At 44.0% G+C, this 144,179-nt stretch overlaps 1 protein-coding gene and 1 long non-coding RNA gene across 3 annotated transcripts; one reads left to right on the forward strand and one right to left on the reverse strand.

Moving 5' to 3' along the window:
* Window positions 1-14,654: 14,654 nt before the first annotated feature.
* On the reverse strand, window positions 14,655-78,682 carry LOC138917989 (uncharacterized). 2 transcript variants are annotated; one of them, XR_011426706.1, is made up of 13 exons: window positions 78,542-78,675; window positions 77,283-77,454; window positions 76,931-77,135; window positions 76,322-76,377; window positions 58,406-58,878; window positions 56,610-56,689; window positions 55,168-55,262; window positions 54,819-55,001; window positions 51,192-53,212; window positions 45,663-45,932; window positions 20,263-20,418; window positions 18,890-19,015; window positions 14,655-16,149 (listed from the first exon to the last, which is right to left on the reverse strand). It is a non-coding gene; the product is annotated as an uncharacterized lncRNA (long non-coding RNA). The 2 variants fall into 2 exon arrangements; XR_011426707.1 differs by lacking the exons at window positions 54,819-55,001; window positions 56,610-56,689; window positions 58,406-58,878; window positions 77,283-77,454 and having other exon boundaries at window positions 14,671-16,149; window positions 78,416-78,682.
* Window positions 21,465-27,952, forward strand: LOC138917979 (spermatogenesis-associated protein 31D4-like). The gene is made up of 4 exons (XM_070237037.1): window positions 21,465-21,887; window positions 22,631-22,676; window positions 23,266-23,326; window positions 23,605-27,952. The coding sequence occupies exons 1-4, from the start codon at window positions 21,690-21,692 to the stop codon at window positions 27,809-27,811; spliced, it is 4,512 nt and encodes a 1,503-aa protein (XP_070093138.1). The 5' UTR covers window positions 21,465-21,689; the 3' UTR covers window positions 27,812-27,952.
* Window positions 78,683-144,179: the final 65,497 nt, after the last annotated feature.

Raw genomic sequence — 144,179 nt, forward strand, 5'->3', positions numbered from 1 at the left:
ATATAGAAAGGCATGCTGATTGACTCAAAGTTTTGTTTCCAGTAAATTATGGTTGATTATACAAATGGTTTTCCTTAGTTGAGACAATTCAGAGTTCATCAAAATCATCATATGAAGTCCATCATCAATGGTATTACCATTCCATCCCGTGTCCCTTCGGGAAATAGCTACAGTTAGAGATCAGGATATATGGTTATGAACTGCCTCAGTACTGGCCCCTGAAATATCTATAAATAGTATATCTCAGATGTGAATCCAAGTAATGGTAGATTTTGCCCTGAGAATTCCATTCGAGGTAATCGTATAACACCTATCAATCAACCAACAAACAAAAATACAGTGAATGCTATTTTACCTACAAATAGAAAATCTGTTGTAGGACTTTTTCATGGTGAACATATCCTGTTTTTTTTGCATTCTTTCTATCACAGATTGAGGCACCCAACCGCAGTGGCCAAGCTGAGGTGAGAGCTGCTGCTCTGCACAGAGAACAGTGACACTCGCCTCTCACCAGCCCCGAGGCCCACGCCCCCAGGTACCTCTCCCAGATGGAATCATCTTCGCAGGCGCCCCGGTCGTCCGTGTCCGGCGAGCAGGAAGAGCGGGAGCTGAAGGACGGCCTCCTCAGGCTAGCGGCCGTGGCTGTGCACGGCCCGGGCTGCTGTGCCCAGCGGGGACACGGAGCGGCGTCCACGGACGCCGGGGGAACGGACGAGCCCGGCCCGGGAGAGAGCAGCACAGCGCGGCCGGACTCCGCCGGGCTCGGCTCGGGGCAGGCAGGCGCGGCTGGCCGACGCCTCCCACGCCTCCCAGGACGGCGGCCCAGCAGCCGCGCGCTCCTCTCCTTGCGCGCGCGCGCCCGCGCCGCCGCCCAGACGCTGCCCGGCCGTTGCCCCGCCCCCCCTCCGGCGGTGGACTGCGGACAGCGACAGGGACAGGGACACCCTCCTGGGAGAACTCCTGGGGCCCCGCCCACACGCTGCTTAGGACCTCCGCGGAGCGGCAAGGTGCGCTGACAGGGACGCAGGGTCCCCGCTACGCTCTCTCTCGGGGAACTGCAGCCTCCTCGGGTTTGACTTGAATGTCACACCCGAAACCATGCAACGCCTACAAGAAAACATAGGCAGTATGCTCTTTGACATCAGTCTTAGCAGCCTATTTTCAAGTACCACGTCTGACTGGGCAATGCAAACAAAACACAAAAGGAACAAATGGGACGGCATCAAAGTAAAAGAAATCTTCTGCACGGCAAAGGAAACCATCCACAAAACCAAAACACAACCTAACAACCGGGAGAACATACTTGCAAACCATAAATCGGATAAGGGGTTTATATCCAAAATACAGACAGAACTCACACAGCTCAACAACAACAAAAATCAACAACCCACATAAGAAGATGGGCTAAAGATCTGAGCAGTGATCTCTCCAAAGAAGACATACGGATGGCCAACCGGCCTATGGAAAGGGGCTCCACGTCTTTAGCCATCAGAGAAAGGCAAATCAAAACTACAAGGAGAGGTCACCTTACTCTGCTCAGAATGGCTCTAATTAACGAGACAAGACACAAGTGTGGGAGAGGATGTGGAGAGAAGGGAACTCTCCTACACTGCTGGTGGGAGTGCAGACTGGTGCAGCCACTATGGAAAGCAGTATGGAGTAGCCTCGGAAAACTAAGAATACATCTACCATATATATGATCCAACGAGCCCACTGCTGGGTATTCATCCAAAGAACTTGAAAACACCAATGCAGAAAGACACATGCACCCCTAGGTTCTCTGCAGCATTATTCACAACAGCCAAAACTTGGAAGCAACCTAGGTGCCCATCAAGGGAAGAACGGATAAAGAAGACGTGGTATGTATACACAATGGAATGCTACTCGGCCCTAAGAACTGATGAGATCCGGCCATTTGTGACAACGTGGATGGACCTTGAGGGGCAGCCACCCCTTGGACCCTGTTTGTTAGTACCATTGGAAATTTCTCCTGAGTCCCTGCTCAAAAAGGAAGTGGGTGGGGGGTAGAATAAGAAGGCCATATATTTGAAGGAAATAGGAGAAAATATTTCATTGTGAAAGTAATAAATGTTCCTTTTCAGAAGTCATGTGTATGTTGACAGTCTATGTCTTAAGGTACCATAATGAAACAACGTACACCTCATCTTCTCCCTCTTTTATCTGAGCATTAGGTTAAAATCCATGAAATTCCTAAGCTTAAAAAAACACACAAAAATCAGAAGGAAAGTTTTGGAGGTCATGGATGTGTTCAGCACTTGGTTGTGGGGATGATATGATGGGTGTATGCATATGTCCAAACTAATCAATACACATATAGAAAACGTGTGCATTTTTTGTCTATTACTCATACCTCAACAGAGCTAAAAATTCAAATAAATTCCTAAGTTTACTTTTTGAGGGTATATAAAAGTCAAAATTTCTAATAAAATTCAGATTCTTAATTTCTGAACATAAATAGCATTCCTGCTTTGATTGGTGACCCCACGACTCTCAAAAAAATTAAGAGCAATTGCTACTGTCAATCTCAGTGGAAGTTATTTTCAACACCTCACCCCCTCCTTTACACCTCATTATTTAAAAACCAAGGAAATAGTCTTCAGCTTTTAAAATGAAGGAGTAAATGAGTCAGCTTGACATTATACTTTATTCAAGATTTAATGTTAAGTAAAGGAAATAGCTGAGCATGAGCAGAATCCCTTCCATAACTCATCTTTTCTCCTATGCTGATAATAAAAATGACACTGTACTTAAACATAGTTTGCATGATATATTCTCAAGTAAATATACTTAACTGCTGGACATTTTATTTTGAGATTCTTATTCAATTTCTTCATATTTATCTATAAAACTTATTTGGCATCTTTCATCTTTTTACCATTTTCATCTTTTTAACTTTGGAAGGTTTAACTTTCCAAGAGACTATTTTTTAATGACGAGCTAACTGATGAATTTGTGCACCAACTGTTTTTTTGAGACTGAATATACAAATGGACAAAGGCCAGATCATATATGACAGTATAACTCTGACCCCCAACGTGGGAAGCAAACATCCCAAGAAGCCAAATCACAGCCCCTGCAGCATTCAGCACAGAACAGTCAGCACTTGGTCAGTAACTGCCAGTTTCCAAAACTCTCGTTCTGCTTTCAACACAGGACCGCCAGAGAAAGTCACATATGCTCCCTAAACCATCACATAGGATGCCTGCCTTCTACTTAGTGAGCTCCAGCTTAACCGTGTCAACAACTTCCAATCAGGCCACCCCTCCCCCACTCCCCTGACCTCTGCCACCCTCTCCCCTCCCTTTCCCTTCTCTCCTCTTCTTGTACATGCAACAATCCTCTCCTGTTGCATTACAGTCTCTGCAATATTTTTAACGTGTGATAGAGCAGCTCCTCCCTCAGAGTTCTTCCTGGTCCATATTTTCCTAGCTTAGCTTATGCGTTTATTTTTTCCATGTAGGATCATTTATCTAACTCAACAGAAAAGCTCGTTAAAATTTTTATTGGCATTGTATTCAATTTATAAAGTAATGGGACTGACCATTTAATGAAACTTCCTAACTTAAAACATAGACTGACTTTCCATTTGCCAACTATTTTTAATTGAAATTTATAGTGTGATCGTTGTAGATTCTACACTGCTGTAAGGAATAACTCCAAAAGTTCCGGTGTACACTTTACCCAGTTCCTTACAATGATAACATTCTGCAAAACTATAGGACGATACCACAGCCAGCTTGTTGGCATTGATGCAATCCACTATCTTATTCAGATTTCTCCAGTTTTACTTGTACTAATTTGTTCCTGTGTATTTAGTTCTGTACAATTTTATCAGATGTGCAAGTTTCTGTATCCATCACAGCTAAAATAATGATCAGTTTTATCACTACAAGGTATTCTTGTATTGCCTATTAAAAAATCAATGGATGTTATTTTTTAGAGCAGTTTTACGTTTACAGCAAAATTTAATGAAATACACAGTGTTCTCATATAGTCCTTGCCGCCACATGTGCATAACCTTTCTGTTGTCAATATCCCTCATCATAGTAGTATACTTTTCACAATTGATGAACATACATAGGCACATCATTATCACTCAAAGTCCATAATTTACATTAAGGTTCACTCTTGGTGTCAGAGATCACTAGGGTATAACTCTGTGGTCCATTTCTGGATTCTCTACTCTGTTCCATTGATTTATGTAGCTGTCCTACAATGAAAATGATGATGCTGTGATTACAGTATGTACAAGGCAATACTAAATATTGTTAAAGTGTTTACTGCCGCATTATTCTTCCTGTCATGATTGTTTTAGCTACTCTCAGCTATGTGCCTTTCTATATAAATTTTAGAAAAAGGTGTCTCTGTCTACAAACTGTGGTGGAATTTTTATTAGAATAATATTAGACCTATAGATCAATTTGGGGATAATTGAGACCTGTACTCATTATTCTATCCAGTACCATGGTGAGGACTGCAGAATTCTCAGCACATAACAACTCCTTCCAAACCCCCACACCAGGAGGAGACTCAACCAGACTCTGGCGTGGCTTCTAGCTGCATGAGTCTGTGTAACCGGAATGACTCCAGCCCACCATTAAAATGCCTTCCTGAGAGCTCAAAGCTGACAGAAAAATTTGCTATTTATTTTAGTCAACACCCAATTATAGGCCTCTGATACCCCTTCTTAGAGTATTTACTAAAGAGGGCTTACAACTGTAGATATGTATCTCTCACAATTCTCTAAAGGACCTAAGAGCCACTCCTTTGAAATACGATCATTAAGACAGATAGAGCCTCTTTTTCTCAACTTCTGAGTGAGGATAGAATCCTAACTTTGATAACTGCAAAGTAACGAACACAGTGGGTCTGATCACAGTTACGGTGACCAACCTTTGTACTTTTTCACTTCTTTGACTCTACTGAGCCCCTGAACCCTGCTCCTTCATTCCCTCTTTAAAATTCTAGATTCACCTCCGTACAAATCTGAGCGCAGCTCAGCTTCTGTCAGCTGTTACTGAATAAAATCTGCTTTCACCACTTTAACTAATTTCTGCTGCATTTGTCTTTGACAATAGTAAGGCTCTCAATTTATTTGCATCTTCTTTAATCACTGTAATCGGTATTTTATAATTTTCAGCATCAGATCCTGTACACATGTTCTTGAATTTATGCCTGAATATTTCATGTTCTTCAGAGTGCTTTTAAATAATACAGCATTTTCAAATTTATCATCTGCAGGTTCATCATTAGTTGTAGAAATAAAATTGTCTTTTGTGTGTTGATCTTGTACTTTGTACTTGGTGAACTTTTTGTACTCACGTATTAGTTCTGATTTTTTTTTTTTTTTTTTTTTTGGAGATTCCCAGAGTTTTTTTACACAGACAACAATGAAACTAGGAATGGTTACATTTTTTCCTTTCTAAACTCTATGGCTTTTATTTCCTTTACTTCTGTTATTGCCAGAAGCTTCAGTATTTTGTTGAATAAGAGTAGTGAAAGTGGTATTCCTTTTCCTGTTCCTTATTGTGGGGAGAATCATTTAGTCTTTCCCTGTTAAGCATGAAGTCAACTGTGCATTTTCTGTAGATGACCTTCAACAAGTGAAAGTAGTTTCCATCTATTTCAAACTTGCTAGAAAATTTTATGACAAACAGGAGTTGGATTGTATCAAATGTTTTCTCTACATCTCTTGCTTATTAACAAGTCTTGCCCTTAAACAAATAGACAGCCAGTTATTTCTCTGGCAAAAATTGGTTTATCTGGGATTAGCAAAGAATAGCCATTTGGAGTGTGCAACCATGGCAAGCCATGCAGGAGCACCCAGCAAGGAAGAGAGGAGAAGCTCTTTTATCTCAGAGTGGGGAAAACTGTGGGGGCTATTGGACACAGTCTTGAGGGCAGTGGCTTTTCATCGGCAGAGTTGTGACAGTCTCTCCTTGGGTTAGTGTCTGACTGGTCAGGAAGAGAACGTCTTTATTCTTCCTGTTGCACTGCGCCTTTGACATAGGGCATGAGAACTCCCTCTATTAGCCTTCCAACACTATTTCAACTACGTTTCCGTTTATTAACTTTCACATGTCCCCATTTTGATTGCGATCTTTCTCTGAAAGCACTGTTGATCTGCAGTCAGATTTTTCCACTTTCAGTAGCCTCTCGTCCCTCGATGCCAGGAAGGAGCTTCTCTGGGAGTCATGTCCCATGTTGGAGGAAAAACACACAGATTGGAAACCTATTGTGGCCACATTTGAGGAACACGGAGTGAGAGGAGGGAGAACTCTCTGGCACTTTTTACCTGAAGTTTGCATGTTATCAAGATCAGAGGCATTGGAGACGATCTGAAGTGTCATGTCATCCTCAAAGGTTTGGCAGACAAACTTCCAACAGACCTGGTCCAGACACCTTGGAAACCTTCGCATCAGATACTGTCTGCTTCCATTTGGAGAAATCTTTATTTTTAAGTCACCAAATGATGTGCAGTCCCCCCCAGAGTTTGTGCTTTCTTCAGGTGTGTCGCATGAATCCAAGTCTTGAGTTTTGTGGCAAAAAGCTTGGCTAGCAGCGCCCGATTGAGGAAAATACTATCATCTTGGTTGAGTTTTGTTAGTTTGAAATTTTTGGTAAGTTGTTCCTTGTTTTCAAGTTGTTAAATTTATGAGAATGGAACTGTTCATATTATTTTCAATGGCTGAAGAACCTGCAGTGATCTATCCCTCTAGTGTGTCTCAGGCCTTTCAGGGTGAAGAGGCTTCCCCAAAGCTTCTTGAGGCAGAACGCTGTTTGCTGTTGGCCCCTAACAGCTTGAGTGCATCTGGGTTGGGGAGGAGACAGAGACTTCCAAGAACAAGTTGTTTCTTCTTGAAGGAATGCTGAAGATGCCCAAAGTATGGTACTTTGACATACAAATTATTTCGAGCCAAAAGCAATCGAGAGCCAGCAGATGCAGGAAAAACTCTTGATCTCCACCTTGACTGCTTTAAATGAAGGATAGACTTCCTCTTTGGAAAGGAAATTTATGTTTCTAAAGGAAATTTCCATTAGTAAAAGCATCTGCACCAGAAAGAGAATGACTCTTAGAGAATTTTTTTTTGAGGAAGATTAGCCCTGAGCTAACATTCCCCACCAACCCTCCTCTTTTTGCTTAAAAAGATAGGCCCTGAGCTAACATCCATGCTCATCCTCCTCTACTTTATACGTGGGATGCCTGCCACAGCATGGCTTGATAAGTGGTGTGTAGGTCCGCACCTGGGATCTGAACTGGTGAACCCCAGGCCATCAAAGCAGAATGTGTGAATTTAACCCGTGTACCAGCAGGCCAGCCCCTACAGAATTTTTTTTTTTTTTGAGGAAGATTAGCCCTGAGCTAACTGCTGCCAATCCTCCTCTTTTTGCTGAGGAAGACTGGCCCTGAGCTAGCATCCACGCCCATCTTCCTCTGCTTTATGTGTGGGACACCTGCCACAGCCTGGCGTGCCAAGTAGTGCCATGTCTGCACCTGGGATCAGAACCGGCAAACCCCAGGCCACCAAAGTGGAACGTGCGCACTTAACCAGTGAACCATCAGGCCAACCCCTAGAAAATTTTTTTAACTGAGAGATTTATCTGCATAACAAGGCAAGCTTTATTTATTATACATTTTCTCCCCTCATCTTCCCACAATTTTCCTTCAGCCACTTCCTGCTGCTGCTCACCCAGATGGCTTCCTGTTTCCAAGCTCCCCCATGTGCACCCAGTGTGGACTGGAGTTACAACTGGCAGCTGGTGTGGAGCTGCCTGCTCGAGGGCTGCAGAGCACCATCCTAAGTCTCATCCCCAGCATGACCTACCTGGCCAGAAATACTCAGGATCTGCCATCACTGCACAGGATTGGGGCAGCTGCACTGATGGTTCAGATTGTGGGCAGTACCCAGCCCAATTCCCACTCACTTTTGTTGACCACATGCCTGTGCTGTTTGCAGATGGTACAGATTTAAAAGAGAAGTCATATCCTGCTATTAAAGTGGAACTGTTGGACTGACTTGAGGGATTTTTCAACACCTGTAAAACTAAAGAGAAGCTGGGAGAATTATCAGAAGAGTTCTACAAAAATGAACTACTATCGATTGAAATGTTGAATATACATGTCCCTGCAGTTGCTAAATTGAGACGTCTTTTAGACAGTTCTCCTAGGGAAGATTTACTAGACATTCTGACATCACTTATCCAAACAAGCAACAGAAATGCTCCAAATTTTAGATACTGTGACTCTGGAGGAACTGTCCAAGATGATGATACCACTGCTGGTGAAACAAATGCAAGAATTGAAATTGCTTTAAAAAAACAGAAAACTTGGGGCTGGCCTGGTGGCACAGTGGTTAGGTTTACATGTTCTCCCTCAGTGGCCTGGAGTTTGCCGGTTCAGATCCTGGGTGCAGACCTATGCACCACTCATGAAGACATTTTGTGGCAGGAGTCCCACATATAATGTAGAGGAAGGTGGGCATGGATGTTAGCACAGGGCCAGTCTTCCTCAGCAAAAAGAGGAGGATTGGTGGTAGATGTTAGTCAGGGCTAATCTTCCTCAAAAAAAAAAAAAATTATAACAATAAAACAGAAAAAGCGAGAAAGATGATAATAAATGCATTATATGAATATGCCTCAATAGGATTTCACACATCCTAGGTACTTTATTTTCTGGCACATTGTTATGGGATATCATGCAGGTGATTTCGACATATCCTGTGTGTTTTCCATGCGTGTCCGACACCTGATTCTGGCGTGTCCGGCAGGTAGTTTCAGTGAATCAGGCACCTGTTCCGGCGTATCCAACAGGTGGTCCCGGCATGTCTGGTAGGCGATTCCAGCACATGTGACATGTGGTTCCGGCGTATGCGGCAGGGGATTTCGACGTGTCCGGCAGGTGGTTCCAGCATGTCCAGCACCTGGTTCTGGCATGTTTTGCAGGTGGTTCTGTCATGTCGGCACCTGGTTTTGGCATGTGCAACACCTGTGTCTGGTGTATCTGGCAGGTGGTACTCACAAGACTGGCAGGTGGTTCAGATGTGTCTGGCACCTGGTTTTGGCATGTGTGACACCTGCGTCTGGTGTATCCGGCAAGTGGTTCTCACAAGACTGACAGGTGGTTCAGCTGTGTCAAGCAGGTGGTTCTGGCATTTCAGGCACCTGGTTCTGGCCTCTGCTGTACCTGTTTCTGGTGTATCCATCACATGGTTCCAGCGTGGCTGGCACATGGTTCTGGCATATTCGGCAGGTTGCTTCAGCGTACTGGGTGCCAGGTTCCGGCGTATCTGACAGTGGGTTCCATGGTTTCTGGCAGGTGGTTCCTGCGTGTCTGGCATGTGGTTCCGGTACGCTCTGAATGTGGTTCCAGCATGTCCGTCAGGTGGCTACCATGTGTCCAGGACCTGATTCCATCGTGCGCGGTTGGTACTTTCAGAGTGTCCAGGTGTTGGTTCCAGCATGTCTGGCCGTTGGTTCCCACATGTCCAGGGGTGATTCCGGTGTGTCCGGCAGGTTGTTCCGGCCTTTTCCAGAAATTGCTTCTGGTGTACCCAGGACCTGGTTCTGCTGTATCCGGCAGGTGATTTTGGCGTGTCCAGCAGGTTGTTCCAATGTGTTACGCTGGTGGTTCCGGCCTCCGTGGCAGGTGTTTGTGGCATGTCTGGCACCTGATTCTGGCGTATACGGCAGGTGGTTTCAGGTTATCTGGTACCTGGGTGCGGCACATCCAACAGATGGTTCCGAAGTGTCTGGCAGGTGGTTCCGAAGTGTCTAGCATGTGGTTCTAGTACGTTCGGAAGATGGTTCAGGCGTGACCGTTGGGTGCTTCAGGCATGTGCGGGAGTTGGTTCTGGCGTGTCAGAGTCATGGTCCCAGCATGTCCGTCATTTGGTTCCAGGTGGTTCTGGCTTGTCTGGTGGGTGCTTCCAGTGTGTCTGGCGGGTCGTTCTGGCATGTCTGTGTGGTGGTTCCAGAGTGTGTGGCGGGTGGTTATGGCATGTCTACCAGGTTTTTCCAGCATCCAAGGTGCCTGGTTCCAGCGTATCAGGCAGGTGATTTTGGCGTGTCCAGCAGGTGGTTCAGGTCTGTCCGGGAGATGGTTCCGGCGTGTCGAACATGTGGTTCTGGCATATCTGAGAGGTGGCTCCGGTGTGTCCGGCAAGTGGTCCCGTTCTGTCTGGCACATGGTTACGGGGTATCATGCAGGTGATTTCAACGTGCCCAGTCGGTTGTCGAGGCCTGTCTGACACCTGGTTCTTGTGTGCCTGGCAGGTAGTTTCAGTGAATCAGGCACCTGGTTCTGGCATATCCAACAGGTGGTCCCGGCATGTCTGGTACGTGATTCCCGCCTGTGCAGCACATGGTTCCGGCGTATCCGGCAGGTGATTTCGACGTGAGCAGCAGGTGGTTCCAGCATGTCAGGCACCTGGTTCTGGCATGTCTTGCAGGTGACTCACTCGTGTCTGGGACTTGGTTCTGGCATTTCTTTAAGGTGGTTCATTCATGTCCAACACCTGGTTTTGGCGTGTGCAACACCTGTTTCTGGAGTTCTTGGCAGGTGGTTCTCACAAGACTAGCAGGTGCTTCAGGCGTGCCCAGCAGGTGGTTCTGGCATGTCGGGCACCTGATTCTGGTGTGCCCAGCATGTGGTTCCAGACTGTCTGTCAAGTGGTTCAAGCTGGTCTAGCAGGTGTTTCAGGTGTGTCCAGCAGCTGTTTCAGGCGTGTCCGGCACCTGGTTCTGGCCTGTGCTGGACCTGTTTCTGGTGTATCCGTCACATGGTTCCAGCGTGTCTGGCACATGGTTCTGGCATATTCGGTAGGTGGCTTCAGCATACTGAGAGCCTGGTTCCGGTGTATCTGACAGTTGGTTCCATGGTGTCTGGCAGGTGGTTCCTGTGTGTCTGGCATATGGTTCTGGTACATTCGAAAGGTGGTTCCGGCATGTCCAGCAGGTTGCAACAGTGTGTCTGGGACCTGATTCCATCCTGTCCGGTTGATGCTTTCAGAGTGTCCTGGCTTTGGTTCCGGCCTGTCTTGCAATTAGTTCCCACATGTCCAGTGGGTGATTCTGGCGTGTCTGGCAGATTTTCCAGCCTTTTCCAGAAATTGGTACTGGCGTATCGAGGACCTGGTTCCGGTGTATCTGGCAGGTGATTTTGGCGTATCCAGCTGGTTGTTCTGGCGTGTTAGGATGGTGGTTCCACCTTGTGTGGCAGGTGTTTGTGGCGTGTCTGGCACCTGGTTCTGGCATATTTGGGAGGTGGTTTCAGTGTATCTGGTACTTGGTTCTGGGATATCCAACAGGTGGTTCCGAAGTGTGTGGCATGTGGTTCTGGTAGGTTCAGAAGACGGTTCCAGCCTGTCCGTTAGGTGCTTCCAGCATGTCTGGAAGTTGGTTCTGGTGTGTCAGACTCATGTTTCCAGTGTGTCCAGTGGGTAGTTCCAGGTGGATCTGGTGTGTCCGGTGGGTGCTTCCGGTGAGTCTGCTGGGTCATTATGGGATGTCTGTGTGGTGGTTCCAGAGTGTTCGGCGGGTGCTTTCGGCATGCCTGTGGGGTTTTTCCAGCATCTAAGGTGCCTGGTTCAAGCATATCCAGCAGGTGAGTTCTTTCTCAGCTTCCTAAAGAGCTGGAAGCAAGACAGTTTGTGGCTTGTCTCCGCTTGAGGGACGGAGGCAGTGCTTTGTGCCATCCACCTCTCGAGCAATATAGGGCATGGTTGAGAGCAAATGGGCCTTTCTGACATAGGAGTTTTCTGACACTCTCTCCACGAATGCACAAGGACAGTTGGTTAAAAGCCTCTTGTCTCTATCCTCCTAAGCTTGTGGAATCAGAATCATTTGGGCCTTGGCCCCCATTGCTTAAGGGGAAGATGTAGCCATTACCCCTGAGCCGGCTTGGCAAGAGGGAAATGTGGCAGAAGCAGAAGTTCTAAAGCAGCGAGTTAAGGGCTGGGAGGAAATGGCGTTCAGCTGCCTGTGTATGAGAGGTTCCCAATATGCTGTAAGAGCACTATGGAAAGCGACTTCTTTCTCAGCTTCCTAAAGAGCTGGAAGCAAGATGGTTTGTGTCTTGTCTCCCCTGGAGGGATGGAGGCAGTGCTTTGTGCCTTCCACCTCTAGAGCAATGTAGGGCACGGCTGAGAGCAAAGGGGCCTTTCTTCCATAGGTGCTTTCTGACACTCTCTCCTCCAGTGCACAAAAGCGGTTGGTTAAAAGCCTATTGTCTCTCTCCTCCTAAGCATGTGGATGCACAATCATTCGGGCCTCAGCCTCCTTGCTTAAGGAGAAGATGTAGGCATTTTGTCTGAGCCGGGCTGGCAAGATGGAAATGCCCCAAAAGCAGAAGTTCTAAAGCAATGAGTTAAGGGCTCCAAATAAACAGCATTTCAGGTGCCTTTGTATGAGATGTTCAAGGTACACTATAAGAACAGTGTGGCAAGTGAGTTCTTTCTCAGCTTCCCAAAGAGCTGGAAGCAAGATGGATTATTGCTCATCTCCCCTTGAGGGTTGGAGGCAGTGTTTTGTGCCTTGCACTTTTAGGGCAATGTAGGACTCTGCTGAGCAAACTTGGCCTTTCTTCCATAGCTGCTTTGTGAACACTCTCTCCACCCATGCACAAGGGCGGCATGAGAGGTTGCCAGTATGCTGTAAGAGCACTGTGGGAAGCAAGTTTTTCTTAACTTCCAAAGAGTGGTTGGTTAAAATCCTATTGTCTCTCTCCTCCTAAGCATGTGGAAGGACAATCATTCGTGCCTCGGCCGAATGATTCAGGCAGGACTTGTGTGACCCACCTGCCTTAAATGCTGGAACCAACTGTTGGACACTTCAGAAGCATCATCTGGAAACGGTGGAACCACCCACCGCAGATGTGAGAATCAGGTCCAAAACGTGCCAGAAGCACCTGCAGGACACACCAGAACCATCTGACTCTAACGCCAAAATCACCTGCCGGATACACAAGAACCACTTGATGGACGCTCCAGAATCACATGACGGGCATGAAAGAACCATCTCTCAGAGTGCCAGAACCATGTGCTGGAAATGCCGGAACCACATCACTGACAGACATGAACCACCTGCTGGACACGCCTGAACCACCTGCTTCACTCGCCGGAACCACCTTCTGGACAAGCCAAAATCACCTGCCGGATACACTGGAACCAGGCCCCTTAGAAGCCGGAAAAAGCCAACAGACATGCCAGAAGCACCTGCTGCACACTCTGGAACCACCATACAGACATGCCTGAATGACCCGCCATACACACCAGAAGCACCCACCAGACACGCCAGAACCACCTGGAACCACCCGCCGGACACACTGGAACCATGACACTGACACGCCAGAACCACCTTGCAGACATGCCAGAAGCACCCAAAGGACATGCTGGAACCATCTTCCGAACGTACCAGAACCACATGCCAGACACACAGGAACCACCTGTCACACACTTCGCAACCACCTGTTGGATATGCCGAGACCATGTGCCAGATACACTGAAACCACCTCCCGAATACGCCAGAACCAGGTGCTGGCCATGCCACAAACGCCTGCCAGACAAGCCGGAACCACCAGCCTAACACGCCAGCACAACCTGCCGGACATGCCAAAATCACCTGCTGGATAAACCGGAACCAGGTCCTGGATATGCCAGAACCAATTTCCAGAAAAGGCCAGAGCAACCTGCCAGACAGCCTGGAATCCCCCGCCAGGCATGCGGGAACCAACTGTCAAACACGCTGGAACCAACACCTGGACACACTGAATGCACCAACCACACACGAAGGAATCAGGTTCCGGACACATGGTAGCCACCAGTCGGACACGCCGGAACCACCTTCAGAACATACTGGAACCATATGCGAGACACACGGGAACTACCTGCCAGACACCACGGAACCAGGCGCCCAGTACGCTGAAGCCACCTGCTGAACACGCCCAAACACTGTGCTGGACATGCCAGATCCATATGATGGATACACCAGAAACAGGTCCAGCACAGGCCAGAACCAGGTTCCAGAAACAGCTGAAACAGCGGCTGGATACACCTGAACCACCTGTTAGACCAGCCTGAACCACTAGATGGAGAATCCTGAACCACATGCCAGGCACACTGTAACCAGGTGCCCGACACACCAGACCCACCTTCTGGACACGTCTGAACCACCTACAAGTCTTGTGAGAACCACCTGCCGGATACACCAGATACAGGTGTCGCACACACCGAAACCAGGTGATGGACATGACTGACCACCTGCAAGACATGCCAGAACCAGACATGCCAGATGGGGAAGAGGTGATTTTGGGGGAGAGGAGCTTTGTAGATTTCTCACTTGGGCACTTACCTGTTTTGTTCTCCATCCAGGTTTTTTCTGGGAGCAAGTTCTTGAGAAACCTATAATGAAAAGTATGAGCTATCTACATAGGGAGAACTCAGACTTCGTTCAGCAATTCCCTGGGCGTCTGGAGACTCGATAGAATACTTTTTTCTTTTTCCATTGCCAACACCCATGCCCATTCAGGCCTATGTGAGTTTTTACAATGCTCCTCCAACTGGTCTCCAAGCCTCCAGCGTGCCTCATTTCTCTTCATCGTAGAGGACAATATCAGATCAATGTTTCTGAGGCATGGCTCCACCAGTGCCCTCTCGGATGCGGAAAGCTTCCTCTCACTGCCTACCTGATAGACTCCAACTCTCTGCCTTAGCACTCAAGGGCCCCTCCGCCTTTCATGTATCCCACAGTCCTGCCAAACCGAACAGTACCCACTATCCAAAAACACACATTGCATTCTTCTCTTTCACCTCTGCCTGATCAGATGATGGACTTGAAACAAAGCCATCATTTGCTAGTTAAGTGACTTTTGCACAGGTCATTTCACCTCCCTGACCCTCAGTTTCTGCATATATAAGTGATGAATAGTAAGATTCACCTCATATTGTTCTTATAAAGAATTAAAATTGACTTAGAGAGCATATGCAAAAACAGCTGGCTCCCTGCCTGACATGCTGCAGTCACCAATAATTATTCGGATCTAAATATTGGCTCATGCCATGCCCTGCTTCTTTTCCTATTAAAACCTTATCCTTCAAAAATCGGTGTGTACCCTTTCTTGAAAACCAGCCCAAGGTGTAAACTGAAGTTCATTTTCCTAAGCTGCTCAGTAACATTTATAACGCAAAGTCTAATGCGTTAGACCTTTTTTTTTTTTTAAGCAAAAGAAGCTAACTCTGGCTAACTTCAGTTTTCTTATTAAAGAAATTGACTAGAAGGATTTACGGTAACTCACATAACTGAAGGGAATTTTTGAAAAAATCAACAAACAAAAAGCAAAAATAAGCTTTGGAAGACACAATAGAGCACAGTGTATAGTTATTATTACTGCCGTTCACCAAATATTGTCGGCTCTTCTCTGGCACACAGAAGGGATGTATCTTCTTGGCCCCTTAAAGTCAAATGTGACTTTGTGAGCCTTTGGCAAATGAAACTTGAGCAAAAATGAGGCTGTCTCTTCCAGACAAACCTTTGGCAAACAGTAGGAGTGTGTTTTTCCTGCCTGGCAGTTGTGCAAGAAGTTGGATCGAGCATCTTTTAGCTGCCATCTACTCAATCCTCCAGACTGAGCAAGGATAATACAGAGCCAGCCCCTGATGACATGGAGCATGTTCGAGAAATAAACCTTGGTTATTTTTAGCTGAGACTTAGGAGTTTGTTGTGAATACAGCACAACATGGACTATCTGACTGATGAAAACATATGTAGGGGAGGAAGACATTTCCTCTTCCCAAGTGTGGGTTCGTCTGGCTGGAGAACGAATTAAATTCACATGAGACAGAAAAGCAAGAGAAAATTAAACAAAGCTTTATGAGGAACCGTGGCCCGGTGCCTTTCTTCCTGAAGGAAGAAAGGGCACCAAAGAAGTGGGGTGCACATAGTGGTTATATACCGCCAAATGGGGTGTTTCACATGTGATTGAAATGTCCCTCCCACAATAGTCACAAGATTGCCCTGTCGGCACTTGATGGACACAGCAGGTAGTGGGTCTGCTATCTCAGTGGGCATGGCAGGACTCAAGTCGATTGTCTGGAGCTGGGCGGTCACAGGTGAGCTCAGCAATCAGTTCCTAGCCTAAGGAAAGATGCTTAATCCTTAAGAAATGCCAACGTTGGGAGGGGGAGGAAAGTCAGTTACAGGAGGTTACCAGACTAGCACAATAAAATGCAGATTTAAGTCCTTGCGCCTTTGGTATTAAGAGTTTTTAGAGAGAAGGTCATCTCCTTTCTTCTTCCTGGTACAGAGAGGGAGGCAACTTTTACAGATAGAGATTTACCTTACAAATGTAAATGTGCCCTAACAAAGGGCAAGTTCCATTCCTCCTTCCCTGTCCCAGTTTATCAAAAGCAATCAGCCTCAAATAATCCTGATGCCAAAGAGACATATCTTGGGGAGGCCATTTCCAGGTCCCCACACATACATATTACCAATTTCCTGTGCTGTTGACCAAAATGACTTCAGTGAGCCAATATTAGAATTCCTTTTCACAAAGGTGGATAAGTGACAGATTAGAAGTCTACACTGTCCCAGGAGTGTAGACAGATACCATGCTTATATATAGCAAAAATATTTCCTCATTTTGTCCTTTACCTGTCAATAAAAAAGTATATCTATAGAAATCTGGAGGTAAAGCTCCAGACAAAACCAACATGGTGACAAGGAGGAACATTACATACTTGTAAAAGGAGCGACAGATGAGAAAATAATAATAATGGCTGGGAACTTATAGAACCTTGCATTGAAAGGGATCTCATATGGAACTCAGGAAATATTTATAGCTGAAAGCACTACATGACAAAATCTGGTGGATGGAATTAAACAATACTTAGAAGAAAGATACCTTCAACATACGTATCTAAAAAGAAAAATTAGAAACCAATGAGCTGCTTGTTCAAGAAGCTAGACAAAGAGCAAGACAGTAAAGTCAGGAAGAAAGGAAATGAGAAAGAGAAATGCCAAACCTTTGTTTCTATTTATTTGCTCTTTATTTATTGCTATGGACTGAATTCTCTCTCCCCACCATTCATATATGGAAGCCCTGACCCCCCCTTGTGACCATGTCCAGACACAAGGTCTTTAGGAAGTAATTATGGTGAAAATGAAGTCATAACGGTGGAACCTAAATCAGATAGGACTGTGGCCTCATCAGAAGTGGAAGAGATCTCTCTTTCTGTTTCTTCACACGCATACACACACCCCACCATCTGAGGACTCAGTGAGAAGGGGACCTTATGCAAGCTGAGGAGAGAGCCCTCGCCAGAACCTGACCATGCTGGCATCCTGCTCTCAGGCTTCCAGCCCCCAGAATGGTGAGAAAATAAATTTCTGTTGTTTAAGTCACCCACGCTATGGCATTTTGTTATGGGAACCCAAGCTAAGACGCTTATCTTTCACAGTTTGTTCCTAGGTTCTGGTACCAATTCCAATGTGTGTGGGGTTGGGGGTCAGGGGAGTCCCCCACAGCAACAAGCAATTCTTGGGACACCAGCTGGGTGTCCTACAATTCAACTCGATTCTGACACTATGTACCCAGAGACAGCATCACATCCCACAGGTTAAGGGTTCAGCCCCACAAGACTGCCCCCACTGCGGGTGCCAAGAGCAAGTCTAGGCTGTCACCTATGCTTCTGAGCAACTGGCTGTCAGTAAGAGGTTCTCAAGACTCTCTACTCCGGTTCGACGAATTTGCTAGGGCGGCTCACAGAACTCAGAGAAACCTCTTACTTACTAGATTACCTGCTTATTAGAAAAGGATATGACTCGGGAATAGCTCGATGGAACAGACGCACAGGGCAAGGCATGGGGAAAGGGCACTGAGCTTCCACGCCCTCTCCAGGTAACCACTCTCCCAAAACCTGCACATGGTCACCAACCTGGATGCTCTTGGAAATCTGTCCTTTTGGGTTTTTATGCATAAGCCGTTTATTTATTCTCTTACCCTCGGCTGCTGTTTTTCCTTCCCCATTTATAGCCCAAAGCCAATCAAAGAAGGACATGTGCAGTGTGATGCTGTTCCTGTACATTTTTTAAGTGCATAACAATGTAAGAATTTGTTAACGGAGACATACACATTTATGTCTTGACTATGCATAAAAATGTAATCTTTTGTTAATGGAGCCATGCACATGGATATTCTTGGAATCATAAAGAATGTAATTAATTTTAGGATATTGATACCTATGATGAGGGAGGGAGGAGAACGGGATGGAAATGTGAATTTTAGGTGTGACAGCAACATTTTGCTTCTTAAAAACAGAGATATCGTTGTGGGCTGAATCATGTCCCTGAAAATTCATATGCTGAAGTCCTAACTCCAGGACCTCAAAATAGGGCTGTATTTGGAGAGAGGGCCTCTAAAGAGGTAATTAAGGTAAAGTGAGGTCACATGGGTAGGCTCCAATCCAATGTGACTGATACTCACGTAAGAAGAGAAGATTAGAACTCAGACACACACAGAGGGAAGACCGTGTGAGGACACAGGGAGAAGCGGACGGGGAGAGAGGCCTCAGAAGAGACTATACTGGCCAATGCCTTGATCTTGAACTTCAGCCTCCAGAACCGTGAGAAAATAAATTTCTATTGTTTAAGCCACCCTACGTGTGGTATTTTGTCATGGCAGCCCCAGCAAATGAATGCAACATCGGAAGCAAATAGGGCAGAATTGAACGTCTGTTCTTTCTGGGTATTAGGGCCGGAGATAGAGGTCATACTATGTACTCTTCTGCATATTTGAAATATTTCCATAATAGTTAAGAAAATAACAAGCAGATCCCGAAAAAGAATAACCAGAGAGTAGAAATTTATGTGTGATTACCTTACAGGCCAAGGTGGGTTTCGTGTTGGGCAGGTGGTTCTCTTCCACAGGGTGTGTCAGTCACCCATGAATTCCCGTCTCTTGGCTCTGCCATTCCTGATGCCTGTATCATTGTCTGCAACCAATCTGCACAAGGAGAAAGAAGGAACACGGAGAAGACACACCTGCTTTCAAAAGTTCCAACCTGGAAATGGCACACACCACTTCCACTCCCATTGCATTGGCTGAAACATAGTCACACGCCACACCTCACTGCAAGTTGCTGGGTGACTGCCTTCCTGGGCACCCAGGACAAGGATGTGGACAAACAGCCAGTAGTCCCAGCCACAATGTCATCAGGTTGACCCTGGTATTCATGCTGCTGCTCAGTCTACAGCGTGTCTGCCAGGTCTATGGTTAGGGTTTAGATATTTTACAAAGGCGCGGGGTTGGGGGTCATGGTTTGGGACTTCAAAGAGGAGGAAGCCAATTCACAAGGAGACAGAAAACCAAATGTTTGCTGGGCCATCTCTAAACAAATGAGAGAGAACTTGTGTAAAATGGGCCCGGCTAGGTACCTTCTTCTCTACCACATCTAGAGTTCCCTACGTTGACAGCTCCTTCCTGGAACAGGCCTTCTGTCTTAAATTCTTTTAGGCAGTTAGGGGCGAGGCCAAAGTTTCTTTTATATATAAATTTTATGTGTATATATGTAATTTATAGAACTAAATAAATGAATTTAAATATAGATACAATGGATTATATATTCTATTATATATCACTATTAATATATATTATATATATATAGATAATCTCCTTGGTTCTCCAGAGAACCCTGACAAATACAGGAGGAGTTAATATTCTTTTATCGATGGCATTTACATTTAATCACTTGAAATTCTTAGTTATGACATTGTTATGGCTTGCAAGGAAGTGTCCTTTTCAGTGTTTCATTTAGAGGCCTCAAGATACCAATTTTAAAAAGTTTCCCATTTTATTTGTTTGGTTTGATAGGCTTTTTCCAATTGAGTGCACAGATAAACCAATTTAGGAATTTCAAAGGAGCCCCATTTAGGCCAGTGAAGCTTTAAGTCACCCTGAGTAATCTGAGCCCAGTGGGACAAAAATCTACATGTAGAAGGTCTGTATTCTTTAAAGACAAAACCAGCAGGAGTCCCAGAGTGGGGCTGTTCTTTGGTGGTCCTCTTAGAAAATGGATTTCTCATTTGTATGAACTTACCAAAGGATCAAAGGCCCAAAAAAGGAGTGAAAGAAACAGAAGTTTCTAACAAAGCTGACCATGGAAGGATGGCCAGAACCTCTATCAAAGGACGCCTACATAAAGAGTCTGGACCTCTACCAAAAATGGGAGGTCCAGGCCCAGGAGGACTTACCACCAGGAACCAGAGCCACCAGGAGGAGACGACAGAGCACAAAAGATTCTTTGCAGGCACCTTGCTTGTGTCTGTGAAGTGGCACCAGAATTGAAGGTCAGTAGCTAGGGATCCCACTTCTGTCACCATGTAAAGTCAGCAAATAAGAGGCATAAACTGCAAAAGAACCAAAAAGTTTATTTGGGGTCTCAAGAATTGCAATTCAGGAGATGTAGATTCGAGTAGAAGCTCAAATGTGCTCCTAGGAAGACAAAGGAGGCAGGGGTAGATAAAAGGAAAGGACACAGGCTTACAAAGGTCTACAGTGAACAGTTAATGACTGGTTCTGGCATGGGGTGAGCTGACTTGCTAGAACATAGTTGGTCCCAGGCAGACTGCCCCTTCTTGGAATGAGGAAACACTTCAAGATGTGACCTCTGCTGTCAGGTAAAGCTCAAAAGTTCAGTTAACATCTGGTGGTGGATGTGGTGTACAAGCATAAGCCCCACTTCCTTAATGGCCTCCCAGCTCCATTTTAGAAGCCTTGAAAATGGTACTCCATTTTGTCATTGTCATCCACCACAGTCACGCACCACGTAACAATATTAACGATGTTTCGGTCACTAATGGACCACATATATGACAGTGGTCCCATACGGGTAGCACCACATAGCCTGGGTGTGTAGTAGGCTCTACCACTTAGGTTTGTGTAAGTACACTGTGTGATGTTCACACAACAGTGAAAGTGCCTAATGATGCATTTCTCAAAACATGTCCCTTTCATTAAGTGAGGTATGCCCGTACTGATTTTAGTCTTGTGAATGTTCAATAATGAATTATTCATTTCAATTATTTGAGTCAGCCCCACTGGCTGAAGACGGTAAAGGCTGACTGAAGCAAAAAACTAAAATTTGTTATTCAACATTCACAAAACCAAATGAGTAAAGAACTTTAAGTTCTATATCAGGGTTCATGTAAGGCAAAAACATTCTAAAGGAAAGATGGATTTGAGGACATATATGATTCTGAGTGTAAATGTCTGGCTACAAGCAAAAATTCCAGGGAGCATTTCAGACTTTCGAGGCAGTGGAATTGGTGAAACCAAAGTCAAGCTCTCCAAACAGTAAAGGGGGCCCAGGTAATATCTGGAGTACAGGCGGAACAGGCAGAAAATTCCATTAATGTAATTGTATGATATGATGAACGGACAGAGTTGGAAAATAGGATGGCAGGGTAGGGCAGAGGGACCTGGAGGGCCCAGGATGGATGGAGAGATCAGCTGGGCTGGTGGGGGGAAGGGGCCATGGGCACACCCTCTTCATGTCCCCTCCCCCACCCTCTGAAACCCTTTGTGACTCTTCAGTGCTCTGTGATGCAGGCCTGGGATTATAGGCAAGTGTGGACACTCTCAGAGCTCAGTTGCCTCAGGCAGCCTTGCGATTCAGAAAATGGAGTTCAGTCAATGGAATGTTCTCTCATTTCTGAATAGCCATATTGAGTTGTTTTTGAGCATCTGCTCAACATTCTTAGATAGTGACCACAACCTCACCATCGTGTGTGGGTTGTGGTTGCTTCTTCTGTTCCTGTGCTTCCTGGTGGGGATTCCATCTTTACCAACCTTCTGGAAAACCAAAATCTACCAAAAGGTAAGGATCCCTGGGCAAGCCACCAACAGGGATTTTTTATTGTTGTTTCCATTTCTAGTCCCACATTTTTAAATGAGTTGGTCCAGAGAGACTCCTAAGATGGCAAGTCTGAATAGAGGATAGAACATCATCCTTCTAAGGGACTAGGCCAGGCAGGACTAGGGGTTCAGCTGGGACTGTTTCCCATTTAAAACTCACAGACCATCTGGGTGTGGTGGAGGATTCCTGGATAAAATCCCATCACTGATTTCACGGCCCTGCATTAGGTTATTTAGAGAGTTTGGGATCTGTGTAGGAGAACACTGTTCCCAACACTGGATCATGAGTCACATTCCCATGTCGGGCGTCATTCGACCAAACCGTCCTTGGTATTGGGCAGATCAGGAGAGCAGGGCTGAGCCTCTGAGCAGACACTGGAGTGTGAGCTCTGTCCCAGGATACAGGGTCCCATCTGAGGAAGCACAGATGTGACTGTGGGCCTCAGAGTCTATGCCCTCCTTGAGCAGAGGACTTCTGACTGAGAACATCAAGTGTGGACTCTAGCCAAAAATCCTCCGAGTTTTTCAAAGAAGGAAAAATTGAAAGTATCTTATCACCTTTAGAAATTCAGAAAGGGAAAGAACACAAAGTGCTAGTAATAAAAATGGAGAGTGACATTAATCTTGGATGAATATCTGAGTTTCCTAGAGAGAGGAGCAAGCCAACTAAGTCCTCGCTCCTCATTCTTTTCTTTTTGTTCTCAGCGTCAGGGCAGAGCCAAGAGGAGAAGAAGAGGTGGAACATCAAGTGGTAAGGTTCCACCTATCCCACCTGAGCTCTCCAAGGGTGACCCTTCCTGTCCTCTCCATGAGGTCCCAGGTCCATGGTCTCTGAGGATGTCAGTCGTTAGATAGAGTCCCTCTCAGAAGATAGAGGCCTCAGAGGAAAGGCTCATGGGAAGGTAGTCAGAACCCGAGACATTTCTCAGATTCCTGCTCTGCCCAGCTCTGGGCATGAAGCAGTGATGGGCCTGGACAATGGGTGTTGCCCAGTGGGTGGCCGTGGGAGACGTCAAGAGTCAGAACTTCTGTCTCCTGACCTTGTGAAACTATGTTGACTTCCTGGATGATCAGACTCCATGAGGTAACCATTGACCTATGTTCCTCACATGGTGGTTTTGAACATCCCATGGGATAATGTATGTGACAGTACTTTATAAATGAAGCAACAAACACATGTGAACCTTATTATCATTGACCGTTTGACCACATCTACTGATTCTTGGGGCTTTCAGAGTTAACAGCCCGTTAATATCCCAAGGGTCTCCCATAAAGGGACTCCTGTGTAACACCTACACTTCTACCTTTATTACATGTAATTCACTCTTCTGGTTTCCCAGGTTGGAGAAATTACCAGAGGGAAACAGAGGAGAAAAGGAGGCTAATTTCTATTCTGAAAAGGTGACTAGTCTTTTCTTTCCTGATCGCTCTTTAACATGTTCTCTGCAATTCCAGGGATTCGGTACAGCCTGCAGTAGTCATGGGAGGGGTTTGCCATAGGAACGGGTATGTGAATGAAGGCCTTGGGGTGAGGGCTGCTGAGTGTATGGTGAAGTCATAGACGTGGGGCATTGTGAAGGGGCAGCAGGCTTCAGGTGGCCCCTCCCCTGACAGGCCAGCAGGTCCTCCTTTCCTTGTTCTGGTCCTGGCTACAGTTTTCTACTTCCTGTCTCCCGCAGGCCCCTAGGCCGGCCTCTCGATACCACCCGCTTTCGTCAACTATTATGCCCAGACCCCTCCTGTGAGGTGTGTAATAGCACAACTGCTGAGATCAATCGGCTCCTGGAGGACCTGGAAGATGATACCGCCTCTGTGTCCTCTATGGCTTCCACAGCTTCTGGGACTGAGTCATCATTCACTCTGTCCTCTGCCTTATCAGAAGTCCCTCCAGGAGACCTAACACCAGCCCCTCCACCTGACCCTTCCCCACCGCCCCCCTCCGTCCTCTCACCTTACCCAATGACACCCTTAGCTGACTTTCTTTCACCCTCACCACCGGGTCACTCTATGCCACCAGAGCCTTTTCCTCCCTTGGAGTCCAAATTCCCAGCAGACCGTTCCCCACCCCAACCCCTTGCCCTTCCCCCTCTCCCACCACATGACACCAAGGCAACGGGTCCTATTCTCCAACCAGAGGCCACTCTGTCTCTGAATACGATCTTCTCTCTTGACCGCACCCTTTCCCAAGATGTTAACCCCTTACCAAATTTGTCCCAGATAATCAATCCCACTGATTCACTGGCTTGTCATCACACACCACCAAGCCTGTCTGTCTCACCACCGACAGACCACCCTTTAACTGTGACTCAATCTAAATCGGTTTCCATCTTATTGAAGTCTGTTCCAGAGAACTCATCTCCAGATAGCCCTGGTGGGTTGTCCACTTATGTCCCAACAATCAGAGGAACTGACCATTCAAGCCTGTCAATTTCAGAATTATCCTGGTGGCAAGCTTGTGCCAAAGACTTGTTCTTAGCACCTTCCACCTTGGCACCATGTGATTTTAATCGACTGTTTCTTGCCCTCCATTCTTCAGAGTCCTCTCTGGAGAGACACCCTACAGCTAACCTTATAGAGCCTGGTAACCTCTCATTTCTCAGCCCTCGTGTCCTGGCACTCTTGGAGAGACAAGTCCAAAAGAGGAGGGATTTCCTGATGTGGAAGGAAAAGGAGAAGGAGAAGGGTTCTTTTCCAAAAAAACTTAGGCCAGGCCACCAACTAAATCCTTCGGGGAAAATGTTAGAGTCAAATGCTGATGAGTGTGACTTAGCATTCTCCCCTCCTTTTTGGAGCAGTGCAGGCAAACCAAAGGAGCTGCACATGCATGAGCAGCCGCCATATCCTAAAATCTTGGAGAACCATTTACAGGAAAAATGTATGCAGATCTTCTGGGGTCTCCCATCTCTGCATAGCGAGTCCTTGCCCTCTGCTATCCATGACTCAAGTGACTGCACCACAATCTTCCTTTTTAATACCATCCCAAATGCCTCCATGGGCCAAGAATCCCCAGTACCTCTCCATCGCCCACCTCCATCCTTGCCTGAGATCCAGCCCCAATGCTTGCCTCAAACCCTGCCCCAATCCCAGCCCCTACCTCTCACTCAGGTCAAATCCCAGGCCCACCTTAAATCCCCACTCCCAATCCTACCATCTGGTCCTCTACCCCAGATAAGGATCTGTGGAGTGTGTCACCATAGACCCCAGGATGAATCAGAGTCTCTCACCTCATCTGAAATTCAACAGCTGGAATGGAAAGTGTTGCAGAAGCAACAGGAAAGTTTGTGGGGTTCCCCCTCTGTAGTCCAAAGATCTCAGGAAGAATTTTGTTCTTCAGCTCCCAACTTTCCTTACCATCAGGCCTCCCAGGCCCATGCCTCCATCTCCATCCTTCCCGTAGAGTTTCCTCTCAGTGATGAGCTGAGGAAGAAACTGGAACATCACCTTCGAAAGAGGCTCATCCAACACCGGTGGGGCCTACCCCGCAGGATCTGTGAGTGTCTGTCACTGATGATGCCTCCAAGAGATTTCTCAGAGATAGCTAAGGCAGAGAGCAATCGTGGACTCTCATGGATCTCGGTGAGCAAAGATCTAAATGTTGGATTGAGCCAATCCAAAAGCTTCCATGAGAGGGGTTCAGAACTGCTTGAGGTAGAGAAGGAGATGGGGAAGGATCAGGGGCATAGCCCAGAGAACGGCCCAAAAGCTCATCTGTTGAGTGACCCAGAGAGCTCTTCAGATAAGGATCCGGCATATGACTCTGAGAAAGACCTAAATAGTCACGTGGCAAGTCTGTCAGGGAAAAATTCAAGGGCCTTGGAGGAAAGTCTAGATCAGAAACAACTTGAAAATGTCCTGAAAGCACATTTGAGCAAGAAGTTTGAGGAAATCAGTGAGGCTCGGCTCCCTGGGACGGTGCGCAGTTCATGGCATGCCAGCAAGCAGACATTGCTGCTTTCTGACAAATCCCGCACCCAAATAACACAGAGGAGTTTGCCACCTTCAGTGGGTGGGGACTCCTCCCTGAATACCTTCCAGGAGCTTTGCTTCATTGATTCCAGTGCACAACAGATGATGGAAACCCATATTAAAAGCTTTCGTATGAGAATGGAGTGGGGCCTTCCCTGCAGGGTCCTTGAATCCATACAGGCGTTTAAATCGGAAGATGCTGCATCCCAGTCCTTGACCTATTTCTACTGTCCCCCCTCAAATAACCCAACTTTGGAAGTGGACTCCAAATCCGAGGGCTTCGAGCCCCATAGAGGAAGCTCTAAATCTGTTCTTCAAGAAAAAGCGGAAACAACAAATTCAGCCCTGGTCCTGGATCGTCTTTGCCCTGCTACTTCACCTATGGGCAGGCAAGGACAAGGGGTGCCGAGACAATCACCCTCTGGTATCAACCAAGAGATTGCAGAGGTTGTTCAGAGGAGTAAGGGTGCCAGGCAGACTCATCTGCCTGTCACATGTGGCATCACAGGCAAAGCGAGTCAGAAATTTACTCAGCTAGGCAACAGATGCCCCCCAGAGCTGCCTGCAAGGCAAGCTGGTGCCAAACATGAGACAAAGGATGAGAGAGTGAGTCCCAGTGATAGAAGAGAAGGGCGACAGGACAAAAAGATGAAGTCGGAACCCTTTTCCGTGCACAGCACGGCCAGGGACATATTCAGGGCCAAGGAGCTCAACGCTCTGCAGTCAAAAACTGCTAATGTGTTGACAACCAGCAAGCCAGGAAGCTCCCAAAGGATACGTGAGAATCACAGTAAAATAGAAATTACTGGGACCATTGAAAGCCCTGCACCAAAAAGACAAGTTCCCCAAGACCCGAAGTCATCGGATCTTAAGGAACATCTGTTTAGGGAATTAAAGGCGAAACTAGAGATGAGGAATCAGAGCCAGGTCCAAGGCCAACACACTGACAGGTCCCCTGCCTCAGAGAGTTTGACTTACAAGGCCTCACTGACTCATGCCCACGGTGTCTCCAGTGGGGACATGGGAGCTTCCCAGGTGCTGCATGTCCATCTGGAGGACACTGGGATCAGCAGGAAGCAGCGGCAGGAGCCTTGGGTCCCCAAGAAAGACCGAAAGAGGTACGAGGATAAGAAATTCCCACCAGCTACAATGAGAGTGAGCCCTCCGGGCACTAACAAAGAAGAGCTTGGTGGAGGGGATGCAGGGTTGGGGACATCCCAACCTACAAGAAAGAGTTTCCCTACTCAGATCACAGCATCAGAGGAGACGCGTGGGAGCAAGTCTTCCCAGACCTCATCACAGAAGGCACAGCCTCCTCCTGAAAGTCTGTTCAGAAAAAAGATGAACCACATTTTTCAATGGCTTCGTCCTGGGACAAAAGGCAAAAACCAAGAACATCACCAGGAAAAGGGCAGCCCCATATCATCTGCACAGAGCAGAGGCCTGGTTAAAGGGAGAGCTGCCGTTACTGGGACCACCACGGCTCAGAAGACCAGGACGGTCCCTGGGAAGTTCCCAGTGGAGAAACTGGGGCAGCGGTGTGCAGCAGAGGTCACCCGCCCTCAAGAGCCCCTTCCTTCCCTGAGGAAGTTTGTGAAAACTGACCAGAAGGCAGAAGAGCAGGCCCAGGCAGAGCCCGTCCAGGGGCATCCTTCCAACTACAGGGCTCCCTCCTGTAAAGTGCCAAGCACCAAGTCCTGCCACCAAGAAGTTGTCTTTGCTGGCCAGAATTATCCTACATGTTCTAGACGGATCAGAGACCAGAACAGACACCCTCAGAAAGTCATGGCGTTTAAAGATCAGCTATTGGATCAGAAGCGTCCCTTATCTGTGCCCCGCAGGGAGCATGTGCCCCATCCAAGCTCCACCTGCAGGCGTCAAGCCGGCCCAGGGGCCTCCAGCTGTTCTCACCACTGCTAAAGGCACTATGTTTAGGGATCCGTCTCTATGTCAACAGAAAACGCTTTTCCAGCGTTTCGAGAGCGGAAAATTTCCCACCGCAAAATAATTCCTTCTTGTGGAGAATATTAATTCTCCCCAATAAATGAATCTCTAATAATAGTGATGTCTTTTCTGTGTCCTGTGTTGGGGGCATGGGTTTCAGGTAACTCAGGGCTTGTGCTTAGGGAAAAGGAGGAGTGAGTTCAGCTCTTACTGATTGCTTCCTCTGGCTTCTAAAAGGTCACCAGTGCTCTGGAGCTCTTGTTGACAAAGAGATATCACGTGCCCCCAAAAGCCCATTTCCTCCCTGATGAAGTTTGAGGAGGTGGGCTCTGCCTCCTGCCTCTTCGCTTAGCCTTAACGAAAGTGTAGAGCAGCCCACACCTTCCGCTCACTGAATGTTTTACATCCTTCAGAGAGTAGGGAAGACAGGTGTTCTCTATCCGAAGAGGGTCAAGAATAGGTATGCAATTCATAAAACAACAATGAAGAAAAAACAGTGGCTTCATCATGATTTAGAGGTCAGTGACCAGAGGACCCCACAGGTGGGTGAACCCTGAATGGGATTTGGGGGGTGGGGGAGGGTATTGCTGCAGTGGATCCTGGGCTGGTGGGGGAGGGGCTAGGAACAGCACAGACGCGCCTTAAGAATCTGTCATGCGAGTCATATTAATGTGTTAGGGAAGAATACTTTAAACTTTACATTGAGGTTTCCCTACTGGAAAGTCACCTGGGGGAAGTGGTTCCCCTCTGTAGGTATTTCTTCAGACTGCCAAATGATATTTTGTTGCAGAGCAAAAGCATCACTCAGCTGCCAGTAGTAACAATGTTGACCAGGTAGCCACCTACCTCCCAGGATAAAATAAAGCTGAGAGTGAGGAAAAGATGACTTGGAGTAAGCGAGGAGGGAAGAAAAAATGAAGAGGGGAAAGAAGGACCTTGCTGGTAGAACAAAGCTTTATGCCTCATCATCCATATGGTGACCCTGTCCTGTCCCCCCCGCCCCCTCCTCAATCTGATCCAGGCATCACCACCTTGAGGCTGATCCAGGCACTGCACAGCACACTGATGCCTTATTCCAAAAAGGCACTGGGCTGTTCTTTGAATACTAAACAATATCTGCAGGGAGGTCATCAGGCATGGCATCCCCCTCTTTGGGGAAGGTGATCTTGCTGCCTTCCTTCCATCTATGCTTAATAGGAATATACAAGATCTTGCCCTTAGTGTGTACAGTTCACCTATCGGGATGGAAGTGCCGCCTCTGATATTCACGGCCTTGGTGGAGCCATGGCTGGTCTCCCCCAGAACACCTGCAGCTCATGAACCAGAGGTGAGTCCCAGACTATGCACCAGGTTACAGATATATGGGGGTCTCACCATGGACTGCACACATACCCACCCTTACAATAGGGGTTTGGAGGAAAGGCAACTGCACTTAGACAGACTGGGACTCAAAAATTGGCTGAGTGTCAACTGGGGCAAAATTCAAAAAGCATTATGATGGTGAGTGTTAAATACATTAAGTTGTAGACGTCTAAGTAAAATAAAGATGGCTACAAGGGTGGAAAAATAAAATACCAATTTTGTTTTCTAAAAACAACATGATTTTAAAAATGGAAGGGAGGAGAAAAAGGGAAAAATAGAATAAAATGATCTATAAGTAATAAGAGGGGGTCAAGATATAGGTGACAAACGAAATAAGACTCTGAGTAAGGGAAAGGAATCTGAGGACATTAGAAAAGATACAAGTATAATGGTAACTATTGTAACAAAACCGAACACGCACACGCGCGCGCACACACACACACACACACTACACAAATGGGGTGAGTATCCCAGAGGGCACTGGAGGTAGTTTTCCCAGAAAGGCTTGTGAATGCTAGGTGTTAAAACAAAAACCAAAAACAAAACCGGTGTCCACTACAGCCTCTCTCACTCCACACTTGTATCTTCTTGTCCAGAGTTATGCCATTGAACCCACAATGTCTGAAACTTGAGGTCAAAGAAAGAATGCAGATTCTGTGGAGGTCCTGGGAGGGGGATGGGGCCCAGGGCAGGAGACTTGAAGAGGTGAGGAGGCCATGGAGGGCTCTACCATCGATGTGGATAGACCAGCCAAAGACCAGCCTCTCAGTTTCTACATCATCTCATCTTAGGGTCCTTTCCTTCCATTCCAGTGTAGTTACTGCCACACTCCAGAGCTTATCACCAGGAACACTTCAGCCATCCAGATTATTACAGTCGGACATTCCACCCCTTGGCCTCGTCTCTCATTCTTCTGATTCATATGCCCCTTGTTAACTTTTCAACTCCAGGCCCTTCATTTTTCCACTTACTCCTTGTCTGTCGGTCAAGCTCTTGTTTACATTTCCTCCCTCTCCGGGGTAGACTCGATGGTCTGTCAGCTAACCAACATTTAAAAAGCTCTGCTACTAATGGGCCCCATCCAATCCCTTTTAATCCTGCCTGTCTGGCAAAATCCCATCTCTCTGCCTTTCCCAGAAATGCCTTCCTATAACTAATTGATCACTATTGGATTAAATCTCACAATGGAGTCTACCGATGCCACAGTAAATTCAGCCCCAGCACTAGCTGGAAATCACTCACTCATTCCACAAAGAATTATCCCATGCTTACTAACATGAGAACAAGACAAATGGAGCTTAGGTCGCTGTTTCCTTATTCCATTCTCTCTCCAGGGACACTCAAATGTATTTCAAATCTCCTCAACTTTCCTCAAATTTAGGCTGTCTCCATTTGCTCAGTAGATGTGCTGGACCACTGATCACAGAGGAACTAGAAGTCATGAGACAGGAACTTTCCGTCAATAAACCTTCACAAAAACCTTTTCCCGTTCCTCCTTTCCTTCTTTCCTGTTATATGAAAAGAGGTTTCCTTCCTAACGTCAATGATTACACTTCCTGAAATGTCCCTATTGAGAGAGCTAAACCCTCGTCTTGACGGACTGAGCCCCCTTGCCAGGTATCCTCTCGTCCCCTCCCTCTCTTTAGGAGGCACCCAGCTTCTTTCATTATTTTAAGCTTCTATTACAGAAATGTTTAAACAAGCACGAGAGCAGTGGAACTTCCCATGTACCCCTACCCCACTTTCACAGTCATCATCTGGCACGTGTGATACGGCCCGTCTCCTACACTACGGTTAAGGGGAAAAGCCCATGGGAACATCCTGCCATCCGTCTGTCAGGTGTATGCTTTGTGCCCATGTCACAGCTCTCACGTTTCTTTGACATTTACTACCTGTGGAGCTCACTGATGCAAAACAGATGGACAGAGCCATGGGGAGGAAACGCACTGAGCTTCAGATGCTCTGGCCATCAGTTCTGCTCAGCCCTGTAGTCAAGCCTGAGAAGTCACTGAGTTAACTCCTCCCTCCACCCCACGCAGAAAGGAATCTTCCTAAGCAAATGCAGTGCACGGTGTTGCAGTCCCTCAGTCACACAGTGACTGCAGCACGTAGAGAGCACAGAAGGAGAAAACTGTACATGTGATAAGGACTTCACATCACCATGCAAGTGTTTTCAAAGATTTAGAAGAAAGTTTCTTTCCTGTAATACATTTAAAACGAGCTACTGTATGATGAGTTAAACACAGGAGATCAAACACTTTTTTATCTCCTCTCCTTCCCCAAAAGCAAAATATTACATGAAAAGATGCTCCACATCATTAGTCACCAGGGAAATGCAAATCAAAACCACTGTGAGATAGCACTTCACACACAGGATGGCTAGAATCAAAAAGATAATAGCAAGTGTTAGAAGGCCGAGAAACTGAAACCCTTCTATGCTGCTGGTGGGTATGAAAAATGGTGCAGCTGTTTTGGAAAACCGTCTGGCAGTTCCTCAAAAGTTAAACACAGAATTACCATATTACCTAGAAACTCCACTTCTAGCTATACACTCAAGAGAAATGAAAACATATGTCCACACAAGAACTTGTACACAAATGTCCACAGCAGTATTATTCATAACGGTCAAAAGACGGAAACAACCTAAACGTCCATCAACTGACGAATGGGTAAATAAATTACGGTATATCCACACAATGTAATATTTTTTAGCAATAAAAAGTACTGATACATGCTACAATATGCACAAACCCTGACAACATTATGCAGAAGTGAAAGAGGCCAGTCACAAATAACCTCATATGATTCCATGCATACGAAATGTCCAGAACAGGGAAATCTAGAGAGAGAGGAAGTAGACTAGTGGTTGCTTAGGGCTGGGGGGATGAGAGGACAGGGGCATGACAGCTAAAGGCTATGAAGTTTCTTTTTGAAGTCATGAAAATGCTTTAAAATTGACTGTGGTGATGGTTACCCATCTGTGAATATACTAAAAATCATGGAATTATACACTTTAAATGGGTAAGTTGTATAGTATGTGAACTATATTTCAATAAAGCTGCTAAAACAAGTAAAGGATTTAAAAAGAATAAGGCCCTTGAGGATGACAAGAAGGGGAGAAGATATGACAAAAGATGTCAACACAATTTTTGAAGACGGAAATCCGGTGCAGGAGTGGTAACTGACTAGCAGAGCAGAGGAAGTGCCGGCAAACCAACTCACACCACAAAACCCCAGCATACGGATGACCCAGTGGCACCAGATAAGGAAGAAATTAAGGGTTTCATGCTGTACACACGTTGAATATTTTGTTGTTTCCTTTGGTTCTTGTTTTATATTATGTATAATTTTTTTAAAAAAAATTTGGGGGGGGGGATGCTCTTTTCCAGTATTTTGTGAAAACCTGTTGAAATGTTAGCACACTTTAAATGTGGAAAGAGGATCCAGGGTTTCTTGCCTGGGACAGAACCTGCGACAACTGTTTTAAAGTCACCATTGCACACTTCTGGGGTCTGGGTAGGCTAGCGATGGCAGGTGCGGGAATCAAAGCCAGAAATTTCAAAGGTTAGGCAAAATTTGGGACAACAGCCAACGGTCCATTTTTAAAATGTATTTATTTAAAGATAAACTTGTGGAAAAGTTGCATGGATGGTAAACAACCATATACCCTTTATCCAGGTGTACCCATTAGTATTTTGACCCATTTTCGATATCTCTCCACTTTGTCTCTGTCTCCGCTCCCTCCCTCCCCTTTCTCTCTATATCAGCACACACACACACACACACACACACACACACATGGATGTCCATGAATGTGCCATGTCCGCGCCCGGGATCCAAACCGGCGAAACGCTGGGCCACCAAAGCGGAGTGTGCAAAATTAACCACTCGACCATGGGGCCGGCCCCACCTGAAACTATTGCTGGTGGAGCTGATCTTGCTCAGACTTTAAAGGATGATTTGACAATCATGAGTCCTGGGGACCTTAGGGGCAGTCAGGACCAGACTTGCTATAAAAAAAACAATGCCAGAGAAGCAAAGATACATAGAGGGATTTGTCTGAACAGAGACCTCCTGCAGTCGAGGGAGGGTACATGAGAGGGGTGGGCCTGAAGTGTACCTTCCTTTTGGGTAGAGACGATGGTGAAGCTGTGGATGAGGGAGAAGACAGGGAAAGAAAGGAGCTGTCATTACTGGTAAACCCTCTCACATGGGAGGGAAAGGATTGGGTGTCTGCGGCCAAGATAGATTCATCAGACTCAGCGAGGGAATGCGGGCAGGCAAAGGGAGGACATGACACAGGGCTTCATTCCAGCAGTTTAGCACTAAACAATGAAGCTGTAAAAGTTATACCTATTAAATGACTAGCTAGCGTGGGGGAAGATGAAATAAACATATATCCACCATCAACAAAAATGACATTATTGTTTAAAAAGGTACAGAGACGTCAATGGGAATTTTGGGGAAAAGATAGAAAGTAGATGGGGAAAAAAATCATAAAACCTTTCATGGAAGAAGTAACCACAGGTGTGATTCAAAAAAAATCTAAAGGTACTGTCAAATATGATTACAACTGTGCTCACTAGAAGTTATGCTAAAGAGAAGCCTAGTCCAGCACAATTGCTCTGTAAAATAATGGAAAAGTTTAAAATTTTGCTGGGAGGAGGGGATTTGGCAGAGAAAAAGAGGGAGCAGCAGGGGGAGACACCGTATGGGTGGAGGGGGCCAGATTTGAGAACCTTTAGAGGCTGACTAGCCTAAGAGGGATTCGGGGAAAAGAAGAACTACCAAACATATTCAAGTTGTTTGCCCTGGGTCCACGGATGTGCCACGCCCTTGTGGCCCTCTTTCTCATGCTTTCTGTTGGTTGATACAGGCTACTCTGTTCTCTCATGCTTTTTGGTGATAGTGGATTCTTTTGAGGAGATAACGGGAGGTGGGGCTGCCGCTGAGTGTATTTCTGGTTTCATACAGGTAAAAACACATTGTGTATGAGGCGAAGTTTTAGTTGAAGGCCGAGTAGATCTTGGGGATGTAAATCCCTGGGCACAGGACCGACTTTCAAAGATGACGTGGGGGTCCAAAAGGAGATCACCAAGCAATAAAAGGCTCTTAGGTAATAGCTGGGTAACAGAATAAATAGAAAATTTCACCAAGGTGAAATATATGCTATGGTGAATATGTGGAGTTGGAAGGTAAGTTGGAAGGATCTAAAGGGCCTCAGGGGTGGACTGATTTGCTGGCCTGGATGGTGGGGGAAGGGTTGTGGGTTCATCACTTCTGTGTTTTCCCCTCCCCGACCATCAAGAACCTTTGGTGTCTATGCTAAAGCTCTGTGACGTGGGCCTGGAACTCTAGTCTAGAATGTGCACTCTTAACGCCCAGCTGCCTGAGGTGGCAATGCACTTCTGGTGATGCAGATCACCCTCTTTGTCTGAGGAATGTTAATGCACCATGGCTGAGCTCCAGCTTGAGTTCCTAGGTATTCCCATCCCTGCCTTCCTGTGTGGGGTGGGGCTCCTTCTTCTGTCACACTGCTACCTAAAGAGGAGTCCATGTTTCCCAATATTTCAGAAAGAGAGAGACATCAATCAGGTAAGTAAATCAGGTCCCTCAGAAATATCAAATCTTTCTTTTCAAATAGATGCATTCAATGCTATCAATTTCCCCCTAAGTACTGCTTTTGCTATACCTTATAAATTTTAATAAGTTCTATTTTAATTTTCATTTAGTTTAAAATACTTTGAGACTTCTTCCTTGACCAAAGTGTTTAGTAGCGTGTTGTTTAATCTCCAAACATTTTAGGATTTCCAGCTATCCTTCTGTAATTGATTCCTAGTTTAATTCCATTATGGTCTGAAAACATACTTTGTACAATCTCTATTTATTTTTGTTAAAGTGTGTTTTGTGGCCAAGAACGTGGTCTATCTTGGTGAATGTTCCATGAGAGTTTGAGAAGAATGTGTATTATCGGATGAAGTACTCTACAAAATGTCAATTAGATCACGTTGACTGATGGTGCTGTTCAGGTCAACTGCATCTATACTGATTTTCTGCCTGCTGAATCTGTCCATTTCTGAGAGAGAGGGTGAAATCTCCAAACATAACAATGGATTCAACTATTTCTCTTTGCAGTTCTACCAGTTTTTGCCTCATATTTTGACACTATGCTGTTCGATGTATACATGTTGAGGACTGTGTGTCTTGTTGGAGCATGGACCCTTTATGGTTATGTGATACCCCTCTTTATCCCTGATAGTTTTCCTTGTTCTGAAGTCTGCTTTGTCTGAAATTAATATAGTTACTCCTGTTTTCTTTTGGTTAGTGTTAGCAGGGTACATTTTTCTCTGTCTTTATTTGTAATCTATCTGTATCTTTATTTTTAAACTGGGCATTTTGTATACAACATTTAATTGGGTCTTGTTTTTTAATCCACTGACAGTCTCTGTTTTTTAATTGGTGAATTTACACGATTTATATTTACCGATTTTTTTAAAATACGGTAGGACTCATATCTACAATGTCTATAACTGTTTACTATTCATTATATCTATTCTTTTTTCTTCTCTTTTTCTGCGTTTTCTGGTTTTAGACAAGCATTTTCTATGATTCCATTTTCTCTCATCTCTTACTATATCAATTGTTCTTTAAAAAAAATTTCAGCGGTTGCTGTAGAGTTTGTAATATACGTTTATAAGTAATGTAAGTCCTCTGTAACATTGTTTTCATTCCTTTCACTTATCCATATACTATAATCACCCAATACATCGTCACTATTATTATTAGCTCAATTGAGAATAAGAAAAATAAAAGTTTCATTTTACCTTAATTTATTCCTTCTCTTCCTCTTTTTAATGAAGATCCAAGTTATCATTTTCCTTCTCCCTGAGGAACTTTTAAAAAATATTTATTGCAGAGCAGGTCTGCTGCTGATGAATTCCCTCAGTTTTTGTTTGTCTGAGAAAGGTTTTATTTCTCCTTCAGTTTTGAATGATAATCTCACTAGATATAAAATTCTAGGTGGGCAGTGTTTTTTCTTGTTTCAACACTTTAAATATTTCACTCCACTCTCTTCTTGCTTGCATGGTTTATGATGAGAATCCCACAACTCTCATCCTTGTTCCTCTAGATGTAGGGTGTTTATTTTCCTCTGGATTCTTTCAAGATTTATCTTTTGGTTTCCTACAGTTTGAAGACGATATGTCCAAGTATAGACTTTTTTAGTATTTATCTTGTTGGGGTCTTTTCTGAGCTTCTACAATCTATGGTTAACCTGTCATTAATTTTGGAACATCCTTGGCCATTATTACTTCAAATATTTTTCTACTCTGTTCTTTCTCTTTTCTCCTTCTGGTATGCCAATTACACATGCTACATATTTTGAAACTGTCTCACAGTTCTTGGATAGTCTGGGCTTTAAAATTTTTTTTCTTTTTCTCTGTGCATTTCAGTTTGCAAAGTTTCTATTGACATATATTCAAACTCACATATTCCTTCCTTGGCCGTATGCAATCTACAGATGAGCCAATCACAGGCCTTCTCCATTTCTTGTAGTGTTTTTGGTTTCTAACATTCCTTTTTGATTCTTTCTTAGAATTTCCCTCTGTCTGTTGACATTCCTCATCTGTTCTTGTGTGCCATCTATTTTTTCCATCAGAGCCCTTAACATACTAATCATGGTTATTTTGGATTCTATGTGTGATACTTCCAAAACCTGTGTCAATGTGAATGTGCATCTGATACTTGCTTTGTCTGTTTAGACTGTTTTTTCTTGCCTTTTAGCATGCCTTGTAATTTTTGGTTGAAAGCCAGACATGCTGTATTAGGAAATAGGAACTGAAATAAATAAACCTTTAGTGTGAAGTTTTATGCTCATCTGGCTAGGTGTTGGGCTGTGTTTAATATTTACCGTAGCTGTGCATGTCAGAGGCTTCAATTTCCTTGTTCTTCAGTGTCCTTGTTTTTGTGTTTCTTGTGTCTTTAGGTTCCCCTAAATCTCCTCCTTAAACAGAGCCTATGCCTTGCAACTCTTTCAGCTATGATCCCATCACTATACTGCAGCCCTGGGGACGCGGTGGGAAGGTGTTAAGGGAGGGGATATAATTAAATCTTTTAGTGGGCCTGTGTCCCTGGGTTGTGACCTTCACAAGTGTTTCCAAGCTTTTTTTTCTTTTCTTTGAACTCTTTAGATGAGACAGGAAGGCTACAGAGGGCTGCAGTTGGGTAATTGCCCTTCACCCACGTGGGATAAGGCTTGGTACTCTTTTCCCCTGCTGAGGAGGCTTCTATTACGGAGCACACTCAGGGGATATTTCAAAGTCCTTTCAAAATGGTAACCTTTCTCCCCCACCCTCCCATGCCAGAAACATCAGAGTTTCTTCAGGGTTCTTCACTGTGAAAACTTAGTAGGGTTCCTGGAAGTAAAACTCACGAGTAGGTGGGGCCTCCCCTTAAATGGTCCTCCAGGAGTTTCTCACTTTCATGCTAGCCCACATGCATCCTCAGCAGTTTGTCAGTGTCTTTTACGTGTTTCTAACAGTTTATGGCTCTAGTGGCTTCTGCTCCAGGTAAGCTGATCTTAACTGTGATTCTCTGCATTCACCCTCTCTGAAGATTTGGGGTAGTAGTTTGCCCTGCAACCTCAATTCTCTGGTGACTTCAAGAAAAGCCATTGATTTTTAGTTTGCTCAGCTTTTGCTTCTCCTAAGGACCGTAGTAAAGACTCCCAAGATCTTTAAGTGTTGGAGCTGGAACCAAAAGTCGCTCCTCAAAGGATAATTCTTTATTTTCCTGTTCCCTTTCTCACATTTTTAAATGAGTTTGGCTGGGCCAGAGAGACACCTAAAATGGGAAGTCTGAGGAGAGGACAGACCATTGCTCTTTTAGGGGAAGAGAACAGGCAGAACTAGGGCTTCAGGGAGGACTAAGGATTCCATTTAAAGCTCACAGACCATCTGGGTGTGCTGGTAGGTTCCCAAATAAAATCCCAAACAGTGATTCTGTAGTCCTTGATTCAGTTATTTAGCGTTTCAGATCTGTGTAGGAGAACACCGTTCCCAGCACTTGATCATGAGTCATCTTGCCATGTCAGGCGCCACTTGCCAAGCCTTCCTTCGTGTTGGGCAGATCAGGAGAACAGAGCTGAGTCTCTGAGCAGACACTGGAGTGTGAGCTCTGTCCCAGGATACAGGGGCCTATCTGAGGAAGCACAGATGTGACTTTGGGCCTCAGAGTCTATGCCCTCCTTGAGCAGAGGACTTGTGACTGAGAACATCAAGTGTGGACTCTAGCCAAAAATCCTCCTTCAAGGTTTTCAAAGCAGGAAAAACTGAAAGTATTTTATCACCTTTAAAAATTAATAAAAGGAAGGAATGCAAAATTATAGGAATTAAAATAGAGAGTCATATTATTCTTGGATAACAAATATCTGACTTTCCTAAACAGAGAAGTGAGACCAATGAGTCCCAGCCCTTCCTTCTTTTCTTTTCGTTCTCAGTGTCAGGGCAGAGCCAAGAGGAGAAGAAAAGGTGGAACACCAAGTGGTAAGGTTCTACCTATCCCACCTGAGCTCTCCAAGGGTGACCCTTCCTGTCCTCTCCATAAGGTCCCAGGTCCATGGTCTCTGAGGATGTCAGTCACTAGATACAGTCCCTCTCAGAAAACAGAGCCCTCAGAGGAGAGGATCATGGGAAAGCAGTCAGAATCTGAAACACTTCTCAGATTCCTGCTCTGCCCACATCTGGGCATGAAGCAGTGATGGACCTGGGCAATGGGCGTTTCCCAATAAGTGGCCGTATGAGATGTCAAGAGTCAGAACTTCTGTCTCCTGACCTTGTGAAACTACTTTGACTTCCTGGATGATCAGATTCTTCCTTGAAGTAACCAGTGACCTATGTTCCTCACATGGTGTTTTTGAGCCTCACATAGGATGACATACATATATGAATGAAAGCCCTTTGTGAATGATAAAGCAACATACATACGTGAGCTTTATTATTATCATTAACCGTGTGATCTTGAATCCCAATTCTTGGAGCTCTCCAAGTCCAATCTACCAAGGGTACCATACAGGACATTCTACTCTGCCTCCTAAAATATCTCTTTGCTTCTGTCTTCATCACTTTCCTGGTTTCCCAGGTTGGAGAGCTTGCCAGAGTGAAGCAGAGGAGGCAAGGAAGGTGCTTTCTCTGCTGCAAAGGTGACTAAATACAATCCTTCTTTCCTGTATCCCGCTTCTTAGCAGGGTCTAAGAATTTCTAGGGCCTCAGTGAAACGTGAGATTGATAAGGGAGGGAAAATCCTCAGATTTTGAAATCCAGATTGTGAAAGTCTTAGGGAGAAGGAAATAACATAGATTGTGAGCTCAAGGAAGTGGGGGGATGTGAAAGGACAGTATGCAATGGGTGCCCCTAACTCTGTCAGACCTGCCAGGGCCCCATATATTTGTTCTGGTCCTGGCTGCAGCTATGTATATCCTGTCTCCTTCAGTCCCCGGGGCCAGTATCACGATACCACCTGCTTTCGTCAACTGCTATGTCCAGACCCCTCCTGTGAGGTGTGTAATAACACAACCATGGAGGTCAATCGGCTGCTGTTCCTGGAGGACCTGGAAGATGATACTGCCTCTGTGTCCTCTCCGGCTTCCACAGCTTCTGGGACTGAGTCATCATTCACTCTGTCCTCCGCCTTCTCAGAAGTCCCTCCAGGAGACCTAACACCATCCCCTCCACCTGACCCTTCCCCACCGCACCCCTCCGTCCTCTCACCTAACCCAACGACACCCTTAGCTGACTTTCTTTCACCCTCACCACCGGGTCACTCTATGCCACCAGAGCCTTTTCCTCCCTTGGAGTCCAACTTCCCAGCAGACCGTTCCCCACCCCAACCCCTTGCCCTTCCCCCTCTCCCACCACATGACACCCAGGCAACAGGGCCTATTCTCCAACCAGAGGCCACTCTGTCTCTGAATACGATCTTCTCTCTTGACCGCACCCTTTCCCAAGATATTAACGCCTTACCAAATTTGTCCCAGATAATCAATCCCAATGATTCACTGGTTTGTCATCACGCAGCACCAAGCCTGTCTGTCTCACCACCGACAGACCACCCTTTAACTGTGACTCAATCTAAATCGGTTTCCATCTTATTGAAGTCTGTTCCAGAGAACTCATCTCCAGATAGCCCTGGTGGGTTGTCCACTTATGTCCCAACAGTCAGAGGCACTGACCATTCAAGTCTGTCAATTTCAGAATTCTCTTGTTGTCAAGCTCCTGCCAAGAACATGTTCCTCCCCACATTATCACACTCTGATTTTCAAGGAGAGCAAGTTTCCCTCCGTCTACCAGAGACCTGTCTCTGGGGAGACTCTGCTACCAATCACATGGAGGCCAGCAGCCATTCTTTCCTTGGCCTTAACGGCCAGGCATTCTTGGCAAGACAAATAAAAAAGAGAATGGATTTCCAGATATTAGAGAAGAAAGAAAAGGAGGAAGGACTATTTTCAAAACAAATGTGCTCAGAAAACCAACGGATGTCTTCAGGGAATTCATTGCAGCCACTTGACGTACAAGACACCACAGCCCCCTAAACTGGCTGGGACATCACAGGCAAACCAGAGCAGCTGAGCATTTGTCAACAGCTACTGTATGTCAAGACTTTGGGAGAAAACTTGCAGCAGAAATATACCCAGCTCTTTTGGGGTCTTCCCTCTCTGCACAGTGAGTCCCTGCTGGCCACTCTCCTGGTTTCTAGTAGTAGTGCCCCACTAGGGTCTCATTTTGTCTTATTCAATGGAATCTGTAATGCTTCTGCAGTCAAGATGTGGGATCAAGAATCTCCACCACTTCCCCATTCTCACCCTCCTCCCCTCCCCGATGTACATCTGCAACCCTTCTCTCAGACCAACCCCCAATCCCAGCCCCCACCTTTCACTCAGGTCCAGCCCCATGCCCACCTTCAATCCCCACTCTCAATCCTACCATCTTCTTCTCCATCCCAGATTAGGGACCATGGAGTGTCTTTCCATAGATCCCAGATTGAGTCAGACTCTCATATCTCAACTGAAAATCAACACCTGAAATGGCACATGTTGCAGAAGCAACAAGAAAGTCTGTGGGGTTTAGTCCCTGCATTCCAAAAATCTCAAGAAGCCACTTGTCCTCAAGCTCTCACCCCTCCTTTGGTCAGCCAGTCCTCCCATGCCTATGTACCAGTCTCTGTCCTTCCTGGCCATTTTCATATCACCAGTGAACCCCAGGATAAAATGGAGCTCCACATTCCAAGGAGGCTATTCTCACACTGCTGCCTCTATGCCAGTAGGAATCTAGAGTCTCTGTGTAAATGCACAGAAACATCTCAGCAAAAAGGCAGACATGCTCACTCACAGCTCCGTCAGCTTCAGGGCCAGAGTAGCAAGGATCGAGCAGAGACTGAATTGAGTTTCCCAGGAAGCTTCCATGAGACGATCTCAACAAAGTTTCAACTAAGGCAGGACATGAAGAGGAATCTTGGATATATCCTAGAGAAGAGCCCAGAAGATAGTCCTCCAAGGGTCTCAGAATGCTACCTACTAAAGAGTCTGAGGGCTGCCTCAGAGACAGAAAGTAGCTGTGTGTGTCACTCAAGAAATTACTCAGGGAATGAACTCTTAAATGTCTCAAGGAAGGACACAGACCAGAATGAAATGAAAACCATTCTTAGATTACATCTAAGCCAGAAGTTTTGGCAGATCACTGCGGGGAGGAGCCCCCTTGGGGTGTGTCATTCATGGCTGGCTGAGGACAACCCATTCCCTCCTTCTGGGAGTTCCCAGAACAATATGGAAAACAGAAATTTGAAAAACATAACAGTAGGTGGGGTCCACCCCCAGATGACCACGCCAGAGCTTTCTTTTCTGGATCCCAACACCCGACAGGTGCTAGAAGCCCATATTATAAGGTTTCGTGTGAGTCAGAGGTGGGGCCTACCCCTCAAAGTTCTTGAATCCATAAAATCCTATAAGTTGAGAGAAGCCAAAACATGGCCTCTTCCCCAACTTGACTTTCTCTCCTCAGCCACCTATATTTCTGAGGTGGATTCCAAAGCTGAGGTTTCCAAGCCCCCTGAGGGAAGCTCTAAAAGTTTTCAGGGAAATAAGGTGAAAACAACGAATTCAGTCCCCATCCTGGATCTTCCACTCCCTGCTACCTCATCTGTGGGCAACGAAGGACAGGGGTCCCTAAAACCATCCCACTCTGATATCCACCGGGAGCTTGCCAAGGACATCCAGGCAATCGAGCATGGCAGACAGACTTCAGAGATCCTCACACACAGCTTTGTAGACAAAGTGAGTCACAGTAAGACTGCACTAGACAATAACAGATGCAGCTGAGAGGTGCCCACAAGGCAAGCTGGGGCTGGACATGTGCCAAGGGATGAGAATGTGAGTTCCAGTGATAGAGAGGACATGATTCAGGGCCAAAAGATAGTGGAGAAGAATTGAAAACATTTTTCCACGTCCACCATGAACTTCAGGGAGATATTCAAGGCTGAGGAGCTGTGCGTTCTTACATCACAATCTTGTGACATCTTGACAACCAACAAGTTGGGAAGCTCCCAAATGGTAAATATCAATGTGAGCAAAGTAGAAACTACCCTGACCAGTGAATGTCCCTCACCAAAAATACCAGTTCCCCAAGATTCCAAACCATCACACATTAAAAAACAGCTCCCTACCGAGTTGAAGTTTCAATTGAAGAGCAAGGAACATAGCCAGCCTAAAGGCTCTCCCGCTGACATATCCCTTACTTCAGATAGCTTGCCTTCGACTCCTCACTGACTCAGTCCCAGAGCGTCTCCAGTGGGGACATGGGAGCTTCCCAGGTGCTGCAAGTCCACTTGGAGGACATTGGAGATTAGCGGGAACCCTGGGCCTCTAAGCATGTCTCATGGAAATGCCAGGATAGGAATTTCCCACCAGCTGCAAAGAGAGTGAGACCTCTGGACTCCAGAGCAGGAGAATGTGGAAGCGAGGATTCAGGAGTTGGGACGTCTAAAGCCAGAAAGAAGAGCCACTCTATTGAGGACAGAGAATTACAGGGCACTTCCCCGTATCTGTCACAGAATGAACAGTTTCCTCCTGAAAGTTACTTCAGAAAAATAATGAGGCAGTTTTTTCAGTGGATTAATTCCAAGGAAAAAATCACAGGGCAGGAAAGTCCCCAGCAAAAAGCCAAGTTCACGTCAACCTTTGCACCACTCTGAGACCCAGCTCAAAGTGAAGCTCTCGTGAGCTGTGGGCCTCCTGAAGCTCATGAGCTCATGGCAGCCAACGGGAAGATCCTAGAGGAGAAACTGGCATGTAGATACGAACCTGAGGCTGCAGAGTTAAGTCAGCAGAAGGGGGAACTGCAGGCCCAGGTAGAGCCTGACGAGGGGCATCCCTCCAACTACGGGGCTCTCTGACCCACAGCCAGGGGAATGGGCAAGGACCACATCCTGCAGCCAAGATGCTGTCCCTCCTGACAAGAGTTTTCGTACAAGGGTTAGACAGAAAAGAGACAGGATCAGACAGCCCTGGAAAGTTGTGGCCTTCAAGGACCAGCATTTATGCCAGAGTCAACCCCCTTCCCCACCCTACAGGGAGTCTGTGCCCCATCCAAGACCCACCTGCATGCATGATGTATGCCACGTCCCTCCGGCCACCCTCACCTCTAATGAAAGCACTGTGTTCAGAGATCTGACTCTTCTATTCAAACAGGAAATGCTTCTCCAACACTTCCAGGGAGGAAAAATGTCCCCAAAGAAATCATTCAGTCCTTGTTGAGAAAGCATTGCAGTTTTCACGAGAACACATCCTCTGATGAGAACCATGGTTAACACAACCAAGGATACTGATCGTCCTCAATAAATGTTTCTGCTAGGAGAGAGTAGTGTTCTCTGTGTGGTGCTTTGGGGGAGTGGATTTGGGGTTCCCAGCGCTTATGCTCAGGGAAAGGAAGGAGGGAAGTCAGCTCTGACTGATTTCCTCTTTCGGTTTCTGCAAGATGACCAGTCCCTTGTAGGGGGCCTGACAGTGGCTTTCTCAGTTTTATCTTGGGTCCTGTATTTGACCTTATTCAGATGTCCTGTACTTAAAACACTTTACTTTTTCATAAAAAGTACAAAAAGTTTACTCTAAAAACTTCCGGGCCTTTTCAAAATGAGAAAAACCCTTCAAGTCCAGAACTTGGCTCAACTTGTCTTTCCATCTGCTCCCTCACTATCCTGAACTATACACAGCTTCAGGGTGGGATGCGTTCCTCTGGAAGGATACAGCCAGAATTTCCCCTTGTTGCCTCAGAAAGTTTTGGAATTGGAAGTGTGGGGGTGTTTAGGCCCTGAGGTGAGTGGCAGGGGGAAATGTTGCTCTTGGATCTCTTGGTGAGGAATGAATGTCACCTGCTCCTAAGAGCCTTTCTCTCCCTCAGGAGGTCTGGGTGGTGGGCCACGTCCCCACGCCTCAGCTGACCCTAACGGAAATGGGGAGCAGTTCACCCTTCCCCTTCCTCTACCCTTCCTGGAGCAGAAGGGAGGAGAGAACTCGCAGCTCTGAAAAGGACCAGAGATATGAATCTTTTCCTGAAAACGGTAGCTTACCTTCATTTAGAAAAAGTTGCTGATTCCTGAGTATCTCACAGGTGAGCAGTCAGTGCAGGTGTGCGTATGGATGGGTTTTGCGATTGTGGACACTGGAGTGGCCAGGGCAGGGTCCAGGAACTGGGTGGGTCCCGCTGAAGAATCTGTTATATGTGGGGTGTTAATCTGTCTGGAAGGCACATTCTGAGCTCAACAATGAGGTCTCCCTGCATGTGAGGACACCTCAAGGAATGGGAGGAGCTGCTCCCGAGGGAAACTTCCTCAGGAGGCCCAGCTTGGTAGAATTATTGCAAGACCAAGAGATCACCTGGCTATCATTTGTAGGAATGGTCGTCGGGCAGCCACCCAGAATTTGGGGCAAAAGGAGAAAACAAGTAGGGAAAAAGGAATGGTGGAGTGAGTGGAAAAGGAAGGAAAAAATGAGGAGGGGAAGAATGACCTTATCATCACTCCTCATGATCCCTGAGGGTCACTTCGAGCTCACAATGTCCCTTCCAGACAGAGTAACACCCCACATCCTGGCCATCCATTCCACCCAGCACTACCTTACCTAGGCCTCACCTCCTGGAGACTAATCAGGGCTGGGGGGAGCACAATGATACCACTGCAGCTAAGAGAATTGGGGATAGTCTTCGAGATTGAAGACAGTATCTCCAGGAATGTTGTCAAGGAGGTCGTCCTCTCATTTGGTGCCTGCCTTCCCAGCTATGCTGCATCTTACACCAAGGTTACAGTAATTTAGGGGTGTGTTAGTTACTATATAACAAATACCCCAAAAGTTAGTGGCTTAAAAAACCAAGTATTTATTAATTCATAGTTTCTGTTGGTGAGGAATGTGGGCAAGGCCTACCTGGGTTCTCTGCTCCAAGGTCTCTCACAAGGCTGCAATTAAGGTGTCAGCTGGGGCTGGGGTCTCAGCTGAAGGCTTGCCTGGGGAAATACACACTTCTTCGCTCACTTCTATAGCTGCTGGCTGGATGCAGTTCCTCAAGGCCTGTTGGACTGAGAGCCTCAATTCCTGGATGGCCGTTGGCTGGAGTTGGCCGGAGGCAACCTTCAGTTCCTTGTCATGTAGGCCTCTCCAACATGGCAGCTTGCTTCATCAAAGCCAGGAGAGAGTCTGCTAGCAAGACACAAGTCACAATCTTGTAAACTAATGAGGGAAATGATATCCCATCACCTTTCCCTTATCCTATTAGTCAGAAGCAAATCATGAGGTCCAGCTTACACTCAAGGGGAGCAGTTTATACAAGGGTGTGACTAGCAAAAGAAGGGATCTTTGGAACCTTCTTAGAACTCTTCCTAACACAAGGGTTTCTTCTTGGACATCCCACTGAGTTCACTGAAGCAAAAGTGACCAAAGGGACCAAGTGGATCCTTGTGCTCATCCATATCCATGTCATCAAAGTTAAAGCTGCTTAATGGCTAAGCGGAGTAACGTCTGGTAAGAAAAACATCAAAGAGATTGAAGCATCCAAAGAAGGAGGGAAAGGTGGCATGGAGGTAAAGGCGGTGTGGGGTCATCATGAACGGTAAAGTGAAAGGAGCCCTTAGAACCACCTGCCTCACCACTGCCAGTATTCAGACTTAGAGGGGAGGAAAAATTAGGTGCAAGACGGCTCATCCTCACTCCGCCACCGTATCTCCACTCTGCTCTATCTCCCCGACTACAGGCCTAAAGAAGCAACCTTCAGTTCCCATAGAGATAGCCAGGCTTATAGAGGAAGCAAACCCTACAGCTTGCAAGGTTTAACTTCTGCTCTTATTGATATATTTAATATAGCACATCCATCATTTCAAATTTGCTTCTCACAGCTTGAACATCAGAGAGGATGAATCACACAATCGATGGCAAAGCCAGTACTAGGGAATTCAGCATGTAGCTCCCATTCTGGGATGTTTTCCATGAACCCATTGCCAAAGAGCTTCTAACCAAGGGAGAGGTGGTGGCTCAAAAGGGCTGACTTACTGGCTGGGGTCACAAAACAAGTCATACCTGGTGCCCAGATATTTGCTTCTATTCAGAGAAACACTGGATGAGGCAACGAGACAGAATTTGCACACTCAGCACATCTAGGCAGTGAACTGTCCAAATGAGGTGACAGTACCACCCAGGAGTGATCCCACACTCTTATTCTGCTTCTAGTACTGTTTTCCTTTTTCCCAGATTCCAGTTCCTATGGGAAAGCAGGACTCTTACCAAAAGAAGGAAAACGTATTAGCTGAACAGTGACTGGAGAGATGAGGATGAATTTCTCTACAAACAGATTTCATGGGCTTGCTGCTTATACCCAGAGATCAGTGCTGTGCAGCTTGGGGGGCATGGGGGGTGGGGGTGGGGGTGGGGGTCTCATTTACACGATATTCTGTGGCGCCTGAAGAATTTTCAGTGACATAGAATGTGATGGGAATGGGTTACCTGAATTTTTATACCCTCAAGCCCACACTCCAAACCTAATGTCAGGGCCAATAAAATGCATGAATTGACTGCTACCTTGATGTGGCTTGGGTATGGGAACCCCAGATCCCAGCTTCAGGTACTGTGAATTTCTCTGGTACCAGGTGCTGCCTAAGGGAATCAGCTTTCTTGAGGCAGCCTTCACATGGATTAACACTCAGAACTGTGCCCTAATCTGCAGCCACAATGAAGGGGCCAAGGCTATGAGAAAGGGCTCTTCTCTCTCTCTCTCTTTTTTTTTTTTAAAGATTGGCACCTGAGCTAACAACTGTTGCCAATCTTCTTCTTCTTTTTTTCTCTTTTTTCTCCCCAAATCCCCTCAGTACATAGTTGTATATTTCAGTTGTGGGTCCCTCTAGTTGTGGCATGTGGGACGCCGCCTCAATGTGGCCTGATGAGCAGTGCCATGTCCACACCCAGGATCCGAACCAGAGAAACCCTGGGCCGCCAATGCGGAGCGTGCGAACTTAACCACTAGGCCACGGGGCTTGCCCCGGGGCTCCTCTTGAGGCCTTTCCTCTGGAACTTCCATTGGCCCTGGATCAGAGCCTAAATTAGGCTATTTTCCTGGGGTCACAAGGACACGTTTGGTCTTCCTTAGGGAGGCCAAGTGGAAGCTCAGAGATTTGTAGAGGCTGCCTCCCTATCTCTCCCAGGAGACTCGGGGTCTGTTCCTTCCTTCTATGGGGGCCAGGAGATAGAGAAGGAACTGAGTATTATGCAAGTTTAGCAATGCTTCACTGTGGGAGGGGGTTGGGCTGACAAGAGTAGGTAATTTTCCTTTGCAGGGATTCTTGCCCAGCTTGAGGCAACCTTCATTTGAAGCAGGATAATGCTGTTTCTACCCTCCACCTGAGGGGACTCCAGAAGGAATAAAAGCTACCTTTCCTCATTTGTCTTACAGGAAGTTCTGGGCTTCTGGGTTCAGGAGTTATTAATGGCTTTCATGTTTCCTGAACCCAAGGAGAAGTTGTCAGACACCTGTCGTACAGTCCTGTCCAGACCCTCATGTGGGAGGAGACTTTAGCTGGCTGCTCCAAGGAGAGAGGAGATAGGGGTTGACACAAGTGCTGGGGTGAGAGAAGGAGAGTTGCCTAAAGGTAGCAGTGGCTCCAAGACCCTGAGAATCAGGATGTAGACACGAGTCCCTTAGGTGGACGGGTTCTGTGTGGAAGTCCTCTAGGAGACAGCACAATGTTTTAAGGGATGAAGTGATGATGCTGAGATGACTAATCATCAAGCCCCATCATCTTGAGAGCTGTCGCAAGACACGGCATTGCTCACACTTAGCACAGAGGCTGTGCAGCCACTGGCCTTTCAATGGGCCTGAAGGGCTTGGGCAATGAAAATCCCAGGGGCAACCGAGATGGACTCAAGATCACAGGCTCTTACCTACATATTTGATGGTGAATACTTAACTAAATAGGCAAAAAGCTCCCATTAATGACTACTATTGTATAGCTTCCTATCCTTTAAAATGGGGTCTTTGAGCCAGATTTAATTTAATTTAGAAAAATTAAGTACTGCTTATTGTACTTCAATCTTGTGAAACAAATTTATGCTTTTTATGTATATTATCCCATTTAAACTTTACAATGCTTTGAAGTAGGTTTCTTTACCCTCTTTTATAGAAGGGCACGACCTGAAGGACAGAGAAGGTAATATATATTCAGAGTGCTAGCACAGAAGAGGGAGCCAGGGATGGAGAGCCCCCTTACGCTGTGAGGGATTCTTTGGATGTAAATGATGGCAAGTACAATTCAACTGACTTTAAAAACAGGATCTGTTGACTCAGGCACCTGAAAAAGGTCTGGGAGTAAGGCTGCCCTCAGGCAGGAGGATTCATATTGGGGCTCAGCTGATGTCATCAAGTTTCAGTTTCTATCCATTTCTCTGCTCTAGATTCTGGACTGGCTACCTTGTAAGTCTGTCTGGCAAGTTCGTAGCTACATCTTCCAAACTAAAAGCACAGCCAAAAATGGGTTGTTTCTCCCACTAGTCCCTTCAAAAGTCCCACTGTGCCTTATTGTCTCCGGTTGGGTCACATGCCCATCCCTGACCAAACGCTGTTGCCAAAAGCATGGACCAATCTTTTTGGCCAAGCCTGACTTCAATGCCCTCCTTTAAAGTAAGAGCGTTAGTGATAAACAACTCCACTTGACATGGACTGAAACTGACAACGGGGTTAGATCCCCAGAGGGCAAAAGAAGGACTATTTTTAGAAGGTGAGTGAATGCTGAATGTCAAAATAAAAACAAAAACAAAACGGATGTCTACTTCAGCCCTCTCTCTCACCACCCCATTTCTGCCTTCTTGTCCAGAGTCATGCCATGGACTGAAGGTTAGAGTTAGAGGAAATGCCAATTCTGTGGAGGACAGGAAAGGAACTCAAAGTGGAAGGAATCAATCAGAGGCCCCAACATCCATGCGGATAGACCATCCAATGATCTGATCTCTCACTGTCTGCTCCTTCTCATCTTAGAGTCCTTTACCTTCATTCCAGTTCAGTTACGGCCATATCCTAGAACTTATCACCAGCAACACTTGTGTGTTCTGAAAAAATACAGTCTGACATTCCTCCCTTTATCCACTCAGCTTATGCCCTCAGCATGCTAATTCCTCAACCTATTCAGGAACTACAAGCCACTCTATACTTTCCCCTGCTCACCTGACAACCTTTGTCTTCATTTCCTCCCTCTCCAAGCAAAACTTCATGGGGCATCACTTAATCCTAAACCTAAATATACTGCTCTGCTCTAAACAGCCTACCCCCTTCTTTCATTCGTCCTGTCTAGCAAAATCCAACTCTGCCTTTTTTAGAACTGCCTTCAAATAAGGGCCTGCTTCCTCTTGGATAAAATCACACAAGTGTGTTTGTGCCCCATAAACTTCTGTTCTACATTTGTTGCTCAGCTCCACCACTGCCTCAGAATCCAGTCATTCCTCCTGTGTTACCATGTGCCAGATGCTCTTCCAAGCACTTGGGACACCCAGTGGAGGCAACAAACAGAGGCCCTGTCTCGGGGGAGCTTCTGTGATTGTTTTCTCAGTCAACTCGCTTGCCTAAGTTCTCAAAACAATTCCACTTTCCTACACCTTGTCCACACTCCCCGCTCATTGATCATATGTGCTGGACCACCAGAGGGAAACAGAGAAGTCATCAGATGGGAACTTTTCTTCATAAAAACTTCAAAACAAAACAAAACCAAAACCAAAATGAGATCCTCCATCTCTTCTTTCCTCCTTCCTTCCCACCATACTGAAAGGTTTCCCTCAATGCTTTCCTTAATCCTCCCCACCTGGGATCTGCCCGCCCTTTCCAAGTCACAACACTTTCACATGTGTGGACTATCTGCCTTAATTATCTACTCTTCCAGAGGACCAAGACTACATTCACCTCATCACAGCTGGAAACACCAAGCAGAGCTCAGAATCCTCTGGAGGAATACATTGGCAATAGGAGGGATCTATGGGGAGGTCCTGCCCAGCATGCTCTGGGGCGGGGCCACGTCTGGGGGCAGGGCCTGAGAGACTCTGAGAGCCTGTTTGGCTTCTTGAGGGCGACGGCACCAGCAACATGGCCAGACATCTCACCTCAGGCTTCTGGAAGATATGAGTTGAGATTTAATTCAAAGACAGGTTCTGAGGAAGGTTTCTGGATGCCTGAGTGACCTTCCCCACTGCCCAGCCTGAAGGATCCTTTCCTCCATCTGCCATTTCCATTACGGTGGGCAGGCCCTCACAGCCCCTGGGCCCCCAAACTCTCACTCCAGGCCCAGCCTTAGAAGGCGCTCAGAGGCCTGGGGGCAGGGCTGTGCCTGCCCAACACCACCCCCTTTGACGATGGCACTCTTAGGAACTCCACCAAGGTGAGAATAGTAATAAATAGAGTAACAATATTGACAACTGTTAAGGCTTCACCTTACACTGGCTGCCTGGCCTTGCACAAGTAGCCTGAGTCTCAGATCTCATCTATTATGCGCAGATACTGATGTGTACTGATAGGGTTGGTCCTCGGAACTGGAATGAATGAGTAAAGAGTTTCAAACAGTGTTTACCTGACACTAGAAGTTTAATATGTGCTACCCATTATTATCACTCATTTAAAATGCTAGGCCTCCTCTTTATTATTTTAGAAGTATCAATTTACCACTCATTCATTCTTCCTTCCTTCAGAATGAATTTATTTAGTACCTAACATGTGCCAGACACTATGCCAGGCTCTGGAATACAATGGTAAGCAAAAAGGTAGAGTCCCTGCCTTCATGGATCTTACAGTCTAGAGGGGAGATCAGGCAGAAATTAATTATACAAGATTGTGTAAATGTCCCATGTTACATTCTATGAAGGGTTCATGAGCTGGTTGTCGGTGCCAAGGGAGTTTAAAACATGGGGATTTGGCCTAACCAAGGAGAAGAGGGTCTTCCTCACCCACCCCTCAGGAGCTGATAAGGCTTAAGAGGTAAAAGGTGAGTAGGAGACAACTTGGCAAAGCAGGGAGGGAGAAGTGTTCCAGGCAGAGGAATCTGGGTGATGAGAGCAGAGAGAGTGAGGAGGGAGGAATGTGATGCAACAAGAAGAGGGAAAAGCGTGGGAGGCACAGATTAAGCAGAGTTCTCTGGGCCAAATCAACTAGTTAAGTCTTTGGAGCAATGGGGAGCCAGGGGAAATTTTTAAGTTAGGATTTATTTATATGTGTAGGGTATTCAGATTTTAGTTGTATTATTTGAGTTTCCAAAAGATTACTGTGAATTAATACTGTGAATTAATGAATTACAGTGATTTAATGTGAAGAATGCTTTGGATGGGGTAAACAGGATGTGAGAGACCAGTGAGAAGGCCACTGCAGTAATCTACGAAAGAAATGATGTCAGCATGGACCACAATGGTGGTGAGCAAAGTGGAGTAACGTGGACGGATGTGAGTGGCATGACTTCATTAATTCTAATAAGATGGAACATTTTTCCTTTTGTTTCGCTCCAGTGCCCAAGAGGTACAGGTTGGTGCAAGATGTGGGGTCTTTTATAGAGTTGGACAAGTCAGCAGACACGAAACATTTGAAAAGGCTGCTTGAACTGCTGACTAGCCAAAATCAAAGAGGAAGTTGACCTTCAACCCTTTGTTTCATTCCAGCTGCAGAAGTCATTTTCAGTTACTCTCTGACTCAAGTAAACACCACTCCCTGTCACCTTATCCCTTTGAGGGTTGGTTCACTTCTACATTTTCACTGGGACATGATTCTCACCGACAATAGAAAGTTCGGCACCCAGACCTGCAGATGTGAAGACACTTGCTCCTCTCTCGAACTATTAGTACTGCTGGGAAACACGTCCCAGTGCCAAACTGTCCTGGTCCTGAAATGACCCCGTTATTTGGGGAAGTAGTAAAGGAAATTACATGTTTTAAACCCCGAGCGGCACTCTCTTTGGACATCGAAAGGTGTAAATGACAAAATACTTACTAGACTTAAAGACCAGGGAGTAAACGGGGGGCTGGACGCTGCCCAGACTCTGTGTGTCAGCAAAACATATCTGAGCTCAGCGAAGGACCAAGACCAGGACCAAGTGTTTTCCTCAGTGGAATAATTAGACAACAGAGGTGGGCAATTTAGGAAAGATAACTTCTTCTGTCCCTGCTTTAGAATTTCTATTACAAACAAAACCCAATCCTTAGCAAGATTTAAGAGCATGGGACAAAGACTGCTAGATGTTGAACTGCTGGGAGTGGGCCCACGTTTTACTTATCTTTGTTTCCAAGCACATCCGCGGTGCCTGCCACGAGGCAGATACTCAGTGAATGCTGGGTGGAACAAGGATTCCTCTGTGTTTTCATGGGGTATTTATATGGTATGGGAATTCAGTCATTTTTTGCCCCACTAGGTAGAGATGGATGCTTTCTGTTCTCCATGTTTACTTTGAACACCATTTAGCTACAGGGATGTTCTAAAATGAAATAATAAGGAAACCAGCTTTAATACGATTTTATATATACAGACAGATACACTTTCTGACCACGTGCAGATATGAATGCTCTCCCTGGAAGATGCTTTTGTAACCTAAATTGCACTAGAATGAGGTTAGAGATGGGGAAGAAAGGGAAAGTAAGGTAAAACTCACAGCTTAATTTCTAGACAGGATTGCTGCTTTAAAAATGAATTTCAGGTGCTTCTTGGCATACTTGGCCCAAGCACTGGAGATTTAACAGTGATTTGTGATTTGGTGTGACCCAGAACATGGCCCAGTGGTCCTCTATCCTTTGAAGCAGTCAGTCTGTTCTCTTGATTGCTGTTCTGGACTTTCTCGCCATCACTCCCCATCAGGGCCCCATTCCTTCTGCTCTGTCCTAGTGGAACTGTCCCTTGACCTTCATTCTCCCACTACTCTAGTCTCGACTTCTCCTTGTTGCTAGATTACTCTATTATTGCTTCTCAAATTGTGGTTCCCAGACCAGCAGCATTAGCATTGCCTGGGAACTTATTAGAAATGCAGATTCTCGGGCCTCACTCTGGACCTACTCAAGAAGAAACTTTGATGTGGGGCCCAGCAATTTTAACAAGCAAGGTAATCTCCAAGGTGAGAACCACTGCTGTACGTAAAGCTCAGTTCTGAGCATATCACCCCTTTGCCCAATACCCTTTATTGCTTTCCTGCCGACAACCACATGAGTGTGTGTGTGTGTCTGTGCGCGCCCTTCTATCCAAGGCCTTCTGCAATCAAGCACCAGCTCATGTGTCCCCACGCAGGGAGGTGTGTTCCACAGTCATCCTAATGGGTTACCTGCTCTTCCCTCTGCTCTCCTGCCGCCTCTCTCTGTTAATGTTGGGTCCTCTGCTAGAAATACCCACCTCCTCCCTCTCCTTGTAGAAACCTTGCTCATTCTTTAAGGCTCACTGAAAAATTAATATTTATCTAAGGAATCCATACCTGTGCCTTTAAAACCAAATAGTACTGAAGGCTTTCTAAAGAACCATGGCAGGCCCTCCCCCACCTCACAACCCCAATCCTTCCTATCCCCCCAGTTCCATTCCCCATGGAAACCACTTGAGCCATTTCTATCATAGTTGTTCTGGTGTTTACCTCTATTTATATAACTAATACGCAAATACTTGTATTTAAAAGTAATTTTAAAATATTAGACACTAACTTCTTGCCGTGGTAGATAAAATTTGAGTAGGTAAAATTGCAGGTGGATGAAATTTGGTCGACACCCCATTCCCCTCTTCACTCTTCTCAATCTGTCCTCACTTAAATCTTTATTCATGCAAAGTTCATCTTGGCATGGAAGGTGACCCCTTTCCTGGAACGTGTTCAGAGACTGCTCCTCCCCTGCTCCCACAGAGCTGTGTATCTCTCTTAGTGCACTGTCCCCCTTGCCCTTCCACGTTTGTATGTATGTGTCTCCCATTCCCACCAGCTTGTAAGAGCCAGGAAAGTCTAATCCGTCTTTTACTTTCTCTGAATCCTCCCAGGGCAAAGCACAGGGCCTGGGATATAGTACACACTGAGCAAACGTGGCCAATTTAACCATAAAGTAAAATATCTGCCTGACCTTTGAAGCTTGCTGGTGTGACAGCAGTACTTGGAATGAGTCTTCCCGTTCCAATGTGGTTTTCCAACATTATTGTGGGGAATAGTAAACTAGAGTCAGGAGACTTGAGCCACACCACCTTCTTGGTGACTTCTTTTAAGACCTTGGGGAAGGCACTTAATGGTTTTGCTTCCGTTTTTTCACCTATAAAGTGGCAACAATAATATCTATGGACAGAGTTGTAGGGAGGACCAAATACAACAGCACAGGTTATCAGGTATAAGGCATTACATTGATTCCTTATGTTTAAAACAAAAAGGCAAACCATTTTCTGGTAGCACATAGGGCTATAACGAGCATTAAAACCAACCTTTAAATAGAAAACTTTATTTTTAGATGATCCAGGGGGTCTTTCTTCCAAGATCAGCCTAAGATTTTTTTGGAGGAAACTGTATTCTCATTGTCCTGAAATTTGAAGCAAGAAAATTCAATCATTTAAGACCATTTGCCTATTCTGACTTGTTGATGAGAAATCACCACTACTGCCACCCTTTTAGCCTCTGAAGGGATTGTAAGCTTTGTCTTGATTTGATGGCTCAAAAATAAAATCTACCAAAGGCACGTTTTCTAAGCCTTGTCTGGCTCTACCCATTAGAAAAGTGTGAGCTACTGTTCTATCAAAACTAATTATATTTTAAATCTACAACCAAGTCTCAATTACCAAGGTTAATGGGACTACATGCATACATAATTCTCTCTTACATTTATACAGTGCTTTTAACTTCTTCAAAGCACTTTTCACTGTACTGCATATATAAAACAGAGGCATTTTTTTAAATCCACAAATAAGGTAAAAAATAAATCTTAAGATCGATAATTTCAACTTTGTACCTGTCAAAAGCTATTAGAACTTGCAAAATTGTCTAATAGGACTTTCATTGCCCTACTCTCCTCTCGACCCCTCTCAACTAAGGCCAGAAAAGACCGAAAGATCTGGAGGAATCTCCAGAGGAGAGGAAGCCAGAGAGGGAAGGAAGCCAAGGACCTGGGCCATCCACAGCCTGGATCATTAGCTCCAGCGTAATTGAGAATAACTGACTGTATGTGTGACTATGGCCAGAAAATCCAGAAAGAGATGAAAAGGCAAAGAAAATGACGTGTGAGTAACAGTATTTACAGGGTCTGTCTCTGTCATTCTCTCAACAAGCATTATTGAGTGCCTACTGTAATGACAGGTGCTTTCAACAAAGAGGATGGACACAGCAATGAACAACCCAGGCAAGACTGCTATTTTCATAGTGATGACCTTCCTGAATGGTGCAGACAGACAACAAACACAAAGACACACAACTTCACATAAACAGATAACTTCAGGTGGCACTAAGCTCTGTGGAGTCCATAAACACAGGAATGTGATAGAGCCTTGGGGAGGGGATGCTGTTGTAGATAAGGTCACCAGGGAAGGCCTCAGGGTATCTGAGCTGCAATCTGCGAGAAGAGCCCACCCTGTGCAGGTCTGCAAACCAGATGATGGAATGAGTGAACTGGCCAAATATGCTAGAGGGAGAGGGGTCCAGGCCAGTTTCAAGAGGTTCCAGGAAAGTCACTGTTCTGTGGTTATTCACTTTGTGTCCTTTTGGGGATATTACTAAAACCTCTCCAGGACCCCGGATTTATTGCCTCTACAATGTGAGTTGCTAACACTGATCACCTGGACAGGGGAGCGCTGAGAAATAATGGGTAAACAATTGTGAGGAGCCACATAAATGCTAAATAATGCTCACGGTAATAAGCTTTTATTAAAGTCAGCACCTTGACAGGCAGCTCACAATCGGATGCCTTGGCAAATGTGTGAATTGACGTGGCTGCTCCCTGTGCACACCAGCACCATCCTTTAAAACAGAAAAAAATAAATGAGCCTATGGTCATGATATTCGAAGTAGTTAGTGATCAAACAACTGTCTGGAGAGAAAGCTGGTGTGTGAAGTGTACAATGGGAGCAGGAAGATAACGGCACATCACAGCCCAGCTCACGCAGAGGATAACTCATGAATTGACTGGATGCTTGCTGGTGCACACACCATCCACTCCAGGGTGGTATTCTAACCCCATCAGGACTAGGTGCTGCCACCAAAAGCCCCAGCAGACAGGAAGGGGAGTGAGAAGGAGCCAGAACAGAAGCATCTCTGGCAGCAGCCCTCTCTGGCCCTCTTGGCCTTGGAAAGCCACCCCTCGGGGAGGACTGACCAGCCAGCACCAAGGGCCCTACCTTGGAAGGGCACCAAGGAAGTGGTGGGGGGGGGTGTGAGGGAGGAGGGATGAGCATTGCATTTCTCCCTATGAGAATGAAATATCCCAACGCCAGGAGAGACTTCAGTTGTCGTTATAACTGAGCCTCCCCACACAGAGATATGAGTCCACCCCTTAGAAGCAAATCTTCCTCCCCCAAAACCTCCCCCCAAAATATAACATTAACATCACAAAAAATGAATTCTTTTTTGTGGGTCCTACCATCTCTTTGATATAAATACACAAGTGCCTAAACATTCTTTCCCATCTCCCATCCCACATCGGCAATCAGATTGTGACACACACACACACACACACACAAGCACATGCTCACACAAATACCACACACACCCAAGCACATGCTCACACAAATACCACACACACCCAATTCCTTTGTTAAGCCCTGGCTCAGCTATTATAAGGTACCTGTGGAGTGTAGGTCACATAGCAGAAAAGTTTAAATTACTGTTGCTTCTACTCTGAAAAGCAGACAGGAAGAAAAGACAATAAAAAAAGAAAACACTTATTTTAATGCTGAGACTAAACACTCTACTCCACGTTGACTGAGGTCACTTTCCCACTGTGGGATGGGGAGAATCGAGATGATCTCTGAGGTGCTATGAACCCACAGTGCAGACTTCATGTTTTGAGGCTTGACTAGAAACGACGGGGACGTGAAAAAGAACATGGCGAGATAATCCTAGTCTTCAGGAAATTATGGTTTAAAAGGGGCTGGAGAAAGACCAAGATCCTCAAAAAAATCTAATTGATTTTAACCAAATGGAGTAATTTTAAAATGTTAAATACACTGGGATATCATGTTAAAAGTATTCTGGGAGAGCATGCCGCATGGGACGTGGTAAGTGCTAAATTTTCTGCTGCTAAGGGAGGCATTCCTATCTGCCAGTGTCTCATGCTGCTCAGACCTGAATCATTCATTTAGGTAGACCATTTGTCCAAGTGCGTCATTTCCCAAAACAGCCAATGAAGGAATCCAGGGAGAACTGTCCTGAGGAGATGTGGTCATCCTCAAGGCCAAATCAGTCTAGACTAAGATGGTTTTTAGCAAGACTGCCCAAAGGGCTTCTAGACTTTGTTTGGTAAGTGTTGTTAATGCCTTGGTAACAATGGACTGTTGATAAGGTGGGAGATAATGTCAGAAGGAAGGAAGGTACCCGCTCACATCTTTTGCTTTTAACTTAAGCTAACCCATAAAATCCATTATCAAACCCCAAGGAATGCTCCCAATTATTGTCTTGGACCCTTCATTTTGCTTTGCTTTGTTTTTTTTTTTTTCAACTCTCTATTTCTGTTTTTACCTGGCACTGACTTGCTTGACTCCTCTTCTCCTCTCAGCTTCTGGCTCTGTGCTCCCCCTTTAGACTTGATGAGTAATTTTGGTTTTCCTGCTTTTCACCTTTGGCACCCCTTCAAAAATGGGTTAGGTTTATCTTCTGGCTCTTTTTACTTCTGACTGCTTGGAAGTTTGGATCATACTTAGCCAAGTTTTGATCCCAGGACCTTTCCCTGGCTTTGACCTGTCTCAGTGGCATCTGTGCTGGGCTTGACTCCTCCAGGTGAGGGCGTCGGCAAGAGGGAGGATCAAGCAAAGATCAAGCAAGGAAACAGGAAGAATACCTGGCTCGGCTTAAACTGTGCAGGGCACTGAGGCCTTGCTGGCCGTCCAGTCTCTGCCTCCTTCTTCCTCTGCTGCTTTCATTCCCTCCCGTCTCTGACTTTCAATTTTTATTAAGTTTCCACCTTCTGACTGGTCAATCCTCTTCTAGCATCCCTGTGTAAGATTGAAATGGGAGTGGGAGTGATATCCATTAGCCAAAATAAGTTCGAAAGCTGGGAGAAACTGCTGAATCTCTGGTGTCTTTATAGCACTTATCAAATCCCAATTAACCATATTAGTTGGCAAACTGCTCTGGCTTCCCAGGGAGTCAGCTGGTAGGTGAGTCAATAAATATCTGTCAGATGAACGGATGCACACACACTAGTTGTGTAGCATGGCATCAGGTACTTTAAATAATACAAAGTATAAGACTTCATCCTTGGCTGAAGAAGGACATCTTCTCACGGCCATTCACAAAAGGACTGTTTGGAAATATCACCAAGCGCTAGACCAGCTTCGCTATTTCTTCTAGAAAACAAGAAGAAATCTCTTGTTTCAAGAGATGTTTGTGTCATCTCTTAATGCACAACTGGCTTCATGTGGGCAAAAGGGAACGTGAGCAAAGCCCTGGTTAAAGCATAACAGACACCCTTGGGCTAATGAACTGTCGAAGGTATTAGTGTCAGCGGATTTTCTACATACTGCTTTGTAAAGAGCAACACGCATAAACCATAAACAAGGAGAATGAAGTGAGCACCCACAGACCCACCACTCATGTCAAAGCATACAATGTTGATATCACCCCAGAAGCCTCCACTCTCCTGTCTGATAATCTTTCACTTACTTTTCTTTATAATTTCATCACCTTTATAGACTCCCATAAAACATTTAGTTATATCCAGTTTGGGGATCAAAATAGATTAAAAACCAACAAGTGCAGGTGCATTCAACATTGGACATGAAAAAGAAAACTGGTTTTTTAATAAGATACTTGAAGTGTACACTTTCCGTAGGTGATCAAGACATTTACTCTTTCGTCCATTTTTATGTTTGCTGACTGCCAATCACTCTACTCCTTAATACTTCAAAGGTATTTTTCCCAAAGCTGCCTTTTGTCTTACACTAATGCTTTCCCGGACTCAAGTGAATTTTGAAGGAGATTGAGCTCATCATGATGAAATGGATGTTGACATTCCATAACCATCATTGTAATTATTCCTAATTTGTACTTTGCTTCAAAAACTCTCTTCCCTTGCCCCCTAAAGTCTGTACTTTCAGAATAGCATCTACAGCTTTAATTATACCTGACAATAAACTACTCTCACCACAAAATCTTGTTAATCACGGTGTATGTTACTATCTTCAAATATCCTGTTTTTTTAAAACTGCATTTATATGAGGTTCCCAAAGAGTTACAATATTAGCAATGAATGTTTTAACTGTTTCTGTAATTACTGTTTGTAATTACTACAAATCAAAGTTATACAAACTTTGGATTGGAGGCTGGTTGAATTATCTACCAAACTGGGGTGAATGGTCCTTTAATCAACCGTATACTGAACAAATCTACAGAGTAAAAACTGAGATGGAATTTGAGTGACTTGGTGTCCATCGAGAATCAAATCTGATGCTGTAGTGTTAACAAGGGACTTCAGGTCCAGAATAATTCTGTTAATCACACTTCTTCCAAATTAGTCAGTTAATATTGTGGGTCCTGATGAGACAGGATTTAGGAAGGCAGAGAGCGGCGGGGAATGCTCCTGGTGATAGGATCCTTAGGGCAAAGGACAGAAGACAAAAGGAGAAGGCTGTATTCGTGAGAAGTGAGCTGGACCATAGCCGCTATAATTATAAGCTTATAATGTCACCACACTGCTTTCTGTAATGTAATATTTTTGTTGTCTGTTATTTTCCTTGATTCAGGTTTTGTATTTTTCATGATGTAATAGTGAGATCTAGTCTCATTTTTCTGTGTATTTGGATACATTGAGTAGAGTGCTCTGGCTGAGTAAAGAGTTTCACATATGGGAGACTTGAGAAACAAGAGTGGCAAGAAAAGTTAGGTCAGATTATGAAAATTCTTAAAATGTTTATATTGGACTTAATCCTTCAGAAGTCATTTAGTGTTCTCTTTTCTTTTTTTGTAATTGAGAGCACCAGGAGGAAAGGAGTGTTTTTGATGATCTATTTTATTTCTTTCTCTTTTCTTGGAGGAAGATTGGCCCTGAGCTAACACCCGTGCCCATCTTCCTCCATTTCATCCGTGGCTCACCTGCCACAGCATGGCCTGATAAGCAGTGTATAGGGCTGTGCCAGAATGGGAACCTACAAACCCCAGGCCGCCAAAGAGGAGCACACAAACTTAACCTCTACACCACTGGGCTGGCCCCATTTTTGGTGATTTCTAAGGGGTAAAAACTAGGCAGGGAGATTAGGTAAGATGATATAGCAAAAATTCAGGCATTAAGAAATAAGGTTAGACTAGGCTGGCGATGGCGGCCATGGATTGGAAAGGAAGGAAGGATGGATGCAGCATCATAAGGGAAAAATTTGCTTCTTTCCCTTTGTCTTTTCAGCCATTTGGGCTTAACGGTGTTCAGTGCTCCTGATTTATTTCCCTTCCCATTTATATTTTCCTTCTTCCCTTGATAATCTACTTTTGCTTTCCCATTTTTCCCTCTCTTCTCTCCTTTGCTTGCGTTCTTATCACCTTCCCTGATAGGACGATGACTGAATCAGGCAGGTAGACATCAAATGGGAGATCTGAGTAGAAACTAACTATAAGATTTACTAATTAGAGTATGTTGCTGCTTAAAACATTTTTTTAACCTTTCATCTGCAGTTAAAAAGAAGAAAAGAAAGGTGAGGAGGCAAAAAAGGAGTAGAGAGGAAAAGGGAGAGACTCATTTATCCATCCATTCAAGAAGTGCTGTGTTTCCAGAGAAAGAGAGGGTGCCAAAGAGATCGAGAAACACCACACAATAATTTGTGTTATTGTAGTTGTATCACCTATTTCCCCTTCTAACTCAGTTGGGTAAAGTAGAGATGCCAGATGGGAGGCTAAAGACTAAGGTGACATGGGCAGTCTCCCTCCCTCCCTTATTGCCTGCTGCTTCTCATATCAAAAGATGGAGTCTACATCCCTCCCCCTAGGCCTCAGTGACTGGCTCAACCAATAGGATGCTGTGGAGGTGACTTTCTGGGACTTCTGAGGCTAGGCTGTAAGAAGCCTGGTCTTTTGGAATATTTCCTCTTGGGATGCTTTCTTTTGGAACCCAGCCACCACTCTGAGAGATGCCCAAGTCACATGAAGAGGCCACATGCAGGCCCTCCAGTTGGCAGCCCCGAATAAGATAACAGCCAGCATCCTCAGCAAACACAGAAATGAACCATCTTGACATCCAGCACAATAGAGGCAAAGACGATTTCAGCCCAAGATGACATCTGACTGTACTTCCTAGGAAACCCCAAGCAAGAACTGCCCAGCGAATCCCAGCCAATCCACAGAACAATAAGAGACAAGAATAAGTTACTGTTTCAAGCTACTCCACTTTGTTGTGGTTTGTTATACAGCAATAGATAACTTTTTTCATCCTTACATGAGACACAAAGAATCTCGAAAGTCTGAAGATTCATAATGCCACCCGGAATGCATGTATATGTTTTACGTATTTTTTTCCTTTTAAAGGTCACTTTCTTATTCATTAGCCTTGAAATTGGAATTTGAATTGGCCTTGATCAGAAATCCTAAGAAATGCTTAAGCAAATAGTTTAAGCACTATCATATTTTGAGTACTAGCTCAGGATAAAGTGGTATTGATGTGACAAGAATAATGGATGTGTAATTAGAAGATGGAGTTTAAGTCCTAGTTCTGTCATTTATTACTGTGTGGCCTACAACAAGTTATTTAACATTTCTGCTTCCTAGTTTCCAATGCTATAATGTAATCGAAGGTATTTAGTGATGCATGACAAAACACAGACATTCAGTGAATTTCCATTTCTTTCCTTCCTATGAAAGTCCTGTACTCATAAGTGCAACCATATCAGAGCCTATCATACTGCTTCCTAAAACTAAATATTTTTATTATGTATCAAGTATTTCCCTTGATAACTATTTCATAAGCTTCCATAGTGTTGCCTTTACTAGTGTGATCTGCCTCACTTTTCCTGTGGGATAGTTTACTTAATAGATTTTGGGGACTCATTCTGTTGCTGGATTCTTACAAAGACTCTTTTGTGATAACCTTCTTTGGTTTTCAAGGACATGACCCTGTTTCTCGAGTGTGGTTCCCTACTGTAGCATAAATGTTAACAAGTTAAATGCATATCACATAAGAATTTTAATTGTTCATCATATATCTATGTATTGAAATATAGAGTCGAATTGATATAATTGGTAACATTACCCATTTGCTTTGATTTGAGATGTCAAGTGATTGAAAAAATTTTTAATTCAGAATTGAATTACCTTGCTTATTTGAATTTATCATTTTTGCATAATTAGGATGAACTAATTTAATTTGCAGTTATCCTTAAATGACTTAACTGATGTCAGCTGAGGTTCTCAAGGCCACAGGATTATGGAGTCATGCTGAACATCACTCTGTCTGTTAGGGTTGGAAGTACAAGTGCACCTTGTGAAGCCTGGAGACAGCAGTTACAAGCTTGATTTTTTCTCCATTAAAGTTTTTTTTTCTGTTTTGTACCCCTCACCTCACTCTAGGCTGCTTCATGTTTCCCAGAAGGACCACATATTGCATTTGGAGGTGGTCCTCCTTTTCCAACTTTGTTCTGATTTTATGCAATTTTTACTTGGTGTTGAGCTCACATCTCAGATCTGCAAAGGAAAGCTGGTTATTTATCTGGTAACTTATGGTTGGAATCCCCAAGACAGTGCTCTTTATAGAGACTGAGGGTCCTTTAGCAAATATTGCTTTTTGATGATGCATTTTAATAAGCCTTTTAAAAATCTGGATACCAGACTACTGGCTAGGGTACCTGGAAGCAATAATTTTAAAATAGTGTTTTTCAAACTGCAGGTCCTGACCCATTAGTGGATTATGAAATAATTCTAGAGGGTGTGACAAGCACTTAAAAAACAATGAAACAAAATGGAATAGATAATATTAGAGTGTATTACACGTAAAAAGGTAAGAACAGTTTCATAAAATTTTTATATTCTTTTGGTGTGTGCGTATATACTGATTTATGATAAAAAGTAATTTATAGATTTATTTTGTGAGTTGCCATCAAAAGAATTTGAAAGTCACTGCCATGGATTTAAAGTTATCTGAAACAGTTTTGTAATATAGCATTTTGAAATGAAGCCCCAACAATATATGTAACAAATAAAAGTGTAGATAGGTTTTAGTTGCAAATTTAAAAGGGACTGGCAAGTTACTTTTCCTGAGAAGTCTAGCCCTGGGATGACTGGGTATTTTCCAAAGGGCCAGGAACCAGTTATCCCAATAAATGGTAGCGGCCTAAATGCTCTCTCCCTGGGAGGCTCTGAGGCAACGTTCCTCATCTCACTTGTAATGCTGCTGTTGCCCTGCTGCAGTGGCTGTTGGAAATACTGCGTCTTCCCTAACCAGATCAGAAGGACCCAGTTTTCCCAAAGTCTTGGTCTGCCAGAAAGATGGCATTGCACTTCTCCCTGATTTGTGGGACCTGCACCCAGCTTGGAGAGCTGGAAAACTCCAGCCCTTAACTCCCCTCTTTGCTAGGGAACCACGTTTTCCTTCCCACTGGGTCCTTGGAAGATGGGAAGCGGCAGTAAGGATACTTGTGTTTTATCCACACCATGTGAGTCTGTGTTTTTGTGTGAAGGCTGACTCATGTGGAGGAAAGTTCTCTGCCTAGAATTATAAAATTAATGCTAATCAGAGTAATGCAGCATCCCACTTCCAATCTGCTAATGAGCTTTGGGGAGAGATGGCACATCTTCCTGCAGCTGATGGATGCCCCTTTTAGAGGATCTACAACATCCTCCCCAGGTCTTCACTCAGCTGGGCTAACACACTTCAGAGCAAAAGAATCCTCAGGGCAGGATGGGACCCCTTGCTTTTCTGGTTCTTGTCCCTTGAATTTTCCAAACTTCTCCTCACTTTTCAGTCTACTCTCTCTGCCACTAAAATGGCTGCCTATTAAACTCATCAGTGGAATCTGCCATACTGTGTCACTTAAACTTTTTCCATCTGCTTATGGTTTTTACTTGTTTTTCATAGAAAGCCCTGACCTAAATCTCTACTCTTCTTTTATAATGCTTTCATTTTGACCTTACTACTGCTGAAAGTCAACCAAACTCATTCATCACTGGCCCTCCCCCAATCGCCATTAACATTATCCTGTTATCCAGGTTTTTAACATACACTCAAGAGATTGTCAACAAAAATGGACTAAACCTTTGCATGGAACTTCTCTACCTCCACATGGGACATTTTCAAGAATAGGAGCTTTCAGATGAATTAACAATGTAGATAAATTTGTTACCAACACTAGAATCTCATTCTAAAATATTTTCTACAGCTCAAAACATGGCATAAGGCAGATTCCTATTTAAGAGAAAGGGCCTTCTTTTAAGTTGTCTTGAAGATTCTGAGACTGTCCTTAAGAGCAGTGCTATGAGAGGATATGAGGCACAATCTCAGTCACCCCAAGAGTTAATTTAAATGGAGAAAGTGAGATGGTTTCCCAAAGCACTGGAATTGATTTTTCCCTGAGTCTCTCCATAGTTGTAGATTCTGATAATCACAGAAGAAAGAGAAGGAAGAAACTTGGTGTTCCTTCTAACTGCCTCATTTCACAAACCAAGAAATTGAGGATCAGAGACATGAGGTCATTAAAGTCATCCAGTTACTTAGTTGCTTACTTCGACTAGGGTGGTTTCAGAAAGGATGCAAAAAAGTACAAGTATTTGAGAGCTACTTAGGGACTGTATTAATCAACACTGTAATAATCAGCTCTGTGTCCTTGGGTGCTGCGACAGCTGGGGGTCCACTGCTGCAGCTGAGAAATAAAGTGTGAGGAACAAACAAAAACTGAGGGAGTCCATCGCCACTAGACCTGCCTTATAAGAAATGTCAAAAAGAGCTCTCCTGTCTGAAATGAAAAGGCAAAGGATACAAAGCTTTAAACAAGTTGATAAATAGATAAAATCAGAAAACTGCAACTCTGTATCAGAACATGTTAGTAAACAATTGTGATGCAAATGTTAAAGGGAAAGAAAGCATTAAAAATAACATTAACCATTCCAATTTGGTAACAAATTCACAATAAAGAAAGAAATAATTTTGACAACAAAAATAGCAAGGGAAGAAGAAAAGGACAGAACTTCCCTAGTCAAATGAAGGAAAAATGCTATCAGCAGAAAAAGAACTATCTCATCTGTGAGACCTTTTATACAAACCTCATGGTAACCACAAAACAAAAATTAAGGCAGAGTCACGAAACATAAAAAAAGAGGAAAGTGAAAAACACATCACCAAAAACCGTCAAGCTGAAATTCCAGTGAGAAACACAAGGAAAAAGAAACAAAGGAAACATAGAGCAACCATAAAACAAAAGATAAAATGGCAATAGTAAGTCCCTATATATCCATAATCATCCTAAATGTAAATGGACTGAATGCACCAATGAAAAGACAGAGAGGCTGGACAGGTTAAGAAAAAGACCCAAAACCAGCCAGACTTACAAAGAAAAAAGGGAGAAAGCTCAAATAAACAAAATCAGAAATGAGCGAGGAGAAATAACAACAGACTCTGCAGAAATACAACAGGTTATAAGAGAATACTACAAAAAACTATATGCCAACAGAATGGATAACCTAGAGGAAATGGATAAATTCTTGGACTCCTACAATCTCCCAAAGCTCACTCAAGAAGAGGCAGACAATTTGAACAGACCAATCACAAGGAAAAAGATGGAAACAGCAATCAAAAATATCCCAAAGAATAAAACCCCAGGACCAGATGGCTTTCCTGGGGAATTCTACCAAACTTTCAGAGAGGATTTAATACCTGTCCTTTTCAAGCTATTCCAAAAAATTAGGGAAGATGGAACACTTCCTAACACATTCTATGAGGCCAACATCACACTGATACCAAAACCTGACAAGGACACCACGAAAAAAGAGAACTACAGGCCAATATCACCGATGAACATAGATGCAAAAATTCTAAACAAAATTTTGGCAACCAGAATTCAGCAATTCATCAAAAGAATCATACATCAGGATCAGGTGGGATTCATACCAGGGACACAGGGATGGTTCAACATCCACAAATCAATCAACGTGATACACCACATCAACAAACTGAGGAATAAAAACCACATGATCATCTCAATAGATGCAGAGAAGGCATTTGACAAGATCCAACAGCCATTTATGATAAAAAACTCTGAACAAAATGGGCATAGAAGGAAACTACCTCAACATAATAAAGGCCATATACGACAAACCCATAGCCAACATCATACTCAATGGGCAAAAACTGAACGCCATCCCCATGAAAACAGGAACGAGACAAGGATGCCCTCTATCACCACTCTTATTCAACATAGTACTGGAGGTCCTGGCCAGAGCAATCAGGCAAGAAAAAGGAATAAAAGGAATAAAAGGAATCCAAATAGGGAGGGAAGAAGTGAAACTCTCGGTGTTTGCAGACGACATGATCTTATATATAGAAAAACCCAAAGAATCCATTGGAAAACTGTTAGAAGTAATCAACAACTACAGCAAAGTTGCAGGGTATAAAATCAATTTGCATAAATCAGTAGCATTTCTATACTCCAGTAATGAACCAACAGAAAAAGAACTCAAGAATACAATACCATTCACAATCGCAACAAAAAGAATAAAATACCTTGGGGTAAATTTAACTAAGGAAGTGAAGGACCTATATAATGAAAATTACAAGGCCTTTCTGAGAGAATTGGATGACGACAAAAGGAGATGGAAAGACATTCCATGTACATGGATTGGAAGAATAAACATAGTTAAAATGTCCATTCTACCTAAAGCAATCTACAGATTCAACGCCATCCCAATCAGAATCCCAATGACATTCTTTACAGAATTAAAACAAAGAATCCTAAAATTCATAGGGGGCAACAAAAGACCCCGAATTGCTAAAGAAATCCTGAGAAAAAAGAACAAAACGGGAGGCATCACAATCCCTGACTTCAAAACATACTACAAAGCTACAGTAATCAAAGCAGCATGGTACTGGTACAAAACCAGGTGCACAGATCAATGGAACAGAATTGAAAGCCCAGAAATAAAGCCACACATCTATGGACAGCTTATCTTTGACAAAGGAGCTGAGGACATACAATGGAGAAAAGAAAGTCTTTTCAACAAATGGTGCTGGGAAAACTGGAAAGCCATATGTAAAAGAATGAAAATTGACCATTCTTTTTCACCATTCACCAAAATAAACTCAAAATGGATTAAAGACCTAAAGGTGAGACCTGAAACCATAAGGCTTCTGGAAGAAAACGTAGGCAGTACACTCTTTGACATCAGTATTAAAAGGATAGTTTCGGACACCATGCCTTCTCAAAGAAGGGAAACAATAGAAAGCATAAACAAATGGGACTTCATCAGATTAAAGAGCTTCTTCAAGGCAAATGAAAACAGGATTGAAACAAAAAAACAACCCACTAACTGGGAAAAAAATATCTGCAAGTCATATATCTGACAAAGGCTTAATATCCCTAATATATAAAGAACTCTCGCAACTCAACCACAAAACATCAAACAACCCAATCAAAAAATGGGCTGGAGACATGAACAGACATTTCTCCAAAGAAGATATACTGATGGCCAATAGGCACATGAAAAGATGCTCATCATCGCTGATCATCAGGGAAATGCAAATCAAAACTACACTAAGATATCACCTTACACCCGTTAGAACGACAAAAATATCTAAAACTAATAGCAACAAATGTTGGAGAGGTTGCAGAGAAAAAGGAACCCTCATACACTGCTGGTGAGAATGCAAACTGGTGCAGCCACTATGGAAAACAGTATGGAGATTCCTCAAAAATCTCAAAATACAACTACCATATGACCCAGCCATCCCACTACTGGGTATTTATCCAAAGAGCCTGAAGTCAGCAATCCCAAAAGTCCTGTGCACCCCAATGTTTATTGCAGCACTGTTTACAATAGTCAAGACGTGGAAGCAACCTAAGTGCCCATCAACAGACGAATGGATAAAGAAGATGTGGTACATATTTACAATGGAATACTACTCAGCTGCAAAACAGAACAAAATCATTCCATTTGCAATAACATGGATGGACCTTGAGAGAATTATGTTAAGTGAAATAAGCCAGCGAGAGAAAGATAATCTGTGTATGATTCCACTCATATGAGGAATTTAAAACTATGGACCAAGAACAGTTTAGTGGATGCCAGGGGAAAGGTGGGGTAGGGGCTGGGCACAAAGGGTGAAGTGGTGCACCTACAACATGACTGACAATCATTAATGTACAATTGAAATTTCACCAGATTGTAACTAATCAATAACTCAATAAAAAAAAAGGGGGGGAAGGCCCCTTAAAAAAATAAAATAAAAAATAAAGATGAAGACAAACACAAAAAATAACCAAAAAAAAACAAAAGAAGAAAAAGACCCAAAAATGTGCTGCCTCCAAGAGACCCATCTCAGCTCTAAAGAAAAACATAGGCTCAGAGTGAAGGGGTGGAAGACGATACTCCAACCAAACGACAACCAAAAGAAAGTGAATGTAGCCATAATTCTATCAGACAAAATAGACTTCAAGCCAAAAAAGACAAGAGACAGAGATGGGCATTATATAATGATAAAGGGGATGATCCATCAAGAAGACATAACATTTATTAATATATATGCACCTAACGTAGAAGCACCAAAGTCTATAAAACAACTATTAACAGATCTAAAGGGAGAAACTGACAGCAACACCATACGAGTAGGGAACTTTAATACCCCACTTACATCAATGGATAGGTCTTCTAGAGAGAAAAATCAACAGAGAAACGTTGACCTTAAATGAAACACTAGACCAGATGAATTGAATAGATACATATATAATATTCAATCCCAAAGCAGCAGGATATACATTTTCTCTCAAGTACACATGAAACATTCTCAAAGATACACTGTTTGTTGGGAAACAAAACAACTCCCAATAAACTTAAGGAGACTGAAAAGATATCAAGCATCTTTTCCAACCACAATGGTATGAAACTAGAAATCAACCACAAGGAGAAAGCTGGAAAAGTCACAAATATGTGGAGCCTAAACAACGTGCTATTCATTAACTATTGGAACAACAACAAAATTAAAGGAGAAATGGAAAAATATCTGGAGACAAATGAAAAGGAAAATACAGTGTACCAAAATCTATTGGATACAGCAAAAGCAGTACTAAGAGGGAAGTTCCTAGCAACACAGGCCTACCTTGAGAAACAGGAAAAATCTCAAATAAACAATCTAACAATACATCCAAAAGAATCAGAAAAGAAGAAAAATGAAGTGACCAAAGTCAGGAGAACAAAGGAACTACTAGAAATCAGAGCTGAAATAAATGACATGGAGAGTAAAAAGAAAATAGAAAAGATCAGCGAAACTAAGAGCTAGTTCTTTGAAAATATCAACAAAATTGACAAACCTTTAGGTAGAATAAGACAAAAAGAGAGAAGCCTCAAATAAATAAAATCAGAAAGAGAAGAAATCACAAACAATATAACAGAAATACAAAGGATTACAACAGTATTCTTTATCAATGTTATAAACTACATTAACAAAATGAAGAATAAAAATCACATGATCATCTCAACAGATGCAGAGAAAGCATTTGACAAGATTCACCACATATTTATGATAATAACTCTGAATAAAATAATTATAGAAGGAAAGCACCTCAACATAATAAAGGCCATATATGACAAACCAACAGCTAACATTATACTCAATGGTATAAACTGATAGCTATCCCTCTAAGAGCAGGAACAAGACAAGGATGCCCACGCTCACCCTTCTTAGTCCTAGCCAGAGCAATCAAGTAAGAAAAATAAATAAAACATATTCAAACTGGAAAGGAAGAAATAAAACTCACTACTTGTGGATGATGAGATTTTACATATAGAAAACGCTAAAGAATCCATCAAAAAACTAAAAACAAACTAGCAGAAATAAAAAATCAAGAATATAATCCTATTTACAATCACAACAAAAAGAATTAAGTGGGTAGGAATAAATTTAACCAATGAGGTGAAAGACCTATACACTGAAGACTATAAGACATTGTTGAAAGAAATTATAGAAGACATAAAGAAATAGAAGGATATTCTGTGCTCATGGATTAGAAGAATTAACATAGTGAAAAAGTCCATATTACCTAAAGCCATCTACAGATTCAATGCAATCCCTATCAAAACCCCAATGACATTTTTCACAGAAATAGAAAGAAGAATTCTAAAATTTATTGGAAACAACAAAAGTCCCCAAAGAGCCACAGCACTCCAGAGAAAAAAGAGCAAAGCTGGAGGCATCACATTCCCTAATTTCAAAGTATACTACAAAGCTGTATTAATCAAAACAGCACGATACTGGCAGAAAAGCAGACACAGATCAATGGATAGCCAAGAAATAAACCCATACATTTAGGAACAGCCAATTTTCAACAAAGGAGCTAAGAACATACAATGGAGAAGGGAAAGTCTCTTCAATAAACACTTTTGGGAAAACGGACAGCCACACACAAAAGAATGAAAGTAGACCATTATCTTACACCATGCACAAAAATTAACTCAAAATGGATTAAAGACTTGAATGTAAGACCTGAAACCATAAAACTCCAAAGAAGAAAACGTAGGCAGTAAGCTCTTTGCTATCATTCTTAGCAGTATCTTTTTGAATATGTCTCCTCAGGAAAGGGAAACAAAAGAAAAAATAAGCTAATGGGACTACATCAAACTAAAAAGCATCTGTATGGCAAAGGAAACATCAATAAAATGAAAAGACAACCTAGCAATTGGAAGAAGATATCTGCAAATCATTTATCCAATAAGCGGTTGCTATCCAAAATATATGAAGAACTAAACAACAAAAGAACAAACTTTGTCAAGAAATGGGCAGAGGATTTCAACAGACATTTTCCCAAAGATATACAGATGGCCAACAGGCACATGAAAAGATGTTCAACATCACTAATTATTAGAGAAATACAAATCAAAACCACAATGAGATATCACCTCATGCCCATCAGAATGGCTATTATTAAAAAGACAAGAAATAGGAAGTGTTGGAGAGGGGCCAGTGCCATGGCCGAGTGGTTAAGTTCGTGTGCGCTACTTCAGCAGCCCAGGGTTTTGCCGGTTTGGATCCTGGGCCTGGACACGGCACCACTCATCAAGCCATGCTGAGGTGGCATCCCACACAGCACAGACAGAAGGACATACAACTAGAATATACAACTATGTACTGGGAGGGTTTTGGGAGAACAAGAAGTAAAAAAAGATAGACAACAGATGTTACCTCAGGTGCCAATCTTTACAAAGAAAACAGAAGTGTTGGAGAGGATGTGGAGTAAAGGGAGCCCTCATACACTGCTGGTGGGAATGTAAATTGGTGCAGCCACTGTGGAAAACAGTACAGAGATTCCTCAAAAACTTAAAAATAGAATGTCCAGGCATGACATCAGCATCACGGCGGAGTGAGCTCTTCCCTTAGACTCTCCTCCCTAAGAAACAATGAAAAGGACATTCATAAACCAACAGAGGACAGGCACACAACACAAAAGACATCTGAGAGACCCATGCAGCCATATGTCTGAAGGTGGAGGTGCTGGACCCCCCAGGAGGAAGAAGGAGGAAGTAAGGGGATCTCCTCTCCCTCCCCAGCAATGACCTAGGGCACAGGACCATGCATAGCTCTGAGAAAAGAGGGGCCTGGGGGGAGACTCTGTGGGAATGCCTTCGCTCTCCAAGTTCCCTCACATCCCATAGGAAAGCTCCACAGAGGAGGCTAAGCTATTGTGGGGTTGTCTTCATGAAGCCAGCACGCCAGGAGGACAGACAGCGAGGGCAAAGAGAGAACACCCACGGGATGGCACATGCAAAAGAAGTGCCCCTCCCCCTGCTGGGCTCACAAGCTCAGCCAGTCAGCCAGAGCAAGGGACCCCGTCTAGAGTGCCCGTGCGTACATTAGCAAAGCAGCAGCTACAAGCAGGCAATCGCAGATGGGTCCTCTCAGCATAGATTCCAAAGGACAAGCACAGACACCAGGGATCACAGCAGGCTCAGAATACACAGCTCCTGAACCTCCTCCAGTGGTGGCAGGTGGAATCTGAAACCAGATACTATCTATGTGAAGGCATAAACCAACCCCATCAAATAGTATGAAGAAATATATTAATAGTCCAGACCAGAAGGAAAATGAAAAGCACCTAGAAATCAATCCTGAAGGCACACAAATTTACAATGTAAACGACAGAGAATTCAAAATAGCTAACATTAAAAAACTCAACGAGTTACAAGAAAATTCAGATAGTTCAATTAAATCAGGAATAAAATTAATAAACAGAGGGAATACTTCACAAAAGAGATTGACCCTATAAAGAGAAACCAATCAGGAATGTTGGAGATGAAAAACACAGTGAGATAAAGAAAAATCTGGATACCCTGAATTACAGAGCTGACATTATGGAAGACGGAATTAGCAATCTGGAGGACCGAAATATAGAAAGGCTTCAGATGGAGGAGGAGAGAGAATTAAGACTAAAAAGAAACGAAGAAATTCTCTGAGAAATATCTGATTCAATTAGGAAATGCAACATAAAAACTATGGGTATTATAGAGGGAGAAGGGAGGGAGAAAGGAGCAGAAAGTCTGTTCAAACCTGGGAAAGGAGCTGGAATTACAAGTAAAAGACGCTAACAGAACTTCTGATTACATCAATGTAAAAAGACCTACTCCAAGGCATAGAGTAGTAAAACTGGCAAAAGTCAGTGACAAAGAAGAAATATTTTTAAAGGCAGCAAGGCAGAAGAAAATAACTTACAAAGACCATATCAGACTTTCAGGAGATTTCTCAGCAGAATCTTTACAGGATATGAGAAGGTAGAATGAGATATTCAAAATTCTGAAAGACAAAAACCTTCAGCCAAGAATACTCTATCCAGGGAAAAATATCCTACATATATGGTGGAGAAATAAAAACTTTCCCACATAAACAAAAGCTGAGGTAGTTCATCGCCACAAGACACCCCAAACAGGAAATGCTCAAGAAGACCTTCATACCTGAAAAAGAACAAAAAGAGTTCACAAAGCCTTGAGCAAGGATATAAGTAGGCAGCCAAAGTCAGAAAATTGCAGCTCTCTACCAGAACAGGTTAGCAAAAACTTAATTATGACATTAAAGATAAAGGGAAGGAAAACATCAAAAATAACTATAATCTTGTGATTTTAACCACAAAATCACAACACAAAACAGAATATGTTATGACCAACAAATCAGAGGAAGAGGAAAGGGATGGAACTGGCTTAGACCAAGGAAATAACAGGCTATCAGAAAATGGTATATCTCATCTACGAGATTTTTTATACAAACCTGATGGTAACCACTAAACAAATAATCAGAACAGAGACACAAATGATACAAAAAAAAGAAAACTGAGGGGCTGTCCCAGTGGCATAATGGTTAAGTTCGCATGCTCTGCTTCAGCCACCCAGGGTTTGCAGCTTCTGGTCCCAGGCACAGACCTATGCATCTCTCATCAAGCCCTGCTGTGCTGGCATCCCACATACAAAAAACAGAGGACGATTGCCACAGATGTTAGCTCAGCAACAATCTTCCTCAAGCTAAAAGAGAGCAAGATTGCTAACAGATGTTAGCTCAGGGCCAGTCTTCCTCACACACAAAAAAGAGAAAACTGAGAAAACCATCATAGTGAACTACCAAACTGAACTGGCAGTCCAAAATACACAAGATGAGAAACAAGGAAAATACAGAACTGGAAAACAAGTGATAAAATGGCAGCATTAAGCCCTTATATATAAATAATCACTCTAAATGTAAACGGATTGAATTCTCCAATCAAAAGACAGAGTGGTGGGATGGATTGAAAAACAAGACTCATCAATATGCTGCCTCCATGAAACACTCTTAGCTCTAAAGACAAACACAGGCTCAGAGTGAAGGGACGGAAGATGATACTCTAAGCTAATGGCAAACAAAAGAAAGCAGTTATTGCAATACTTATATCAGACACAGCAGACCTCAAGATAAAAAAGGCAATGAGAGACAAAGAGGGGCAGTATATAATGATAAAAGGGACACTCCAACAAGAAGACATAACACTTATAAATATACGTGTACCCAACAAAGGAGTACCAAAGTACATAAAGCAACTATTAACAGACCTAAAAAGAGATATTAACAACAACATAATAATAGTAGGGGGCCCCAACACTCTACTTACATCGATGGATAGACCATCCAGACAGAAAGTTAACAAGGAAATAGTGGAATTAAACGAAAAACTAGACGAGATGGACTTAATAGATATATATGGAACATTCTATCCAAAAATAGCAGAATACACATTCTTCTCAAGTGCACATGGAGCATTCCAAGGACAGACCATATGTTTTGAAACAAGACAGGCCTCAATAAATTTAAGAAGATTGAAATCACATCAAGCATCTTTTCTGACCAAAATGCTATGAGACTAGAAATCAGCTACAGGAAAAAAGCTGGGAAAGTGACAAATATGTGGAAACTATACAAGATGCTACTGAACAACCAATGGATCACTGAAGAGATTAAAAGAGAAATCAAAAAATATCTGGAGACAAATGAAAATGAAAATACACCACACCAACTCATATGGGATGTAGAAAAAGTGGTCCTATGAGGGAAATTCATAGCAATACAGGCCCAGCTTAAAAAACAAGAAAGATCTCACATAAGCAATCTTAAAATACAGTTAGAAAATGAAGAACCAACAAAGCCCAAAGTCAGCCGAAGGAGGGAAATAATAAAAATCAGAGCAGAAATAAATTAAATTGAAACCAAAAAAGAAAAAAGAATAGTAGAAAAGATCAGTGAAACAAAGAACTGGTTCTTTGAGAACATATGCAAAATTGACAAACCCTTAGCCTGACTCTCTAAGACAAAAAGAGAGAAGGCTCAAATAAATAAAATTAGAAATGAAAGAGGAGAAATTACAACAGATACCACAGAAATATAAAGGATTATAAGAGAATACAATGAAAAACTATATAGCAACAAACTGGACAATCTAGAAGAAACAGATAAATTCTAAGACTCATACAACTTCCCAAAACTGAATCAAGAAGAAACAGAGAATCTGAATAGCCCAATCACAAGTAAAGAGATTGAAACAGGTAGCTTAGTGGGAAACTACTTACCCTGACAAGGTTACCCACTCAAAGCTAACAGCCAACATCACAATTAATAGTAAAACACGGTATATTTTTCCTCAAGACGGACTTGATTTCTACTATTTCTACTTCTCCTTTTCCTTTAATGCATGGATCCTGCTAAACCTTATAAATCCACTACAGTATAAAATGGGGAATGAATAAAGAGCTCACCTGAGGGATGTTCACTCTCTGTGGCTCCTGGGCGAGTACAGAGGACTGTGGTTCCGCTGAGGGGACAGAGAGAAGACAGGGGTCCTGAGATTTAGCTGTCTTACAGCTCTTAGATTCACCTTCTCAAATTTCAGCACCCCAGTTGGGGATCATCCTCCCCATAGGCACAGGGCCCTCTGGGCCTTGAAAAGGCACAAGAAGGATCCTGGACAGGCAGCAACACCTGTCTTTGTGTGATTCTGAAATGACCATGGAGCCGAAATCTGCAGTTTTTTACTGAGTGAACATAAACTTTACTCGATTGATTTAACAATAACGCATGCGTCCTTCTGAATAACAGAAAGAAATAAAAACAACCGATTAGTTGAATTAAAGTACGCCAAACGACAAGACACTATTCCTTCATTAAAGTTAACTTAGCAGAAAAATACTCAGTATGCATCATTTATCTATTTTTCTCAGTAATATTATTTAACCCTTGGTATACACAATCCACGGAAAGCCTAGTAAAAGAGATGGGAGGATTTAAGGCAGGAATTTTTAATTGTTCATTTCAGCTGGGAAGTATTTCTCAAAAGGCCCTTTTGATAGATGCTTTTGGTAACTTACCTGTGAGAGAGTGAACTGTCACAAACTGTGTTTCCCTGGACAAGTCACTGAAATTTTCAGGCCCAATGTCTTTAAATCTTTCAAAAGAGTTAGAAGTAGGTGACCTCGGAAAACTCTTCACAGATCATCGTTCTTGGATCCTGTGACATCAGGATAACGTCACTAATGTCACATGTGTTGGTGGACATGTGTGACAGCAGCGCATCTGTAAATAGCGGGGGCCATTTAAGGGGACTGGAGACAGAACTTCCTCCCTCTGCCTGGTTGTCCCTTACCCCCAGACCTTGCCCTCACGGCTCTCCAACAAAGCAGCCTTTCCTGAGCAGCCTGCCCCTGGGCCACCCCAGCTCACCTGTACTTCCCAGGGACGGCCCAAATGCCCCACTGTCACACAGTGTGGTGGCTCCTGAAGGTGGCATCATCATCAAGTCTGGTTCATTCCGGGCAGGAGGATCAAGACCTGCTTCTGATCTTGCAAATCTAGCATCTGCTCCTTTCTGGGCTCTTGTCTCTTCTCTGAAGCTCTGGAGAGAGGTCTAAGGTCAGAGGGGCGCTCTCTTCCAGGTAAGACTCCCTCACAGAGGCCCCCTGCTTCCTGCCCCACAAGGGCTGGTTTGTTTCAAGGCAACTGGGACATGGATCTGAGAAATAAATTCACTTTAGGGGCAAAAAGCCTGACTCTTGGAATTCATTATAACGTTAGACTTCAAGGACAGAAAGCCTGACAATGCAGAGGGGGCCAGGCACCTCTGTCTGACCCAAGGGACCTGAAGAGACACTAGAGATCCCAGGATACATGTGACATACGGTGGGATTCCATCCACATCCTTTCCTTTACATCCCTGGGGACACAGGGACAGGCCATGTTCCTAAATGCGGTGAAGGCTGTAATGCCAGTCTTGGGCAGGTGTGACAATCAGACAAAGCCTGAGACTGAAGCGAAGCACACCTGCCCTCGAATCCAAATTCCCTGGCTGGGAGCTCCTCACTCGAGCACATCGGGCCACCGACCCGAGCCTCGGTTTCTGGTGAAGTGGTTGTCAGGGTACATTAAACTATCCAGTAAAAAAACAAAGCATCCTCTAACTATAACAGCAGTTGTCACTTACTTAAGGCTTCCTACCTGGCACTTGTCTAAAATAGTGATCTATGTTTCCAAACGCCGCCGTGAAACAATCATTATTAATATTTATAGATGAGAACCCTGACTCTCGCCCAGGTTCCTTCTGTCGCCCCTGCTTACAGGTGACAGAGCTGGCAGTGACCGGGTCTGTAGTGCTCCAGAGCTCGGGCTCCACCGCAGACCAACGGTCACCGTCCGCCTGATAAACGCACTCCTCCCTCCCGCACCCACCGCCGCCACCACGGGCTTCTCTCCGGTCGGGCTGCAGGCGGGCTGGTCACACGATCCTCGGGCACCCCGGACCGCCCCGAACACCTGTGCCCCAGGAGCCCGAGGGCCGGGGTCTCCCCCATCGGCCTTACCCGCTCTGACGGCCCGCCCGGGTTTATACACCGCCGCGGGGGGCGACGGGGTCCCAGACACTTCCTGCTCCCATCCCCAAGCACAGGCACACCCTTCCCAGCTAGTCCCTCGCCCTAGGTGCGCACCCTGCATTTTCCGAGCACACCCCAAAGTTCCCCAACGGTTCTCTGGAGTCCTGAGAAGACGAACGAGGAGGCTACGGCTGCACATGCGCAGAAGGAGCGTGGCGTCCCCTTCCCAGAGTCCAGGCGGTGAACCTCACCTATTTAAAACTACTTTTCCCATAGGCCTCCGCGTCTACATTTCAAGTCACTCTTGGCCTTTCTGCGAAAGCGGGAGGACGGTGTTCTTAAATCTCTCCTGCCCAGGGTCCTCCGAGCCTGAAGAGGTTAAGGGTTAAGCCTGAACTCTGCTGTCAAATGCAAAGGGTAATCCGCTATTGGCTCCCGATTAAAATAGCATTTTTTTTCATAAGTGATTTGGAGGTAATTGGGGAAATTTGAATACGGATTGGATATGGAAAATATTAAAATATTACTTAGATGGTGTGAAGAAAATTTGGAGTTATGTAGGAAAATTGACTTTGTAAAAAGAAAAAGACATGATGACTGAAGTAGTTAAATTATATAGCTGTAAAATTATAATTTTACAATTTTTCAACCTGGGACCTCCACCCTGTTCCTTTACAGCCGCCGGACCCACCAACCCCTGAGCCCCATCCTGGCGCGCCTGGGGCCCAGCGTGCAGATTCTACTGAGGGTCTGCACAGGTGCTCCATGTCACCACAAAAGATGGCTGCACATGAGAAACACTCTAAGAGTCTTAGAAAACATTTGTCAGTATCCCATTAGAGGAAATACATATTTCATTGCTTTGAAATGCAACATGGGCTGCTCCTGAGTCCATAGGGAGTATACTCATATTGATTAATTTGAGCCTATCCAAACATAATTCATCCTTCCTAATCTAATATGGTAAGGATCCACCCCCTTATGTGCTACCTAGTTTCTGCTTTACTGGGCAAGATCTTGAGTTCCTTTTGTGTTTTTGGTTTTTTAATTTCTGGATTTCTTGCAATTCTACTCTGAACATAGCTGTTTTTTTATTCCCATTATGGGCCTGGAGCCAGTAAGGAAGTTTGGACAGGGCCTGAGGATAGTGTGTATCTCCTTCAGGGGTAACTTATACTAGGATCACCCCTTAGGATTTGGAGAGAGAGAGAGAAGTGAGAGAGACACTGTCAGAATTCAATTACTCTTCACTTCTTTTCCTAAGCTGCTCAAAGCAGTGACTTTTAGTATACCTTAAAGGCCTTAAAATTGCAGAGAGTGTGGCAGGTACAACAAACTTGAACTGTCTAATAAGCCTCAAAGCTGTGCAGAGGCAAGTGTACACCTGCCAGGCAAAGTGCACAGAGTATAGAATATCTGTTCTGACCAAGTAGTAGTATATGTTTGACCATATCCTTCTCCTCTGATAATAACTTTGGGCTTCCTAGATGCTCAGTAAATCCATGTAAGTGAAGGAATACAATTTATTCACCTTAATCTTGACCTCACACTGAGTCCATTCTAGCAGTAATTGGGGGAGGTGTACTTACCTGGCATTCACCCTCATATGGGTAGTGATCATTTTATAAAATATTGAGGAACTTAATGTCCCTCTTGAAGATATTCTTGTATTCAAGCCTTATCTGAGTGAGTAATTGAGGCAATCTATTGAGAGCCCCAGTATATTGGATCACTTTTCAAAGTGTTCAGACACCTCCATCTGGGAACTGTTTCTCTCTATGCCTGTCAATATTAGATTAGTTTTATCTTTTTAGGGTTTCATGCAAAAGGAATCATACAGTGTATTTTTGTGTGGCTTTTTTTTCACTCAGGATAATGATTTTGAGATTCATCCTATAGTTGAATACCAGCAATGAAGGAACAGCCTCACACAGGGAGAAACAACTGCTTATGAAATCAAGGGAGACTCATTGTGCCCAATGAGTTCAGCTATATCTGAATCCAAATACATGTAATCATTCCAATTTCCAGGTTCCTAGACTTTCCCAGTAAATGTCCCAAATCTCATCTAATATACCTCCTCAAATTGTGGATCTAATAGCTATTGTAATTTTTTGAAGAAATAATGTCCAAAACTTCCCAAAGTTGATGAAACAATGTTAATTTACACATCCAAGAAGCTTACTGAACTCCGAGTAGGATAAATACAAAGATATAGTTTTACCTAGACACATCATAGTCAAACTGTTGGAAGCCACACACAAAGAGAAAATCTTAAAAGAAGAAAGAGAAAAACAACTGAACATGTACAGGAGAGCATCAACATAAATAATATCTAACTGCTCATCAGAGAAGATAGACCCTAGAAGGCAGAGAAATGGCATATTCAAAATACTGAAAGAAAAAATGGTAACAAAGAATTTTTTTATCCAGCAAGACTATCCACTAATTATAAAGGTGAAATAAGGACATTCTTAAATTTAAAAAGACTGGAAGAATTTCTTGATATCAGAACTGAATTGTGAGAAATACTAAAGGAAATTCTTTGCGCTGGAAGAAAATGACATCAGACAGTACCTCGAATCAGCTGTAAGAAATTAAGAGAGCCAGAAGTAATAAATTTCTGGGTTTTAAAAAAAAGAATCTATAAATATATTTTCTCATTTCTTCTGTTAAATTCTTTAAAAGACATGAGATTGTACAAAGAAATAATTGTAACATTGTAGTATTGGTTTGGTAACATATATAGATATAATATATATAAAAATAATAGCACAAAAGGGGAAAGTAATAGAGTTAGATTGGAGGAAACATTCTATATTTCATAGGAATTAAGTTAATATTCGTTTGAAATAGACCATAGTCAGTTAAAATGCATATTGGAATCCCTAGCACAGACACTAGGAAAATAGCTCAAAAACAGTAAAAAATATTCAATAGAGGAATTAAAATGATATACTGAAAGATTTATTTAGCACAAAAGAAGTTAATAAAGGAAGGACAGAGAACAAAAAAGCCTGAAGACATAGAAAACAAATAGCAAAATGGCAAATGTAACTCTGATCCTATCAATAACTGCACTAAATGTGAATGGTCTAAAAAAAACAATTAGAAGACAGAGATTGGGAAAATGAATAATAAAGCAAGATCCAACTCTATGTGATCTACAAAAGACACATCTTAGATTCAAAGACAAACAGAAGTTGAAACTAGAAGGATGGAAAAGACATATCATACAAATAGTTACCAAAAGATTGCTCGAGGGTTGTATTAATACTGGACAATGTAGATTTTAAAACAAGAAATATCATTAGAAGCAAAGAGGGACATATCCAAATGACAAAATGTCAATACATCAGAAAGATAGAGAAATTATCAATGCTTACAAATCTAACAACAGAGCTTCAAGATATGTGAAGTAAAATTTGACAGAAATGAAAGGAGAAAGAGACAATTCAACAACAATACTTGGAAATTTCAACTGCCTCCTGTCTATAATGGATTAAAAAGAGGAAAGACAATCAGCAAGGTTATAAAAGACTTGAACAGCACTATCAACCAAATTAAATTAAGTGACATGTATAGATCACTGCACTCAATGACTACAAAACACACATTCTTTTCAATAGCACATGGAACATGCTCCAGGATAGACCGTGTACTCAGCCATAAAATAAATTCAACAGATTTAGCAAGAATGAAATAATATAAAATATGTTCTCCAACCACAATGGAATGTGAGCTATCAAGAATGGAATATATTTGGGATATCCACAAACATTTGGAACTTAAATGACATCCATCTGAATAACACATGAGTCAAAGAATAAATTGGGAACAAAATTTGAAAGTACTTTGAAGTGAATGAAAATTTAAAAAATAGAATATCAAAGTCTATGGGATGTGCCTAAAGCAGTACTTAGAGAGAAATTTATAGTATTAAACACCTATAGTGGAAGAGAGGAAAGTCTCAAATCAATAATTTAAGTTCCCACCCTAAGAAAGGAAAGAAATGAAAATAAACCAAACTGAAAACAAGGAAAAGAAAGGAAATACAAAAGATTAGAACACATGTCTGTGAAATACAAAACACAAAAATCAATAAAACCAGAAATTGGCTGTTTACCAGATAAAGTTGACTAGCCCTTAGCTAGCATCCCCAAGGAAGAGAGAAGATAGAATTTACCAAAATCAGAAATTATAAAGGGCCACCCACAGAGAAATTAAAGGATTATAAGAGAATATTATGAACAACTTTATGCCACAAATTAGACAACTTATAAGATATTGGCAAATTCTTAGATCCAAATTTCCAAAACTGACTCAAAGAGAAATAGAAAATCTCCATAGATCTGTAACAAACAAGAAAATTAAATTAGTAATTAAAACCCTTTCAGGGAAGAAAAGCCCAGATTCGGATGACTCAACTGGTGAATTCCATTGACTATTAATGGAGCAAATAATCCCAATCTCCCACCATCTATTTCAGAAAATATCGAAGGAGAGAGCTGGTCTCACATCATTCTATTAGGCCAGAGTTACCTTGATTTCAACGGCAAGTGAAGACATCACATGCAAAGACAAGACCACTATCCCTCATGAATATAAATGAAAAATCCTTAACGATGTGTTAGTGAGTGATGTCACCAAGATGGGGGAGTAGGAGATCTTAGCCTCTGTCCTCCCAGAAAGATCAACAATTAGACTGCTACCTACCCACGATCAAAAAGAGTTCTGGGAGAGCTCTAAATCCCTCTTAAGAAACTTTAGCAACATAGCAGAACAAAAAATGTGAGAATAACCACACATAAAGAGAAAGAAGAACAGCTTCATTTTGCCTGCATCACCCCGTCCTTTAAGCTGGCATTACTCAGTGCTAAGAGGGAACTCCTCAGCTAGAAAGAGCTCTCCTTTCAGGGAAAGAGAGAGCAGAGTGAACGACCAGCGTCCCAGCCTTTCAGGGCACACATGAAGTACCCACTTTGGTTTCCCCCCACCCAGAGACTGGCAAAGCAGAGAGATATAGAGATGGCTAGGGACAGGGAAGAAGAGCAGGGTTTACCAATATCGGGCACACAGCAGTAAAGACCACAGTTGTGCGACCTGTTCTATGGATAACCCCAAGGGGGAAGGGCAAGGGGAACAGTGCACTAAGAGAGATACACAGCTCTGTGGGAGCAGGGGAGGAGCACTCTCTGAACACGTTCCAGGAAAGGGGTCACCTTCCATGCCAAGATGAACTTTGCATGAATAAAGAGTTAAGTGAGGACAGATTGAGAAGAGTGAAGAGGGGAATGGGGTGTCGACCAAATTTCATCCACCTGCAATTTTACCTACTCAAATTTTATCTACCACGGCAAGAAGTTAGTATCTAATATTTTAAAATTACTTTTAAATACAAGTATTCGTACTAGTTATATAAATGGAGGTAAACACAAGAACAGCTATGATAGAAATGGCTAAAGTGGTTTCCATGGGGAATGGAACTGGGGGGATAGAAAGGACTGCGGTTGTGAGGTTGGGGAGGGCCTGTCACAGTTCTTTATAAAGCCTTCAGTACTATTTGATTTTAAAGGCACAAGTATGGATTCCTTAGATAAATATTAATTTTTAAGTGAGCTTTAAAGAATGAGTAAGGTTTCTACAAGGAGAAACTTGTAGTTTCTCAGTTTACTTTTCCTGCCACTCTAGTGCCTATGACCACAGGGTGTGGGAAAGCCCTGGCCACGGCTTCAGAGTGGCTGTGGCTTCACGGGAACATGGATGATCTGTCCCTGTGGTACCACAGCATCACGTCTGCCTGCGATCCTGCTCTAAACCAGCAGCCTCTGTTACTGCCAGAATCCGAGCATCATCCCCCCTGGCAGTTCTTCATGCCAGGCCCCACCCACTGGACCAGACTCCTGAAATGCTGAAATGGACCTGAATCCCTACTTTCTCCATCCCTAGTTCAGCCTCCCCTTTTTATACGTGGCCCACGTCAGCCTCTGGACAGCATCCACGATGCACTGATGGTCTCCCACCAGAACTCATTTGTACATTTCTGCCTGTTCCTCCTTCACCCGCTCTCTTCCTGCAGAATGGCTTGGCTGCTCCTTGGAGCTCCTGCAGGATCGATGTATCAGTTAGAGCAGCTCTAAGGAAACATCTGGTGAGGGGGAAACAGGACTCACTCGAGGCAATTACCAGACGTAGGAGGTACTGCCGATTTTCACAACCAAATAATGCACTGCACCAAGCTCCAAGGTAGGAAAGGGCAGAGATCCTAGAGCCAGGCTGCTGAGGTTGGAATCCCTATAACACCACTTACTAGCTGTGTGATTTGGGGCTCTTGATTGAACCTCTCTCTGTCTCAATTTTCTAATCTGTAAAATGGGGCTACTAATGGATCATGGAGGATCCAAGCCGAAGATACTGAAAGTGGTTAAGAGGTTCTTGCATTAATCCAGACAAAAGACAATAAGGGTCTGAACTGAGGCAGTGACAGGGAGGATGAAGCTGAGGAGACCGAATTAGAAAGTTATTTCGGAGGCTGAATGGCACAATTTGGTACCAAGTGACCATGGGGGATCAGGCACGAGAAGAAGGGGACAGGTAGGAGGAGAGAGAAACCATTTAAGTGTAGCTCCTAATTTTTTTATTAGGGTAGCTGAGTAAATGTGGATGCTATTAACATTGACAGTTCACAAAAGAGACTCATATTTGCTGTGTGTGTGGCAGGGAGGGGCATATTCCAGAGAGTTCTGTTGTAATGATGACATGTCTCCTTTCATTTTCATCACCACACTGTGGTTCTGATCCTCAGATGACGAAAGTGTGTCTGCAGCTTGACATTTGTTACCTCACTTAATCCTCACACGAGCCCCATGAGGTAAACGTGCTGCTATTATCTCTGTGACGTAACAGGGTACTTGAGTCTCAGAGAGGTAAAGCAACTTGCCCAAGATCACACAGCACCTTGGCTGGGATTTAAATCCAGGAGGATTGGACTCCTTGAGCTATCAGCCTTCCAGTATTGCACACTGCCTCTCAAATACACTCTTCCAGAGAGGCGTCCTAGATATTTTCATCTGTGCAGTCCTCCTGCATGAAATAGTTCAGATTCTTCTACCTAATTTTCATTTGAAACTCTCCTTGTATACTCTAGAATTTGTCCCAGCTAGTGAAAAGGTATTTTACCATATTATATATTTGTCACAGCTGCTCTATAAACCTGCATGTGTGCACTGTGTTGGCACGGTGTGGTTTCTGTGTCTATTTACAGTGTTGAAAGCTACGACATGCACAGATAGATATGTATATAGAAATTAGGAACACAGAGCGGTTCCCCTTTCACATAAAAGTGAATGTGCTGTAGAGGAAGAATAGCATATTTTTAACTCTTGAGCACTATTTGCTTAGCTGATAGCTAAGTGAAATGAGGGGGTGTTAGAAAGCTGTGAATAATGTTCAATATGAATATTATAGGTTACCTGGGAAAAAGGGGTTTTACAGTATAAAATGATACTGCCAAAATCCAGCAAAAGGCTTAAAAGTCCAAACCACTCTAAACATTGATTTGACTCAATCGTGCAAGTTAGAACATTCCATTTCCCCAGAAAGAAGTCATTCCTGAGAAAAACTTTGCAAATGAAATGTAAGAAGGAGAGAGAAGAAAAAGTAAGATTGCAGATCCACAATGAACAGCGTCCACTTTCATCTTTTGGGAAATTTATTTCTACTCCTCAAAAAAAGAGAGCCACAAATAATGGTTTTCCCGATGAAACCACCCCAGCTGGATCATGCTAAAAAGCTTTCAGGAGGGAAGCAGTAAGTAAATTCAACTGTTCAGAGGCATTTGGATGTCATCCTAAAGCATCAGCCCCAGTAATCACTGCGCCATCAACAACTAAAAGGATCCAGACTATTAGATATGGACAACAGAGAAATAATGGATGCTAAAGAGGTCGGAAACAGAAATGATGGCATTCACCCACTACATAGCTTCAAAGCGGATGAGGGGAAAATGGAGGCTCCATTTTCTAACTACTGAACTATTAAAACACACACACACACACACACACACAGACTGATAAATGCCAGTATCAGTTTTATCACGTAGGTGGTTAAACAGTCACTTTCTTCTTCAATATTTTGAAATATACAAGGACTTTGGTCTTCTACTAATTTCAGAGTTGAAGAGGCAGGACGGCTTCCTTCTCTGCCAACGTGCAGACTGGGAAGATTTGATGCTGGGGCACCAAAGGTTCCAGAACCTTGGAGGCAGGATGCTGGAACATAAGGCAGGCAGGGACGCACAAAATGTCTATCCATGAGCTTAAAGAATTTTTGGATAAGAACCAGTTCTGCTTCTCCAGCCAAGCTTTCGCTACTTGCCAAGAACATTATGCTTCGGTTGCCCAGTGATTCTTGCAGTAAGGACCCACGAAGTCTGCTTACATCAGAATCAGCTGCATCCCTTGTTGAAATGCAGACACCCAGGCCCCAACCTACTGAAGCGGAATCTCTTGAGGTGGGGCAAGGATTCTCATGCCACTGTCCTTGAGACTTAGCAAGGTAATTAATGTGACCAGATGTCGTGGTTTGACTGGGACAATCCGAAATTCCAAGATCTTCAAAGTATTATGATATAGACTAGGGGTCCACAAACTACAGCCCATGGACCGAATTTGGCTGCCATTTGTTTTTGTAAATGGGTTTTAATTGGAACACAGTCATGTTCGTTCATTTTTGTCTTTGGCTGTTTTGACCCTACAACAGCAAAGGTGGACAGTTGCCACAGAGACTGTATGGCAGGCAAAGTCTAAAATATTTACTATCTGGCACTTTACAAAAAAAGCTGGTTCACTCCCAATGTAGACCAAAGGTTTTCAACCATTTCTGCACATCAAAATCATGTAGGGATTTTTATAACACCACTTCCCCAGACCTAGTCCCAGAGTTTCTGAATCAATTGGCCTGGGGTAGGACTGGATATAGCTATCATTTAAAAGCCTGTTCAGGTGATTCTAATGCGTGGCCAGGAAGAGGCCAATTGCTCTAAGGGAGACTGCACATACTTTGGAACCAGGCTGAAAAGACTCTGCTCCATAATCCCTCCCTTCATAATCCGGCTGAGTGTCCTTGGGCAGCCCGTGTAACTTGCGTGAGTCTCAACTGCTTTATCTGTAAAACAGAGCTACCAATAGTCACTTTGTTGGGCGAGGTATTAGGAAGATGAGAGACAATATACACACACCTCCCGAGACAGGGCTTAGCATCCTGTGAGACTAAATAAATGGTACTGGCAGTGATGAGGAGGATGATAATGATGATAACCATGATAGAGGGTAATGCCTATGGCTTCAATAATGCAATTGGATATACATTCATTAAGCACTGTCTGTGTGCTCTGGAAGGGGAAACCTTGATAAATAAGATGTGATGACCACCTGAAGGAGCTCACAGTCAAGTAAAACAAACAGGTACGTAAGATAGTGACAGCAAGAGAAAAGAAAAACGGGCCAAGAAGATGGAAAAACGAGTCACAAAAGAGAAAGTAAATTCTAATAAATATAGACAAACATGTAAACTTCAGCAATAGTCAGGGAAATGAAAAACAAAACTCGAATGAGACATTTTCTCCCAGCAAATAGGCAAATATTAAAAATATCCCACCTTCACAGAAGCAAAATTTTTACAGGCTTTTTAAAGGGTGAATTGGCAGGTTAAAATCTGCACACTTTTCAAATCCTCTATTTCCCTTCTAGGTATGTAGTCTGGAGAAACACATATGCTGTAACAGACCTGTGTAGGAACTTTCACTGTGGCATGGCTGCAGCAATGTGAACCATCTAAATACCCATAAGATTGGGAATGGCCAACTAAATCTTCTTGCCTCCATTCTATCTAATTCAATGCTAAAGTATTTTTTAAAGTGATTTAAATGCATACCGGTACAAAACGGACAATCACACAAAGTACTCTGTGTCAAAGATGCAAATCATAGAAAATGCCAGAACATAGGTATAATAAAGCACACACATGCACACTCAAAACAAAACTTTACTTTTTTATCCATGTATGTGTATGTAAATTCCCAGACAAGATTCCTTCTGGAAAGGAAAGGTAGATTTTGAGAGTAGCCTAGAGGAGATCTTTCACTTACTATATTGTTTGAATATTTAATAAAGTGAATGTATTCATGTACTGCTTATGTACATCTTTTAAAAGAAAAAAACCACCAGACAATAATTGAATGTAGTGAGTATTATTAGAGAAGTATGTGTAAAGTATGATGGGGGAACCAAAAACAATGCTGCTGGGGTGGGATGGAGAGGAGGAGGTGCCGCAGAGATAGGGTAATGCTGAGCAAGGCCTTGAAGGAGAAGATGATGGTGGCATCCCAGAAAGAGAGGGGACCATATGCAGGGGCTCAGGGGCATGGCATGTATGCTTTCATTCATTCATCCCATTATTCACTCAACAAACATTTGTGGAGTGTCACCTCTGAGCTCAGGAGTGTTTCAGGTGCTGGAGAGACAGCAGGGAACAGACAGACAAAAGTCCCTGCCCGCACGTTGCTTCTCTTCTAGTCTGTCTACATAGATAATACGCAAGAAACAATCAAGACGCATAGTGTGACAGGGAGTGCTGTGTGGAGAATAATGCAGGGAAAGGAGGTGGGAGATGCTGCGGTGGGAACGGGGTCCCCTACTTTAGTTGGGGTCACCAGAGAAGATTGTGCTAGGAAGTAGCATAAACAGAGAGCTGAAGGAGCTGAAAGAGCTAGCCATGGGGACAACCAAGGGAAGAATGTTCCAGCCACAAGGACAGCAGGTGCAGAGGACCCCATGCAGGGCTGAGCTTGACGTGTCCCAGCGACCACCAGAAGGACAGCCTGGCTGGAGTGGGTCAGCAAGAGGACAGAGAGATGGTGGATGGAGGCTGGGAGGTGTCGTGCAAAGCTTTGTGAAATGTGGAAAGGATTTTGACTTTTCCTCTGGGCGGGGTAGGTGGGGTGGGGAGCGGTCACCGTGGGCTTTTAAAATGGGAAGTGGCTTGATTCATTATATGTTTCAAAGATACCTCTGGATGCTTGACTGAGAAGACTCCAGGGGGCTAACGCGGAGGCAGGGAGACAGTTGGGAGCCTCCGGCATTTGCAGGGTCTGCTCAGGGCCTGGGCAGCTGAGTCACGGGGCGCTGGGTCACTACATACAGGGGTGGGAACACGGAATCTCAAACAGCACGTGGACATCACTGGCCTCTTCCTCGGGTAGCAGCATCCTGATGCTCTTTGACCGACCTGCCTATACCCTTGCAGGACCCAGAGGAAGAGTACAAATGAAGGGCCATATACCACATGCCCAGGGATTTGAAAGTTATAAAGCAATCTATTAAAGTGTCATTTAAAATATGTACTATCCTCCTATCTTCATAATGACTCGGAAGGCCAAGTTCAAATTTGGAATCCTCTGACTTCTCAGATTTTCTTGCCAGAATATAGCAGCATAGGGAGAGCTGGCTCCTGGCTTATGGCTCCCGGATCCCTACCCTCAGCCTGTTCCCCACTTCTCTTCCTACTCCCAGCTCTGCCCATCACTGTAGTGGCTTTTTGTACGTGTGTGAGTACATCATAACCTGCACAGTGAAAATGGGTGGACAGCAGTCTTTACATCCCCTCTGGCTTTCATGTGCCATGTGCCCTCGGGAGGACAGATCCAGGGAAGAGCCAACTTGGGCAGGGAAGTCCAGGGTCTCTGTGACCAAAAGAATGGTCCAGAAGGGAGGGTGCATGTTGAGGTGGGCAAGTGCCCTTGGCTTGTGGCCTCCTTATCCCCTGGGAAGACGTGATGGGAGAAGGACTAGAGTGGAGACTTCTAGGGTGGATGACTCAGTGCAGGGATGTTTTCTGCATGGGCTTAAGAATGGCGCTGCCCTCCTCAGTCAAGCTGGCTGAGCTTAGGTCACTGCTGCTTACCCAAGGGACGTAGGACACCTTGGTTGGTATTTCCTCTAAGAAGCCACACAATGGTGGTGGGAGGCGGTTCTTAGGAATTTAAATCATGAACGGAGGGGCTGAGGGAAATGTCTTGGAGCTGGTTTGTACCAGCCACAGGGTCTTGAAGAGACTGTCGCTTAAGTCCTATTCTCTGGATTATTGGAGGTCTCCTGGTTCCAGTCCTTTCTTAGGCTTCTTTGATCAGCTATGCCTTCCATTCCATGAACTTTCTAAGGCTTGCACCATTCAGAGATAGTTACTGTGCCTGTAACCAAGAAACCCCACAAGATGCAGGCTGTGTTACAAAGAATTCCATGTGCCACATTAGGGTGGTTGAACTTTAGTCTGCAGAAAATTGGAGGCTTTTAAACAGAGAGCTGGCTTTTTTTTTTTTTTCAATGTCTCTAGAGAGACACAGAAGATGGGCTGAAAGGGAAGAAACTCTGTCTGGCCTTCCTTGCTCCTCCAGCACTTCAAACGGTGGATTAAACAGAGGCACCTATTATGAAATATAAGTTCAACTTCAAGAAGGAAAGAAGAAATCTTCAGGGTAGGTAGGTGAGAGAGACACCGGGAGACTGGCGATGAGCAATTGAGCTCATTTTCAGGCAAGAACAAAGATTCAAGGCCGACTCCCAGGAATTAGAGATCGGGCAGTACAACATCAAATCCCAGTTCAATTCTAGAAGACATTATAGAACAGATGGTTTCTGAGCAGGGAGAAGCCAACGGAGGTTCAGTATGACCAAGTCATGCCAGACTCCTGTCAGCCCCAGCCTGCTCCTGTATAGCTCCATGAACTGGAAGTCTTCAGCAGTCAGATGCACATTAGGTACCTTGGCCTCACCACTAGTGTGGTCTTACTAACGCTGCCCTAAACTTGATATACGTGCCCTGATTCCACTCAGTCAGCTTTTCCCTAAGCCTATAAGGTCTCTTAGTCTCTTGCTGAAACCATTATCTCAGCCCACCTGTACAGGGTCTTGAAATCCTGTTAATCTCTTGAAAAGTTCTTCCTTGAGAAAACTCTCCCTTGAGAGACTGCCCTTGGGGTGGATGTCTGCTGTCTCTCCATGACCAGCATCCACTTCCCCTTGTGTAACAGCTTCGTATCTGGCCTTGATAAAGGACCCTTCCTCCACTCCCACTTCCGTGCTCAGCTCGGGGGAGCTCACTTTGTCTCCAGCTCTAGGAGCCTATCTTTATCATATGAGCAAGGAGCCGCCACTGAAGAGTTTTAGTATGTCCCTATGAGGACAGAGTCAATGGCAGGATGATGTGATCAGAGATGCATCTGGGTAGAATCCCTCTGGGTGCAGGGTGAGGAAGAAACTGCATGCAAGAAGACCAGATGGAAGACTGTGGGGAGTTTTGAGGAAAGAAATGGCAGTTTGGACTAGCATATTGGCAGGAGGTGGAAGAGAAGTAGATCGACTCAAGTGACTTTCAGGAATTAAAGTCAACAGGCTGGTGATGAATTGGATATGGGGGATGGAGGGAGAAAGAGATGTCACAAATGATTCCTAAGTTTGCGCTTTGTGCAAGTGAATGCATCACGGTGACTTCACCGATAGAGGGAAGTCAGAAAGAGAAGCAGACTCGAGGAAGGGAGTCATGAAGAGCATGGCTTCAGTTTGGAGTATTTTGAAACACCTAAGAGAAAGTGTTAAGAGGCAATTGGATATACAAATATGGAACACTGAGGATGTATCTGAGTTGGAGATATTAACTTGCCAGTCCACGTAGAAAGCCAAAGACGTGCATTATATCAGTGAGGGGAGAAGAGCGAGCCAGAGACCAACCGCATAACTGTCCCCTCTGTGTTCCCTCCGACAACTCTTTCCATCTTACATTTATGCTCTTGGTTTTTCTACCTCTCAAAATGCACGCACCCATGACTTGTTCCTACTTAAACCCAATATTCCCCCCCTTCTAATTTCTGCAGATGGTATTTTGACTATGTTAAATATTTTTCATGGCAGAATCATAGCAATGCCTTGCATAGAGATGGCAAAAGAGATCTGGGCAGACGATGAGGCTAATTCTATTTTGTCTTTTATTTGTTCTTGAAATGGAGACACCAGGCATCTGGAATCTGAAACCCTGTACTCTATGCGTCCAGACCTCCTATTCCATACTTCATGAAGCATCTCCAGTTTGGGAGATTACACATTAGGACAGGAATGGATGAACTAGTTTATGTCCTGTGGACAAGGGTCCGGCACAGAGAGCAGGCTGGAAGCCATGCAGGATGGGGAGCAAGGTAACTTGGGGATATTATCTGACTTATTCCATGTGGTCCCAAGAATAAGGGCAGGATCCATGACTTACACCTCTTGTGTTCTTGGGCCAGGACAGGCCTGTTACAAAGCGGGCTTCCATAAATGTGTGTTAATAACTCTGCAGATGATGAATATACGGAGCAGTGATGAGGCCTGGCTGAGGATGCTGAAGATGTCATTCAGACATCCTGGCATATATTACCCTTAAGTGCTGCCTCAGTGGATGGGCATCTGCACTTAGAACCCAGCAGAGTCTTGCCCCTGATATCAAGATATCCATGGGCCTGCCTCCCGCCGTCCCTCCCTCACCCTACCCTCCTCCCAAGAACCTGTGGAATTCAGACACCAGAGACTCCAGGAAGGTCCTAGAGAAGAGGTGATCAGGGGTGAGACTCTCTCAATCATTTATTGCAGCTCTCATTGGCTTTCCTAGAATCAGCCAGAGCTGAAATCTGATTGTGGAACCGGGGATTCTGGATTGCGGGGGTATGGACCCAGGGAACATTTATTAAGCAAGACTATATGTAATGTCCACTTAATTCTCACTGCACACTGGCGTTCTTATTACTTTTGCTTAGGGAACTGAGGCTCAGAGAGGCTGAGATTGTCCAGCCTGCAAGCAGTGGAGCATGCATCAAATCGAGACCAGCCCAATTCCACAGCCTGTGTTCATTCCACTCAACTTCACAGCCTCTCTTCAAGGTCTTGATGAGGGGGTCTCACCTCATACACACTCTCCAGTGAGTGTAAAGAGAACACCTGAGCTAGAGCCACTTTCTCCTAACGTATTATGAGGATACTCTGGCTTAGAGTCGAAATCAGAACTCAAACCACACCTTACTCTCCGCTGGGCCATGCTGCCGGTGAATCAGGCCAGCGCCCCTTGTTGACACGCTTTCTAAATGATCATTCTTCTCTTTCATTTTTTAAATTTGGAACCAATTTGCTCCTCTCTGCTTGATTAGGATCTAACGCTTGCCTAATCAAAACAAATGGAGTGATAATCAGAGCTTGCTTTTGTGCAGCGTGTTGCAGTGGGTGCCAGCCTTCCCCAGCCCCTCCCTGGCTGGAATACAAACACCTTCCTCAGGTAAGCTAAGCTCTACCACGATTCTAAGCTTACTCTGATAGAAAAGAGTGAGATGAGAGCCTCATCTCTGCCTGACGGAGTCGGGGGGCATTCTTCCTGCTGCTGCGTAAGTGGAAACTGCCACGTGACCTACAGCCATCTCCTTCCCCTCGTTCTGCTGGAGAGGTCCATGCACCTGGTTTTCACTTCAGCAACTCTGCTCATCCTTGCTGTGGCAGATCCCTCTTCTCAATCCCAGCAGCACACCTGGGCAGGAGCAGGGACAGGCAGTCCTGCTCCGAATGGAGCCCTTGGCTAGACCCACAGTGTTCCCACACACCTGACTTGAAAATATCCACAGCCATTGCTTTCCTGAGCGTCTGCTATGTAGGGGCCTGTCTCCATGCTAGGTACTTTACATAAATCATTCTCTCAACAATCTCTTCCTTCAAATATTTATTTTGCATTTCCTGAGTGCTAGGCACTGTCCGAGGGATGCAGCAAAGAACAAAGCAAGCAAACCCCTCTCCTTGTGGAACTCGTGTTCTTTTGTGGAGGAGCACCTCTCTAAATGATACTGCTACCCCCATTTTTAAAGAGAAAAATAAGGTTCTGGGAGTTTTCATAACTTGGAATTTCACACAGCTGATAAAGAGAAGAGATGAAATGTACACGCTGGCTTCTAAGACCCGAACCTATGCTCCTTCCCTTACATCCTACCTCTTGCAGCTGATCGCAGGTCTTACTCCCAGAATTCCTATGATTGGAGGGGTAAGATCAAGATATAACAGCTTGTGCCTGGGTTTGCACAGCTAGCAAGTTCCCAGGGGCAGTTGCAAACTGGTTCTTACGAATTCTAAAGGTCATTCAGTTAATCAGGTCACAGAGCGTGGAAAAACATCATAATTCTAGCTTATGGACAAGAGTACCCACTCTGCAAAGGCATGGCTCCAGCTGCTGTGTCTGCATGGGTTCATCTGCTCCTCCTAGCTGACCTATGAATGTAGGTAATTTTAGCATTATTTCCTTCTTATAGATGAGGAGACTGAAGGATTGAGTGTTTATGAAACTCCCCCAAAGTCATGGAGCTAGGAAGGGGCAGAGCTGGGATGTGAACCCAGGCTGGCTGGTGCCGGGTCCAATTCCTCCCCACTATGTCTACTCACTCCTCAAAGATGAGATACAAATTGATCTTTCATTAAAGGAAGCCTAGATTCCCAAACGTCCCCAGGGCTATACTATCATGCCACTTGCTCGCAAGTTTGAAAGGTCTTTTCTCATAAAGAGCAAAAGATGTGGAGGACTAAGAGTTCAGTCTTGACAGGCATGCAGGGTAAAAGTGTTACTGGCAAGAGGAAAGGGTGTGCAAAGGTCCAGGGGTAAGGAAGAGCACATCCTGGTTCCCCAAAAAATGGGCCAGATGATCACTCAATCCTTTTGACACCAGATGTGGAAACGGTGCTCTCCCAACCAGGAAGAGCCCCTCCCTGGCCAGCTCCTTCTGGGGAGCATCTTTTTCCTCCTGGGACTGGTGCTGTAACATGTCCAGGGGATCTCCAGGCAGAGCAGCTACAGACTTCGTGGGGCCCAGTGCAAAATGAAAACGTGAGGACCCCTGCTCAGAAATTATTAAGAATTTCAAGATGGTGACAGTAGATCATTAAACCAAGCGTGGAGCTCTCCTAAGCACAGGGCCCTGTGAAACTGCACAGGCCACATGCCCACAAAGCCAGGCCTGCCCCTGGTCTCCCTGAGCTACGACGTCACCTCCCTTATCTCATTTTTTCTTCATGACAATTCTGGGAACTGAGTATTGTCACGCCCAAGTTCCAGCTGAGGAAACTAAATCTGTAAGGCCAAGAATGACTTGATCAAGTTCTCGGAATTAGTAACCATATCAAGATCAGAATAATAATGAAATGACAACTAATGCATAACATTTGTGGAGTCCCGGGGCTCAAAGCTGAGATCCTCTGACGCCAAAGCCCATGTTCTTACACAGTCTGCTACTGTGCCTCCTGCCCACAGCTCAGGGCTTCTGTGTCTAATCCCGACTTCAGACAGTTTTGTGCCTGGATTGTAAAAAGGGCCTGGACCAGTTAGGCTTTGCCGAGAGATGGAATCAACACATGTCAACAACCATCCAGTGCCATGAACATCTTCCCAAAGCCTAGAGAGGAAACCCAAGTGGAGACGCCGGGTAGCCTGAACTTCTTAACAAACTGTTGTTGCTGCCGAGCCCACCTCATCCCTGGGCTATCCCAGGGACCAGGCCTCCACGCTGCACTCAACAAGCAGATCGAGAAGCTTCTCTCCTTGATAACCAAACACATCCATTCAAGACATCAGAGTTTTCTATTCAATTATCACAATTTTTAAGGGGGTTTAAAAACAGAACCCCAAGTTCACACCCACTCACTCTTTTACCCTATTTAGTCCATTTAGACCAAAGTTAAGAAGACTCTGTTATCCAGGTCATTTCTTTCCCATGTGATGGAGCATAATCCAACCACATCCTTAGATGTGCAAAGTGCTTAAGACCGTGGAGTCAGGCATAACTGAGTTTAGGCCCAGCCCCTCGTGTTACCAGATGTGTGAACTCGAGCAAGTATCAAACCTCTCCTAAGCCTCAGTTTCTTCATCATGTAATAAAGGAATGCCCAGTTCACAAGGTTGCGACTCTTAAGCTCCCAGCATATTGGTAACGTGCTTCATGGGTGTTAACAATTAGTAGTGGCTTGATTGGCAGTAGTGTTATTAAGTCGTTCTCAGCTAACTCCTCTGCTGGTTCAGTCACGTATTCATTCATTTATCAACATATAGTAATATTGCTGCATACTTCCTATGTCCAGCTCTGCACCACAGTTTGCAGAAACAGAATGAGATTGAGGCCCAGATCCAGAGGAGCTCACAGACTAGTCAGCAAGGAGGAGGTAAATGTGGACCTAAATAACTAGACTACAGAGAAGACAATGTTCACAGAGAACTGGAAACAGGACCTCAGACTGGGTGAACTAAGGAAGTCTTCTTGGAAGAGGAAATATTAAGCTGGGCTGTTAGACTGAACAGTAAGCACTCAGTAGGTAGTGTTTCAATTACCGGCCAATGAAAGCCACACTACTTCTTAAGAATGGACCTCTCTATAGTTCCCCGACGGCATGGCTGCATGCAAATATTCTCCAGCTCAGAGTTTGACTTTCACTTTTGAAAAGGTAAAACAGATTTTACTTCTGAAATTAAAAAGGGTATTTTTTCATATTCCAAAGGTCTATAGTTGGGACTCAGGCAGTAGAAATTTATAAACAGGGGCCCTTTGAACGAGGAGGGAAGACAATGACTTAGGAGTAAGGATTCTATCACGTGTCGCAGGATATTTTCTAAATGCTTAGTCCACAGATGTATGCACATAAAAAGGTTTGTCATTTATCATTTAAGTGAGCCATAACGACATCTACTCCCCCCTTTGCCCTGTGGCAGCAGGTTCTTGTGGCTCCTTCTTTGATGGCTTGAGCACCAGTGTCCATTTCCCCATCTGCCTTAGAGGACACATCTGATTAATCCAAAACAATTATGATGATCCCATTTCTCTTGCCAGTGATTCATGCAGGGGAGCTATGTGACCCAATTCTGGAGAACAGACTTGAGCAGAAATCAGCTGGGTGGCTTCCGAGAAAGGTTTCCTCTCTGACAAAAAAAAAAAAACAATGGCACCAGAAATGTGGTGTCATATCTTGTTTTTCACATTCTTGTTCTTTTGGATGGTGTTGATTCTGGGTGTGATGCCTGATATTGCTGAATCTACTTCACGACCATGAAGAAAAGCTAGCTTGTACAGAAAACTGACCTATCACAACAGGAGAGGAGAAAGCCAAGAATAACCAGATCACCCGTGACATCATTGAGCTGCTGAATTATCCAACCTTGGTGCCACCCTACCTTCCAACTTCTCCTTATGTGCAGTAACGAACTGTTCTTATTGTGTAACCTGAAAGAATCAAAGCTCTTTGTTATGTGCGGCTAAAAGCACGCTTTCTGATGAAGCTCTAATATAGCAGCTTTTGAAATCAAAGAATTGGTCCTGGCTGTAAATGTAAGGAGAGATAAGGAAGTTTATCAACAAAAACTGTTGTTTCTAAGCCTTTCATTACTTAGGAAACTTGATTCCCTGTGATTGCCCATCCTGCATGTGACAGCCATCCATACTACAGAGGCAGTAGTAGTCAATCCTAGCCTTAAACTCTTGCTAAAGAGTTGACTTCACCACCCTCTCTTTGCTAGCTAACAGTTGAAGACCCAATGGCACATCGCCAGGTGACCAAAGACCACTTTGAGTCCTGGGGAGCATTTTGGATATTAGATGTGGAACTCGGGGTGAGAATGAAATAGTAACAGGTAGTGAGACAATCAGAGAAACCTGGTGACCAACCACACCCACAAGTGGGGTCGATCTGAACACCAGGTGATAGGGTAGTACTTTCCTGTTGGAAAAATTTGACCTTTTTGTTAAAAAGCAACACTATACGTAGCTTCTTATATCAGAGGTGGCTTAGGAGTGTCACTTTTATTCTCTGCAAATCTATAAAAGAGCAACATGAACCCCACGGTCTGGAATGGATAGGATGGAATTAAGCAAAAAAATAAAATTAGAACCTTACCCATTAGCAACTTTACTACTAATGGAAGGGGAAAGGAGGGGTCCATAAAATCAAGATAAGTCGTATCCTACAGATAAGCTCCTAGCTGGCCACACAACTCTAAGCAGGTCACTAAGATAATCTGGCCTTTGGTTTACCCACAAAAATGGGAATGCTGCACTTGACTTGCGGCCTGTGCTAGATTATATTCTGTCAATTGGCTAAGGCTAGGATTATACGAAGATCAATTAAAGAGGTATTGAGAGTGTTTTATAAACCATGAAGCGCTATGTGAAACAAGACTTGTTTTAAAAAAACAAAAACAGACAAAATAGTTCTAGGGCGCTCTTCTTACATGTGACTGTGTCATAGTTCTAAAGGGAAGATAGACTATTAAATTGGGTCATGATATAACACTGAGTGACCTATGATAATACTCAGAGATCTCATTTATAGACACCTTCTGGATACCATGCACTGAGCCAAGTGTTTTCTATACACTGCCTCTAATACTTAGAATGACCTTGCAGGAAAAGCACTTTCAGATGAAGACATGGAGACTCAGGTTGAACAACTGGCTGAGATCACACGACTTGTAAGTGACAAAGCCAGGGTGCAGACTTTTACATGTCCGGCTGCAAACCTCATGTTCATTCTGCTCTATTGAGCCATATCAACTAGGAAGTCCGATGGCTCCTTTATTACGCATATTAGACTTTCAATGCAATCAAAATTGTTTATTAGGGGCTGGAACCGTGGCCGAGTGGTTAAGTTCACGCGCTCCGCTGCAGGCAGCCCAGTGTTTCGTTGGCTCGAATCCTGGGCACGGACATGGCACTGCTCATCAAACCATGCTGAGGCAGCGTCCCACATGCCACAACTAGAAGGACCCACAACGAAGAATATACAACTATGTACTGTAGGGCTTTGGGGAGAAAAAGGAAAAAAAAAAATCTTAAAAAAAAATTGTTTTTTAAAATTCTGTCCTTCTGTTCATTTAAATACCTTTCCTTTTATCAAAACAGCTGTGCCAATGTTTGAGGCAGGAGAAAAACTCACATATATATATCTGGTCCGCATACATATGACCCATGGATATACATTGTCTTTATAGGGAAGCACGTGGCACAAATCTTACATCAATATGATATAATCTGTAGCCATAAACCATGAAAATCATTAAGATGTTTTAAAAACATAGGAAAATGCTTGAGAAATAAAGTGAGATAACGAAAAAGAAAAAATACCAAGAGGTATGTGCACTGAAATGACCACAGTGATTTAGAAAGCATTTTCATAGACTAGAAAGGACTCTGCAAACAGGGCCTTCTTATCGACTTAGAGCGGATGAACAAACTGAGATCCACAGGCCAGGTCTGACGTGCTGCCTGTTTCGTAGAGCGTGTGAATGCAGCCACGTGCCTTCCTTTACGTATACTCTGTCACTGCCTTCATGCTACAAAGGTTTAGAGCAGGAGGCCTCTTAGCCCCTAAAGCCTAAAAATCTTTACTATCTGTGCTTTCCGAAAACGTGTGCTGACCCCAGACTTAGAGGGCTGCAATTATAAACATGTCCCCTTGCCCACTGCTCAGTATTAGTCCTGTGGGAACAGTAGATAAAGAGTAGAAATCAGTACCTTAGAAATCACCTCCCACTAACACATTTAGATTTGGCTTTCTTGAATCTAGCCGAGATTCACCCGTGAGGTGTGTATTCCCAGTTTTACTGAGATGAGAACCTCCATGGGTTGTGTTCAGAGGCCTCGAGCACCGCTTTGCAGCTCTGTGGTTTCTGCTGCAGACTCAGGAATGGCCACTTTATATCACTGTCAGTGAAACTCATATAATAAAGTGCAGGCACTGCTAACTCAAATGTCTATAGGCGCTAGACACATCATGCAAATGAGGAAAGTGGGCTGCTTGTAAGACAACAGGCAGTGATAGACACAGAGATGAATGGGAAAAAATGCCCATCCCATCCGTCTAATGACGGAGGCTGCTGCCCACCCCAGGCTGGTCACTGTTCGGTGGGAATGAAGAGCCAGAGTGGCCAGATCTTTTAATGTTTCTAAGGAAGCTGAAAATCCAGATATTAGGCGACACAAAATCTCCCCATATTCAAAAGTTGGCAACTATTTTTTTAAATCACCACATGGAACAATAGAAATTTGCCAGACCAGTTTGGTCCGTAGGCTGAAAAGTTGTCCAAGTCTGCTAAAATTAAATTCACAAATGTGTGAGTTCGCAACGATCTCAGACGTATACCTGACAGACATAGATTTGAATACCTGATGGATATTCACGACCTTACACAAGGTCTACTTCAAAGTATTAAAGCTCCAGACACTCAGATAAATATTAACAACTACGTTTAATGAGTGCTTGTCACATGCTGGGCACTGTTGTAAGAGCTTTACATATGTGAACACATCTATTCCTTTACGAGGCAAGGGCCATCTTCACCAACACCATTGTACAGACATGGAAACTGATGCATAGACAGGTTAAGTAATTCACCAAAGATAACAAAACCCATAAGTGTAGAGATAGGGTGTGAACCCAGGCAACGTGGGTCCAGACTTTGTGTTCTTAGCGGAAACTCTCCCCCTTTAATGTGGACATGGATCATTTGAAGATCTAGTTAAGCGCAGATTCCGCTCCCTGGGAGCCCCTTAGAAATGCAATTCATCAGGTCCCACCCCACACCTGAAGTTTTGGGGTGGGGCCCAGCAATCTGTTTGCCACGCCCTCCAGATGGTTCTGATGCAAGCTGGAGTGCTTAGAAATGCAAAGCCTCAGTCATAGGGCTCCCACAGCCCCACCCTTTCAGATGAGCCCAGCTTGCCTGTGGAAGTAACCCGTGTCAGATCTCCCTCTCTTAGGACCTTGACTCTCGCCTGGGTAGCGCAGACACAGCAGAGGGTGCCAATGGCTCTTAGTGTATCTATAATTCCTGACGCCTCATGAAGAGCAGCACTTCCTTAAATAGAAGCAGGGGCTGTGGCCTTAGAATGTCTCTGTTTTGCACATTTACCCTCCACTCAGGCCAAGATCAAGCGAGAGGAAGTTATCCTGGTTTGACTCAAGTCACCTGTTTGTTTCCACTACCACCTATCAAAGGTGACTGCCACCGTGTGCTCTGGGCTTGACACCCACTCTCAGAAGCCCCCATGCCCTGGCTTCAGATGTCCATAGCCTTTGGAAGGGAAGATTGGTGGGAGCTGGGTGTAATTGGAGGCGGGGTGTCGGGGGACCACAGAAACCACACAGCTGTTATCTGGAGCACCAGAAGTGTTTTGACAGTTTTCAAGATGGACATTAAATCACTTGCTGGAGAGAAAGTGAAGTGGGTGTCAGTCAGACTGGGGATGGTGTGGGGAGGGTGTAGCTGGCAAGTAGCAATTGCAGTGACTGTGTGATGGGAGTCAGAATGAGAATCATAAATCTTGATTATTCTCTGTCTCAGCTGATTTGAACCAAACGCCTTGGACAGAGATAGAGTTCACATCTCGCTGAAAACTGCAAAAAAAACCTGATTAAATGTACAAGCTGATATAAATAACCCTTGATCCCTGTTAATGTTCAAACTGTCACCACTGAGGAAAAGATTTTGCAGATCCAGGATCTGTTTTGATAAGAAATGGCATACTGGATCCCCAGGAGCCAGAGGGATCCACCTCCCTCCTTGTGTGTTGTCACTCTGGTCCCAGGAACATTATTGCTCTGGTGCCTGAATGCTAGCTGCTCTTATAATGAAGGCAATTAGTACAGCCAGCCCTCCTGATTCTGGGTGCCCTCCTGGTAAAATCAGGCACTCTATAGAAAATGGAAATGGAAAGTCACTACTATAAAGCAATAATAAAGCAAACCATTCAATTACGGATGAAAAAACGGCACTTGTTTTAATAATATTTATGCTTAAGAGCATTAAAGTACCAGCATATTACCATTTTTGCATACATAATGAATGAACTCAGAGACCAGAAGGATTAGGATATAAAAATGATGGTGCTCTATGACAGGACAGATGATGGTGCCCTTCCTCACACACCAACGCCGTGCCTCAGGATCTGGGGATGGAGGGATGTGTGAAGACCACAGGACCCCTGGACATTCCTATCACTGTTTAGAAGTCAGGCTTGATTTATGCAAATTGATTTTATACCCTGCAACTTTGCTGTAGTTGTTGATTACTTCTAACACTTTTCCAATGGATTCTTTGGGGTTTTCTATATATAAGATCGTGTCGTCTGCAAACAGCAAGAGTTTCACTTCTTCCCTCCCTATTTGGATTCCTTTTATTCCTTTTTCTTGCCTGATTGCTCTGGCCAGGACCTCCAGTACTATGTTAAATAAGAGTGGTGATAGAGGGCATCCTTGTCTCGTTCCTGTTTTCAGGGGGATGGCGTTCAGTTTTTGCCCACTGAGTATGATGTTGGCTATGGGTTTGTCGTATATGGCCTTTATTATGTTGAGGTAGTTTCCTTCTATGCCCATTTTGTTCAGAGTTTTTATCACAAATGGCTGTTGGATCTTGTCAAATGCCTTCTCTGCATCTATTGAGATGATCATGTGGTTTTGATTCGTCAGTTTGTTGATGTGGTGTATCACGTTGATTGATTTGTGGATGTTGAACCATCCCTGTGTCCCTGGTATGAATCCCACTTGATCATGATGTATGATTCTTTTGATGAATTGCTGAATTCTGGTTGCCAAAATTTTGTTTAGAATTCTTGCATCTATGTTCATCAGTGATATTGGCCTGTAGTTCTCTTTTTTCGTGGTGTCCTTGTCAGATTTTGGTATCAGCATGATGTTGGCCTCATAGAATGTGTTCGGAAGTGTTCCATCTTCCCTAATTTTTTGAAATAGCTTGAAAAGGATAGGTATTAAATCCTCTCTGAAAGTTTGGTAGAATTCCCCAGGAAAGCCATCTGGTCCTGGGGTTTTATTCTTTGGGATGTTTTTGATTACTGTTTCAATCTTTTTCCTTGTGATTGGTCTGTTCAAATTGTCTGCCTCTTCTTGAGCGAGCTTTGGGAGATTGTAGGAGTCCAAGAATTTATCCATTTCCTCTAGGTTATCCATTCTGTTGGCATATAGTTTTTTGTAGTATTCTCTTATAATCTGTTGTATTTCTGCAGAGTCTGTTGTTATTTCTCCTCGCTCATTTCTGATTTTGTTTATTTGAGCTTTCTCCCTTTTTTTCTTTGTAAGTCTGGCTAGTGGTTTGTCAATTTTATTTATCTTCTCAAAAAACCAGCTCTTTGTCTCATTGATCCTTCCTACTGCCTTTGTCGTTTCAATAGTGTTTATTTCTGTTCTGATTTTTATTATTTCTCTCCTTCTGCTGACTTTGGGCTTCATTTGTTCTTTTTCTCTAGTTCAGTTAGGTGTGCTTTAAGGTTGCTTATTTGGGATTTTTCTTGTTTGTTAAGGTGTGCCTGTATTGCGATGAATTTTCCTCTTAACACAGCTTTTCCTCTATCCCATATGAGTTGGTATGGCATGCTATCATTTTCACTTGTTTCCAGGTATTTTTTTATTTCTTCTTTAATTTCTTCATTGATCCATTGCTTGTTCAGCAGTGTGTTGTTTAGTCTCCAAATCTTCGTGCCTTTCTCAGCTTTTTTCTTGTAATTAATTTCTAGCCTTATAACACTATGATCTGAGAAGATGCTTGTTATTATTTCAATTTTTTTAAATTTGTAGAGGCTTGCCTTGTTTCCCAACGTATGGTCTATCCTAGAGAATGTTCCATGTGCACTTGAGAAGAATGTGTATTCAGCTCTTTCAGGGTGGAGTGATCTATATATGTCTATTAAGTCCAATTGTTTCAGTTTTTCATTTACCTCCACTATTTCCCTGTTGATTTTCTGTCTGGATGATCTGTCCATTGATGTGAGTGGGGTGTTGAGGTCTCCTACTATTATTGTGTTGTTTTTAACATCTTCCTTTAGGTCTGTCAATAGTTGCTTTATGAATCTTGGTGCTCCTGTGTTCGGTGCATAGATATTTATAAGCGTTATTTCTTCCTGATGAAGTGTCCCTTTGATCATTATATATTGTCCCTCTGTGTCTCTCTTTACCTGTCTTATTTTGAAATCCACTTGGTCTGATACGACAATTGCAACACTTGCCTTTTTTTCCTTGCTATTTGCTTGAAGTATTGTCCTCCACCCCTTCACCCTGAGTCTGTGTTTGTCCTTGGGGCTGAGGTGTGTTTCCTGGAGGCAACAAATTGTTGGATCATGTTCTTTAATCCATTTTGCCACTCTGTGTCTTTTTATTGGAGAGTTCAATCCGTTCACATTGAGAGTGATTACTGATGCATGTGGACTTAATGCTGTCAATCTGTCACTCATTATCTTGTTTTCCTGTGTTTCTTTTCCTGTTTGCTTTAGACTACCCATTTAATACTGCAATTTCTTATGCTGGGTTTCTTACATTTTTCCTTATGTATGATTTGTGACTCTGTTCTGTACTTTATTTTAGTGTCTACCTTGAAGTTTGAATTTAGAATCTCGTGTATAATAAAGTCTATTCTCTGGCGGTCTCTTACCTACTTGACCAATACTGATTTAGACCCTTTGCTCTTCCCCTCCTAAATAATTATTTTCATTTTTTATTCCAACTCGTCTTACTAATTTGTAGTTAGAGTGCTAAGATCGTCCTTGTTTTGGTAGTTTCCTTATTTTTACCCTAATGCTATAGTTGAATATTTGCTATCCTGTTCTGGTTCTATCCATCGGTCTCTCTAGTCTGTGGATTGTGTCCCCTTTCTCCCTTTTTTCTTTTTTCAGGTATGAGAGCCTTCTTGAGGATTTCTTGTAATGGAGGGCTTTTACTTACAAATTCCCTTAACTTTTATTTGTCTGGAAAAGATTTAATTTCTCCCTCATAGCTGAAGGAAATTCTTGCTGGATAGAGTATTCTTGGCTGAAGATTTTTATCCTTTAAAGCTTTGACTATGTCACTCCATTCTCTCCTAGCTTGTAGGTTTTCTGTAGAGAAATCCACTGACAGTCTGATAGGGGTTCCTTTATAGGTTATTCTCTTTTTTTCCTTTACTTCCCTGAGTATTCTCTACTTATCTTTCCTATTTGCCAACTTTACTACTATGTGCCTTGCAGTAGGTCTTTTTACATTGACAAATCTAGGAGAGCTAAAACCCTCCTCTACACACATTTCTCCGTTGATCCCTAGATTTGGGAAGTTCTCTTCAATAATTTCGTTAAGCACACTTTCTGCTCCATTTTCCTTTTCCATATTCTCGGGAATTCCTATGATCCTTATGTTCTTACTCCTCATTGAATCCATTATCTCTCGGAGATTTTCCTCATTTTTTTTATTTCTTAGTTCTCTTTCTTCCTCTGTCTGGCGCCATTCAGACTATCTTCGATTATGCTAATTTTCTCCTCTATGTTGTCTACACGGGCATTCAGGGAATCCGTATTCTGTTTTATCTGGTCGATTGTGTTTTTCATCTCAAGTAATTCTGTTTGATTCTTCTTTATGATTTCAATCTCTTTTGTAAAGTAACTCCAGAACTTGGCTTGTTTCTCTATCTTTCTCTCTCCCTCATTGAGTTTTTTGATTATAGCTGCTCTGAATTCATTATCACTTAGTTTACCTAATTCCAAGTCCTCAGGACTTAATTCTGTGTTTTTATTGTTTTCCTTCTGGTCTGGGGCTTTTATAAATTGCTGGATGGTAGAGGAGCGGTTTTTTCGCATGGTGGTAGAATTCAGTTGCAGTTACAGCCTGTCCCCACTAGATGGGGGTCAAGATCCGCGTGTTATGAGCTCTCCGCCTTGGGGCAAGATGGCTGCGCCCACTGGCTTTGCCAGAGGGGAGAGGCTGTTACTCACACTCGCCGGTCTTGGTTCAGATCTGTTCTGTTCTCTGGTCTCCCAAGGCCCTTGATTAATGGGGTCCCCGCGGACGGAAGCTTTGCCCCCGTCAGCGGGTCTCCACTGAATCACTGGCAGGAGTCCTGGATGATCCCCCGGTCGCACGGCCCCTCCCCTGCTCCTTCCCGACCCGCGCCGCAGCGATCGCAGACTCTAGGGGAGGGAGCGATGTTCTCTCCTACCGTTCCACTGCCTCCGAAGGTGTAAGCAAGGTTTATGATCTCCACCTTCTTGGTACTGTAGGTCTCTAACGAGCTGGCATTATGTTTATTTTCTGAAATTCAGTTCTTCCAATCTTTTGTTATATTTTGGAGGGGAGAGAATCCCAGGTCAGCTCACCCCGCCATTTTGCTCCTATGCCCGAGTAGAAGTCAGGCTTGAGAGGCAAGATGGAGGGGAGATCGGATGAGAAAGAAAAGTTGAGTAGCTGGCAGCTTCCTCTTGCAGGATAAGAAAGTGATGTTTGCCACCCTTTGTTAGACGGCTAGAAGAATCCTTAGCACCAAGATGTGGAAATTAAAGATAGTGTGGAGCAGGGGTTGCAAAGTCACATGACTACGGGAGACAGGTGGCACCACAAAGGGAATGGTGATGGGGTGACTGTGTTGAAAGTAAACACCTGCTTGCTATTCAGCTCCTGTCAGTTTTTTGCCACGAGGAAGCATGGGCCCAGCGTTGCCAGATCTTCTGATTTTCAAGAGAAAGTCGAAAACCTGATGTATGTCTAAATTTCCCAATTTTCCAAACACTATGTGAGCCAAATACAATGTTTTTGAGAACCAGATATGGCTCCTGGGGCACTAGTTACGGTCTTTGGTGTAGTTTCCAATACTTAAAAGCAGAGGTCAGGATATTGTGTCCTTTCCTGACCTTGTCAATAGCTGGCTGTATTACCCTTCCCTCTCTAGGACTCAGTTTCCTCATTCATAAAATAGAGTCTTTTAGGCTGTAAGCACTTTGAGGGCAATTATTATGTCTCTTTTGCTCACCAGGATCCCCCCAGAGCACAGCAACATGCCGGGAGCATAGCTAGTGCACAGAAAATGTTTGTTGAATGACTGAATAAATGAAAGAATGAGTGAGGGTCCTAACATCCAGTCTTCTGGTTACTTACTGTCAGTTCTGACCAGTCTTCTCTCTGCAAATCCTCGTCCTGTTGACCAAGACATAAACCCTGGTCCCCAACTCTGCTGCTTGCTCAATTTATATTTCCCTTTATCCACTTTCACTCATTTAGTCATTCATCTATGAAATCTTAACGTAGTCCCACTCTCCTAGGTTAGGTCCCGTGCTGGGCACTGGGCATAGAGACAACGACCTTAGCTCTGCTCTCAAGCAGCACCCAAACTAGAGAGGTCGAATAACAAGTGAGCCTGGAAGAGGAATGCCATGTGATCAACTCTCTAGTGGAGATGTGTGCAAGGAGCCATTTTGGCGTATCTTTTTGACTCAGCTGTCTAACTCACCCATAATCCGACCTTAGAAAACACATTCTAGAATCCTGGTGCTGCTCCCTGACTTCTGAAAATTCATGTCAGAAGTCCCTCTCTGCTCCCTCCTGACAGTCCTTCTCAGCATAATCCTGGCTGTCCCAATCTCCCTTGGGTACCATCCATGGAGCCTGCCTTTCCTTCCAAATTGTGTTTTCTTCTCAAGGCTCTTGCCTCCCTCAGCCCTTCAGCATTAAATATCCTAAACCTATATCTTAGCCTTATTCATCAAGGGAGTTCCTTGAAGACTCTTTCCAACTTGAAGAACCCTAGTTCTGATTTCACATGAACTCCATGATTCTGCTGATGACTGATCCTGGAGACGTGCCCTCCTGACACAGGGGACTTCATTTAAACAGTAACTCCTCAACAGAAAGAGTCAGCTCCGGACAGCGCTGCCATGAAGGCTTTCCGTTTTGGCCAGAACTACATACCTCCTGTTCTATGACTATGATTATGCAAACAATTGCTGGAATCTCTTTATTCATTTATTTTTTTATTTCTGACTACAAACTGACCAATTTTTTCCTAGCTCATTGCTTTCACACAATATATTGCCACATGCAGCCAACACACACTCCTAATATCTTATTTTCCAATTCTTTCTTAGAGCCATCAGTCAATCAGGTGCATGGTCTGCCTCCCAAGTTATCACAAGGGACAGTGTGACCAAATGTTTGCTGCTGCCCACCAGGGAGAACCATGCCAGTGGCCTCTGACAGCAGTTTCCAGGCGCCTCATCTTCCAACTGCTAAGCTAACGCTGCATATTTTCAGTTGTTGTTATAAAATCACCCCACTCCTGGTACTAATTTCTGTGTTGCAAAGAGAGCTAGGCTATGTTGTAATAACAAACGAATCCTCAGGTGTCAATTGTCTAATACAGACAATGCCTACTTCTTGCTCATGCCACGTGCCCAGTGTTGGCTGGCAGGAGCTGTGCTCTGCCCCCACCTCAGGGAGGCTCCACCAGAAAGTGCTTACGGTCCTCTCAGCACATGGCTTCTGGGTGGATGGTGGCTGAGTGAGAGTGGGGAGATCACGCGGGCTACTCCCTGCCTCAGCCTGCCTCTGAGCCAGGACTAATGTCCTGGCCCTGTCTACCTGCAGGAAAACAGGACAGAGTCCCCTTGGATGCCCAAAGGGAGGACCAGATATGAGTGAGCACCACAAGTTTCTACCACATTTACTTAATATCGTCTTTCAATTGAATGACTTTTACATAAAAAGCTCTCATTTAAATTAGAACTTGTACTTCTTGAGAGAAATTATATGTATAAGGAAACTTAACATAGCTGGTATCATTTGCCAAAAATAGATGGTAAGCACAAATATATCAGAAACAGAAACGAAGTACACTTTAAAATTTTACATAGACATTGTCGATAAAGGGTCCAAGTGGAAAACCACTCTTTCTTTATAAAAAACAAGGAGGTAAGCTAACGAAAGAGAGGTGTTAAAGATACACTAGCCCCAAACTCAGACACTCTCCTTGGCAAAATCAGACAGAAAGAGAAGTAAAATGTGAGTAACGTCCTAATTATGTGACTCGGTGTTATTTAATGCCCTGTCCACGTAGCTTCTAGAATGATGTAGTATATACCAGCCGTACTCACACCTGTGAGCTACTCTGACCTAGAGCACGTCTAGGTGAACAGAATCAGATATTTGGGGCCTGGTCTGACCGCCACATTTGCAGGCAGATTCCTATATCCTTACCTATAAGGACAGCCTCATCAGAGTTGCTGTGTTTGCAGGAGCAAGACAGCGTGTGAGAGGGCAAAATTGGTCTGTTCATATTTTGGTAACAGTCGCTCCACCTCCCACCACAGTTGTGACAACCAAAAACGTCTCTCCTACCTGACAATGTTCCTGGGTGGGATTCCAAGAACTCTTAGCTGAGAAATGTTGGTTTAACTTAAATCCAAAAAATTGGAGAGGCAGCTTGAGGAGTAAGGAATTTGGCCTCTAGAGAGAGGTCTGACCTTTGTCCTCGCTCTTGGGAGAATTTCCTGAGTGACTGGAATGTCTCTGTTTTTCATGAGGGGCTGCACCCGAATAGTTTATGCTAATGAAGTTCCTCAAAGGGGGCCCAGAGATAGTTTATAAACTGTTACCCAACTGCCTGAGAGGGGGCTGGCCCTGCCCGGACCACAAAGACCAACGTGTGCTCAGAGGCTTTGAGCTTCGCAGCAGCAGCCTGACATGGGTGGTGGGGAGGAGGGCTGGAGATGGAGCTCAACCACATGGGCAATCATTCAATCAGTCATGCCGAAGTCATGGAGCCTCAATGAAAACTCTGGACAACAAAGCTTGGAGGAACGTCCTGCCTTGGTAATATCACATGTGAATGGCCACACTTGATGTCCGGAGGATGAGGCATCTCTGAGGAGGACAGAAGCTCTGCATTTGGAACTGCCTGCCTGATTCTGCCCTAGACGCCTCTTCCTTTGGCTGGTTCTGATGTCTATCTTTTTGCTTTAATAAAGCACAATCATAAGTATAGCACTTCCCTGAGCTCTGAGAGTCATTCTAGTGAAATATTGCACCCGAGGGTAGTCGTGGGAACCCCAAAATTTGTAACCAGCTGGTCTGAAGTGAGAGTGGCCCTGAGGATCCCTGAACTTGGGGCTGGAGTCAGAAATCTTGGGCAGACTGGGCATCTAGAAGACTATATCCTTAACTTCCCGTTTGGCTAACTCCAAGTACAGGTGTAATAGGGTCATCTATTTTTAACCATCAATTTTATTAATTTTGTCTTAAAAATCTTTTCTCTGGTGGCTCAGCATAGCTCCTTTGGGGGAAGGGCTGTGTTCAAGAGCTTTAGCTCACTGTAACAGCCAGGAGTAGTTTCCAACACATTAAGTCACATAGGTGTGGTGGAAATAGCCCGGACCTCGGAATCATGACTATAAATCCTAATTCTGTCCCTTTGCTTATATATAGTGGGCAAGTGACTTCACCTTTTTGAGACATGCTGTCCTCATGTGTAAAATGGTGATGACAGAACTTTCATTCATCCATTCACTAAGTATTCAGGGAGTGCCCACCATGTGCCAGGCACTGAACTGGCCCCCAGGGTACAGCAGTGAACAACACGAGGTCCCTGCCCTCAGGGAGTTCACATTCCAGTAGGAGAGATGGACCACAAATGAACAACTTCAGATGATGAAAAGTGCCACCAAGGAAATGAAGCAGGTAAGAGAAGAGAAAGGGACAGTAGGAGTGGATGTTCTTTTCAACAGAGCCCTTCGAGAACACCTGAGGAGAATCATTTGTGCAAAGGTCCTTAGGTAGGAACAAGTTTGGCATATCTGAAGTACAGATAAACACAGTCATCAAGGATTAAAGAAAATTAAGCCTACAAAATTAATGAACTCAGTACCTGGCACTTAAATGAAAATTCAAGGATCTTTTAGGTATCTGCATAAATGTGTGTTGAATGTCACCAGAAAACACTCCAGGAATAATACTGATTGGATTCTATTGTGTGCTTCCCATAGATTTAATATCAACTAATGTATGTGATGCCCACAACAACCTCCTGAGGGAGATAATGTTCTCTTCACCATTTTGATAGAAGAGGAAACTGAGGCAAGTGTCTTAAGTGAATTGCCCAAATTCACACAGCTTTTAAGTGGTAAAACTAGGAATAGGAACTGGGCAGTTGGCTCTCGATGACCGTGCCCCCGACCACTCTGCTGAACTGCACGTTTTAACAATAGCTCCAATCTAAGATCTGGTCTCTTTGTTGCGACCTCTCCAAACACACTTGGGCTTTTACTGTGAATTTCTTATTTAATAAATTTATTTATTCAACAAGCATTGATCAAACACCTGCCAGGTTCCCGGCCCTTGAACAGGCAGAGGGAATATAAAGAATGTGGCCCAGCCTCTATACCTCCTGGAGTGCAGGGGTAGAGACAAGGGCAAAATTATAATGTACTATTTCAAGCCTCGAAATGCCATTTAACTGTCTCATGCTTTTCAGCTTGTCTTCCCAACAGGGACATGTCGGCCGAGGCTGTGATGTACAAAATTTATTGCTAGGGTACCTGGACATTTTCATAAACAATGGAAAAAATATTAGTGGCTTCTGAGAAACAAAAAGCTATGGTAGTGTAATTACAAATTTCAGGAAATCTCCAATAGCACTTAGAAAAGATTCCGCTAACCAGGTTTTCTCAGCTGCCTGAATCTTGATTTTCTTCTCCCTGGAGATTTCTTTATTAGATTTGGCTCATTGGATGAGGAACAAACCTTCCATTCTTTTTAGTGTTCTTGCATATCATTTCTCCTCTCCCTGCTCCTCAAACTCATACACTTTGACAGGAAAATGCTGAGTCCTTTCCGCAGATGCCACGTGAGAGGAGGTAAGACGTGAATCTGTGTCTTCCTGTTTGACGGTAAAATGGGCTTGTCTGCAAGCCACTCTCTGCTGGCTTATCTGCTGAGACACAGGCCCTGTTGCCTTGGTTAATTAATCCTTGAGACTGACTTGGAACTTGTACATATCTCCTTCACAATCATCAGAAAGGCATTAACTGATTATTCAGGTCTAGAATCTACTCTGTTCTCCAACTTTACAGCCCTCTCAATCTCTTCCAGAAACTCCAAAGGCTCTTTGACCCTGGCCCGGCTTTCATTAATTTTGGTTTGAATAACACATGGGAAGGGAAGCCTGGAATCTATAGATTTCATATCCTCACTTCTGTAACTCAGATCTCAACCTCATATAGCCCTTGTAATTTTGCCTCCCTTTCTATTATAATCCCTCACATTGTCTCCAGTCCAAGCCCGTTTTCTGCATGCACACGCACACAAGCACACACACTCATGACCACACACATACCTGTTATCAGGCTGTTATTGGCAGTCCACCAGCCAAACCCAGCCTGAAGTCATGATTTATTGTACCTGCTCGTATGTTTTAAACAGTTAAATTTCAATGTTTTTAGGCAATAGGTGGACTCTCCAGTTTGCCATAGTCTCTACCCATCTTTATTCTCTGGTTTCACTTGTTGATCTTACCTGCCTGGCCCCTGGAGGAATTTGAGTTAGCAATCCATAGCTCCAGTCACACTGAACTACTTCCACTTTCCTAACCATGCCAAGCTGTGTCTTAGCTTTCTGCCACTGCACACGTACCTCCATACTTGGACTCTTTTTTCCTTCTCAAGCTGTTAATGATAGCTGCGAATGTGGTATGTGTGCTAACCGTTCTCACAACAGGGAGTGTTGTCATGTCCATTCTTACAGAAGAGAAACCCGGGTTTAGAGAGATTAAGAGAATTGTTTAATATCATGTAGCTGATCAATGGCAAATCCCAGACTAGGAATCAGCTATCAGCTCCAAAACATACTCTCTCTTCTAACAAGTTATCTAGTCATTCTGCCTTCTTCTTCAATACCCAGTTCAGACAATCTCTCCTCTCTGAAGGCTTCTTTCACTTCCCACAGGCAGAATCAGTCATTCCCTCTTGAGTATTCCCTCAGCACTATACATAATGTGTCTTTGTGAAGTCATCAGACTTTGTTGCATTTATTTGATTCCATGTAAATATCCCCCTAGACGAATACTTCTCAGACTTGACAGTGACAGACATCCAAGAATATATCCAGAGATTGCCAGGTTTCCTTGAACCTCAATTTAAAAGCCCTACCTTAACAAACAAACTATATTTAAAAATTACACTTTCCACACTGTAAAGCCACTTAGACTATAAACACATTAAAAACTCCCACCCATACTAGTCTATAGACCTCTTGAAGGCAGGGACCACGCCTTACTCATCTTTGGCCTCATTGCTCACCTTGGGCCTGGCCCAGAATGCAGTTTCTGAAAATGTTAGTTGAAGGAATGGAAGAATGGATGCTAATGTGGGCTTCCTAAGAACAAGGGAGATGTGGCCCACGCTGCCAGGATAAATTAAGCTAAAATGAAAGGCTGACTTGGCAGAGTTGATTCCCCAAGGTCAGTGGCTGTAGTTCACACAGGTCTTATAGCCAAGATGGTTAAACTGGTTTTTACACAGGAGCATTGCACTTCCCACCCCACTGAGGTTAGGCAAGAACATGTGACCTGCTTTAGCCCATACAATGTGAGTAGAAGTGAAATATGTCACTTCTGGGTGGAAGGCTATTTAAGAGCTGGTGCACATTTGGCCACACTGACCATGCAACAGTCCAGATGGCAGAGGCTGCCTCTGCCTACAGATCTGAACAAGGATGACATGTGGCAGAGGCTGGAGCCTACTGCTGTGGACAAGAAGCGTGCCTGAAGGGGAAAGACCCCTTTGCTGTGTTAAGCCACTGGAATCTGGAGATTGCTACTCCAGGAAAACCTGTTCTCTCATTCACTTGACAAATATTTATTGAGCACCTCATATGTTCTAGGCACTATGCTGGGAGCTAAGGATATAAAAGTGTGCAAAATCAGATATGGCCTTTGACCTGAGAGAAGTGCAAGTCTATTGGGGAAGACAAATACTTATTAAAGAGACTACAGCGTAACAATGACAGATGCTTTGAGAGGAGGAGCATGAGGCCATGAAACAAACTAACAGAATCAGGTGATCAGCAGACATTTTCCTGAGGAATTCACAATTGAGCAGAGAGCTGAAGGAAGGGAACAAGTAACTAGATAAAGGGTTTGGGGGAGAGGAGAGGCACACGTGAGACAGAGGGAACAGCATGTGCAAAGACTCCAGGACAAGACCCCACGGTTTAAGGAGCTGCGTAAAGGCCAGTGAAGCACCAGCGAAACTAACTCAGAACGTCCCACTTTCTCTGACCACCAACAGGACGGAAGCTGCCAAGTGAGACAGTACAGGAGAAATTACTCAGGGCCTCAAGGTCATAGGAGCTAATTCACAGATGCCAGCTGAGTCCGAATCCGTGCTGCATGTCCTGAATGCCTGACTTCCTGCTTGATTTGTGTGTGTGTGTGTGTGTGTGTGTGTGTGTGTGTGTGTGTGTAACGGGGGCACCGTATCTAACTGCCTTGGTCCCCAGAAGTTTGTCCTTGAAGGGAAAGAGAGAAAAGCAGTGTTGAAGCAGCTTCCCTTGATATTGCCTCATTAACCCCCACTTCCCCTCATAGTTCATAAAAACAAAGTGTGGCGGCCCTGACGGCCATTGTCAGCTGATGGATAGAGGCTCCGGTCGCCAGGGCCTGAAAAGATGCAAATGAGAAAGGGAGGAAATGGCCTAATCTTATGAGTCTGCGCACCTTTGGAACAGAAGCCCAGGGGCATTTGAAAAAATGAGACAGGGGAGCAACATTTATTAAGTTCTAGGGCTTTCAGATATGGTCCCTTTTAAGTCTCTAACTTCTCTAAATTGAATATGTTAACATTCCCCTTTTGCAGATGCTCCTGAGGCTAAACCATACAACAGATAAGGAAACTGAGACAGAGAGAAGTCTCAAAAGCGGTAATGGTCAAGCCAAGACCCAAGTTCAGTTCCATCTGATCCCAAATCCTCCTGGCGTGAAGGGATAAGCTTCTGACAGTGCAAAAGTTAAAGCAGGAGTTAGAAAAGCAAATGCCTCCAGGAGCCAGTGCAGGCAAATGAGAGAAGCAGCCTGGGAGAGACACAGCAGAGGGGGGCCTGGACAGCATGTGTCTTTTTGAAAAGGGACAGCTACTAACCACTTCCTGTTGGTAATTACCATGTGGCACTGAGGAAAGATCTCCTCATATTTCAGGTGAACCCCAAAATGCAGATAATTACGTGAAATCTCCAAACTATTAAAATTCTAGCATCTAATAGAAATACATACACACATACATACATGACTACCTCTGCAGGGACCAAAGCTATGTCTGACCCTCATTTAACCCAGTGGTTCTCAATCCAGTGTGATGCTGGCTCCCAGGAGATAGTCGGCAATGTCTGGAGACACTTGTTTGTCAAAACTTGGGGCAGGAGTGCTACTCTCCTCTGCTGGAAGGAGGCCAGGGATGCTTCTAAACATCCCCCCCATGCACAGGATAACCCCCACCAAAGAATTATCCAGCCCCAAGCGGCAATAGTGCTGAATTTGAGAAATCCTGGTTTCGCATGTGGTCCCTCGAGCTCTGATGACTGGTTTAAAGTTTTCTTCACCCAGCTAAGTCTTCTCCAGCTCTTATTACCCCTCACAGCTGTCCTATGCCAGGGATGGCATGATACTTGCTTTTCATTCGGTTTGCCTTGTTCCAGACCTGGGCTAATTCTTGAGTTACACTTGCAAATCCAGCTTAACATTCAAGTGTATAAGAAACAGGAGCAATTCAACTCCAGTCAATAACATAAACAAAGCCTGGTTTAGATAAAGCCCATTACCAGGCCCGAAGTGGCCCGGGGCACCTCTGCTACTGCTGATTAGCCTAAATGCTAAACACAAACCAATTAACACACTCTAAGGCTGCTTATCTCCTGTCACTTACTGTGGAAATAAAGCCCAAGGCTAAATACACATATTGATTTAGCCATTAAATCCAGCATCACTCAAAATAAAACTCATTATATTATTGAGTAAAAACAAAGTCACCTTAGTTTTCAGGATGGGGTATTATTAAGAAATTCCACTTTTACACTTTCCCATTGATTTCCCAAACCGGCCTGAGCACTTCCTTCTACCTGCCACCTTCTGGGTCTTAACCAGCCCCAAGGCTAACTTAGAGAGTGGAGTTTTTGTATTCACCTTAAGAGGATCTTTGCTTTTAGCCCTAAAAATACACACTCATATGGGAACCCTTTTTCTTTAAAATGCTATTTCAGCATAGGCGGGGAAATTTTATGCTTGAAAGAAAAGACATTAAATGGGAAGATGAGCTCGGATATTAAGTAACAACAACAAATACAAAAACCACAGGCATTATAATAAAAATGGCTTAACTCTGAACATTAACCATAGGCACTGAGCTGATGCTTATGGACAAAAAAACAGAAATATCTTCCCAGTTCAGGTGGAAACCACTGACTGAAGAGTCTGAAAAAACGTAATCAGGAAATCACTTTGACCAGGTATTTTAATTTATTCTGTACAACATGCTATATGTCATATCCCACAGTGGGCATTTTACTATTTTGGCAGCCATCACATTTTACCCACATATTTTAGTCCTTCTAATGGGAAACAAAGCCCCCGTGGATGCTCTGTTTTATTCACCTTCATATCCCACATGCTGGCCCAAGGTGTTGGCACCTAGAAACACTGTTGCATATGTAACGCAGAGACATTGGCCATGAAATGGATGCTTCCAGAAGTGCCCACAGAAGTTAAGCATCTGCTTCTTGTGTTGAGTTTCCCCACAGATCTCATTTAAGGGCTCTTTTACCTTTATTTATGATTAATAAGACTGGACACATGATCTTAACCATTGTACCATCTCTCTACCAAATGCTGTCCTTACCACAGCATCTTTAAGGGTACTTACTAACCAGTTTCTTCACCAGCTGCTCTTAAAGCATAGTTCTGCTGTGCCTCCTATCACTGGTAGAGAATGAAGCGTCCTCACTGCTCAGGGAAGCAGGCAGAATCCATAGTCTCTCCTATTTATCCAACACATCTTATTGAGGGAAACCGTTAAACTCAAGAACAGTATTTGTCAGCACGGCAGGAATCACCGCCTTAAGAAAACTTTCTGTAGGGCATCAAGATTACAAGGTGGAATAAACAGGTGCATTCTTCTCCTTTCTCTCCAGAAAGTCCACTAACATGACTGTAAATACACGTTAAGTAGCGTAAATATACACGGATAAACTGAACTTGAGAGGGGACAAGAGTGGGTGACAAAACTGACTTGGCAGGATGCAAAAAGCTGGAACTAAGCATCCACACTGGCAGACACGAAAAAGGAGCAAGCAAATTTGTTCCAAAGGAACGTGGAAGGCCTGGGACTTGGGGGTACCAGGCACTTGCAAGAGGTGAGTGCATGGCATAAAGCTAAATACAGCAGGATTGGTTAAAAGTCTACTTTTCTCGTCCTGCACTGCCAGGCCATCCCTTCACCCGCTTCCAACCTACCCTCTCAAGTGTCACGATGAAAATACCTTCAAGATGAAAGAGAAGCAAACACAGTGTTTGGCTCCAGAGGGAACATTAGTCTAGTTCATTCCACTGCCCATAGTGACCAGTTCAGAGATGGCCGTTTTACCTAGTTCTAGTGAAAGTCACCCTCGGAACTCTTTTTTTTCTTTTAAAGATTGGCACCTGGGCTAACAACTGTTGCCAATTTTTTTTTTTTAATGTTTTTTAAGGATTGTCGCCTGGGCTAACTGATGCCAATCTTTTTTTTTTCCTGCTTTATCTCCCCAAACCGCCCCTGTACACAGTTGTATATCTTAGTTGCAGGTCCTTCTAGTTGTGGGATGTGGGATGCTGCCTCAACGTAGCCTGACGAGCGGTGCCATGTCCGCGCCCAGGATCCGAACCCTGGGCCGCCGCAGCAGAGCGCGCGAACTTAACCACTCAGCCACAGAGCCGGCCCCTCGGAACTTTTGCTGGAAATATTAAGCAAAAGACACATTCCTTCTGCCGGGATTGCTAACCCGGTAGCATCGAGCCTGCAGCTTCTGGTGGTGCTCTTTGCACAGGGGAGAGCTTGCCTGAGATCAATGTCAACAGGAGAGCCAGTCCAAAAACTAGCAGAGGCAGATTCATGCAGGGCATTGTTGGAACACCAGTTACTCCGGGATAAAATTAGCCAACGCTTACTAGCAGTTACTCTCTGTCAGACCCTGTTCTAAGAGATTTACTGATATTAAATCAATTAACCCTCATGCAGCCTTATGACGTAGGTACTATAATTGTCTTTGTTTTCCTGAGGAGAAAACTGTTTGGATAAGTAAGTAGTGGAGCAAAGATTCTAACTCAGGGTGTCAGGTTCCAGAGCCTAAAAGTTTAAACATTATACTGTATAATCCCTGGTGGTGAGTTCCGTGAGTCAACACACTCATTTAAGTCAGTTGGAGGTGGATTTCTGTCCCTTCTGTTAGAGACAGACTTAACCAGTCAACTATCTCGTCTACCCAGAAATCTTTACTGATGGGAACCTGACAAGCAGAGAAAGACTATTTGTGTAAAAGCCTTAATAAACACTTCTGTGACTCGTTTTCAAGTAAGGAACTCTAGCAATGCATTTGGGCAGCTAAAGTCCTTTCTCTGGAAATGGAATAATCCAATTCTTGTGTTCTTTCTAAAGGCATATGTTCAACAGCTCTTATTTCTGGATAGCCCCCAACACCTAGGCCCACCTTTCCACCATTCGCCTGGATTTGCCAGCTACTCAGATTTCTGGTCAGCAAGGAATTTAAGTCTTAACCTCTTCCACTATTTCTGAGTTATTTCCTCGATAATAAACAAACTAGGACTTTGCCCAACTTGTCCCACTTGGCTTCATGAGATATATTTCAAGCGTGGTAAATTTTTATTGTCCCAGGAGCTCTGGAGTGATCCATAAAAAACAATGATCCCAGAGTCCTCTCCTTTTTCATGCCTCCACTTTTCCTGAGGAATTCCAGCCGTCCCCAAGGCTTCATGACCACCTACGCCCTGAGGACCCGCAAACTTCACAGGGCGTCTTGACTCTTCTTCTCAACACCATACCTCTCATTCCAATCTCCTACTCAATACGTGCAATTGGAAATCCCTTAGAGGCAACAACGCCAAAACAACCTCATTCTCTTCCACGTTGCTCCAGAAGCTCCATCCACCCACTTCTCTACCTCTATTTCAGTTCCGCTAACGGCATTATCATTCACTCAGGATTCGACAGCAGACGACTTGGCTTTTTCATCATCCTTGCACCGGCTTCCATGTTCAATTAGTTACTAAGTCCTGACAACACTCCCTTAAATATCTCCCAGTGACAGTCTCTCTTCTCTTCCCCTCATTGTTTCTCGGCAGAACTATTGCCAAGAGCCCACTAAATACCCTCCCACCTCCAGGTCATCTCCATTCTAATGTGCCCTCGCCATCGTAAACAGCACAATCTCTCTTTGAAAGGTGTTTTCGATTTTTAGAGAAAAGGGCACAGCAGATACAAGCAGTGAGGAAACCCTTTCCTGAATTCCCTTTAAAATGCCCTCAAATAACCAATAAGAGCATGGTGTGATATCTCTGCCAACAGGATGAAATCAATCACGTTCTGAATCAGGGCTGAGTTGACCTTAATTGCAGTGTCTTTTGAAATAGATTTAAAAACGTATCGTATATCACAAGCTTGTTGAAAAACTTCAATTACTTTGCTATTGCCTAAAGAAAGACAAATCCCAATATATTTTTAAACGTTCTATTTGGAAATAATTTAAAACTTACAGAAAAATTGAAAGAATAAAAATATTACGAAGAATACCTGTATACGCTTTACTCAGATTTACCTATTGCTAACATTTTATGTTACCATTTGCTCTATGTAAATATTCAGACACACCACACAATTATTTTCCAGAACCACTTTAGAGTATGTCGTATATATCACGGCCTTTTACCTTTAATAGTTCAGTGTGTATTTCTGAGAATAAGAGGTGTTTTTATGTCACCACTGTCCAGTTATCCTCTTCACTAAATTTAACACTGATTCAATACTTTTATCTAATCTACCGTCTGAATTCCAATATCGTCAATTGACCCAATAAAGTCCCTTATTGCAGTTTTCTTCCTTCTAGTACAGGACGTAGTAGATCACAGATTGCATTTAGTTGCTGTGTCTCTTTGGTTTCCTTTAATCTGGAATATTCCTACAACCTTTCTTTATCTTTTATGACATTGACCTTTTTTTTGTAGAGTCCATTTTTTTCTTTTAAATGGAACTTTCCTTATTTGGGTTTGTCTGATGTTTCCTCATGATGAGATTTAAATGAACCATTCCCCGACTGGATGCCACATAAGTAAAACCCTGTCCTCCTTAGGGTGACATGTCTAGGAAGCCCAGATATTTTCAATGTGGCATTCAAGGTCTCTAAATTTTGACTCTTCCTAGAGTCCACACATTCCTCCTTTTGATATTACCCATGAACCCTGTCTGACTGAACACCTAGGGATCAGCCATTGTGGAATCTGTTTGCCTGTCCAACATCCATTACTTTGGGGAACGCCCCCCCAACCCTGAATTCCTTACTAATGCTGCTCAATCTTCATTTTTTCCATGGGGTAGATCCCACTTCTGTGGTTCTAGAGATATCATCAGGGACCAGGAATGGCCAATCAAGGTCCTTCCTCTCCTTAGCCACAGAAATGCAAGGATGGGCACATATCCCACGTTGAGCTGTCCTGGGCTTTCTCCGGACTTCACAGGACGTACCTCTTTTCCTCAAGCCTTGTGAATTATAAGGAGTGCATGTGCGGATCTGTAGAGGAAGGGCAGCTTATTACAATACAGAGAGAGAGGATAATAAGGGAAAACATAGCTACAACTTGAAGTGTGTGTGAAAGAGAAAAAGAGAGGACGAGATATGTGATGACATCATTTAAGCAGCTGATTGCGTCATGCCTGAATCCTTCATTAGCCAGGACTTTTCAGTTGCATGAGTGGGTATATTCTCGTGTGGATTAAGCTAACTTGTCAACTGCAAGAATCTGACTTGATGCTCTTTTTTCATACTGGCCTGTGCTGCTGAAGTCCAAGCATGGTAACAGACTCAGATGATAATACACACACTTACTCTTCAACGTTGTGCACATTTATCTACAGAACAGATCAACATTTCTTAGATTCTGCGTTCACATATTTCTGTAAACACTGTTCAGCTTTGCTCATGATTAGTCAGGTAGAAGATGTAAGTACATAATTATTTAAAATTATACTTTAAACAGAAAGTTCAACATGAATTCCTGAGAACCCCTAGGATGTATCAAAGGAGGTCTCAGAGGAAAATTCATAGTTCTCAATGTTATGAATTTTAAATTATACAAATGAAAATAAATTATACCTAACTCAAGGAAAACAGATGGCAGCACTTTCCAAAGATCAAAGCAGAAATTACCTGATTAGGAAATAGAAAAAAAAAAGTTGAAATGATGAATACAACTCCAAACATGGTTTTCTGGGGAAAAAAAAATCTGTTCACTTAATAAAGAGAAGAAGAACAAAATTCAAATTCTCAATATTGAAGAATGGAGAAAGAGTCTCAGACACAGAGGCAATCCAACCTTGCAAGAAAAAATACATGCCTAGAAAGCTTCAGAAGTGAATTCTGTCAAATCTTCAAGAAATAGAAAAGTCTTATGTCATTTAATCTGTTATAGAACATTCTTTTAAAGCATAATGTGATAAATGCTCACAGAGAAATATTAAAAACTTATCAGGGCACTTCAGCAGGAGCATTTTTCTAGTTCTCAAAATTAGACTATGGATTCATCAAATGGATGGGAGAGGGACTTTCATCCCAGGCAATGGGAATCTGGAGGGCAAAGGCTCGGAGGGATGAATACATGGAGGAAATAAATATTCATCAAATGACACAAGCCTGAAAAGAATGAAAAAAGGACTAAATGTCAGGACTAGGAATGGAAAATAGTCCAATAATCTGGAGTGATGGAGCTGATTCTAAAAATACCAAATATGGTACTAAACTTTGGTAGATAAGATGGGGAAAGTAGTCACATCTGTGATGTCAGTTATTCAACACTAACTCAAAAGGACTCAGAAATATGATGTGGTTAGCAAAAACGTGAAGAATCTTAGGTTATACTGCAAAAGTATACTGTCTGGAAAGAAGAAGATGATAGTCTCCCTCCACAGTGTTCTGGTCAGTACACCTTAATATAGTACTCAGTTTTAAAGGAATATTAATTTCTTAAAAAGAGAGAGAACATATCCAGAGGAAGACTAGGATAATGAGGAGTCACTCGGTGGAAAGTGTTGTTTTGCCGATTCTGATTCTTTAGGGAAGAATACTTCATTTTTCCTTAGGGAATCATCTCTCCCATCCCCATTCTTAGCCCATGCTGGGCCTTAAAATCAGCCAGAGCAATAGGCATATAATCCAGGCATGTCCCGTCACAGTTTTATCCTCTGGGCAAAAGCGACTGATTAGTTTTGAGGCTCATGATCACCAAATCAGGTCAGGACTTCAGTTGGAACTATTAGGAAAATGTGCACTTTCTGTTTGGCTTGCTGCATTGATGGGACGTAAGTCCGGGGTTACTAGAGGACAGTGTGGCCATGAAGCCAGTGGAGAAAATATCACAGATGGAGAGAGAGAGGTTCCTGATGTCATGAATGAGAACCTTGGTCCAATCGTTCCTGAAGCCAACATGAACTTTTCAATTATTTGAATTTACAAATGTTCCTTACCTAGTTTAAGTTCAGTTTCTGCCATTTGCCGCCATAAGATTTCTACCTAATTCAACCTTAAAACATGTCTTATGAGATACGAGTAAAGGAACTGTTAATTTTGAAATTGAAATGGCACATGGACATCATGACTGCTCTCCTTAAACTCTCAAAAACCATTTCATTGACATCAAGAACAAGGTAAAGATGCTCTGCACACGAGCATTATTTTTCATTTTGGGGGAGGTTTTATAAAATACAATAAGACAAGAAAAATAAATGCTTGCTGAACTATTGTAAAAGAAGAGAAAATTTTTTTATCTTTGCTGATACGATTATAAATATAGAAAGTCTAAGAGTCTACAGACAAAAACCATTTTAGCAGCAGTTAGCTCAGGGCTAATCTTCCTCAAAAAAAACAAAAACATTTTAATTTGATAAAGTGGCTGGGTGTAATATAAATACACAAAAATCAATACATTTCTGAATTGAGCACTCAGAAATAAAAATGGAAAAAACATATTCATAAACATGATAAAAGCTAGGAAATATTTAGAAATGCATTAAACGCAAAGATATGGGAATTAAATGAAGAAATCTATAAAATTGTATTTAAGAATATGAATGTAGATACAGTAAGTGGGAAGATAAATGTCCATGGATGGCATGACAACGTATTAAAATATCAACTATTTGAAAATTATCATATTAATTCAATATAATTTCAATTTGGATACCAAACTTTTGTCAATTTTATAAAGTGATGGTGATTTCCATTTGGAGAACTAATTTCCCCAAAAAACCAAAAATACAATAAAGAAGAATAGTGAGGAATGACATGCCTTGAAGGTATTACAACATATAATGAAATTATCATAATAAAAACAATGCAGTATTAACATAAATAAATAAATAGATGGGGGGGTGAACCTTGAGATAAACTGCATTATAGATGACAATTGTAAATAATGAAAAATGCCAGTAACCAAAGCATACTTTTATTTAACAAATAGTGTTGGCACAACTGCCTTTTATCTGGGAAAAAAATGAAATCTGTTACTTTATACTGTATATTAAATTTTAGATAGATTAAAAATCTAAATGTAAAGAAAAAATAATATAGTTAAATCCTATGTTATAATTTTAAATGATATGCATCTCTCTAGATATTTAAACCACACAAAACAGCTCTAAAATTCTCTCCTAGCACTTTCTCTTGTCCTCAGTCGTATCCCAGCCCTCTGGTAGAAGAGGACGGGTATAAAGCAATCAGTCACACAACTAATTAAGGATTCTCCTGAGAACCTAGGAAGAATGTTACCATACTATCAGGGTAGAATGTTACCACCACCAATGTCTGCAGAGAATTGCTATAAACAACAATTAGAAAGCATTTTCATCCCAAATCTTATCTGGTCTCAGATCACATTTCTTTTTTGGTTCTCAGCAAGGAAAGAATTTCCTGTATCATTATTTTTACTGGTTATCTCCTGCTCCATCTTATCTACAAATATACCATTTTTTATAAGGAGGAAGAACAAATCAACTAAAGCAACTACGCTTCTTACTAAGGTGACACAGCATTGCTGTTCCAATACATACTCCTGGGAGAGTCTGGGAAAAATGGAGGTGGAAGCATCAGAAGAGAGTAAGAAAACTCACACTTATTGTTCACCTACTACATGCAAAATATTTTTGACATCTCATCCAAACCACAAGCAGAGTAAGTATGTCATTCTTCCTGTCTCATAAATAAGGAGACTAAGGCTCAGCAAGGTGAAATAATTTGCTCAAGGTCATTGTGATAACTTTCTTGATGAAGCTTCCTGACTGTTCTCTCCTTTCAGGACTCTTGATTTCTCTTTGAGAAACTATCCACCCCCATTCTGAGTCCTTCTGCATCCAGGGATGCGCACATGGCTGAGGCAGAGCCAATCACTGTGTTTCCCTCCCTGGACACAGAGATTGGTTCAGAGATAGGCACGAGACCTAGCAAATGCTACCTTTGAACTCTGCATATACATAGACTGATAAATTCCTCTATTTACTTAAACCACTTTACATTGGGCTGCTGTCCCTGGTATGGAAAATGTCTTGCTTAACCGAGTCACCACAGAGCTAAGAAATGATAAAGCCAAGATATAAACGTCTTTCTTCTTGACTCCAAAGGTCATGATCTTTCTACAAGGCCCTGTTTCCTGGTAAAACACTCTTAGCTGGAGGAAAATAGTATAATTCACTCAAGAATCTGCTGTGATACCTGACACGTCCTCAGCCTGCTGTGAACTCTACACTGTCTTTGATTAGTGAAGAACATTCTGGGAAATTTAATGGAAATGAGATTTCAATTGTCCTGAAAAAAACAGTGAAGTCCAGTTCCCAAGGATTTGGCTTTATTCAACAGGTGCATGGTCCTGAAGCAAAAGAACATGTTAACATGGAAAGAACAATGGGCTCTGAGTCAAAAGAAAAGAAACAGAATTCTGCTTCCACCATTCAGCTATGCAATTTGAGTCAAGAGGGTGTACTTTTCTGAACTTTAATTTTTTCTCTTCCTCCTGGCAGAGCTTTTGTGAGACGAAAATAAGATCTTGGTTATTACAGTACTTTTATTTATTTTTTTAATTGCAAAGGGCTCTAATGTAATATTGTTAAATGTTGCTGGGGTATCTGGGTACAGCTTAGAGTTCCAGTGCCATTATTACAACAGATAATCATCAAGCATTTAGACCCAGCATTAAAAACAAATAAGATATTTAAAGAAACGAATATTGGTTAAAAAATAAATAAGTAGGATCAACTTAATTGCATTTACTAATAGAAGAAATTCGCTCAAAGGCAGTCTTAGAAAGATAAAAATGGTGACTAGAAAATAAACACTGTATATCATGTTCTCTTTACAATATCGTACGAAATGGTAAGCTATGTAGATAACATAAGATAAAATGGGTAAATAGAGAGAATAAGTTATAATAAGATTTAAAAAATAAATCTAAAAGATTAAAAATACCAAACAAGACTACATAGAACAGAAAGAAAAATATGATAAGGTAATAATAGGAAAAAGGAAGATATCATACAGCTAACGGAGTTGAATAACGTACTAAGAGGAGCAGAAGGACTCAAAGCCAGGCAGCTCACTGGATCTGCTGGCGGTTACCGCGTGGACGGTGTGTGACAGGTACCGGGGGTTTTATGTCCCATAACCCATCTATCCTACCAATAGCACTGCAAACCAGGATCAACATTCCTATTTCACAAAGAGGGAAGCTGAGGCCCGGAGTGACTAAAAGATGTGCCTGAGGTGTCACAGTGTGTGGAAGTGCAGCTTCGACGGGAACGCCGGTGTTGGGGTTTCTAGAGCAGACTGGCTTCCTTCCACGCGACCCCTGAAACAGCTGGGGCTCCCCCTCAGCGTTTCCCCAGGGCTGGTGTTTGTCGTGGGTGTCACTGGGATTTCAGAGAGGACTGATATCCTTAGGGCATGAGGTAGTCTCGCAAGAGCCAGGGATCCACCACCCATCCTTTCAGTTACAGCCCCATTTCCCCCCACCGGAACCGTGTCTTGGACACGCACAGCCCCTGTGCAGCTGGCGTGGAGTGCCCGAGCCCGGCCTCAGCCAATCAGCTTATCGCATTCCCTTCACAACAGCGAGTGTTCCAGGGACAGCAGACGGCTGAAGCCGGCCAATCAGAGCCAGGGGTCTCAGATGGCAGGGCTTCCATTTGAGCTTAGGTTGTCACTCGCATCCCACCCCATCCTGCGTGTATGGTCGGGACTTCAACCGACAATATGAAGAATCACAACGGCGAGAGCCATCCACCCCACTAGGGGGAGCACCTGCCTGGGAATGGGCCACATAGGGTGCAAGACGGAGCCAGGCAGTGGAGAAAGAACCACCATTCTGCTGGCACTGCTTTACCCTCAGTCACGCCAACGCGAAGGCAAAATGCTCCCCGCACCTTACAAGCGCTTGAGCTGGCAAGCCCGGGGATTCCTTCCTCACAACCTAACATTTACAGAGACATCCCCTTGAAGCCTTAAATCGCTGTGTGAGAAACCATGAAGGAAGCCAAGAACAATTCTCACGCCTAGCTTCAAAGCCCTAAGATGCTGACTCTCTGGGACCACGGACGTCACTGTCAGACCACCAAGGCACGAACTAGGAGCCGCTGGCATATCTCGGACTACTTGGATGCTTGCTTTGAGGACTAGATATTTTAATTATGTGGCTAAGAAGAACACGGGTTCCCTTTTGTTTTGGGTTTCAATAGAAAGCATCAGATAAACCTGGATTCAGACATTAGCTTTGTCACATACTAGAGACACGAGCCTTGGGAAGTTAGTGGTTCTGCCCTACTGCTGTGCCTTGGTACATAATATTCCCTCTACCTGGCACACGCTTCCACCCCTCTTCCACCTCCCCTGTTTGCCTGGCTGAGCCTGGTCATCATCCAGATCTCAGCTTAGACATCACTTCCTCCAGGAAGCCCTCCTTAACTTCTCACCCTAAGGTCTAAACTAAGTTTGCCTTTTCCAGGTTCCCAGAGAACCTCCATTCTCTTCTTGTCCCAGCACTTGTTTCACTATTATAATCATCAAAAACAATCATAAATATCTAGTTCCCCCACCAGAATAGAAGCTTCCTGAGGGCAGGGAGTGTACTATAGTATTCACGATCTAAGCCCCGTCGTGAACTAGCAGGGTGCAAAAGTTTTACTGAATGAGTAAGTATCTCAGTCTTTCCGTTTCCTCCTCTGTGTAATGGACATCACTGTAGCCAGCCTCACAGGACTGCTTGGAGATTTAATTCAGTATATAGATAGCCCAGCACACACCTGGCACACAGTAGGTGCTGAATAAATGTTAATTCCCTTCTACTTCGTTTACCCTTTCCAAGAAATGTGCGTGTTAAGGACTCATTCTTTGCTAATCAATAACTTGATATCCCTGAGTGCCATTAATAAAACTAATAAAATCCTCACTATTTCCTCAAAGGACCAAGACAACTCAGGGGTTGTCAATCTCAGCTTGACAGTAATTCCTGGGTCACACTCACTGTGGAAAGCTCTTTTTCTCTCAGTAGCTGTCAACATGGAATAAAGTGATTAAAAGTGTTAAAAATCATATATAATCAATGGCGCCAATATAAAACTTAATGCCCCTAATATTTCCTCAGAGTTGCTACCTTTTCATTAATTGAAGCAAGAAATGTTCCACTTAGTTAAAATAGCTACTTAGTATCCTGCTCATAAACACATCTGCAGCCCAAGTTCACTGGTTCAGTGGGTTTAAATTAGTTGGTATCAATGTTATTGATGATACGAGCATTCAGAGCGCATGCTGAGGCTGTGAGGAGGGTGATGCTCTGGGCTTCCGTATTCTCCGCAGGCACGGACTCGGGGCTCTGCTGGGGTGTGCTGGCGAGCTGACCGCAGGGTCTTATAACAAAAGCTGCAAGGACCACCACCACAGGCCACCTGATGGAGACCCTGGCATCACAGTGGATCCTTTGCTGCAATGAATGGAAACTGATCCTGCTGTGTGCCTGAGGGAGAACAACACTGTTATTGAACACCTATCTTATATACGAGGCAAGGCAGAGCCCAGTGGTTAAAGGCACTGACTCCAGAGTCAGGCAGCTTTGGGTTTCAATCTGGCTCTGCCACTCCCTACACATCCTTGGGCACAGCACTTAATCTCGCTGAGCTGCTGTCTTTATCTGAAAAATGGAGATAGTAACAGCACCTGAGTCCTGAGGTTATTGTGAGGATGAAGTCCACCTGTCACTTAGCACAGCGCCAGGCACATGCCAAAGGTTAGATATTCTCCTTTTCCTAATACATGTGTGATGTCATTTCATCTTCACACTGGTTCTATTAGATACGCATTATTATCCCACTAGAAGGTTCACTGGATTAAGAGCCAAAACATCTGGGTTCAAAAGTTTTTTAGGCTGGCCAAAATCCAGACCACTGACACCAACAAATGCGAGTGAGGATGAGGAGCAGCAGAAACTCTTGTTCATTGCTGGTGGGAATGCAAAATGGTCCAGCCACTGTGGAAGACAGTTTGGCGGCTGCTCACAAAACTAAGCATACTCCTACCAAGGACCCACCAATTGTGCTCCTTGGTATTTATGCAAAGGAGCTGAAAACTTATGTCCACACAAAAACCTGCACGTGGATGTTTACAGCGGCTTTATTCATAACTGCCGAAACCTGTAGGCAATCAAGATGTCGTCCCACAGGTGAATGGATAAATAAGCTGTGGGACATCCAGACAATGGAATATTATTCTGTGCTGAAAAGAAATGAGGTATTAAGTCATGAAAAGACATGGAGGAAGCTTAAATGCATATTACTAAGTGAAAGGAGCCAATCTGAAAAGGCTACATACTGTATAATTCCAACTATATGACATTCTGGAAAAGGGAACACTACTGAAACAGTAATAAGATGCGTGTTCCACAGGGTTGGGGGACCAGGAGAGAAACAGGCAGAGTATAGAGATTTTTTAGAGCAGTGAAACTATTCTGTATGATACTACGATGGTGGGTATATGTCTTTAGAAATGTGTCCAAACAAATTTATGTTGTACACAGAATGTACGACACCAAGAGTGAACACTAATGTATACTCTGGACTTTTGATAATTAAAAAAAAAACCTGTCCCAGCGATCAAGTAGCTGTGTCACCTTAGCTCATGCATTCAATCTCTCCCAAAGTCATGTTCTTATCCATAAAATGGGAATAAATAACCCAGGTGAGGTCTCTATGAGTTTAACTGAGGTCATGCCTTAGAAAGGGTAAGGGGACCAACAGGTCACTGTTAGACCCAAAATAAAAGGCACCCACAGTTCCATGGGGCCTCAGCTTGGGGAGGGCACCTGTTTCAGGAGGCACAGCCTGGGGCTGGGAGACCTGGAGGCAGGCACAGAGCCAGCGCTGATGGGAGGAAGCTGGAGTTGTTTACATTCCTAATTACAGGAACCAAGGCTTCAGCACAGCCAGGTGTCATTCCAACAGACAAAGTTAATAGGATGTGAACGGGCCCAGCTGCCACCACTCTGCTCGCGGACGACAGGCGTGGAGACGAAGTCAGACGAATTAGCCTGCAGCCTGGCCGTGGTGCTCAACTTCAGCTGTTTGGAGGCACAAATTAAAATTCAGTCTTGCAAATTCTACGTTTCTCCCAAAACCTCCTCGTGGTTGCCTTAGGTCTGTTCCCCAGAAAGGGGCCGCCACGGGGAGCAGTGTGCAAGTCAGACATTTGGCCAGTGGCCTCAAATGCGGTCCCCTTTCCCCCTCCAATGGTGAACTTCAGGAAGGAGGAATGTACTAAGAGCACCAGCTTCAGAGTCCAAACCCTGCCTCGTGCAAGGTGTGTAAACTGCCGCCAATCATTTAACCATTTTGGAATTCAATTTCCTCATCTGTAATATGGGAATAGTCCTTTTAGGGTTGCTGTGAGGATAAAGCACTTACAGGCACATAGGAATCTAGCTCAATAAATATTAGTGAAAATTATTAGCAGTATTGCTTTAATGGGCTACCTGGGCAAGTTCTGAGCCCAGGCATCCATCAATTTGTAGTCCGCGCCCTACCAGCCGGCAGCCGCTTTAACTAGACCGATTAACAGCCTGTTTCTGATCAATGATTTACGGCTGATGTTTCCCTGTTAATGAAATGTAATTGCCAAGCCCGAGATGTAACGCGGCGGCAAAACAAACCAGCATCTGAAAATTACATCCCGGGTCCCATAAGTAAAGCGGCAGCAACATGCCGGAATGCCTTATGATCAGAGGGAGCGTCACCAGGCCTGGCCTTCGAGGTGCTTGTTCTGTTTGAAGGTGGAAGAGGTACTCCTCGCCAGTGTATTCTTCTCCATAAAAATTAACGCTGTAACAGGACACCAAATGGCTTCAGCTAATGTGCTTTTGAATGAGGACTAAATTTTATTCATAAGCATCAGTGTAAGGACTAAAATAACATTTTTATGGACACTGCAAGCATAAACAGCAGTGCTGACTCAAACAGGACTGCCACTGAATTGACTTGTTTCCCTCCACGTGGCTGCTCAGACAGCAGGGGACTGGGAACCAGAGACCCTGGCTGTGAGTCTCTCTTCTGGTCTCTCCTGTTTTGTGACATTGGGGGCAAATTAACTAAAAACGAAAATGAAAACAAAGCACTCCCCCTAACCTTCAGCCTCATCGTCTGTAAAGTGGGGTAATAATACAACTGACCTCCCAGAGATATTGTGAATATTAAGCTCATTTATTCATTCATCCATAATGCCAGTTTCCAGGCTTGGTTCTGGGCACACGGAAGTAATCAAAACAGAAACAACTGCTTGTGTGGAACTTAGATCCCAGTGGGAGAAGACAGACACTAGGAAATGAATAATTACGTTGGATGCCACGTTAGGGAGAGGTAACTGTTACTGAGAAAAATTAACTGAAAGAAGGAGACTGGGGATGCTAATGGGCGGTGGAGGATGCAGGCAATTTTAAATAGAGTGGTCAAGAAGGTCATACTGAGAAGGTGACATTTAAACAACCTGGTGGGTCTACATACATCAGGACCTGAGCAGAGAGCCAGACTCACACAGTAAATATCCAATAGATGGTAGGTATTGCTGTTCCCAGGAGAATGGTACGAAAATACATATATGAGAGAGCTTTCAAAACGGCAGACCTGTATAATCCAGATCAGTGGGTTAATGTGTGTGAACGACTGAGTAGACTTCTGACACCCCATCCTGCAATCAAGAGCGACCCTAAGATGGATGCCGTGGGCAGGAAAAGCTGCGTTTGACCCCAGGAAGGCCAGAGGGTCCTGAGTCATGTGTTGAACAACAGGCGGCCTCCTACCTCCTACAGCGTCCACATGTGGTGGGCGCTCAGCTGTTGGCCCAGAGACTGAACGAGGCCAAGGGGTGTGGAGAGACAAGGAGGGGCCTTGGTTTCCCCAAGAGCTACCTGAATTCCTAAGGGCTTTTATGGATGGAGGAGGTTGCTACCATGTCATTTTAGCCCTTGAATTTCTAGAGATTCCTAGAGTTAAACATCCTGGATTGTGATTTCCCCTGTCTGGAATCAGAAGACCAACATTCAAATCTGGGTTTTGAATCTTCTTAACTGTGTGATATTGAAAGATGTCACTTATCCTAAAATGCGCATGGTGAGAGTAGCTCATGAGTCACAAAACCAGTACAGGGTAGAAGTGGGACCTAAAAGCAAGTGTTTCTGACTAAAAACCCCACATTGACATGGATTTGGGATGGTGGGAGCACAGCTCTGTTAGGACAAGGTAAGACTCCACACGATTCAGCCCTGCCTTAGCTATCTAACTGTCTTTCCCCCCAACAAAGAGCTTTCTGATAAGAGGAGGGCCATGTCTCTGGATTCAGAGCACATTACACGTGTTACTTACCTTCATCTGAAAGGGGGGAGTCAAACTAACCTCATGTCACTGAGGGAAATAAAAATAATATGTTTATCGAATATTAATGTGACAGACACAATGCTAAGCACTCTCTGGGCATCACTGGTTTTAATTCTTTTTTTTTTTTTTTTTTTTGAGGAAGATTAGCCCTGAGCTTCCAATCCTCCTCTTTTTTGCTGAGGAAGCCTGGCCCTGAGCTAATACCCTTGCCCAGCTTCCTCAACTTTATACATGGGACGCCTACCACAGCATGGCTTGCCAAGCTGTGCCATGTCCGCACCTGGCATCCGAACTGGCGAAGCCCGGGCCACCGAGAAGCAGAAAGTATGCACTTAACCGCTGTGCCACTGGGCCGGCCCCCACTGGCTTTAATTCTTACAGCGAGGTGGTACTATTATTCCCATTTTTCAGAACAGGAGACTGAGCCCTGGAACGTGAAGATTTTGCCCATCACACAGCCTGAAAATGACGATGAAACTCAAGCATCCGCCTCCAGAGACTGTGCGATGACTCTCGACTATCCATAGACCTTCGAGGAGCTCGATCACTTGTGGGCACACAGCAGGGACCTAATCAAGAGACACTAGCCCTAACCTTTCTCTGAGGGCAAACCCTCTCCTCAGTGCCCCTGCACACTGATCCTCTTCCCACAGCTAGGTCTTTGCGAAGAAGGGGCTCCCTGCCTGAAATACCTTTCCTGTTTCTCTCCTCACCACAATACCCTCCATGTTTATCAAGGCCAAAGGGAAGATCTACTTCCTCCAGGAAGCCCACAGGGATCACAACGGGACAAATGGGTTAATCTGAAACTCCAAATATTCTATCTGTAGGGAGAGTATGTTTTTTGTTTTATTGCCTGCCTATGTCATTAATCACTCCTTCTGGAAGTAACCTCCAATTTTCTCTTAAGGGAGCCAGCACATCCAAATTATCAGTCCAGGTGATTTATCTGAAGCTCAACTCCAACCCCAGGCTCCAAGAATGAGATACCACCCAACCTGGGCCAACTACCGTACCTCAGGATGTTTGTTAAACCTATGTTGGGAAATAGACACAATTTTTATTCTGGGGTGGACAAGCTGGTAGGGTGTAGACCCTGGAGATGCCTGTGCCCATCTTTTCCCTTACTGAGGAGAGACTGGTTAAGAATCAAGAATAAAACAAAAGGAGATATATACCCAATGGCATTATTTGAACTCCTTGATCCAGCCATATCTGAATCAGTTAAGTGTTCCAATACATGTATTATTTTCTCCTGAAGCCATTTTGAGTTGAGTTTCTACCACTTGCAACTAAAAGACTCTTAATGCACACACATTCTTCAACATTTTAGCCCTGCAGACTCACCCTTTCGTAATTTCCTATTACAAAGAATGTATTCTATTACCCCAGAGATCTTATAGGCTCCTTAAGGACAGCAGCAGATTCCTTTTCTAAGGGACCAAGAACTTATAAGAGAGTTCAGGGTACTTTGTGCCTGATCACGTTAATTAAAACAACCTGGTTAGCACCTATGGCACTATGCACAGAGATGGGGATATAAAGTCAGGTTCTAATACTGATTCTACACTTTACTAACTGGGTGACCTTGGCAAAGTCCTTTCATCCATCTAAGTCTCAGTGTCCTCATATAAACTGGAGAAAATAATAATGTCCAGGACTTTGCGTGTAAAAGTGAAGTGATCACACTCATTTCTTGAGAAAGGCAAGCAGTTTCTCCCTCTCCCTTCCCTTTTCCTTGGTCCCCAAGTCTGTCTGTATCCACACAGGCAAATGTACCTACTGTTCCAGGCAAGTGAACGAGTGGGAATGAATCTGCCAGCAGACATGTCAGCTCTGCTTGGAAACACAATGGAGGCCTGCTGGACTGGCTCACGTCGCACAAGAGGAAAAGCACCATCACCCCCTCCCACAAGGGCTCCTGCGAGAGTTCAAGGGCATGATGCTTAGGGAACCCCTCTGGAAACTGCCAATCACTATATGGATGTGCCTCAGACAATCAGGGAATTAAAGGGGATAAGCTTTCTGTAGGTCGGCGAGGGGCTACGGATCCTTCTCAAAGGTCAAAGGAACCTAAGTACACACTCTTCTTCACTGGCCCAATAAAGTGCCATAAAATGCCAAAAAGTTCATGGGGTGCGTTCTAAGTGTTGGAAACGACACTAAACATTTAATACATGTTTCTAACCGTCACAATTTATTCAAAAGACATGCACTCAGTCCTGGCTAGATGCGCCTCACCGGGGGGAGGAGGCTAAAGAAATGGCCCCAGGAAGCTCAGACTAGAGGAGGAGGCTGTACACAACTGCACCAAGAGAGGCCGTCCGGGGTCCTGAGTGACGCCCCAGGTAGCAGACGCCGTCAGTCCCTGTCCACACTCTGGGACACACTAGCCGTACCAGTGGCTGAAGGGAGGTGGTATACAAATAGCTCCCTCGCCTCTTGGGTGGGATCACCTTGAAGATCAAGTTCTCCATTGGCTCCCAGAGCTCCCAGTGGGATGATGAACCCACAGTGGCAACCTACCCATTATTAGATGCCCTCCCTGGCCGTGCGCCCCTATCGCTGTCTCCTGGAAACACTTTCTGAATATACTCTTTGCACTTAAGTTGTTGTCTCAGGGTCAGCCACTGGGACAACCCGAAGTAAGACATCCGGTGAGGTAAGAATCACCCTGCCTGCTTCATAGATGAGGGAACTGAGGCTCAAGGTCACACGCACGCTTCCCCCACTCTCTCTAGTTGGATGCTGGGGTTCACATGGAGCTTCATGCACACTCGGCAAACCCCGGGGGCAGCTCTGACAGGAGGATCTTTCCTGGCATTCTCCACCATCGACTCCAGTGTTGGCACACTGCCCATGTCGCTACCACAGATGAAACCAAGTAGCAGCAAGGGGTGAATAATACACTTGGCTCATCTTTATTAATATGTATTGAGGTCCATTGAGTGCCAAGTGCTGACCCACGCCGTGCAATAAATATTAACTCAGGACAATGACACGGATCATTACCTCAGAAATGAAGGCGGATATTATCCCCAGATCCCATAGCTCGGAGGAAGCAACTCAAGGGGGTTATAAGAACATGGTTTAAAAAGAAAGAGAGCCGGAAAGCCAGAGTCTTCCCAAGTGTCTTCAGTGTCTTCCCAGGCTCTCCCAGGGCATATCACCAGCCTTGTCCTTCCTCTGCAGTCCCAGCCGCACCCGACTTCTGGGTCATTCTTGAGCGGCCTCGTTTCCACCCACAGTGAGCCTTTGGAACTAGCTTGCTGCTATGGCAGGCAGCCTCTAAGAGCCCCAGTCATCCACGCCTCCTGGTGCTCATGCCCTCATGCCGCGTGGAATCCCCTGGCCTTGGGTGTAGACTCCACCCTCTGACTCATTTCTGGCAGAACACGGCAGACGTGATGAGATGTCACCTCTGAGATGAGGATGTGAAACTCTCACTTCCCTCTTGCTGGCACTGTGGCTCTTTCACTCATTCACTCTAAGGAAAGCCACACTGAGAGCTGCCCTGGGGAGGTGTCCCTGTGGCCAGGAACTGGGGGCAACCCTCCAGCCAACAACCAGCAAAGAACTGAGGCTCTCGGCCCAACAGCCTGAGTGGAATGGAATCCCACCAACAACCATGGCAGTGAGCTTGAAAGTGGCCCCTCCCCATCTCGAGCCTGAGATGACCACAGCCCCAGCTGGACCCAGAACGCAGCCTGCAGACTCTGAGATGGAGGACTCGGGTAAGTTGTGCCTGGATTTCTGACCCAGAGAAACTGTGAGCTAATTCATACACGCTGTTTTAAGAAATTTTAGGATAATTATTACATAGCAACAGATAACTAATATAGATGCTTCTCATAATCTTCAGTGTCGTCCCACCTGACATGGCCAGGCGAACAGTGCCACATCTAATGCTGTTGCTAGTTCTACTTCTCCCAGTTTCACTTCCATTAACACTACAATGCCTGGTGCCAAGGAAGTGCTCAGGAAGTACTGGATGCCACCTGTCTTAGTCTGTTTGGGCTGCTCTAACAACATAGCACAGACTGGCTGGCTCATAGCCAACACAAGTTTATTTCACACAGTCCTGGAGGCTGGAAGTCCAGGATCAGGGTGTCACCATGCTCGAGTGAGGGCCCTCTTCCAGACTGCAGACTTCTTGTTGTGTCCTCATGGGGCAGAGGGGTGAGGAGTTCTCTCAGGCTTCTTCCTAAGGGCACTGATCCCATTCATGAGGGCTCTACCCCCATGACTTCATCACATCCCAAAGGCCCCACCTCTTAATACCATCACCTTAGGGCTTATGGTTTCAACATATGAATTTTCAGGAGACACAAACATTCAGACCTTGGCCCTACCATCATCAACACCATCATTATCATCAACATCATCATCATCACCGTTGTTACTTAACAATCATTACTGTGAAGAAGCTTCTGTGTATTACGGGTAACAAGCCCTTTACCTACATTATCATATTTAAACCTCACATCTGATCTTTTCAAGATGCAAATCTGACCCCTGACTCCGATGCCCCCATGTTGGCTAAAACATCTTCTTGATTTTCCAGTTGTCTTATGATGTACATCGAAATCCCTGACTCGTTCTAGGCATCCTTTCACTCTCCCTGTGTCAGGCCGCTGGCTTTGAGTTCCTCCAAAGCCCCTTGCTTCCTCCTGCCTCAGGCTCCCTACACCTGCTGCCCTGTGTGCAGTGCCCCCTCCCTCCCTGTGCCTCCTGTCTCATGAATTCCACCTCTGAGGTCTCTGCTCCAGCTCTCAGCTCGGCGTGGCTTCAGCTGACATCTGCCCACCCCAGGTTAAAAGGCCTGTGACAGACTCTCACAAGCCCTATACATCTCTTTACAGCATCTTTCCCAGAGCTGACTTTCTTTATTTGTTGATTCTTTGATGAATTTCTATCTCCCTCCCTGGACCCTGAACCCCATGAGGGTGGAAACTATAGGTGCCTTCTTCCTTGAACACTGCAAATGCCTTGTTGGTGTGCCATTTTTCTCCAGCCCTTTCAATAGGGCTGCACAAAGTCAGCACTCAATAGGTACTGAATGAATGAGGCAACCATATTTTAAAAATGAGGAAGCTCAGAGAGCTTAAGTAACTTACTCCAGATCACAATGCTGATAAATGGCAAAGCCAGATTTGGACTCAGGCAGTGGAAGAGTTAGGATCTTTATGTAACCCTTGCACATAAAAGCACTGCATTCCTCAGGCCTAAAATGTCCCTTTTCTTGATAAACTGGAAGCCACAGAAAGGAGTCTTCCTGGACTCACCTTAAACACCTGTTTCTTGAAATGTCCCAAACTGCAGAATGTAAGTATCTATTTGCCCTGGGCTTACTTACCCTTGGGTCATCTTTTCTGTGAACTCAGAATGGTTAACTTCTCCAGACTTTAGACTATCTTTTGTGGAAACTGACAACAATGACCTAATCTTAGTAGCACTACCGTCCCTGTTTCCCACCCTCCCTCCTCATGAACACATAACATCTCTGATAACTGCCAGGAGTCTAGTGTGATGTGAAATCAGGCTTTCTCCCCTGCTACAGTGGAGAGAAAGGTTTCTCTTCTCTCACTGTTTTCTGTCAATCTCACTCTAGCACAGTGGTTCTCAAAATGTGGTACCAGACTAGCAACACCTGTGTTACCTGGGAACGTGTTAGAAATGCAAGTCCTTGGGCCCCATTCCATGCACTGCATCGGAAACTCAGCAGGACGGGCCCAGCCATCTGTGTTTTAACAAGCTCTCTAGGTGATTCTGGTGCATGCTGGGGTTTGAGAACCACTCACTGACAGACAGACTGTGTGATTCACCCTATACACTTTGCCTCCCCAAGAAAAGCTTTTCAACAGAAAGTGAGTCAAGTTGGAGCTTCGAGAAAGAAATGAGGGGTTAGGCTTAGGATCTGTGGCTCACTCTCAGAGCAGAGAATAAAACCAAGATGATGGGTAAAATTTAGGAAAACGACATGAAGGAATGAAAATGGAGAACTATGCCTTAGCAAACGGAGCTTCTAAGAGGAAAGGAAGAAACAAATGGACACCTAAAGAATAGCCAGAGAGTACGAGGAGAAACAGAAGAGTTGTGTCTTATTATGGAAGCTCCGGGAGAAATGAACTTGAAGTAGGAGGACCCGCTTCCTCCCTAGGCTCCACCTCCACCATGACCAATTTGGCGATCTCAGGCCAACAGCTTCGTGTCTCTGGAACATTTTTCACGCTCCGCCATTTCCCTGAAATCACTCTCTGCAGAACTACAAGCATGCATCTCAACACTGGACCTCCAGTCTTGGTACATCTCCCATTCTCCTTGAACTTCCTATCTCCCCCAACCACTGCTACTCTAGCTTCTTTGAGACTCTTCCTTCACATTGTCTCAGGTCACCTGTACTGAGCGACTCTTAAGTGCCGGGCACTTAAGTAGGTATTTTCACGTGTGTCACCTCATCGAATTCCCACAGCTACCATGCCATGTAAGCACGAGATATTCATTTTGTAAACAAGCAGACTGAAACAGAGAACATTCAAGTGACTGCCCAGTTTTGTAGAACTGGTCATTGGTGGCCCAGGAACGTAAACCCAGTAGCCTAATTTGAGCCAACACTCTTCACCGCTACATTCCACCTCCGCAGTATGACGCCTACACTGCGCTAAGACCTTCTATCCCAAGATTAAGAGTCTCCCCCTCAATTGATGAGGCTGGGAGTTCAGTTAGCAGAATTTACCTGGTACACCTTGCCACCTTGGCCCAAAGCTGAACTGCTGTTCCAGTTCTCTATGAAACATGCTGTGTGTCTCACTAGGATCCTGAGTCACTGTAGGCTGAAGATAACAGAAGCCATGCCACCCCCAGGCCACCATGTCATCCTTTAATGAACCTCCAGCCCTGAAAGCACCATCTGTGTGAGTCTGTTCCTCCGGATTTCCAGAAACCTGACTCACAGGCTGGTGAATCCTGTGTGTCACACAGTATGTACGTCCCACTTTCATTCATTCAGTCAACACGCTTTGACGGAGCCCTGACTACATATATACCAGACTCTGCTGCGGACTGGGCAGTCAGAGCTGACTAAGAGTCTCTGCTCTCCAGGGACTGTGGCATCCACCACGAATTATAACACACACAGGTGACTGTGGCCAGAAAAGCAGTAAAAGGTTGTTTAGAGAGCTCATAAAAGGGAGTGATTACCTGAGGGAGCAGAGGAAGGCTGCTGAAGGAGGCAGAAAAGGAGAGAGGAGGATTCAAGGCACAGGATGTGCATTATGAACACACGTGCACTGCGTGCAAACTGCCGGTCGAGCCTCGCCCTGCAGGTCTGACATGCTTCATCCCATTCATTTTGCACAAAATCCTGGGATGGAGGTCCTGTTATCATCCTCCTTCTACAGCTGAGATGAAGCCAACGGTCACGTAAAGCAGGGAGAGCAGTCCCACCTCTTTCTGAAACCTGGACATGCTTAGGGAAGGGTGGAAAGGTTGGTGAGGCTGGAGCACAGGGGGCTATGGTGGAAAGAGAGCCTAAAGAAGGAAGCTGGGCTGACGGTGAAAGGACTGCAACAGCAGCCTCATCGTCCTGTCCTTCCCTCTCCCTTCCTCTGCGCATTTTTCTTCTAGCACTTACCATCACGCAACGCAGTACATATTTCATCATTTATTGGTATCATTGACCTCCCTCCACTTGAATGGAGCTCCGTGAGGGCAGGGTTCTTGCCTGTTTCCTTCACTCTTGTATCCTCAGTGCCCAGAACAGTGCCTGCTACCCAGCTGGTGCTCAATAAATATTTGTGGAATAAAGAAGAGATGGTTGCAGACTAACAACTAGGACTTTCAGGTAGACACAGGTTTCTATATGGAGACTGAAAGTTTTAAACAGAAGGGCCATGATCGATTTTATTTTAATAAGAGAGCTGTGGCTGGGGAGGCATTTGGCTCCAGAAAGTAAAGCCAGGCACCTGTTTGTGACAAGGGAATGGTGGCTGAGGCAACAGAGTCAAGGTGACCCTACGCAGGCTGCCAGATGTTGCTCCAAATCAAGGCCTTATCAGCACACATGGTCTGACTTTTTTCTGGGGGTTTTGGAAGGCAGAGGGATGGCTATTTGTCAAAGAACACCAGGAAATCGGGAACCCAGCTGGGTGAGTGAAGAGCACAGAACACAATGAAAGTGGGATACCCTCAGTTCATCTCCCCTAACATCCTCCTCCAGCCTCAGCTGTGTCCTGGGCCAAGCAGGATGGTCCTTATTTTTCTAGCAAAGCTTTCCAGAAGGTGGGGTGTGTAGGCACAAACGAGGGCCACTGGGGAGACGGATGGAAACCCCGTGCATGTGTGGGCATGTGTGTGTGCAAATATACAAACACATGCTGGTGTGCACTCATGTACGTTCTTCTAAATTCCCAGGGGAACATGACTGCAGCTGTTGATGAGGTGATGATACCAAGGGTCACTTGTTGAGCACTAACTGTGTGCCACGGCCAGGCTGAGCACGTTCCATTTATGAGACAGGCGTCATTATCATTATCCCCATTTTGTTAATAAGGGATTGAGGCTCCAAGACTGGGCAGTTACTACATGGAGAACCAAGACTGGGAGCTGAGCTGTCCTGCATAGACTGCCTCCCCGTGGGGGCTTGGCCCCTTCATTTCAGTCTTTAATGAAAAGCCCCACTGTCACCTGTAGGATGAGGTGGCAGAGGAAGCCTGTGGACTCTGTGCCCTCCATACAGCAACTCTGGACAGACCACAGGTGAAAGCCATCTGCTGCATGGGCCCCTGCTCTGGCATTTACCTGGCTCCCTCTGTGGGCCTGGGGTGTGCTCATGGAACAGAGCTTCTCTGACCTGTCATCTGCGAACAATCACCACCACAGTGCCACCCTTAACTCCCCACTACAGGGGCTGGCAAACTACAGTCCACAGGCCAAATCCAGCCACTTCCTGTCTGTGTCAATAAAGTTTTATTGGAATACAGCCACACCGATTCATTTCTGTATCATCCATGGCTGCTTACAGGCTACAATAGCAGAGCTGAGTAATTGCTATGAGACTGTATGGCCAGCAAAGCCTAAGATAGTTACTATTTGGCCCTTTACAGACGAATTTGCCAATCTGTAATCTACTGGATAGTCCTCAGGCTGGTTGAAGAGAAGGAACCAGTATTTTTGAGTACCTACTTTTTGCTATGTCTTTAAAAACTCCTAAGAGAGTTTTTATTTCTTTTACCCAAAGCAAAAGCAACAATCCTATTCTGATAAAATTCCATGTTGAAAATTCAAATTAAAAAAACTGATATTGTGTATATATATATATATGAGTGTGCGTTTATATGAAATTACTTATCATCTGAATTTTCACCATCTGGAGATAAACACTGTTAACAATTTGTTGGACACCATTCCAGACACACATAGACACATGTATATATGTGTATAGATTTACATGTATGTGTGTGTATATATATTTTCTACATAAATAACATCATGCTACACATGCTCTTTTGTAACCTGCTTTTTGCATTGAACAATATATTACAGAACTCTTCCCATGTGAATGAATATAGATATAAATAGGCTAAATAAAAGCAGAAGAAAGAAGCAAGATAGAAGCAAAATTCAATAAACTTTTCTTTTCATAGAAGAATGATAGTGCCATTAATCTCATATATTCATTTAGCAAATATTTATTGAGTGGTTCCTACATGCCAGGCTGGGAACACAATGGAGAGAAATACACCTTGAGCCTCTGTCCACTTGTCTTATAGTCCAATGTGGGATACAGACATTTATCCTAATAATCCCATAATTACATCAGTTGCATGATGAAGATGCATAGCATGCTATGTATGATTAATAATCTAGCCTGAGGAAGCGATCTAAGCTCAAGTGTGAAGTATGGGGAGGTGAATTGAATATGTGTTTTTTTTATTTTACTGCTCTGACATCCTGGGGCCTTGCTGACGCTGGAAGGGACTGCCCCTCCAGGGGTCGGCTAATTCCTAGAGTTAGCAAATGACTCACCCTGGAGCACATCTTTCATATGCAAACCAACATGGGCCCCCCCCAGCCCCCCACTACCTCTTACATGCCCAGCCACTATCCCTCTGCCCTAATGACTCGAAGGCCAGGTACCAGACAACCAGGGACAGTCCTGCCGAAAGGATTCAAACTAGCCAATCCCAAACTTGCTAAGCTTGCCTACCCCGCCTGCCTCATTCCTTCCTCCCCGTGCAATCCACAAGAAAGGCTCTCACCCACGTTTTCCCCTCGCTCCTTCTGCTTCCTGACCCACACTGATGTTGCTCTGTGTGGCCCTCCGTGGTGTGCCCTGCCTCCTGTTTCTAGGGATCTGTGAGGATAAAAACTTCTTCCTTCATGACAGTCATTTCTATGTCTGTGGGTCTTACCAAACCTGATTAAAATAAATCCCGGGTACATTTTAAAGCAGCAGGGGTCTGTCAGGTGGGTATGCGCAAAAATGGGGAGCTATCGTGGGATGGCAGATGGTTCAGGGATGCCTAAACCTTGGTGGATGGTTCTGACCATTCCACTGAACTTCTGTTGCCAGGATCCACAGGAGATGGTCACCATGCCGGGTACAAAGAGCATCCAGCAGCGGCTGGCTTCGTGGAACCACTGTTTAATACACTGTGATAAATGGTGTAGTCAGGAAGTACGCGGTGTTCATAGTGCAAAAAGAGGGGGACTTGATCCTGCCTCACAGGAGAAAAAGAGTATCAGAGAAAGTCTCCCAGACAAAATGACACCCACATGGAGTTCCAAAAGGTACGGAAAAGTTACCCAGGAGAAGCAGGAAAAGGTGAGGACGGGTGTGTCCCAGGACAAGAGCAGACAGCATGACGTGTTAGGGAATTAGTGGGCAAAGTGCACAGGCGGAGTGACATGGATGAAGCTGGAGAGGACACAGGGCCTGGAACATCACACCTGTGGTTTAGACTGCATCCTGGAGACAACCCAGAGCCACTGAAGTCTTAGGCAAGGAGGAACAAGTCTGATTTTTGTTTTAGAAACACCTGCTGTGTGGAGAACGGATCAGAGGAGGGCAAGACAGCAGAGAGGAAGACCAGGAAGGAGGCAGGTGGGATGGTCCAAGGGAGAGTTAATGGGGCCTGAAGTGGCAGCAATGGAAACGGAATGGAGGAAGCAGATTCAAGAGAGTGGCTGGAGAGAGGAAGAGGGTCAAGGACGACATGGGGTTATGATCTGCACCTCTGGAAGGTGGTACCACCGTCCACCGAGGGATGAGCCACAGAAGAGAGGAAGCCAGTCGCAGGTGAGGAGAGGGGAAGTGCCAAGTTCAGTTTCAGAGTCTTACAGGACATCCAAAAAGACATACCCCACGGAAAGCTGCAAGCAGGATCCAGAGCTTAAGAAAGACGGCAAGTCGGAGACCTCATTTAGACACAGTTGTACACTCTCTCCATCACTATCATTTGGTACGTATGTCTCCAGGTCCTAAAGTATCTCATTCAAAACTTCTTCCCGGCTTTGCCTGAGCCTTGCTGTGGTTTTTTCTGCCTTTTTTCTACATTTTCTGTTTCTAATCCTGAGGAAGTCAGTCATGCAAGACATAATGAGAATGCTGAGACTTGCCTGTGTTGATCTGAATTTTGGCACAAGATTCATAAAGAGAATAGTGAC

The sequence above is a fragment of the Equus caballus genome, chromosome 16 (assembly GCF_041296265.1).
Source record: "Equus caballus isolate H_3958 breed thoroughbred chromosome 16, TB-T2T, whole genome shotgun sequence".
NCBI lineage: Eukaryota > Metazoa > Chordata > Mammalia > Perissodactyla > Equidae > Equus > Equus caballus.

Excerpts from the sequence above, each read along its gene's own strand:
- LOC138917979 (XM_070237037.1), top strand. The coding sequence starts at position 21,690 with ATGGAGTTCAGTCAATGGAATGTTCTCTCATTTCTGAATAGCCATATT. Across the intron at positions 21,888-22,630 it reads AAACCAAAATCTACCAAAAG|CGTCAGGGCAGAGCCAAGAG; the intron begins GTAAGGATCCCT and ends TTTTGTTCTCAG. Across the intron at positions 23,327-23,604 it reads CTAATTTCTATTCTGAAAAG|GCCCCTAGGCCGGCCTCTCG; the intron begins GTGACTAGTCTT and ends TGTCTCCCGCAG.